Source organism: Melopsittacus undulatus (assembly GCF_012275295.1).
Source record: "Melopsittacus undulatus isolate bMelUnd1 chromosome W unlocalized genomic scaffold, bMelUnd1.mat.Z SUPER_W_unloc_6, whole genome shotgun sequence".
Taxonomy (NCBI): Eukaryota; Metazoa; Chordata; class Aves; order Psittaciformes; family Psittaculidae; genus Melopsittacus; species Melopsittacus undulatus.
The window spans coordinates 835184-979362 of record NW_022993948.1 but is presented as its reverse complement, the minus strand read 5'-3'; the positions used below and the strand labels follow the sequence as shown (position 1 = coordinate 979362).

The following is a 144179-nucleotide window of genomic DNA, read 5'->3' as shown; positions in this document are numbered from 1 at the left end:
TTTACTTATCTAAACCAGCATGGTAAAAACCCAAACTCAGCTATTAGGTTTTCTGTATAGGGACATTGGTGTTAGCCTTAAGTGTATTGTTTCTGGCAGCTGGCCTTCTTGTGAATCTTGTTCATCCTTTAAAATAGGATAATTACAACGGTATAATTATATAAGGATGAATATAACGGTAAAGTTTGGTCATCAGCCTTATTTGCCACTAAAGCACCTGACTGCAGATAAAAATCTGTATAGGTATCTTGTACTGAAATTTTAAAGCTTGCTTAATCTCAGACACCTGACTAAATTTCCTTAACTAGTGAATAAGGATAGATTAAGGGTAGATCCTTGCAACTGGCTACTTACCCAAGCATACTGAACTCAGGCTGCATTACTGCTTTGTGGGCATGTAGGAAACACATCTCAGAGGTCTTGACAAAATAATGTCATGCTCTTGGAAGTTTCTTCTGAGCCTCTTCAAGCTTTGCAGAGACATCTCTGGTGCACTGACCTTCTGGTAATGGCAGCCTACTAAGTGTTTCACTTGGCTGGAGTTCTAGTAATCAGGTTAATTGGTTGAACAGGGGATTTAGTGACACAGACTAGTTCTCCATGCAGCAGTCCTTTTGCCAGCTGAACCTTCCTGGGAAAGCAGTAGCGCAGCTGGGACTGGAAGCAGCCGGACTGCCTGGGTGCTTCAGGCAGTGCCTGCAAGGCATCTATCGTCAGGAGAAAGTCCTGTGGAGTGTAGCAATGCTGTTTTGGAGAGTGGCTTTGTCTCACTGCAGACAGCTGGCAAGGGCTTGGATGTGGGGCCCTGCTGGAAAGTGAAAAAATAAAGCCAGGGAGGAGGATTCCCAAGCAGCAGAAAGGGGAGAAGAGGAGGAAGGTTTATTGTTATTTGCAGTGGCTTTGTTTGTACTGAAATTCCTTCCACAATAAGCTGCATGTCTCCAGCTGCAGCTGTGGCCAGGATCCATCCAGATCAGCTGTTTGATATTTTTAGGAGTGTCTGCCCCTCAGGCCTGTCAATCGGATCTGGACCATGGTGATGCAATGCTTCTTAGAAAGTCACAGTCCTAATCTAAAGCTGTTTTTGGAAATGCTTCTTTAGAAAGTTAGCTGTTTGAAACAGCCTCAAAGAAAACTGAACTTTGCTTTCATCTGTGTCCTGAGGCCTAATTGAGTTGAATACAAATATAAACTTATAACAGATGTTTTGGTCATTCTCTTTAGCTTGCCTCACAAAAAGCTAGTTTAATGATCTTTCTGAAGCTGTTTCACTGAGGCAGCAGTTTTACATCATTACAGAACAGTGCAGAAAGAAATTATTTAGCAAGATTTTCTGTTTGTTAATAGACCCAAATAATGGCTTCTTTTACCAAATACTGCTTTTATTTGAGGTCTTTGAATGAATTTCATTCAAACAATGCTAACATCTGATGATAAAAACCACTAATGAGAGGAAAATTATCCATGGTTTTGATCTAGAACTCTCATTAATTCCAAACTTTGCTTTTAGTTTGTTTTGCTGATCAAATAATTAGAATAGTTTTTATTACCACTTTGGCTCTCTCCAGAGAGAGTTTAGCTTTCCATGAGCCTAAATTAATTTCTCTTTTTTCCTTATACTGTGTCATATCATGCCCATGGAATTAAATGGTCCAGAAGCAGACTTCATCCAATGACCAGGGAAGACACCGCCCTAATGCCAGACCCATCCAGTAAACCCTGTGGACAAAGTCTGCTTTTTTTCCAGTTTAGAACTTGGACTGTCCACCTTAGCTGTGATGGTCTTTGTTATGGGAGGATATTTTTTCAGATGAAATATAGAAGAAAATTATTTGTCTAGGGACATTCAGCATGGTACTGTGGAAATTTTTGCTCAATGTTTTCCATACTAGTTTACACTGCTCCTTATATCTATTATCACATGTTGTGCTGCACTGTAAATTGTTATTAATTGCTGTATAATTTTCTGCAATAGTACCAAGCTTCAAGCTGTGGGTTTTTTTCTTTTTTTTTTTTCTTGAATGATAAAAGCCCCAAAGCATGAAGTTTGGAGAGATCTCAAACTTCTTTGCAGTGATTTCCTCACACCCCAGGCCAAGAGCTAAAGGAGTGCTGGAGGTGCAGACATAGTGCACCAAATACGTACCAATAGACATCCATTGGCAATACCACTCCCTATCCAAATATTATACAAACAATATGTATGAATGCTTGCATCCTTTTTCTTTACACAGACAAAATTGTGTAGACCTTCCTGGGAACTTAAAAACACTTGGAAAAAATTATAACAATTTTAAAAGGCAAAATATGAAGGAGGGTTAAGACACCCCCTGCCTTCACGCTACTACCATGGGCTCTGCCACTGTGCCATGAGACACAGGTTAGGCATTCAGAATGACTCCCTAAAACATTTGCCCTCTTAAACTGCCGCTTCCTTGGAGGGCAGAGGCCAGGCCATTGTATTACTTGAAATTTATAAAGATTAATGAAGAAGACAGATAACAATACTCTCTTAGGAGACCAGAAGACAATTCAAGCCACATTAATGGCAAGAAGTGGAGAAAATAATAAAAAATCATCTCTGCAAGCATAAGGGATAGAAGTGAGGGAGTTTGCATGCTTGGGATGTAAAATAATTCACATTCCCTTACACTGTCTTGGTAGCTGAATTTTTCCCCCACCCCACCCTCTCCTCGAACCACCGCGGCTGCGAAGACTGAGGACGGGGATGAAGATGATCCTTTCGACCCAGGTCCTATTGACCCCGACAGGGAGACTGTGCACATTCATCAGTCTGCTGTTGCTGATCCTGAGATTCCGACGCATGATCATTCCCATGCTGACCTGGATAGTCCTTTTGACCTGGAGCCTATTCATCCGGAAAAGAAGCCTGATTTATATCCCCCAAATCCTCATGATAAATGGGCAACTGTAGAGGGAGAAGTGAGATGGGTAGGGGATGCACGTGTTGTGTGCTTTCCCTGTGGTGTATATGCTGGATCAAGACCCACGGTGGGAAGGTTTAATATTTCGGGCAAGAAAGGGTTAATGCGAAAGTGCTGTTGCCAGCAGGTATTTATGGTTGCTGCTGAAGCAGGCAGGCATTTATAGCTACTGCCGAGCAGGCCGGCATTTGTAGCCGCGCAAAGCAGGGTGAGCGACTTTGGAGAAAAAAATAAATAAATAAAAAATAAAAAAGGCTCGGTACCCATGTTCAGACGAAGCTGCCCCCCAGTTCGGCTCCCAGTGCTCCCCCGGTGGAATGGCCAGGATGGACACTGGACCTGAGGAGTGGGAAAAAGAAAAGTACTGGGGCAATTTGTAACCTGGGGGTAAATCCAAAACTTGGAGGAACAGTTCAGTTGAAACAAGAACTGCTAACTGAAAAAGCGAGAGGGGTAGTGCAACCACAAGCTTTATCAGCTGTGACCTAAGCAGCATCAGGGTGGCAGAGAAGAAAGAAAAAAAAAGAGAAAAGGTTGTTAATGATGCAGCAAACACCTTGACTGTTAAAAACATGCAGTTTAATTCTGCAGCTGCTTCACATTCCTTTTGCATCAGAATGCTTCTGCTTTAAGGAATCACTTTAACCTATTTTTCAAGAACTGATAACCTGGAGGAAGGGGTATATTCGTGTCCTCTGAAACAAGGGGAACACAAAATCACAAAATGGAATATATAAAGCTTTAGAATTAGTTTTAAGCAATGTTAAGTTTGATGGCTTTGGAACAGTAGCAATGGAAAATTACTGAGGTGCATGGTACATAGAAAAGAAAATAGAGTACAGCTAGAGAACATACTGGCACAAGATAAATAGTTATACTTGATGTAGTCATAACAAAAACAGTCTAGAAAAAAAGGACGCAGGGATAAGGAGTATCTGGGAATAGGAGGTATCCAGGATAGGCTACGGTTAAACTAACTGATAAGTAGGAGGATAGGAGGTTTATTATGTCTCTGGTGCTAACGAACCAAGTAAACTGGTATAAGCATCTACTGCGCATTCTTCAGAGTCTGCCAGGACTGATGAAGATTGTTGGAAGAAGTAAACGACCCTCAGAGACCACCACCACAATTCTGTACACATGTGGGGAGCTTTCTGGAAAATAATGTAATCCATACGTAGCCTCATGAATATGTATGTATGCCCAGTGGCTATATAAGGACGGCTTGTGTAGCAATAGAGGTTTAGACTGGATATAAGGAAGAAATTCTTTACTGTTAGGGTGGTGAGGTACTGGAATGGGTTGCCCAGGAAGGTTGTGAATGCTCCATCCCTAGCAGTGCTCAAGACCAGGTTGGATGAAGCCTTGGGTGATATGGTTTAGTGTGAGGTGTCCCTGCCCATGGCAGGGGGGTTGGAATTAGATGATCTTAAGGTCCTTTCCAACCCTAACTATTCTATGATTCTATGAACAGGGGAGACACACGTTAGGAGGAGTTATCCCCCGTGTCTCCTGGTGCGCAATAAGGAATACCTGCTTGTCAGCTTGAAAACTTTGTTGGCAAGTTTGTTCCTGGAGTTTTCTCCGAATCACCTCCTACCTACAGGTCCGTGGCGGCTGCCTGCAAAGTTTGTCAAGCCTTGCCATGAGCTGGACAGATGAGTGGAAGAACTCGATGCATCAGCTACAGGAGCTGACAGTTAATACCCCAAACAAAATGAGATAGAGGAAGAGAAAAACTAATGATTGCAAAACATCACTTGGGGGCAACTGAAAAGTAACAGCTTGAATATGTGTGCTTGTAAATTATTAGAGGCTGTGATTTTGTCTATAAAACCACCTGTATTTACTAGCCAGTTGCTAATAAGAAACTATACCTTGTATTGTATGGATTTTTTCACTTGTAGAAGAGACGTTAGAGCATGCAAATTTGCAGCAGCTGCTAGAAAATGCTAAGGTAAAAGCTAGAAAGATTCTAATATGATGGTACTGTTACAAAGCAGGTAATGGAACAAATTAAGAGGGTGGGAGAACTCCACTGGTGAGAAATTTCTTTGGTTAGTCCCTCGCTGTCATCAGCATCTTCAACATGCTGATGCACTCTGTGATAGTTACTCTGCTAATGTAAATCTGTGTGTGCTTTGCCATAGTAGTGACTTGTTACTGGGTTAAGCAGGTGAAACTCTGCATTGACAACAAGGTGCAAGGACTGAGATTGAACACATGCCTGCTACCACAATCAAGGGCAAGACTGGGTTGGCCTCTGTTTTTGCCACCAAGAAAAACCTTTAGCTCCGCTGTTGGCTGCAACCCAGCAGGTGTGGAGTGGTGGGGACACATGTCATGCCAGACCTTGATGTGAGGGATGACCTCCCCTGTTATCAGAGAGCCATCCAGGAGAGAAGGGCAGGCCCAGCAGCCTGTGCTTAGCATATGTAGGAGATAGGACCTACTAAATTCTTTAAATTTGTCTAGTTTTGATTCTCTTTTCGCAATACAATGATTGTGACATCTGACAGACAATTCCTTGCCCAAACCACTGGTTCTATATAAAGATCTACATGATAACGAGTGGAAAGGACCAGTGCCATTGCTGACGTGGGGTCAAGGATACGGCTGTGTACAACTATCAACAGGACCATACTGACTGCCAGAGAAACGTATAAAGCCGCAGAATTCAACAACATAAAAAAACGGCAACAACAGAAATCTTTGTACTATCTGTTCTATTATGTGTGACCATGGGTAACGGACAAGTATACTGAGCACATTTGTTAAATCGCCAATATTCCTACCTGTTACATGGTGTGTAGGATTCACTGGTATGCCACATGTTATAAAGGTTCAAGTGACTTCAAATCGGACCAATCTTACTGAAATAATGCTGCCTAGAGTAGTGGGTGGTTATGTTACACAAGTCAGGCAGTGATAAAGCAGACACACCAAATTGTAAAAAACTTTTAGTAAAACAAAAAGGGGGAGCCCCTAGTCCCCCAGGGGAGCGTTTAGCAAAGGTAGTGTATACCATGAATTTTTTGTGACTTACTGGCAACTGCTTAGAGCCACCAATAGTTGTTCATGGTAATGCTTTGGCATCAGGCTATGTTGAGACTACAGGCGCGCTAGTCCAATAGAGAGAGTTAGGTACAGGTGTGTGGAAGGGACCAGTGGAAGTAATAATGACTGGACGTGGTTATATTTGTGTTTCAAAAGAGGCTGGGGCAAGGTGGATACCAGCAAAGTGGATTAAGCCATGGTTACAGGAGAAATCAGAGAGAAAGTCAAGCAGATCGGCTTTTAACTCAGCCGGAACAGTAATGTGTGTCTCATTAATAATAAGTATCTTTGCGATCATATTGAATGTAGATTATGCCTTTTGGCTCCCATCACAGCCAAAGACTAATGTCTGGATAACTCTGGGTATAATGATGGACTAGGACTCTATTTGCTTAGCTACTGTGTCTCCAAGCAATCCTTTTTCAACGTGCCTGGTCGGTGTCCCACTCGACACTCGGCCAATCCCTGAACCAGCCAAGCCTTTACAGCTCCAAGGTCAAAACATGAGAGATTATTGGGATGGGTGGACTGTATATCTTCCGCAAAAGGGTCTAGAACCTCAAGAAATTGAGCTTTTGGGATTTGTAAAAATGGATTATTGTGTATATTTCAATCAGTCAGGACAGAAGTCCACCTCCCTTGTTTTGTAGTCCTACTCTTAATGATTATTCCTTGTATCTTACAATGTATACAACATATTATAGAAAAAGCTGTAAAGGGTATCTGGATCGCTCAAGAACAAGAAGGGGGATTTGTGGGATTCTTAAAGAGCCAAGGCCACGTAGTGAGCGATCCCGATACCCTGAACATTGTTACTGTAAAGTGAGAAGATTTTTGGCAGGCATAAGCAAGGTCAATTGTCTTGTTATGCCTCTGTAATTTTCCACTGAGGACGTGCAGAGAATGATCTCTGCCAAGGTTGTAGTTTCCCACTGTATTTTTAGAGTAAGGTATTTAATCACAATTATAACATGTTATAAACATTAGCTTTGTAAACTGTAGTAACGTCTAGATTAACCAATCAAAGCTCAGTATCCAAGGCTGTTACATAAGAAACCTAAGAGTGTAAGGGTATAAGAGGAGCACCGTATCTGAATAAAGTTTGGCAATTGCTTGATCACATTGATCGTCTCAGCGTTGTCCATGACTCCTGCGTCAACACCTCTGGGTGGCATTCCTTCCCTTGAGTGTATCAACCGAATCACAGAGCTTGGTGTCATCAGCAAACTTGCTGAGGGCGCACTCAATCCCACTGTCCATGTTACTGACAAAGATGTTGAACAAGACCTGTCCCAACACCGATCCCTGAGGGACACCACTCGTTACTGGTCTCCAGCTGGACATTGAGCCACTGACCACAACTCTTTGGGTGTGGCCATCCAGCCAGTTCTTCATCCACAGAGTGGTCCACCTATCAAATTAATGTCTCTCCAATTTAGAGACAAGGATGTCTTGTGGGACAGTGTCGAACTCTTTACACAAGTTCAGATAGATGACGTCAACTGCTCTACCCCTGTCCATCAGTTCCGTAGCCCCATCCTAGAAGGCCACCGAATTGGCCAGGCAGGATTTCCCCTTAGTGAAGCCATGTTGGCTGTCACCAACCATCTTTTTGTTTTTCATGTGCCCTAGCATGCCTTCCAGGAGAATCTGCTCCTAGATTTTGCCAGGCACAGAGGTGAGACTGACTGGTATGTAGTTCCCTTGGTCATCCATTTTTCTCTCCTTAAAAATGGGGGTTATATTAGCCTTTTTCCAGTTGTTGGAAACTTCACCTGATACCATGATTTTTCCTTCAGGATCTATGGATGGATTTCATCAGGTCCCATGGACTTGTGTACATTCAGGTTCTTAAGATGATCTTGAACTAAATCTTCTCCTACAGTGGGCCCAAGTTCTTCAATCTCACAGTCCCTGCATGTAGGAGGAGTTTGAACTTGGTCAGAGTATGCTGAGTGACCTTAATTCTCTGTGGAATTAACTTTAAGCCAGACTCTGTAATTTTAGCTCTGTGGTTAACTAACCTCAAGCAAGCAAAGTGGAGCAAAAGAAGCAGAACAAAAGGGGATGAAAATGGGAAGTAGAAGAAGGAACAGAGAAGTTCGAGAGGTTGAAAGGATGATGTTCAAAAGGCAGACTAAACAATTATAAATTTAGATTATGCACGCGGACAGCAGCAACTAATGACTTGTATTGTAGCTTTAAGCATGTGGATATGATCAAAAACATATATAAACCATGTAGTCTAAAGTAAATAGGTCTTTGACCAGCAATCAGAGTTTGTGTCTTAAATCCTCTCAAATGGTGACCCCAACGTGATCACGGAACAAAAGGTGCAACTCGCAGAACAGGGCTGCGTACCCTGGAGGGGACTGTCTCGGCTGAAGGATCATCTTGCCGGCTGGAGCGAGCAGACCAGAAGTCCCGGGTATCTTCACACACCTCAGAGAAAAATTCAGGTGAGCAGCTGAGAGACAGGAGGGAAAGAGAGAGGATGGGCTCAAATATCTCGAGCAAAGAAAGGACGATAATTAGGATGATGTAACAAATGTTAAAGAGCAAGGAGTAAAATATGAAAGAAACAATTCGGAACTATTGCTAGCATGGTTAAAAAGTAAAGACTTTCCCGTGGAAACACTGCATGTATTTGACTGTGAAATTTGGAAAAAAAGCTGGTAATCTGATCTTTGACCATTCTACAAGGGGTGACTCAAATGCCCTACGTATACAATTGACGTGACTTTTGGTATATGAGACGCTAAAGCAAATGCATCATGAAAAAACTGTGACAGAGGAAATCAGTGGAGTATTAGTGACTGGAGACCCGAATGAGGAATCCACTCACAGTGGAGAGTCAGCAAAACAGGAAACAGCAGTTCAGATGGACGAGAGTGAAGTAGAGCAGGAGGAAAGTGATTCAGAAAGCTCGGATGAGGAGGGGACTGTGGTCTCACAAAAGATAACATCGCTGCCGCATATGTGACCTGGGGTTTCACACAAAAAGGGTTCAAGCAGAACGATAATGGCTGCGAGCTGCAGGGAGCAAAAAGAGGAAGATGGAGTAAAATAAGAGAAGGGTGGAGAAAAGTGCATTTAGACGGAATCAAGGAAGGGGAAAAGTTGCAATTAACCGCTCACTTGATATTTCCAGTGGTGGTTCAGGCCAATCAGCCCGGCATCCATCAGGCTTTCAATTGGGAACTGGTAAATGACGTTCAAAAAGCTGTGATGCAAAATGGGCTACAATCACCATTTACCCAAATATTATTGGAAAATGTTTTGGATGGACAGCTTGTGACCCCATTTGATTGTCATCAATTAGCCGCATTGATTTTAACACCAACACAAAAGTTGTTGGAGACGAACAGATGGGCGGAGCTTTGTGAGGTGCAGGCTGTAGAAAACTTAAATCGGCAACTAGGCGATCCACACCTGGGAGTAGGGATAGATCATCTAATGGGAACAGGTGCATTTGCTACTCCTGAGACTCAGGCTTGATTGGTGCCAGACATTTTAAGAGACTCAGCACACTTAGCCTTAAGAGCATTTGCAACTATTCTGGAAATGGGAAGGAAACCGGTCTCTTTCACCACGATAAGACAGGGGAAAGATGAGCCCTATATGCAATTTATAGATCACTTGGAATAAGCCGTAGATAGGCAGTTTGATCATCCAGAAGCAAAAGAGTCTTTGTTACTAAAATTGACTATTGAGAATGCAAATGTGGACTGTAGAAAGGTTTTGATGTCCCTGCCAAAATCTGCATCATTAATAGAGATGGTAGAGGCTGTGGAACATGTAGGCTCTTGTCCTGGGTTCAGCAGTAGCAGTCATTTTTTCTCCTTCTTGGTAGCTGGTGCAGAGCTGTGTTTTGACTTTCGGGCTGGGAACGGTTGCTGATAGCAAGTATGTTTTGAGTTACTGCTCAAATGTTTGGTTTGTCCAAGGCCTTTTCTGAGCTCATGCTCTGTCAGGAAGGAGGGGAGGCCGGGAGGAAGGAGAGACACAACACCTGACCCAGGCTAGCCAAAGAGGTATTCCATAGCATAGCATGTCATGCCCAGGATGTAACCGGGAGAGACCCGGAAGGGCTGGAGCTCTGGGGGGATGGAGGAGGTATCGCTCGGTGCTCGGTCGGGCAGGGTGGAGTGAGTTATGGGTTGGTGGCTGGTGAGGTGTTGTATTCTCTTCACTTGTTATTTGCTTTATCATCATTATTTGTAGTAGTAGTAGCAGTAGTGATTTATGTTATACCTTAGCTATTAAACTGTTCTTATCTCAACCCGTGGGGGCTACATTCTTTGGATTCTCCTTCCTAACTCTCCGGGAGTTGGGGGACCAAGGGGGAAGTGAGTGAACAAGCTGTGCGGACTTGGTTTTAAACCACGACAGTTCTTTAGAACAGCAACAGACAACGTTAGCTGGCGTGTTTGCTACAGCCATGCAACTCCTAGGAACCACAAATAAAAGATGTTATGCTTGTGGTGAACTAGGTCACCTTTAGCTTCCAGTGCTCGAAAGGCAAAGCAACCAAATCCAAGGGCCAATCAGACTAGGCCCCAGGATTGTGCCCCCGATGTCAAAAGGGTCGTCATTATGCCACCCAATGTCAGTCCAAATATGATTGGGAGGGCAAACCCCTTGATCAGGGTTCTGGAAACTGGAAGCTCAGCGCAGGACAGGGCCGCGCCATGACACAAATGCCCCTGAATGTAGTAAGTGGACCCCCGTCGTTAAACAACAACCTTCAGGGTGTTTGGACCAACTCACCACAAAAACTTGTGGAAGTGTCGGAGTGCATGTCGTGACAACTGAAGAAGTCACATTAAAAACACCTACTGTCCACACGGTGGCGCATAATGCGCACGGACCTTTAGGCCACGGCCTTAGTGCCCCGTTATTAGAACGTTCTAGTGTAAAGCTACAGGGTATCTTTGTGCTACCTGGTGTAATTGATGCGGACTATATGGGACAGATTAAGGCAATGGTATGGACTCCAAGCCCTCCAGTACATATCCCTAAGAACACACGTATAGCACAACTTATTAAATTTTTAAATCAGGCACCCAGAGCTGGGCCAAAGAAAAGGGGAACTGGAGGCTTCGGCTCCACAGGACAAGAAACAAATATTATGTGGACATTAGAGATTCAGCAAATAAAATCACAGATTCTAATAACGATGAGCTGGGGAAATCAATCAGTGCAGCTTGATATGGTAGTAGACACTGGAGTGGATATGACAGTAATTGCTGAGAAAAACTGGCCCCAAAACTGGCCGTTAATTAATCCCCAGGGAACTTCAGTAGGCGTAGGAGGAAACACCACAACTAAGCAAAGTGCTCATTTAGTGACCTTTCAAACATCACAACATGGATCTTAGGGTTCCACCAGACCATATGTGACTTTAATTCACATGAATCTGTTGGGAAGGGACTTGCTAGGACAAATGGGGTGTACCCTGTCATCAAAAAATTTTTAGGACGGGCCACTGATGGGCAACCAGTGCTCAAACTGAAATGGAAAACTGAAAAACCAGTTTGGGTAGATCAGTGTCCATTAACCACAGAAAAGGTTGCCATTCTGCCACAGCTTGTCCAAGAGCAGCTACAAGCCGGACACATTCAGCCATCAACAAGTCCATGGAACACCTCGGTATTTGTCATCCCAAAGAAGTCGGGTAAGTGGAGACTGTTCTATGGTCTGCGTCGGATAAATGAGGTGATGTAAGATATGGGATGTCTACAGCCAGGGTTACCTTCACCCACGATGATTTATAGAGATTGGAACATTTTAGTTATTGATTTAAAGGACCGTTTTTTCACAATACCTATTGATCCTAGAGACAGTGAGAAATTTGCCTTTTCGGTCCCTGTAACAAACAAACAAGGTCCTACACAGAGATACCAATGGGTGGTGTTGCCACAAGGCATGAAAAATTCACCAACAATATGTCAAAGTTATGTTGATGTAGTACTGTGTCCATTTGGGGAGAGGCACCCCCAATTATTAGTGTATCATTATATGGATGATATACTGGTGGCTAGGGAAAATTACCTAGAACCTGTTAAACAAGAATTGTGTTCAGTGTTGCAAAAACATAAATTACAAATTGCCCCTGAAAAGATTCAGGATACTGCACCATGGAAATATTTGGGTTGGAAAATCTTAGATCATACCATTGAACCTCAGAAATTAACCATCAAGGTCAATAGCCATACACTTAACAATGTGCAAGTCTTGTTAGGAAATATCAATTGGATCTGAACATTATTGGGAATTGACAACAAAACTTTAGAAGCATTGTTTGAATTGTTGAAGGGTGACACAGATTTAAATGCACCCAGACGATTAACACCAGCAGCAAAACAAGCAATAGCGATGGTAGAAGCAGCATTAAGTGAGAGACAGGCACATCATGTGGTGAATGGAGCTCCTATTGAGTTTTTGATTGTCAATAATGATTTCCAGTCAGTAGGATTAATCATGCAATGGGTTGAATCTGGTAAGGAGAAATCAAAACTTCTCGAGTGGCAATTTTTGTCACATCAACCATCAAAACCCATTGTAAACAGACCTGAAATGCTTGCTCAGTTAATTATGAAAGGAAGGGATCGTATCATAGACCTACCTGGTAAAGAAACCCAAACCATAATTATTCCCATGACAGAATAATATTTGCAATGGTGTATGGAGAGGAGAGAAGCAAGGAAGAGAAGAGGGGAGAGGAGTGAAGCAAGGAAGAGAAGTGAGATGAGTATAGGAGAAGTATGGAAAAGACAAGAGGAGAAGAGAGGAGAGGATGGAAGAAGCAAGGAAGAGAAGAGAGGAGAATTAAGGAAGAGAGGAGCAGAGAAGAGAGAAGTAAGGAATAGAAGAGAAGAGAGAAGAAGAGAGGAGAGGAGAAGTAATAAATAGAGGAGAGGACAAGAGAGGAGAGAAGCAAGGAAGAGAAGTGAGGAGAAATAAGGAAGTGAGGAGAGGAGAAGTAAAGAAGAGTAGAGAGGAGAGGAGAAGTAAGGAATAGAGTAGAGGAGAGCAGAATTAAGGAATAGAAGAGAGTAGAAGAGAGGAGAGGAGAAGAAAGGAAGAGAAGGGAGGAGAGGAGTGAAGTAAAAAAGAGAGGAGAAGTAATGAGTAGAGGAGAGGAGAGCAGAAGTAAGGAAGAGAGGAGTGGAGAAGAGAGGAGAATTAAGGACTATAAGAGAGGAGAGGAGAGGTGAAGTAAGGAAGAGAAGCGAGGAGAGGAGAAGCAAGGAAGAAAGGAGAGAAGAGGAGAGAAGTAAGGAAGCGATGAGAGAAGAAGTAAGGAAGAGAAGAAAGGAGAAGAGAGGAGAGGTGAGGAGAGTAGAAGTAAGAAAGAGAGGAGGGAAGAGGAGAAGTAAGGAAGAGAGGAGAGGAGAAGCACAGAAGAGAGAGGACACAAGTGGAGAAATAAGGAAGAGAGGAGATGAGAGGTGAAATAAGGAAGAGAGAAGAGAGGAGAGGTGAGGAAGACAAGAGAGGAGAAGCAAGGAAGAGTGGAGAGGACAGGAGAAGTAAAGAAGAGAGGAGTGGAGAAGTAATTAATAGAGGAGAGGAGAAGTAAGGAAGACAGGAGCGGAGAAGAGAGGAGAAGGACTATAAGAGAGGTGAGGAGAAGTAAGGAAGAGAGGAGAGAAGTAAGGAAGAGAAGAGAGGAGAGGAGAAACAAGAAAGAAAGGAGATTAGACGAGAGGGGAAGTAAGGAAGAGAAGAGAGGAGACGAGAGGAGAAATATGGAAGAGAGTAGAGGAGAACATCATCCTTGTATGGAAACCTTTCTTTCGCAGCTGCCAAAAGCCGTCTCAAAAGACTGAGGGACTTCTTCTCTCTTGGAATTGCTTTGTCAATTCCCCCTTCTCCAGCAAGCAATCCCAACTGCTTGGCTTCTGTACCTTCTAGTTCATGACCATCGGCCCCATTATCCCAACATCGGAGCAACCAAGTGATGATGTGCTCCCCTGGTTGACGGGTGAAATCTTTTCACATATTCCACAGCTCAGTTGAGGTCCGAGGTCGAGAAGTCACCTCTTCTTCTTCATCATGTGATGATGACCCCTGATCAAATGCTAGACCAGGTGGTGAATACATAGTTTCTTCATCTTGCCTCCTCCTTCTTGCCTCTCTTGTTTTTTCTCTTGTGTACAGGAGCAACCGATATTGGTATGAATTGGTCCTCTGGTTCAGCTGCAGTGATTATCACTGTGGTTTGAGTAGCAACTGTACTTGTTGCTGGGGGTGATGTAGCTGCTCTGCTTAGAGCTGGGGTAGCTGCGCTGTTTGTTGCAGTCGAGGTTTGAATAGCTGCTATACTTGTCGCTGTACTGTCCGTTGCAGCTGAAGTTTGGGTAGCGACTGTACTTGCCTCTAGGGGTGGTGTAGCTGCTGTGCTTGGAGCTGGAGCAGCTGCTCTGACTCCTGCGTTGCCCTCAGACCCAGGGACATTTTTTTCCTTTTGAAGGTGCTGGATAATGTTGAACAAGGCCCTGTAGGCATAGGCCAAGCCCCAGCACGTTGCCATGATTTGTCCTTCTCTGGTATGGCCAGAATGACAGCACACCTCATTTAGGTGTCTTACTAATTCTTCCGGATTTTGCACTTGTTCGGAAGTGAAATTCCAAAGTACTGGAGGGGCCCACTGACCTAGATACTTGCCCATACTACCCCACACACCCTGCCACTCATGGCTGTCCAGCCTCAGGGAATATCTCTTGGTCTTCCCATATTGTCGTTTTGTCGTGGTTTAAACCAAGTCCCCCTACTCCCGGAGAGTTAGGAAGGAGAATCCAAAGAATGTAGCCCCCACGGATTAAGATAAAAACGGTTTAAACTAAATCTGCACAGTTCCCCCTTTGTTTCCCCTTTCCCCCCCCCCCTCACCTTCCCACTCCCGGAGGGATGGGAAGGAGAGCCAGAGGGATACAACTCCCACGGATCGAGGTAAAATCAGTCCAGCAATCAAGGTATAACAGAAATAACTACCGGTACCAATAACAAATCAGTGTTAGAGGAGACAAACAGGGAAAGAGAATACGATACCACCCGTCGCCACGAGGCCAACCCCCGGAAGGAAGAGAGAGAGCTTCCCCCCCTCACAGCCAGCTTCCTGTTGCCTCCCCGAGCCCAGCCCGGCGTTTAAACTCCTTCCCTCCCGGCGAGCTTCCAGTCCCCTCCCCGAGCAGGACGTGCTGTGGTATGGAATACCTCCCAGACTATCCCAGACCAGGCGCCCTATCTCTCCCTCCTCCCTGGCAGAGCATGAGCTACTGCTGAACCCATGACATTATCCACCCCTTATTCCATACCATTCACGTCATGCCCAGGATGCATACTGGGAAGGAGAAAGCTGGAGGGGTAGAGCTCTGGGAGAAAAATGGAGGAGGGAGCACGCGGTGCTCGGCCGGGCAGGGTGGAGTGAGTTATGGGTTGGTGGCTGGTGGGGTGTTGTATTCTTTTCACTTGTTGTTTGCTGTATCATTATTATTTGTAGTAGTAAATGGCAGTAGGGGTTTTGTGTTATGCCTTAGCAATTAAACCGCTCTTATCCTTCCTAACTCTCCGGGAGTTGGGGGACTTGGTTTAAACCACGACACGTTTAACCCCAGAAAAAGCCCAAACCTGACTCCGCTTAACTCTTGAAATCAGACAAAATGATTCTGGGCAAAACACACTCTGTATGCGTGCTACCCATCACAATCAGCATACAAGTCTCAACAGTATTAAAAGGCCATGCAAAAACTTCAAAACTCTCGAATGATGCTGTAAACCGTCTGGGGGGGGGGGGGCACTGTGAGGGTAAAAGAATGTCTCCTTCACAGGTTGACCACCCGAGAAGGAGAAAAAAGATGTAGATTTCCATTCCAACACTCCAGTCATAGAAGACATCTGACTATCTTTCTGTGATGCCAGTGATATCATATCCCCATAGACGTGCACACCTCTAATTCTTCTCGTTTATTCGCCATATTATGGGTGTTTGTATAGAGGCATCTGAGCCAAGCTCCAAATAAAGCCAACTCATTAGCTGGAGCAGCTGAAATAGCTCTGCATTGCTCCAAGCATATATTATAGGTGCTGGCAACTGACTGGAAGCGTTGGGAAGGATCAATGCCTCCCCAACGCATCAAGTTTAATGCTGCTTTGATCAACCTGGCAAGTCTCCTACTAAGGCAGCTCTTTCTGTTCTTTGTCAGACCAGCTCCACCAGCCTCCAGTAGACCTGGCCTCCCAAATCAGGTCCCATGTTCTAAATAGCCAAACCCCAGACTATGGCACCACTGTTCTAACCATTTATTAAACTGCCAGATTCCCCTAGTCTTTTCAAGGTCTTCCCATTTGACCTGGTGGATTGATGAAAAAATTATCTGAGCCTCAGAGCCTCTAACCACCTTTTACAGGGCTCTGAAGTCTTCCTTAATGTTCTCCAGGCTAATCCTATCTATGTCCCCAGCACCCACATGGACCACAAGAAGTGGGCAATAGTCAGTGGGACTTACTAGGCCAGGCAGCCTCTCAGCAACATTCCTGATCTGAGCCCCTGGCGGGGAACACACCTCCATCAGCACTGGGTCAAACTGACAGATGGGTGCCTCTGTGCCCCTCAAAGTAGAGTCACCTACTATTATGACCCTCTGCTTTTTCCTGGAGGCACTAGTAGTAATCCTCTTTACTGGTGCATCATCAGGTTGTTCATTTAGAATCACAGAATAGTTAGGGTTGGAAAGAACCTTAAGATCATCTAGTTTCAACCAGCCTGCCATGGGCAGGGACACCTCATACTAAACCATGCCACCCAAGGCTTCGTCCAACCTGGCCTTGAACACTGCCAGGGATGGAGCATTCGCAACCTCCCTGGGCAACCCATTCCAGTACCTCAGCACCCTAACAGGAAAGAATTTCTTCCTTATATCAAATCTAAAATTCCCATTTAAGTTTTAACCCGTTACCCCTTGTCCTATAACTACAGTCCCTAATGAAGAGTCACTCCCCAGTATCCCTGTAGGCCCCCTTCAGATACTGGAAGACTGCTATGAGGTCTCCATGCAGCTTTCTCTTCTGCAGGCTGAACAGCCCCAACTTTCTCAGCCTGTCTTCTTATGGGAGGTACTCCAGTCCCCTGATCATCCTTGTGGCCCTCCTCTGGACTTGTTCTAACAGTTCCATGTCCGTTTTATGTTGAGGACACCAGAACTGTACACAACTGTGGGAATTCTTAAAGAGCCAAGGCCATGTAGTGAGCGATCCCGATACCCTGAACCTTATTACTGTAAAGTAAGAAGACTCTTGGCAGGCATAAGCAAGGTCAGTTGTCTTGTTAGGCCTCTGTAATTGTCCACTGAAATCGTGCAGAGAATGATCTCTGCCAAGGTTGTAGTTTCCCACTGTATTTTTAGAGTAAGGTATTTAATTGCAGTTATAACAAGTTGTAAACATTAGCTCTGTAAACGATAGTAACCTCTAGACTAACTAATTAGAGCTCAGTATCCAAGGCTGTTACATAAGGGAGTAAGGGTATAAGAAGAGCACTGTATCTAATAAAGTTTGGCAATCGCTTGATCACATTGATGGTCTCAGCGTTTTCCATGACTCCTGCGTCAACAAGTGGCGCCCGAACGAGGGACCCTCAGATCGGTAACCTTCGCAGAGGGTTTGAAGTCCGATCAGGAACGAGGGGGTAGGAGCCGGCTGAAATTGGCGCTACCACGGCGCTGAGGAAGTCAGCTAGCTGCAAAGTTGGGATCTCGCCCTGATCAGGTGAGCAGCCAGGGAGGAGATGGGGCACTCGCTATCCAAAAATGAACAGGCGGTAATGGAGCTCCTCCAACATTTTCTCTCTAAGAGAGGACTAGAATACGATACTGCCGCCTTACAAAGGCTGTCCCGAGACCGTGGTCTTCTGCTCACTGTGCAGGCAGCGTTTGAAGTTTCTGAATGGGAACGTACAGGACAGACGCTGTGGGGCATGATCAGTAATGGGAACGTACTCGGAGGTAGAAGCCTCGGAATGGAGCCTATGCTAAAAAGATTGTTGCTTTGGAGTAAGGAGTTAATTGTGGGAGTCGGCAAAGCTTTTAATCTCGAGACTTGTGAAAAAATTACTAAGGAAGAAGCCACTGATTTATGGGTGTTTTCAGTCCTTCTTAAGGTGAAGAGAGCAACCTTTAAAGAGACACACTTAAAGTTAATGTTGAAATGGTTGAAGACGCATTACCCAGAGATTGAAGAGTCTATCGGACTTGAGATCTCTTTGTGGAATGAGGCAGGAGTTAAACTGTGGAATGCGGCCACAAAAGGCAATGACACTGTGAAAAGTTTGTTAGTCATTTGGAGAACTGTTTTAGAGACGTTAAAGTAAAAAAATGAGATCATGGAGACCAGCGCCAGCCCCCTCCCCCGAACCTCTGCAATATGCTGTCGTGGCAGCGAAGACTGAGGATGGGGATGAAGATGATCCTTTCGACCCAGGTCCTATTGACCCCGACAAGGAGCCTATGCACGTTCATCAGTTTGCTGTTGCTGCTCCTGAGATTCTGACACCTGATAATTCTGATGCTGACCTGGATCGTCCTTTTGACCTGGAGCCTATTCATCCGGAAAAGAAGCCTGATTTATATCCCCCAGATCCTCATGATAAATGGGCAGCTGTAAAGGGAGAAGTGAGATGGGTGGGGGATGGGGATGTATTGCACGGTTTCCCATGGTGTGTGTGTGTGCTGGTGTGTGTGCTTCCCACCTGAGATGGGAAAGTCTCTTGTATGCTCTTATCAGGGGTATCAGGCAGAATGTGTCAGACCGTGGACTTGGGACCCCATATACAACCCCTTTTAATACAGTTTCTCTGTGATACTCGTGTACTAGAAGTTGGTAAATATAAGTATGTCCATGTTTCTATCAACCCTTGGAAACCTTTATAGATATTGTTGGCAACTTCTTCCAACATAGGCTGGCCACCTGTGTCGGAATGAGTGTGCATTTTGGTCAGTATAAAAGCCCAAGCCTCATGCGATGTGAGGGACGTGTGTGCCTCTGCGGGGATGCCCGCTAAGGTTGAGCCTGCTACCTTGCACTGCGATGCTGCTCCTCGGAGCTGTTTTCCTGATAGTCTTCACAAGGTCCTTGTGCCACATTCTGTATGTGGGACCGTGTAGTGGGAGTAATGATTGTCTGGATTTTGTGTTTCAAATATTGTAGTTGTGGGAAGTGTGCTTGTGGGTTCCCATGCGTGAATGTGTGCTATGAGGGCAGACAGTGTTCTATGTATTTTTTTGTCAGGTTCATGTAAAAGGTTTTAGCCATCAGCTAAGCAAATAATTTCTGCAGCTGTTTCATATTCCGTTTGTATCAGAATGCTTCTGCCTTAAGGAATCACTGGTTGGATTAAAGATATCATTAAAGGTGTTTTAATGTTACTAACATTTCTAATCCTACTTTTAATGATTATTCCTTTATCTTACAATGTATAAAATGTATTACAGAAAAAGCTGTAAAAGGTATCTGAATTGCTCAAAAACAAGAAGGGGGACCTCTAAGTGAGGTCTCACAAGAGCAGAGTAGAGGGGCAGGATCACGTCCTTTGGCCTGCTGGTCACGCTCCTTTTGATACAGCCCAGGATACAGCTGGCTTTCTGGGATGCGAGCACACACTGAAGCCAGCTCATGTTCATTTTCTCATCAACCAACACCCCCAAGTCCTCCTCTGCAGGGCTGCTCTGAATCTCTTCTCTTCCCGACCTATAGCTGTGCCTGGGATTGCTCAGACCCAGGTGTAGGAACTTGCACTTGGCATGCTTAAACTTCATAAGGTTGGCATCAGCCCACCTCACAAGCGTGTCAACGTCCCTCTGGATGGCATCCCTTCCCTCCAGAGTATCAACTGAACCACACAGCTTGGTATCATCGGCAAACTTGCTGAGGGTGCACTCAATCCCACTCTCCATGTCACTGACAAAGATGTTGAACAAGACTGGTCCCAACACCGATCCCTGAGGAACACCACTCATTACTGGTCTGCAGTTGGACATTGAGCCATTGACCACAACTCTTTGAGTGCGACCATCCAGACAGTTCTTTATCCACCGAGTGGTCCACCTATCAAATTGATGTCTATTCAATTTAGAGGCAAGAGTGTCATGTGGGACAGTGTAGAACGCTTTGCACAAGTCCATGTAGATGACATCAACTGCTCTACCCCTGTCCATCATTTTTGTAGCCCCGTCATAGAAGGCCACCAAATTGGTCAGGCAGGATTTCCCCTTAGTGAAGCCAGGCTGGCTGTCACCAATCACCTTGTTGTTTTTCATGTGCCCTAGCATGCCTTCCAGGAGAATCTGCTCCCAGATTTTGGCAGGCACAGAGGTGAGACTGACTGGTCTGTAGTTCCCTGGGTCATACATTTTCCCCTTCTTAAAATTGGGGGTTATATTTCCCTTTCTCCAGTTGTTGGGAACTTCACCTGACTGCCATGAGTTTTCAAATATGATGGACAGTGGCTTAGCAACTTCATTTGCCAGCTCCTTCAGGACCCATGGATGGATTTCATCAGGTCCTATGGACTTGTGTACGTTCATGTTCTTAAGATGGTCTAAACCAGATCCTCTCCTGCAGTGGACATAGGGTCATCATTCTCACAGTCCCTGCGTCTGCCTTCCAAGAACTGGGTGGTGCAGTCAGAGCCTTTGCTAGTGAAGGCAGTGAAGACAGAGGCAGAGAAGTCATTCAGAACCTCAGCTTTCTCCAAATCCTGTGCAGCCAGTGTTGACGCAGGAGTCACGGACAACGCGGAGACGATCAATGTGATCAAGCAATTGCCAAACTTTATTCAGATACAGTGCTCTTTTTATACCCTTACACCCTTAGGTTTCTTATGTAACAGCCTTGGATACTGAGCTCTAATTGGTTAGTCTAGAGGTTACTACCGTTTACAAAGCTAATGTTTACAACTTGTTATAATTGCGATTAAACAACAGAGTATGTGTATGACACAACCCTCCAAGACAGACTTGCTGTTGAAGGAGCAATGACATGTGTTAACTACCTGTACTTTCTCCTCTTCCATGCTTTTCAGAGAGAAATAATACCTTACTCTAAAAATACAGTGGGAAACTACAACCTTGGCAGAGATCATTCTCTGCACGATTTCAGTGGAAAATTACAGAGACCTAACAAGACAATTGACCTTGCTTATGCCTGCCAAGAATCTTCTTACTTTACAGTAATAAGGCTCACGGTATCGGGATCGCTCACTACGTGGCCTTGGCTCTAAGAATTCCCACGTTAGTCTTCACTCTTCGCTAGACATTCACACTGGCCATATGGGGCTACTAAAGTGAGAGCGGGTCCTACTGGTCACTCCTTGACTCTCCAGTCTACGGATCAGCTTATGGATGAGAATCAGGGAGTCTTGGTTGGTGTGATATTGCCGCCTGTGGACTGTTGTGGTCACGATTGGCGCTTGCTGTTCTTTGACCTTCAGCAACCTCACAACAGAAGGGTCCTCAGAGACCAGGCAAAGTGGGCAGATGCTTCGTTTCCTCCCTCTCCAAGGCAACTATACCAAAGCCCATTGATACTCTTTTGGGTATTTGAAGTACTCTCTCCTGAGGTAATCTATGCCAAGGAAGCATGGAGCCTCTGGACCAATCACAGTGGGGTGCTTTTGCCATTTCCTCCCAGTCAGGATGATTTCAGCCTCCAGTGCAGTCAACTCTTGGGATCCTCCTGTCACTCCAGAAATATAGATGGGTTCCACCCCTTGACAGCTTGATGGCATCAGGGTACACGGTGCACTGGTGTCTACTAGAGCCTTATACTCCTGTGGGACTGATGTGCCAAACCATCTGATCCACACAGTCCAGTAAACCCAATTGTCCCTCTCCTCCCCCTGGCTGGAGGCGGGGCCCTTCTAATAGCGATAATCAGATTCTCCACTTCTTGTTCCAAGGAATTAGAATTCCTTATCATAGGAGTTGGAGTAATATCAGCTTTTCCACTCCATCTGGGAAACTCCTCACCAGAGTGGAGGGCAATTTTCTTGAGACCATCATCATTGACCATTCTTTTCCTTTTCAGTTCATGCACCAGTTCTTCCAGAACTGAGATAGGTTTTCCATCCCACTTTCTCATGTCTTCTCCATGATCCTGCAGGTAAAACCATATGGTAGTCTGTGGCATGTACCACTGCTGCAATGTCTTTCACTGGGGTTGGAGTGGCTGCTGTGCCTGTTGCTGTTGTTGGGGTAGCTGTTGTGCTTGTTGCTTGGGATGGTGCAACAACATTGTCTGCTGTTTTGCCATCAGATCCAGAGACATCTTTTTACTGCTCCTTACAGAGCAGGACTCTGTAGGCGTAGGCCATGCCCCAGCATGTTGGTATTGCCAGGAAGACAGAACAACTTGTCTAAGTGTTTTACTAATTTTTCCAAGTTTTGCTCTTGTTCAAGGATAAAATTCCAAAGCACTGGAGGGGAGCACTGCCCTAGGTGCTTGCCCACACTGTCCCATATACCCTACCACTCATGACTCCAACCTTGGGGAAGATCTCTTGGTGGCATTCTTTAATAGTCGTTTAACCTTAGACAAGACCGGAGTCCAATCCTGCTTAGCTTCTGAGATCAGATGAGATTGGGCATTCTCAGGGTGGTATGGCCATGGGTAAAGCACATGCTGTATATGTGGCAACATGCTGATTCCCAGCAAGAGCAGCAGGCAGGTGTCAAAGGTACTTAAAGGATATTCAGAACCTTTAGAATTCTCAAATACTGCTCTAAATAGCCTGGTGGGGGAGTGGAGGATGTCAGGGGATGTCTCCTTTATAGTTGACCCTCCAATGGAAGGGAAAAAAATGTGCAATTGTTACCAATTCCAATGACATGCCTCACAAACTAAGGAGGTGATGGGCACGCTGATAACCATGCCAGATCAGTTTCACGATCAATTATTTTATTGTATTACAAGTCATTACCATAAGGTATAGGAAAATGGTAAACTTAGCCCAGGCCCCGAACCTGATAAACACTAAAACAGCAAATACTGGTGGCAAGGAAAGTGTGTCATGCTGAAACTCTGAGACCGAGTGCAACAACTCCAAGAGCAAATAAATCAACTTTGTGGCGAGTTGCTATTAATCCAAAATATGAATGCTTATCACAAATATGTTTTGACACACTATTGTCTAATCTGGTTTTATCTCAATCCTTCATGCCCCACATTAAGCAGAGGAGGGCTCAGTTAGTCCTTGGATAGGAGGCCTCCCTGGATGGGAGACCCACTGTGGAAGGCTAGGTGCCATAGGCTTTTTGGGGAGTGAGTGAACAGCTGTGTGGTTCAGAGTTACCAGCTAGGCTTAAATCACGACAACCACATACAGTTTTGGAAAAAGAATTCAAAACTAAAAGTTTGATATTCCTTAAAGTGACATTAATAATTGGCATCTCCCACCTCCTCAGTGATTTGAAGGTGTAGGCTGTAAGAAATGTTTTTTTTTAAATGTCCATTAACTGCCAAAAATAACATCATAGCAGTGTTGTGAAACGAGAGCACCTCCAAATGAGTAATGTTTCCTACTTCTTCTGTCATACTCTGCTTCAGATAACAGGTTCAGACCTGTAACTGTTTTCTATCCTGACTTAGTTCCTGTCAGGACAAATCTTGCAGTTTGTTACATGCTATTTATGATATTTGGCTTCAGTGGCTAATCCTGCTCCCATTAAAAACACTGCTAAGATTGTTCAACTCCTTTTCCTTCCTTCCATAACTACATACAGTTTTCCTGCTTTTAGTTGAGAAAATAAGTCTTCCCTCTCAACCACCTTAATGTATATCTAAGTTAAATAACAAACTTACACGTTTTCCCACTCTCTGAAAGCATGGAAGAGGAGAAAGTACAGTTAGTTAACACAAAATCCAGCATATTTTCTACAGTATGATTCAGCCTAAACCAGTTTTGAATTCTCACTGATTCATTAGAAAGAAAAATCTGGAACTTTGCCAAGATTGCAAAACTGACTGGGTGAACTCTTCATGTAAGATGTGGTACATCAAAGAGGTCATGAGAGATTCACACATTTTTATACAAAGCCAAAATAGACATTTCTTTCCAGCTCTTCAAGGGACACACACAGCTAAGGCTGTTGTTACATGTCATTGCTCCTTCAACAGCAAGTCTGTCTTGGAGGGTTGTGTCATACACATACTCTGTTCACAGTCATTCATCATTATCTCTACAGCTGCTTCTCCCTGCACTATGCATTAGATACTGAAATTCTGATTAGATCACTGAGATTATCAGTCTGTTTTTTAAATGTGTGCTTTGTTGAGGTATTTGGGAGACAGGAGGAAAGTTAAAAGAGAATTTGACTATACCAAGCAAAATGTGTGCCACATTTAATTGGTTAGAGACTTCTCAGGAGGCTAACTGCTGTCTTTTTAGTAGTCAGGTCTCAATGTTTATTGCACAAGTCTAAACAAAGGCTTGGGAGGCAAAGATAGTAAAAGCACAGCACAGCTGTTGTTTCAGGAGGTGCGAATTTTTTACTTAGACAAGACTCATGTGTGGAGACAGTGTTCTTAGAGGAGAATGGATATTTGATACATGAGCTCTGAATAACTCCAAGGGATACAGCAAGGCCGTGGGAGGCCCAAGGAAGCCTAAGCAAGCAAGATAAGAAGCTGGAATTCACTGAGTGATGAGAACTGTGCACCATTGGCAAGCGTTCGAGGTCAAGTTCTCACACCTGTGCTTAACCAATTATATGTTAGTCACTAAGGGTCTTCAAGACAAGTATCCAATCATGATATGCCAAATTGCTGTAGGTGTGTGTAAGCAATAGTATATAAGGAGTTAATGCTTTGCAATAAATGGCTTTTTGTCTGATCACATTGATCTCTGACTGAGTCCATTCCGCAGCACTCATGGCTTAATTCTGATGAGATCTCTAAAGCTTCCCACAGCATTGCCTCGGTTCCACTTCTCAGTGTCACATCTCTCTTTTGTTCAGGTCATCTGGATGTTCTCAAGAACTGGGTCTGTCTCACCTTTTTCATCTGAGTAGAGGCTTTCCAGACATGCCATTGAATGTCTGTCCTTCACCAGCTGAGCCTAGAGGGCACATGAATAACAGAGTAAACTCAGAAACTTAATTTTACGTTCCCTGTTTCTGTTTAAGCAATAAAAGATTTATTGTTCCATTTTATCCTTTATTTTGTACCATCAATTTAGCCATTAGGACAGCTCTGATACCAGGCATCTGCCCTAGCCAGCTATCTTACACACCAAACTAGCTTTGAGCAGTTTTGATGGGTGTAAGCCATGCAGAGCTCATTTAGTGCCTGGCTTTCATCAGGGTAAGTTTTGTCCTGTTGTTTTGGGGTTTGTGGCCTTAGTGCTTTATGGTTTCTTTCTGCTGTTGTTTCTTGGTTTTGGTTTAGTTCTTTGAAATGCTATTGTCTGAATTAAGACCTTCAGGGCATGTCAAGACTTACTAGTGCATACATTAATAAGTATCTTTGTGTAAAGTTTCTGTTGTTTTTTTATTCTTTGTTTTTTTAGCTGTTATCTTTGGTGGTGGTGGTGATGAGCTTAAGTGCAACTCTGTGGCTGTTCTCAGGAGGAGGAGTTGTGGCAAAGGTCACCTTTGGTCAAGGTACTGATAAGCTATGTACCATTGCTGTTTTCTTTTGCAGATGAAGAAGAGGAATGTGGGTACTGAAGGAATATCCCAGTGAGGTGAGAAGAGGTTTTGCTCGAGGATGGCTTTAGACCTCTGCCCCTCTGAAAGCTAAGGTAAAAGTCTGGGCTTGGGGAGGGGCCAGAAAGATCTGTAAGGTGGGTGTGGAAGAGAGGTTCTTCAAGAACTGGTCTCTTTGGCCAGAGGAAGGGAGCAGGTTGCTGTTTAGTTGGAGCTTTTCTGACTTTACTAAGCTAAAGTGTAGATGAGGTTTGGGCTCAGCCTTTAGGTCAATTGTCTTTTGGGGCATGGTTCCAGATTGCCTTTGCAGCTCTGTTGTCTGCGTCCGTTTCCCCAGAGCTGACTCTGTGAGCCCCTCTTGCTAATTAATGGCAGAAGTGAGTAGGTGGCTGAAGCAGCAGCTGTATGCAATAAGTCTTGAAGTAGCTGAAGGCACTATTGGTTTGTGTTTTCCCAGTGAGGTTCAGGCCCGTATGCAGCTGACAGAAATGTGGGAGGCCTGGTCATTGAGCAGCTAATGTAGTGAAGCAGGAGCTGGGTATAGCATAAGGCAAGCGGCCTCTATGAGCCCTGTCTCGGTATGCAAGTGTTTCCCTTTCTTTGACAGGGGTCGCGTCCTACCTGGGATAGGCAAAGCTGCACACTGAAGAGGGCTGTGATAAGCTAAGGTGGTTTTCTGCTGTGAAAACTGAAGGTCGTGAAGGCACTCGGAGGTTCCTGAGAAGGGGAATGGTCAGCTGGAGTGAAGGTAGTGCCTGAGAGCAGCTGCCTGGATGAAAAGGTGCCATTTGTGGGGCTTAAGCGTGGGGTGTTGTGTCAGGATGAATAGGCAACGATCCGTGGTGAAACACGCAAAGGTGGGACAGCGCTGTTTGTCCTCTTGGACTCCTCTGCTGAGATCTGCTTTGACTGCTCCCCAAAAAGTCCAGCTTTGGTTCCTCCCCAGCAAGTTGAGCTTTAGAACTCCCTGAAAAAGCCCTGACCCTAACAGACCTTTCCCAATATTTCGAGCCTCTTCTTGTGACGTAGGCTGGCCCCCTGCGTCGCAACAGTCGTGCATTTTTGGGTGTCTAAAAGTGGGAGCCTCATGCTATGCGAGGGAGGCAGAAGCTCGTCCCAGGCAGGTGAGAGTTGCCTGCGTGGGGACGCCCGCTAAGGTTGAGTCTGCCTCCTTGCACAGCCATGATGATTCTCAGAGCTGGTTTGCTGAGGGTCTTCACAGGGTCCTTGGGGCTGGTAAGATAAGCAAACATTAGAGGTATCTTTTAGGCTTTCTAGAGTTTCCCATGTTAAGAAACTAGGCGAGAGGTCTAGGTTTATCTGTGGTTTTCTGTCACCTGGAACTTTTGACCTCTGGAACATTTGTGGTGGGGTTTTATGGTCACAGGGTAGCTCTCTACTCCTGATGTTCTGTGTGACAAATAAAATTGGTCATCGCCTATGTTAAAGCGGGGGTCAGCACAGGGACTTTTGTTTGGAAGGCTGGGTGTTTAGGATGTTCCCCGGAAGGTGGTGACCTTTTGTTTATTCCAGCGAGGATGGGGAGGTGTGGCTGGGATGAGCAGAGGCCAAGATTGGTCCCCCGTAGCAGGCGTCAGGGTGATGCATTTGGCATGCATGTGTAAGTGTGCATGGGCGGTTCTAGGCTTAGGGCTTGGTTCTATGTGTGGGGCGTGGGTTGTAGAATTAACCTATTTTTCCTTTTCAGGTCTTGAGATGGGTAGAAACCAAAACCTCAGACGGGATTTTTTTATTTTTTTCCTCCCCCAGTAGGTTTGGTTTGGTTTGTTTTTTGGGTTTTTTTACGGATTCGAGCCCATCCGTGAGGCGACATTCTTCACCGCCTATGTTTGAGCGGGGGTCTGTGTACGTATGGGGATTTCAGGCAGGATAATTTGGAGGCTTCAGTGAATTTAGTTGCTGAGGATTCACAAAGCCAGGCTCGGGGGGTGTTGTTTTTTTTTACGAAAGAGCACGGGAGAGTTGGTGTGGCAGCCCTTCAGTTGCTGCTGTTGGTGGTTGTTAAGCATGTTTAGGTGCAGCGAGTGTTGTCTGTTGGGCGCAAATAGTTATATTTGCGGACATAGAAAAAACCCAAGTGAGGGGAGGGAGGATGTGTAGAGGTCCTGTTGTAATGACATAGATAGCAATGTTTTTTTTTTCCTGAATTTTAGTATGTTGAGAACATGTAGATTCGAGAGGAGCTCTATCTGTTTCTGGATGACATTTCACGGCATGTAGAAGATTTCAGTTGGAGGCATGGAAGTGGTCCGTGTCAAATGGAAGGCTGCGTTGCCATGTGTAAAAGGATGTCTGCTGATCCTTATGTGAGAATCATAGAATCATAGACTCATAGAATGGTTAGGATTGGAAGGGACCTCAAGATCATCTAGTTCCAACCCCCCTGCCATGGGCAGGGACACCTCACACTAAACCATATCACCCAAGGCTTCATCCAACCTGGTCTTGAACACTGCCAGGGATGGAGCATTCACTACCTCCCTGGGCAACCCATTCCAGTACCTCACCACCCTAACAGTAAAGGATTTCTTCCTTATATCCAGTCTAAATCTCTGCTGTTTAAGTTTCAGCCCGTTACCCCTTGTCCTATCACTACAGCACCTAATGAATAGTCCCTCCCCAGCATCCCTGTAGGCCCCCTTCAGATACTGGAAGGCTGCTCTGAGGTCTCCACACAGCCTTCTCTTCTCCAGCCTGAACAGCCCCAACTTTCTCAGCCTGTCTTCATATGGGAGGTGCTCCAGTCCCCTGATCATCCTCGTGGCCCTCCTCTGGACTTGTTCTAACAGTACCATGTCCTTTTTATGTTGAGGACACCAGAACTGCACACAATACTCCAAGTGAGGTCGCACAAGAGCAGAGTAGAGGGGCAGGATCACCTCCCTCAACCTGCTGGTCACGCTCCTTTTGATGCAGCCCAGGATATGGTTGGCTTTCTGGGCTGTGAGTGCACACTGCTGCCTCATGTTCATTTTCTCATTGTCTAACACCCCCAAGTCCTTCTCCGCATGACTACCATGAATTTCCTTTTTGCCCAACCTTTAGCTGTGCCTGGGATTGCTCCCACCCAGGTGTAGGACCTTGCACTTGGCATGCTTAAACTTCATGAGGTTGGCATCAGCCCGCCTCCCAAGTGTGTCAAGGTCCCTCTGAATGGCATTCCTTCCCTCCAGCGTATCAACCGAACCACACAGCTTGGTGTCACCGGCAAACTTGCTGAGGGCACACTCAATTCCATTGTCCATGTCAGCGACAAAAATATTAAACAAGACTGGTCCCAACACCGATCCCTGAGGGACACCACTCATTACTGATCTCCAGCCGGACACTGAACCGTTGACCACAACTCTTTGAGTGCACCCATCCAGCCAGTTCTTTATCCACCGAGTGGTCCACCTATCAAATTGATGACACTCCAATTTAGAGACAAGGATGTCATGTGGGACAGTGTCGAACGCTTTGCACAAGTCCAGGTAGATGACGTCAACTGCTCCACCTCTGTCCATCACTTTTGTAGCCCCATCATAGAAGGCCACCAAATTGGTCAGGCAGGATTTTCCCCTAGCAAAGCCATGCTGGCTGTCACCAAGCACATTTCTCTTTTTCATGTGCCCTAGCATGCCTTCCAGGAGAATCTGCTCCCAGATTTTGCCAGGCACAGAGGTGAGACTGACTGGTCTGTAATTCCCCGGCAAAGCATGCTACATGTCCAGTGTCTCATGTAAGTAGTAAAGTGTTGTTGGGTTTCCAAGTATGAAGTGTAAACTGGTAACAATGTCTTTTATGTATGTAAGGTGTTGTTGGGTCTCCAACTATCAATTGTAAAATGTGAACAATGTCATTTATGCATGGAAATTTTGTATTTCAGTGGAGGACTTTGTGGTGTTTTTTCAGTGGAGAACTGGACTTTGGGGTTTTTGTTTGTTTCAGTGGAGGACTGGACTTTGGGCTTTTTATTTGGTGTTTCAGTGGAGAATTGTAATTTGGGTTGGTGTTTATTTCAGTGGAGGACTGGAGTTTGGGGTGTTTCTTTTGGTGGAGGACTTGACTATGGGGTGTTTTTTTCAGTGGAGGAATGGACATTGGGGTGTTTGTTTGTTTCAGTGTTTAACTAGACTTTGCGTGGGTGTTAGTTTCAATGGAGGACTGGACATTGTGGTGCTGGTTTATTCCAGTGGAGGGCTTTACTTTTTTTGTTTTTTTTTTTATTTCAGTGGGGGACTGGACTTTGGTGTGTTTGTTTCAGTGGAGGACTGGACATTGGGGTAGTGTTTATTTCAGTGGAGGACTGGATTTGGTATATTAGTATAAGTGAAGGACTGGAATTTGGGGTGTTATTTTAAGTGGAGGACTGGACTTTGGGGTGTTTGTTTCAGTGGAGGAATGTACTTTGGTCTGTTTGTTTCTGTGGAGGACAGTCTTTGTGCTGGAGTTTGTTTCATTGGAGTCCTGGACTTTGGGTTGTTTATTTTAGTGGAGGACTGGACTTTGTGGTTTTTCTTTCAGTGGATTACTGGACTTTGGGGTATTTGTTTCAGTGGATAACTGGACTTTGAGGGGAAGTTTGTTTCAGTGGAGGACTGGACATTGGGGTGGTGTTTCTTTCAGTGGAGGACTGTACTTTGGGGTGTTTATTTCAGTGTACGACTGGACTTTGGGGGATGTTTGTTTCAGTGGAGGACTGGACCTTGGGTTTTTTTTTGTTTATTTTGGTTCATAAGTGGTCTTTGGGGAGATGTTTATTTCAGTGGAGTACTGGATTTTGGGGGGATGTTTGTTTCAGTGGATGCCTGGACTTTGTGGTGTTTATTTTAGAAGAGGACTAGATTTGGGGGTGTTTGATTGTTTTCGTGTCGGTTTCGGTGGAGGACTGGAATTTTGGGTGTTTGTTTCAATGGAGTACTGGAATTTGCAGTGTTTGTTTATTTCAGTGGAGTTTTTGATTTTGGGGTGTTTTTTCAATGGAGGACTGGACTTTGGTGTGTTTGTTTATTTTAGCGGAGGACTGGATTTTGGTGTGTTTGTTTCAGTGGAGGACTGGACTTTTGGATTAGTTTAAACGGAGAGCTGGACTTTGGGGTGTTTGTTTCAGTGGAGGACTGGAATTTGGCCTGTTAGTTTCAGTGGAGGACTGGACTTTGGGGGATATTTGTTTCAGTGGAGGACTGGACTTTGGGGTGTTTGCTTCAGTGGATGTCTGGAATTTGGGGTGGTTTTTTTTCAGTGGAGGATTGGATTTTGGGGTGTTTGTTAGCTTCAGTGGAGGACTGGACTTTTGGGGTGTTTCTTCGTTTCAGTGTATAACTGGACTTTGGGTGGGTGTTAGGTTCAGTGGAGAACTGGACTTTGGTGCTTGTTTCTTTCAGTGGATGACTGGACTTCTGGGTGTTTCTTTCAGTGGAGGACTGGACTTTGGGGTGTTATTTTAGTGGGGAACTGGACTTTGGGTTGGAGTTTGTTTCAGTGGAGGACTGGACTTTGGGGTGGTCTGTTTCAGTAGAGGACTGGATTTTGGGGTGTTTGTTTCAGTGGATAACAAGACTTTGGGGTGATTGTTTCAGTGGATAACAGGACTTTGGGGTGATTGTTTCAGGGGAGGACTGGTGTTTGGCGTGTTTTTGGTGGAGGACTGGACTTTTGGGTCTTTGTTTTAGTCGAGGACTGGACTTTGGAGTGTTTGTTTCAGTGGAGGACTGGAATTTGGGGTGTTAAGTTATTGGGAGGACTGGACCTTGGGGTGATTGTTTATTTCAGTGTACGACTGGACTTTGGGGGACGTTTGTTTCAATGGAGGACTGTACGTTGGGGTGTTTGTTTGTTTCAGTGGAGGACTGGAGTTCGGGGTGTTTGGTTGTTTCAGTGCAGGACTGGACCTTGGGTTTTTTTTGTTTATTTTGGTTGATAAGTGGTCTTTGGGGAGATGTTTATTTCAGTGGATAACTGGACTTTGAGGGGAAGTTTGTTTCAGTGGAGGACTGGACTTTGGGGTGTTTGTTTATTTCAGTGTACGACTGGACTTTGGGGGATGCTTGTTTCAGTGGAGGACTGTACTTTGGGGTGTTTGTTTCAGTGGAGGACTGGAGTTCAGGGTGTTTGGTTGTTTCAGTGCAGGACTGGACCTTGGGGTTTTTTTTGTTTATTTTGGTTGCTAAGAGGTCTTTGGGGAGATGTTTATTTCAGTGGAGTACTGGATTTTGGGGGGATGTTTGTTTCAGTGGATGCCTGGACTTTGTGGTGTTTATTTTAGAAGAGGACTGGATTTGGGGGTGTTTGTTTTCGTGTCAGTTTTGGTGGAGGACTGGAATTTTGGGTGTTTGTTTCAATGGAGTACTGGACTTTGCAGTGTTTGTTTATTTCAGTGGAGTTTTTGATTTTGGGGTGTTTTTTCAGTGGAGGACTGGACTTTGGAATGTTTGTTTATTTTATTGGAGGACTGGATTTTGGTGTGTTTGTTTCAGTGGAGGACTGGACTTTGGGGTGTTTGTGTTAGTGGAGGACTGGACTATGGGTTGGATTTTCTTTCAGTGGAGGACTGGACTTTGGGGTGTTTGTGTTATTGGAGGACTGGACTATGGGTTGGAGTTTGTTTCAGTGGAGGACTGGACTTTGGGGTGTTTGCTTCAGTGGATGTCTGGAATTTGGGGTGGTTTTTTCAGTGGAGGATTGGATTTTGGGGTGTTTGTTAGCTTCAGTGGAGGACTGGACTTTTGGGTCTTTGTTTTAGTCGAGGACTGGACTTTGGGGTGTTTGTTTCAGTGGAGGACTGGAATTTGGGGTGTTAATTTCTTGGGAGGACTGGACTTTGTGTTGGAGTTTGTTTCAGGGGAGGACTGGACTTTGAGGTGTTTGTTTTATTCAGTGGAGGACTGGACTTTGGGGTGTTTGTTTATTTTAGTGGAGGACTGGACTTTCTTTTGTGGTTTTCTTTCAGTGTATAACTGGACTTTGGGCAGGTGTTATTTCAGTGGATGTCTGGACTTTGTGGTGCTAGTTTATTTCAGTGAACGATTTAACTTTGGTGTCCTTGTTTATTTTAGTGGAGGACTGCTCTTTGGGGTGTTTTTTTCAGTGGAGGACTGGACATTGTGGCGTTTATTTCAGAGCAGGACTGGACTTCGGGGTGTTTGTTTATTTCAGTGGAGAATTGGACTTTCTGGTGTTTGGAGGAGGGAGTGCGCATGTCCACCTGTGTTTTTGTATGCATGTCAATCTTGATTCGGAGAAAACTCCAGGAACAAACTTGCCACCAAAGTTTTTAAGCTGTCAAGCAGGTATTCTTTCTTGCAGCGCCAGGAGACAAGTGGGATAACTGATCTTGATGTGTGTCTCTCTATTGCTGTTCCTCCAAGTCTTAGATTTACCCCCAGGTTACAAATTGCCCCAATACTTTTCTTTTTCCCACTCCTCAGGTCCAGTGTCCATCCTGGCCATTCCACCGGTGGAGCACTGGGAGCTGAACTGGGGGGCAGCTTTGTCTGAACATGGGTACCGAGACTTTTTATTTTTTTTTTGCCAAAGTCACTCACCCTGCTTTGCGCGGCTACAAACACCGGCCTGCTTGGCAGTAGCTATAAATGCCTGCCTGCTTCAGCAGCAACCATAAATACCTGCTGGCAACAGCACTTTTGCATTAACCCTTTCTTGCCCGAAATGTTAAACTGCTACGCGTTAAAAACTTTCACATGAACCCGACAACAAAAAATATACAGAACACTGTCTGCCCTCATCACACACACACACACACATATGGGATCCCACAAGCATACTCCACACAACTACAATATTTGAAACACAAAATCCAGACAACCATTGCTCCCACTGCACAGTCCCACATACAGAACGTGGCACAAGGACCTTGTGAAGACTATCAGGAAAACAGCTCTGAGAAGCATCATCGCAGTGTGAAGGGGCAGGCTCAACCTTAGCAGGCGTCCCCGCACAGGCTCTGCCTCCCTCACATCGCATGAGGCTTGGGCTTTTATACTGACTAAAATGCACACTCATTCCGACACAGGTGGCCAGCCTATGTTGGAAGAAGTGGCCAGCCATATCTCTAAAGGTCTCCAAAGGTCGACAAAAACATGGACATACTTATATTTACCAACTTCCAGTACATGATTATCACAGAGAGACTGTACCACAGGAGTTGTATGTGGGGTCCCAAGTACACGGCCTGCTACATTCTGCCCGATACCCCTGATAAGAGCATACGAGAGACCTTCTCACCATGGGTCTTGATCCAGCATATACACCACAGGGAAAGCGCACAACACGTGCATCCCCTACCCATTTCACTTCTCCCTCTACAGTTGCCCATTTATCATGAGGATCTGGGGGATATAAATCAGGCTTCTTTTCCAGGAGAATAGGCTCCAGGTCAAAAGAACTATCCAGGTCAGCATGGGAATGATCAGGCATCAGAATCTCAGGATCAGCAACAGCAGACTGATGAATGTGCACAGGCTCCCTGTCGGGGTCAATAGGACCTGGGTCGAAAGGATCATCTTCATCCGCATCCTCAGTCTTCGCAGCCGCGGTGGTTCGAGGAGAGGGTGGGGTGGGGGAAAAATTCAGCTACCAAGACAGTGTAAGGGAATGTGAATTATTTTACATCCCAAGCATGCAAACTCCCTCACTTCTATCCCTTATTCTTGCAGAGACAAGTTTTTATTATTTTCTCCATTTCTTGCCATTAATGTGGCTTGAATTGTCTTCTGGTCTCCTAAGAGACTACTGTTGTCTATCTTCTTCATTAATCTTTATAAATTTAATTATAAATTATATAATCTTTATAAATTTAAATTAGTTAGTCAGTTTGTAGAGACACCACAACCAAATCCTAAAGAGCCCATGCAACATGATGGGCACATTGGAGGAGCCCTGCTTAGTGTGTTTAAAGTAACCTGGGGGTGAATCTAAGACTTGAAGGAACAGATAGATCAGTTGAAACAAGAACTGCTAACTGAAAAAGCGAGAGGGGTAGCGCAACCACAAGCTTTATCGGCCATCAACGTGGCAGAAAAAGAAAATGAAAATGGGTAATGGCATAGCAAACTCCTTGACTCTTAACAGTGTGGAGTTTACTTCTGCAGCTGCTTCACATTCCTTTTCCATCAGAATGCCTCTGCTTTAAGGAATAACTTTAACCTGTCTACTTCTCAAGAACTGATAACCTTTGGGAGGGGGTATATTTGTGTCCTCCTACCTACATGTCCACGGTGGCTGCCTGCAAAGATTATCAAGCCTTGCCATGAGCTGGACAGATGAGTTGAGGAACCCAATGCCTCAGCTACAGGAGCTAACAGCGTATACCCCAAGCAGAATGAGATACAGGAAGAGAAAAATGAATGATTGCAAAACATCACTTGAGGGCAACTGGAAAGTAACAACTTGAATACATGTGCTTGTAAAGTAGATATTATTAGAGGCTGTGATTTTGTCTATAAAACCACCTGTATTTGCTAGCCAGTTGCTAATAAGAAACTGCAGCTTGTATTGTATAGATTTGTCACTTGTAAAAGGGATGTTAGAGCATGCAAATTTGCAGCAGCTGCTAGAAAATGCTAAGGCAGAAGCTAGAAAGATTCTAATACTGATGGCTTGGCTTCACAAGCAAAGATTTTGGGAAGGGCTTTAAGCACACTTACTACGATCACGATGACGAAAGGCATGTGGGATATGCAAATCTGGTTGGAAAAGGGTGCTTAGGCAATCAGAGAGCACCAAGGACCAGGACTGTCATCTTCTGAGTAATCTCAAGCTACCCATGCATTGGTCTGACTGCATACAAGGTTGAATCTGCAGCTTTCCATGCACTTTGTCACCTGCTGTTTTGACCCTCACCTGTCCATACCGACAAGTGAGAGTAAGTCCTTGCAGCCTGTGCAGGGGACTTTTTTAGGTGAGGAGCGGCTTGGGCAGAACTGGCCCCACCCTTTACACCTGAGGTTTAACTGCCACGGCCTAGCTAGCTAGGACAGTGACAGCAAAGTCCGCAGATTGTAGGTTTTATAAGAGTGTCCTTCTCTTAGATGGAAGACCATACAAGGCTAAACGAGCTCCATCAGCCCAAGTTTGAAGATAGGAGTTTTTCTTCTCCTATGAGAAGGGTCTGTCTTCACTAACAAATATTCAGGGAGGGCTTTAATTCACACATTCGAAGCAAGACTGTCATTTCCTGGGTAAATCTCGAGAGAACACTATAGCGAGCCCACCGAGGCGCTGGCAGTGCTGCGGTATCACTACGTCTAGGCGGGATTCTGACACAGAGGCGCTTAGTCATAAGCCCACAGATGGTAGCCTCACGCCAGTGGCTCCTCAGCCAAGCGCACGCACCAGGGTAGTGTTATAAAGCAGGTAATGGAACAAATTAAGAGAGCGGCACAACTCCACTGGTAGGAAATTTCTTTGGCTAATCCCTCGCTGCCATCAGCATCTTCAACATGCTGCTGAACCCTGTAGTACTGCTAAAGTAAATCTGTGTGTGCTTTGCCGTAGTAGTGACTTGTTACTGGATGAAGCAGGTGAAACTCTGCATTGACAAAAAGGTGCAAGGACTGAGGCTGACCAAATGCCGGCTACCACAGTCAAGGGCAAGACTGGGTTGGCCACTGTGTTTGCAACCAAGGAGAACCTTTAGTTTCGCTGTTGGCTGCAACCCAGCAGGTGTGGAGCGGTGGGGACACATGCCATGCCAGACCTTAATATGAGGGATGACCTCCCCTGTTATCAGAGAGACATCCAGGAGAAAAACGGCAGGCCCAGCAGCCTGTGGTTGGCATATGTAGGAGATATGATCTAGTCCAAATCCCATGCTGAAGTAGGGTCATCTAAAAGATATATAAAACAGAAAAAAAAGGGAATGCAAGGATTTTCTCCACATGACGAACGATTCCTTGCCCAAACCACTGGTTCTATATAAAAACCTACATGATAATGAGTTGAAAGGACCAGTACCATTGCTGACATGGGGTCAAGGATACGGCTGTGTACAGCTACTGACAGGACCATATTGGCTGCCCAGAGAAACGTATAAAGCCCCAGAACTCAACAGCATAAAGAAACGACAATAACTGAAATCTTTGTAATATCTGTTCTATTTTGTGGGACCATGGGTAATGGACAAGTGCCACGGAATTGACTCAGTCAGAGATCAATATGATCAGACAAAAAGCCATTTATTGCAAAGCATTAACTCCTTATATACTATTGCTTACACACACCTACAGCAATTTGGCATATCATGATTGGATACTTGTCTTGAAGACCCTTAGTGACTAACTGTCGTGGTGTAAACCAAGTCTGCACAGCTTGTTCACTCACTCCCCCCCTTGCTCCCCCGACTCCCAGAGAGTTAGGAAGGAGAATCCAAAGAATGTAGCCCCCACGGGTTGAGATAAGCACAGTTTAATAGCTAAGGTATAACACAAATCACTACTGCCATTACTACTACAAATAATAATGATAAAGCGAACAACAAGTGAAGAGAATACAACACCTCACCAGCCACTGACCCATAACTCACCCCCCCTGCCCGACTGAGCACCGACCAATACCTCCTCCATCCCCCCAGCTCCCCCCCTTCTGGCCAACTTCCAGTTACCTCCCCGAGCATGATGTGCTGTGGTATGGAATATCTCTTTGGCTAGCCTAGGTCAGGTGTCCTATCTCTCCTTCCTCCCGGGTTCCCCTCCTCCCTGGCAGAGCATGAGCTCAGAAAAGGCCTTGGACAAAACCAAACATTTGAGCAGTAACTCAAAACCTACTTGCTATCAGCAACCGTTCTCAGCCCAAAAGTCACAACACAGCACTGCACCACCTACCAAGAAGGAAAAAAAATGACTGTTACTACTCAAACAAGGACATTATCCACCCCTTATTCCATACCATTCACGTCATGCTCAGATCCCACATTTTCAATATACCATCACTTAAAGTCCACCCCTTGATCATGAGTCAATCTGTGTTGCATCTCTGGACTAATGGCCTGAAGTATCTGGGCCCACCAGGCTCAAAATCATTCACCATCCCCTTCAGCAGTTCTACAACTTGCTGCTGGGGACTCCATACAGCTGCCTTCCACCTCCAATGCTTCCAAAGCACTGGAGGAGCCCAGTGGACCAGATACTCGCCCATACTGTCCCACATGCCCTGCCACTCATGACTGTCCAGCCTTGGGGACAGTCCCCTGGTGCTCCTATATCCTTGTCTAACACTAGACAAGACCCAAATCTGACTCTGCTTAACTTTTGGGATCAGACAAAATGGTTGTGGGTAGAACACACTCTGTGTGTGTGCCAGCATGCTGATCCCTATCACAATCAGCAGGCAGGTCCCAAGGGCACCCAAAAGCCATTCAAAACCGTCAGAACTCTCAGCTGCTGCTGCTGAACTTGTCACTGAGGTTGATGTAGCTGCCGTGCTTGCCAGCTCTCCCACCACCAGCTTCTCTTCTCCCGAGTCCGGATCTTCCTCCTCTGCCTTGCTGGGAAGTGCTGCGTGGTCTCCTGCATCCTCCTGGGGCTCGGCGGGCGAATTCTGGGGTATACTCTCGGCCGCTGCAGGGTTGGGCTCGGCCGCGGGACTCGGCTTCTCTGCTGCCTGCTCCCGCTGCTCAGCTACCACCTCTTTCCACTCCTCCACCGCCTCCTCCCGCTGCTCTGCTCTACTGCCATTTGGTTCCCGGGGCTGCTCTCCCTGGCAGCTTCAGCCGCCGCTGCCGGCTCCCAGGGCCGCTCCTTCCCGGCTTCACACAGCCTCACACAGACGGAGGCGAGGACAAGGACGGTGAAGAGCAGTGGGACGGCCTGGTACAAGTCCCAGTCCACGGCCACGTCCATCCCCCCCTTGTTGCCGAAGCCTCCCCGTATTACAAGTCACTGCTGTAAAGTACAGTGAAACAAAAACTTTAGCCCAAGCCCCATGATTGATAAACACGAAGACAGCTAATCCATACTCAAAGTACCTGGCAAAATCCTGAAACTGTGAGATCCAGAGAAAAAACTCTGAGAGCCAATAAATTAGCATTGTGACGAGTGACTATAAATCCACTCAGATCCGTTGTTATCTCAACCCCTCGGGCCCCATGTTGGGTGCCAAAAAGAACTGTTGTGGTTTGAACCAAGTCCGCACAGCTTGTTCACTCACTCCCCCCTTCCTCTTCCAACTCCTGGAGAGTTAGGAAGGAGAATCCAAAGAATGTAGCCCCCACGGGTTGAGATAAGGACAGTTTAATAGCTAAGGTATAACATAAATCACTTCTGCTGCTAATGCTACAAATAATAATGATAAAGCAAATAACAAGTGAAGAGAATACAACACCTCACCAGCCACCAACCCATAACTCACCCCCCTACTGCGGAAGCCCTTCTGGGTCTCTCCCGGTTACCTCCTGGGTATGAAGTGCTATGGGAGACTGAGGTGGGGTTTTAAACCACGCAAGCTGTGCGTGGTTAAGCACAGGTGTGAGAACTTGACCTCGAAAGCTTGCCAACAGTTGACAGTTCCCATAACTCAGTGAATTCCAACTTCTTCTTATCCTGCCTGATTAAGCTTCCTCGGGCCTCTCATGGCCTTGCTGTATCTTTCGGAGTTATTCAGAGTTCATGCACCAAATATCCATTCTCCTGTGAGAACACTGTCTCCACATCTCCCCCTTTTTAATTTTGCTAAAGGTTTTTTACAATTTGGCGTGTCTGCTCTGTCACTGCTTGATTTGTGCAACATAACCACCCACTACTCTAGGCAGCATTATTTCATTAAGACTAGTCTGATTTGAAGTCACTTGAACCTTTATAACATGTGGCATACCAGTGAATCCTACACACCATGTAACAGGATGGAATAATGGGGATTTAACAAATGCGCTCAGTATACTTGTCTGTTACCCATGGTCACACATAATAGAACAGATATTACAAAGACATTACAAAGATTTCAGTCATTGCTGTTTCTTTATGTTGTTGAGTTCTGCAGCTTTGTACATTTTGCTAGCAGCCAGTATGGTTCCGTTGATAGCTGTACACAGCCAAATCTGTCAGCAATGGCACTGGTCCTATCCACTCATTATCAGTGTAGGTCTTTATATAGAACCAGTGTTTTGGGCAAGGAGTTGTCCATCAGATGTCACAATCGCTGTATTGTGGAAAGAGAATGTAAACTAGACAAATTTAAAGAATTTAGTACAAATTGCGCTTTTTGCTAACTGTCTGTGGAGAAAATCCTGGCGTTCCCCCTTTTTTTCTGGTTTTTTTTGTTGTTTTTTGGGTATTTTTTTGTTTTTTGGTTTTGTTTTTAATCTTCTTTCAGAACCTACTTTAGGTGACTCTACTTGAGCAGATGATTTATACTAGACCATATCTCCTACATATGCCAAGCACAGGCTGCTGGGCCTGCACTTTTTCTCCTGGATGGCTCTCTGATAACAGGGGAGGCCATCCCTCACATCAAGGTCTGGCATGGCATGTGTCCCCACTGCTCCACACCTGCTGGGTTGCAGCCAACAGCGGAACTAAAGGTTCTTCTTGGTTGCAAATACAGAGGCCAACCCAGTCTTGCCTTTGACAGGTGTGAGAACTTGACCTCAAAAGCTTGCCAACAGTTGACAGTTCCCATAACTCAGTGAATTCCAGCTTCTTCTTATCTTGCTTGCTTAAGCTTCCCCAGGCCTCTCATGGCCTTGCTGTATCTTTCGGAGTTATTCAGAGTTCATGCACCAAATATCTATTCTCCTGTGAGAACACTGTCTCCACAGACAAGTGTACTGGGCACATTTGTTAAATCCCGCATTAGTCCGACCTGTGACATGGTGTGTAGGATTCGCTGGTATGACACATGTTATGAAGGTTCAAGTGACTTCAAATCAGACTAATCTTACTGAAATAACGCTTCCTGGAGTAGTGGGTGGTTATGTTAATTACACAGTGATAGAGCAGACACACCTAATTGTAAAAAACTCTTAGTAAAACAAAAAGGGGGAATGATAGGGGAGACCCCAAATGCATGAATAAATAATGCAATGCTTGTTTTAAATTTTCTAACATTGTCCAGTTCTGATTTACACATGGGGACCAATGTCCCCCCCAGTGATTAGGCATTTTTCTGCACTAACTCATGAAGGCCCAGATCCGATACCAGGGAAAGAATACATTATGGTAATGGTAAAGTCTTTGGAAAATCATAACTGGGAAGGTCCTTTTAGGTTAATTACTTGGGGAATAGGCTGTGCTTGTGTCTTTACAGAACGAGGACCCCAATGGATCCATGTGTGATGTACCCATCCGTTTATACACGTGATGGCTGCCAATGAAGTTTGATTCTGATTCATTGTTGTTTTGAAATTAACCCGTGGTACCTGTGCAAAGTTAACCAGTCTGTTTTTGGAGAACCAGTCAACAGAGAGTGTATCAATGCAGGAGCATATTGCAACTGGACTTTCCAGCCACTAGTAACAGACTGGGAACATTTAAGCCCAGAAATGGTACCACTGGACCACAGGGTTGCTTTTAGACTTTGATTCTGTGAGGCACACCTCACTACAGAACAGAACGGCTGTTGATTTTTATTGTTAGCTCAAGATCATGGGTGTGAAGTTTTTGCTGGTATGTGCTGCACGAATTTATCAGATCATCCACAAAAGCATTCTGGACTAAATAACAAGGACAGCACACCTTCAGGAAGATGAGAGATTGAATTGGTTGAACGAAGTGTTTTCTGTCTTAAGCATTAAAGGATCTCTTTATCTTATTAATTTTGATAGTCTTTTTAGGTATTCTGTGTGCCTTGTTTGCTACAATAGTTAATGGAGAATATAGAAACTTTGGCAAAAGTAGATCATAAATCTATAAAAGCTTTCTTTTACTAAAACAAAAATGGAGAGATGTAGGTGACAGATAGAAATAGTTAACCAAATAGATCCAGGCATTATCTCCCTGGTTGGGCTTAAGCCTTGGGAACTGTGAAGAAAACACCAGGTGTCAATGCCCTGCCTTGGGAAATGTAAAGAGAACAATGAAGGGTAAATATAGGTTAGCAAAACAAAGCAGGGGGTTTGCAAGATAAAGCAGGATGTGCATCTTTGCACTTCTTTAGCAAAGTATTTAGTTAGGATTCATGGTACAATTACAGACAAAGTGTGAATGATTACCTTTATTTTTTATATAAACTAGGGCCAGTTCAATACAGGAAGAAAAACTGAAGTTAATTTTAAAAAATGAGCGCCTAAATGGATGTTGTAATACTGTTAGAAAAGGGTGAAATTTTATGTTAAAAAGAATTATATTTGAAAGTTTGTAAATCAATAGAAGGCCTTTATATATTAACATGTTGTAATTTTGCTGTTCTGTACCTTAGTTAATTGTTTTGTACCTTAGTTGTAACTTTGCTGTTCTGTACCTTAGTTGTAATTTTAGCATGGGTGGATTTAAGAAAGTATTGTAAAACCTTACCCAAGCAGAACATACAGATTGACCAGAGGCAGCCAAGTGAAAACAAGAGAATGCTGGCATCCACATAATGGTTGGGGCCTGTCCAAAGAACGGACAGGTGAAAAGGATAGAGCAAGGAAGACTTCTTGCTTCATCTGAGGAAGACTCCTTACTTCATCAGGACAACCACCAGAGGGGGGCTGCACAAGCGCAGAAGAGGCTGATGTCATAACAGACTGTTGAGGCAATCCCTGATGCATATGTATTAGTCAATGTAGCAATTTAGGTTGAATATGCATTAAATGAGAAACTTTTGATGTATAAATTGCGAACGCGATGTGACGAGGTCGAAGCCAGATTTGGGCAAGTGCCCCTGGTTTCCCAGGGCTGCAATAAAGCACCTCATATAACTATTCCGGTGGTTATGTGTGCATTCTTACGCTAACAATATGTGTGTTCTTAAGACCTTTGGGTTCCATATAGCGTAGTCTTTGCAGCAGTGATTAAAACCCTAATGAGGAGGAATGAGTTAGTGGCCACACACTCACTCTCCCCTCATCTTCCCCTGACTGGAAGGGGAAGACAGTTTGGATCAGTCCACGGCAGATGGACTCTCTCCTGAGATAATCTGTGCCAAGGATGCATGGAGCCTCTGAAGCAGTCACAATAAGCTGCTTTTGCCACTTCTTCCCAGTCAGGCTGATTTCAGACAGATTTTGGGATCCAGCTGTCACTCCAGAAATAGAAATGGGTTCCACCCCTTGGTAGTGCCATGGTTTAAGTCATCAATGTACCTTGATGGCATCAGGGTACCCTGTGCACTGGTATCTACTAGAGCCTTATACTCCTGTGGGACTGATGTACCAGGCCATCTGATCCACACATTCCAGTAAACCCGATTGTCCCTTTCCTCCACCTGCCTGGAAGCAGGGCCTCTCTAATAGTGATCATAAGATTCTTTACTTACTTCTTTTACAAAGGTATTAGCATTTCTAATAACAAGAAATAACAAGGGGAGAGAATACAATTGCTCACCACCTGCCAACTGACACCCAGCCCAACCCCAGCAGAGACCTAGTCTTCTGGGTAACTCCTCCCAGTTTATATACTGGCATGACATGCTGTGGTATGGAATACACCTTTGGATAGTGTGGATCAGGTGTCCTGTCTCTGCTTCCTCCCAGCTTCCCCTCCTCCCTGGCAGAGCATGAGACTGAGAAAGTCCTTGATCGGAGTAAGCATTACTTAGCAACAACTAAAAACATTGGTGTTATCAGTGTTGTTCCCAGACTAAAGTTGAAAACACAGCACTGCACCACTTACTAAGAAGGAGAAAAATGACTGCTACTGCTGAAGCTGATGCACAGATAGACTCCGCAACTAGTTAAAGTTGTAAAGTAGGTGTGCTTTTATTCAGCGCTGAGGTGCATGGGGATAGCTCCTCCAAAGCATGCACACCTCAGGGTTGTTCTCCCTTTACATTTATTCTCTTAAGGTATACATAGATATGAGGTTGCTCAATCCGCCTATACATATTTATTATCTATCCCCTCTTTGTATTATAATGAGCCGGAAGGTCCTTTGCACCTGCGCAGTGCCCCTTCTGGTCATGGGCAGAGGCCTCAGGATGAAGTAAATGAGTCTTCCTCTTCTTCAACTTTACACCTTTTAACCTTCAGACATGGCCTTAGGGTTTGGTCAGCACCCAGTCTGCTTCTCCCCAGCTTTTCAGTAGGACAAAACACCTGTGCTTTTGTCATGGCCTTAAGATTTGGTCGACGCCCAGTCTGCCTCTACACGGCTTATCAGTAGAACCAATCATCTACTTTTGTCCCTTGTCAGTAGAACTAGCATCTGCTTCTCCCCCTCCAGCAGTAATCAATGCCTTGGCAAGATGGCAATGGCAGGTACTTAGGACAGACAATACTTTTGTTTAAGCAAAGGAATTCCTTTCACCCCCTTGTACAATTTCTCTGTATTACCCCCCTGTACATTGGTTACCCCTGTATCAAAGCCAGGGCACTATTACAGAAAGTAAGCTGGTAGATTTGCCAATGGTGCAAAACAAATATAAAAACTGTAAACAAAAAGAAACTATTTCAGTCATTATTAGAAATGTGATTTAGGAAGTTCAAAGCTGAAAATGCCCATTGCAAATTTTTCTCTAGTATATCTATGTTCCAATCCCCTTCCATATTAAATACAGATGCTAGAGTGTGTGGTGTTGGGGGTCGAGCATGGGCGCTTGAACAGGCCTACAGCAAGCTGTGAGAAAGTGAACCTCTGACCCCAGGCTAAAAGAAGAAGCGTCAAGATCAGCAAAGCAGGAATGCAATAACAAGAGGCCAGAAGCATGATGTAACGCTAAGCTGAAGCGAAGGTGTGAAACCAATCAGGAGAGGTAAAGTGGAGCGTGTACCCCTCGTGGGCAAAGTGAAGCAGCCAATCAAGTAATGCGTGATCGCGTGTAAGACAGTATATTAAGAGCAGCCTTGTAATCAATAAACGGAGCATTTTGTGAACCTGCATCGTATCGGTGTTTTCTCCCCTCCACCTGGCCGCGGCATTCTGGTGACCCCGACGTGATACCAGGAGAGAGAGAGACCGCGGACGAGAGAAGGTGGAAATCCCGGCTGCCCGAGAGAGGCAGGCTGTCCGAGAGAGGCAGGAAAGGAGCTCAAATTACGTGGCCACGGCTGACCGGTGAGTCAGGCAGACTGCGGTCTGGTTCGGGATGGGTTTCGCTGTATCAGCGATAGAAAAGGCTACGATAGAAGTGTAGCGAAGAAAACAGGGTACTCGATACCCCGACAGGAACTTGTGGACTTTTTATTTTGGTGCCGACGAAAGGGGTTGTTAGAAAATACGGGACAGTTATTCTCCAAAGATCAATGGCGTAAGATAGGGGAAGAATTGTGGGAGTCGGTGAAGCTTTTAATCTCGAGACTTGGGAGAAAATTACTAAGGAAGAAGCCTCTGATTTATGGATGTTTTCAGTCCTTCCTAAGGTGAAGGGAGCAACCCTTAAAGAGACAGACCTAAAGTTAATGTTGAAATGGTTGAAGACACGTTACCCAGAGATTTATGAGTCTACCGGATTTGAGATATCCTTGTGGAATGGGGCAAGACTTAAGCTGTGGAATGCAGCCACGAAAGGCAATGAAGCTGTGAAAGGAGTTAAGCTGTGGAATGCAGCCACGAAAGGCAATGAAGCTGTGAAAAGTTTGTTAGTCATTTGGAGAACTATTTTAGAGACGTTAAAGTCAAAAAATGAGATCATGGAAACCAGTGCCCCCCCCCCGCCCCCCCGAATCTCCGCCGGTTGCCGCTATGGCTGCGAAGATTGATGTCGGGGATGAAGACGATCTTTTCAACCTGAGCCCTATTGACCCCGAGAAGGAGCCTGTGCACGTTCATCAGTTTGCTGTTGCTGCTCCTGAGATGCCTGATAATGCCGATGCTGACCTGGATGGTGCTTTTGACCTGGAGCCTATTCATCCGGAAAAGAAGCCTGATTTATATCCCCCATATCCTCATGATAAATGGGTAACTGTAAAGGGAGAAGTGAGATGGGTGGGGGATGTGGATGTATTGCACGGTTTCCCGTGGTGTGTGTGCTTCCCACCTGAGATGGGAAAGTCTCTTGTATGCTCTTATCAATGGTATCGGGCGGAATGTGTCAGACCGTGGAGTTGGGACCCCGTGTACAACTCTTTTGGTGCGGTCTCTCTGTGATACTCATGTACTAGAAGTTGGTAAATATAAGTATGTCCATGTTTCTATCGACCCTTGGAAACCTTTAGAGGTATTGCTGGCAACTTCTTCCAACATAGGTTGGCCACCTGTGTCGGAATGAGTGTGCATTTTAGTCAGTAAAAAAAAAACCTAAGCCTCATGCGATGTGAGGGAGGTAGAGTCTCTGCGGGGACGCCCGCTAGGGTTGAGCCTGCCACCTCGCACAGCAATGATGCTTCTCGGAGCTGGTTTCCTGATAGTCTTTACAGGGTCCTTGTGCCACATTCTGTATGTGGGACTGTGCAGTGGGAACAATGATTGTCTGGATTTTGTGTTTCAAATACTGTAGTTGTGTGCAGTGTGCTTGTGGGATCCCACATATGTGCATATATCTGTGTCTGTGTATGTTTGTAATGAGCGCAGACAGTGTTCTGTATATTTTTTGTTGTCAGGTTCATGTAAAAGTTTTAACAGGTAGCAGTTTAACCTTTCGGGCAAGAAAAGGTTAATGCAAAAGTGCAGTTGCCGATAGGCCAGTGGTTTTAGCTGTGCAAAGCAGGGTGAGCGACTTAAAAAAAAAAAAAAACAAAACAAAAAAACAAAAAAAAAACCCAAAAACAGAAAACAAAACAAAACAAAAAAAAGATACAAAAAAAAAAACAAAAAAAAAAAGAAAAAAAAAGAAAAAAAAAACAAAAAAATAGGAAAAAAAAATAGAAAAAAAATAGAAAAAAATAGAAAAAAAAGGTAATGATAACACATTCTAGCTGTTATTAATGACTGTAGTTTTGATGTATATTGCTTCAAGCTTGTTTTCCAGACAATATGCATGTGTAATCCAAAAAAAAAAAAACCCAAAAAAAAAATCACTTGGGGGCAACTGAAAATTAACAGCTTGAATATGTGTGCCTGTAAAGTAGCTATTATTAGAGGTTGTGATTTTGTGTATAAAACCACCTGTATTTACTAGCCAGTTGCTAATAAGAAACTATACCTTGTATTGTATGGATTGAAAAGAGATATTAGAACATGCAAATTTGCAGCAGCTGCTAGAAAATGCTAAGGTAAAAGCTAAAAGATTCTAAGATTATGATAGTGTTATAAAGCAAGTAATGGAACAAATTAAGAGGGTGGGAGAACTCCACTGTAAGAAATTTTTTTTTGTTAGTCACTCGCTGTCATCAGCATCTTCAACATGCTGATGCACTCTGTAATAGTTACTCTGCTAATGTAAATCTGTGTGTGCTTTGCTATAGTAGTGACTTGTTACTGGGTGAAGCAGGTGAAACTCTGCATTGACAACAAGGTGCAAGGACTGAGATTGACCAAATGCCTGCTACCACAGTCAGGGACAAGACTGGGTTGGCCTCTGTGTCTGCCACCAAGAAGAACCTTTAGCTCTGCTGCTGGCTGCAACCCAGCAGGTGTAGAGCGGTGGAGACACATGCCATGCCAGACCTTGATGTGAGGGATGGCCTCCGCTGTTATCAGAGAGCCATACAGGAGAAAAAGGGTAGGCCCAGCTGTGTACAGCTATCAACAGGACCATACTGACTGCCAGCAAAAAGTATAAAGCCGCAGAACTCAACAACATAAAGAAACAGCAATGATAGAAATCTGTGTAAAATCCTTGTAATATCTGTTCTATTATTTGTGACCATGGGTAATGGACAAGTATACTGAGCACATGTGTTAAATCCTCATTATTCCATCCTGTTACATGGTGTATAGGATTCACTGGTATGCCACATGTTATAAAGGTGACATCAAGTAACTTCAAATCAGACTAATCTTACTGAAATAATGCTGCCTAGAGTAGTGGGTTGTTATGTTACACAAGTCAAGCAGTGATAGAGCAAACATCCCAAATTGTAAAAAAACTTCTAGTAAAACTAAAAAGGGGGAGATGTGGAGACAGTGTTCTCACAGGAAAATGAATATTTGGTACATGAGGTCTGAATAACTCCGAGGGATACAGCAAGGTCGTGAGAGGCCCGAGGAAGCCTAAGCAAGCAAGATAAGAAGAAGCTGTAATTCACTGAGTTATGAGAGCTGTGGACTGTTGGCAAGTGTTCGAGGTCAAGTTCTCACACCTGTGCTTAACCAATTATGTTAGTCACTAAGGGTCTTCAAGACAAGTATCCAATCATGATATGCCAAATTGCTGTAGGTGTGTGTAAGCAATAGTATATAAGGAGTTAAAGCTTTGCAATTAATGGCTTTTTGTCTGATAAAAAAAAAAAGAAAAAAAAAAAAGGGGGAGTGTAACTCCTTGACTGTTAACACTGTACAGTTTACTTCTGCAGCTGCTTCACATCCCCTTTGCATTAGAATGCTTCTGGGCATGTGTTGTATGAATCTTTCTGATCATTCTGAATCTATTCACAAGAAATTGTTTGAATTCAAAGAAAATACTGTAGAAACAAATCCTATAGACTCTTGGTTAAAATCGTTAGGAATAAGTAGTTGGTTAAGAAGTTTAATCATGATGTTTAGTGGACCAATAATGATTATGTTGTTAATTTTGTTTTTTGGACCTTGTTTGTTACAATGTACTATGCAACGCGTGCAGCAGATGACTAACGCTTTATTTGAAAAAAGAGGGGGAGATGTTGGGGGTCGAGCATGGGCGCTTGAACAGGCTTACAGCAAGCTGTGAGAAAGTGAACCTCTGACCCCAGGCTAAAAGAAGAAGCGTCAACATCAGCAAAACAGGAATGCAATAACAAGATGCCAGAAGCATGATGTAACGCTAAGCTGAAGCGAAGGTGTGAAACCAATCAGGAGAGGTAAAGTGGAGCGTGTACCCCTCGTGGGCAAAGTGAAGCAGCCAATCAAGTAATGCGTGATCGCGTGTAAGACAGTATATTAAGAGCAGCCTTGTAATCAATAAACGGAGCATTTTGTGAACCTGCATCGTATCGGTGTTTTCTCCCCTCCACCTGGCCGCGGCAGTGTAGTTTGGGGTAGTATTGACTCAAGAACATAAAAATCTTCAGGGGATGGTTACTGAGGATGCTTAAAACAAAGATTAAATTCTCTAGGGAAAAATTATTGCAAAACTCAAAAGGAACTCCTAACAGTCATTAAAGCTGCACAGTATTTTTAACACTGGCATAGGAAGATGTTTATGGTCAGGACAGACCATACATCCCTGAAGTGGCTCACTAGATCCTGCAATACTAAGAAGATTGTCAGGTGTATGTAGAAATTGCAGCACTAATATTTTGCAATTACAACTACTTTGTTTTGTGCTTTATCTTGTTGACTCTTGTGCAGGACTAATTGGGAAGGTGATAAATGGTTTCTGTAGAGAATGAGGATGCTCAGAAGGAGATAAGCCATCTTTTTTTCTTGGCATAAATGAAAATAGTACTGTTTATCCAGGAGAGAATTTTCTGTAGTAATCAATAGCTTGCTAAAGTGGGCATTGTGTCTGGATAGTGTGTAATGGAAAGATGATTTGTCAGTGCAGCTGATACAGGGGTAACCATTGTACAGGGGGATAATACAGAGAAATTGTACAAGGGGGTTAAAGGAATTCCTTTGCTTAAACAAAAGTATTGTCTGTCCTAAATACCTAACATGCCAAGGCATTAACTACTGATGAGGGGGAGAAGCAGATGCTTAGTTCTACTGATAAGGGACAAAAGCAGATACTTAGCTCTACTGGTAAGGGACAAAGCAGATGTTTGGTTCTACTGATAAGTGGGGGAGAAGCAGACTGGGCACCAACCCTAAGGCCATGTGTGAAGATTAAAAGGTGAAAAGTTTAAGAAGAGGAAGACTCATTTACTTCATCTTGAAGACCCCTACCCACAAGAGGAAGACTCATATACTTCATCTTGAGACTCCTGGCCATGACCAGAAGGGGCGCTGCACAGGCGCAAAGGACCTTCTAGCTCATTATAATACAAAGCCGGGATAGATAATAAATATGTATAGGCGTATCGAGTAACCTAATGCATATGTATACCTTAAGAGAATAAATGTAAAGGGAAAACAACCCTGATGTGTGCATACTTTGGAGGAGCTATCCCCATGCACCTTAGAGCTGAATAAATGCATACCTACTTTACAACTTTAACGAGTTGTGGAGTCTATCCGCGTGTCACAATCAGTTTAGAAATGGTATCTTTTCAGAATACCATAGTAAAAAACCTTCTTAGAACAGGAAAGCCCTGAGTGTAAACATGAAGAGATAAGAAGAAACCAACTGATCACTGTGTCAGGTATTAGCTGATTACTAGCTAGTTCTATGAACCATGGACTTAGTGTAAAAGATGTGTTAAGAAGGATCTGGGTTGACTGCTTGCACGATGCAGTCCAAAGTGTTTCACAAAGCGTTTCATGTGCATGGAGCTGGATAAGATCCTTGGCCAAATGGTGTCTGATCTCATGGGTGAGGTTTTACACCTGTTTCTCAAGCTTACATTCCCTATGGGTTATGTATACCACTGAACCTATGCTGACTCTTCGTGTCTGTGCTGTGGTGAGGTAGCTGCTGATAAGAAGAAAGAGTATGGATAAGAGACAGGCGTGTAAACTGTTATGAGAAGGCAGAAAGCTTCATGTACTGTGGGACCATATAATCTGTTTAATGTAAATTGCTGCAGTTACACCTTAGAACTAACAAAGAAAATAGTGTAGGTTTCTAAATAAATTCAGTATGTAGTTATATATTGGGGTGATATTGACTTTCCTTTGGGTCCTGGGTTCAGCAGTAGCACAGAATCACAGAATCACAGTCATTTTTCTCCTTCTTAGTAAGTGGTGCGGTGCAGTGCTGTGCTTTTAACTTTCAGCCTTGCATCAATGCTGATAACACCAATGCTTTTAGTTGTTGTTAAGTAATGTTTACCCTGACCAAGGACATTCTGAGTCTCATGCTCTGCCAAGGAGGAGGGGAAGCTGGGAGGAAGCAGAGACAGGACACCTGACCCACACTATCCAAAGGGGTATTCCATACCACAGCACGTCATGCCCAGTATATAAAAACTGAGGGCAGTTACCTAGAAGGGCTAGATCACTGCTTGGATCAGGCTGGTTATCAGTTGGTGAGTAGTGAGCTATTGTATTCTCTCCCCTTGTTACTTCCCTTATCATTATTATTGGTGGTAGCAGTAGTGATTTTGTGGTATACCTTAGTTACTGGACTGTTCTTATCTCAACCTGTGGGAGTTACATTCTTTTGATTCTCCTTTCCATCCCTCTGGGAGCGGGGAGAGGAAGGGAGAATGAGCAAGTGGCTGCGTGGTTCTGAGTTCCTGGCTGGGCTTAAACCATGGCACTTTGACAGGTATTTCAGTGCAACATGCTGCTGAATTTCTAATTTGAAATGATGCAAGGAAGCCTGTCCATGAGAAGTGCTGACAGTGTAATTTGATTTTATTTGTATTGTTGGCACTTTGTATGTGGGATATTCTTTTCTAGGTTGTTGTTTTGTTGGGTTTTTTTATGAGAAACATTCCATCAGGTTGTGAAAAGAACATTTTCTGTTGCCCAGTGCATAAGCAAAAAACCAAACCAAACAAACCCCAATTTCATAGAGAACAGAGAAATAAAACAAGTTAATAATATTTGACTTCTGTGTATAACACATTGACTTAAAAATCAGTCATTCTATCCATTTAAACAAGTTATATAGTAGTAACAAAGTGCATGAAGCAAATTGCTAAATTTAACTAAGGTATTAAAATAAAAAGTACTTTAGAACAATACTTTAACAGTTTCTTGCCATGATTCCATCATGCATCAACACAAATCAAATCCTGAGGCAACCTATGCCTTTGACAGTCTTTCTGTAATATTATGTAAATAAATGGAAGTAATGATCAAACTTTCAAGAGGATGATGAACATCAAGACAAATAATCTATTTATAACAGAATTGTACTAAAAAAAAGGAAAAAACAGAGTGCACTGCTGGTACATCTCATTCAAACCTTTTTGGGATATGTATAACACAGTGGTGTGATCCAGTCCCAATGGTTTCAATGCTTTGTTTAAGCACCCAGGGAATAAAGAATGATGGATATTCTGTTACTAGCATTACTATGATTAGCATGAAAAATTGTACAAGTATATGTAAACATCTTTTGTATACTGAGAAGGCAAACACTTTTAAATTATCTGATGTGTACAGTACTGGTACTTAATGTTTTGGTGCCAGTAACAGACTGGTCCAGTATTTAGCATTCAGATATATTTCTAATTACAGATAAGGCATATAATGAAAAAGTAAATAAAATGGTTATTAATATCTCATACAGTTCAGCAACCCAACCAGTCAGAATTTATCTTGCCAATTTTAACAATCTTCAAACTCTTGTCTTCCATTTGTAGGTAGCACTGATCTTTGAAAAAGTAGGTGTATCCTGTGAAGGTAAATGAAAAAGCATACTCAGATTATGGAGTACATAATTCTTGATCAAAGCCTTTTTGCCTATTTGATTTCATGAAGTTTAAAGAACTGGAAAACTTATTTCAAAAATATTTGCACACAATAAAAAAAGGTTTATTTTAAAAATACTTAAAAGTTCCCATCCTGGAAAAGACAGGTCTTGTTGAATGGAAAATGAAGCCATGTTACCATTTTGTGAGTCAGAATTTTTCTGGGAAGAAATGTTTGCTGGCAAAGTAGATGTTAAAAATGTAATCGAGTCAAGACTCACGCGATACCAGCAATGCTTCCAGACATGCAGAGCATGAGAGACTGAAAAGTCCTTGATTTAGAGTAAGCACTACTGAGCAACAACTAATGCATTGGTGTGTTATCAGCATTATTCTCACACTAAATCCAAAACACAGCACTGTACCAGCTACTAAGAAAAAAACCCTTCCATCTCAGCTGAAACCAAGAAAGCCCTAAATGTTTCATTTTAAAAAGTCTAAGCTGTGATTAGTAGTAGGGTATTCATCAACTAATATTTAATGGAAAAAAGAGACAAAATATTTTGTTTGAACTGGTAGTTTACAAATCTGAATGGGAATTTGACTTAATTTGGCTCCTACTCATAGACCACAATAAATTAAAGTCTCCAATAAGTTTCACAGCAAGCAAATAAGAGAGCTTGTTAGTGATTTAGATTGGAATTACAGCTTACCACTGTCACCAAGACCCAGGACAGCATCAAGGTTATCTGGAATGCCATTCCAAGAGTCTGCAATGAATTTAGGGGACAAAAGCTCCATTTTCTTCTTTTCCTCATTGTACCTGAAAAAAGTTATGTCCCTGTGTTGCAAATCTGTATTTATTGTTAAAATTTAACATAACTTTTTATCGTGTCCTCTCAAACGTGACCATATAAAATAATCAAATAGAAATATACTAAATGAGTTTTTAACATTGTTTCTATTTCATTACAATTATTTCTGACTTCTTTCAAACCCTGTGAAATTTTACATATTTTCTTTTGGAAATGCAATTCTTGCTGAATTGAAAATACACTTTCTAAGCAAAACCCTTCTCAGAAATGTAGCTTTAAGATTCCAGACATAATTCTAGGAAAGGTATCTTTTTTCAAGCAGCAGCCAACATCTGAAGATAGCAGATTTTAATGTGAAATGGCTATCTTTTCAAAACTGTATTTGAAATATGCTTGTAGATTACTAATTACTTTCCCTAACATTTCATTAAAAATCCATACTATTTTCACACATTCTCTCTCTCTCTGATGCTTTTTTTGGGGGGGTGGAAGCAATCACAATCTATGCTTTCAAGAGGAAAATTTCAGGTGATGTAAATCCACCTAATGTCATGGAAGTTGGATCTAGTTTGCAATGTCCTTCAGGAGTGAGTGGATCTGTTGGTGTCCATATCTGCAGATGATTTGTTTCATTTACCCTGCATGCTTTCTGCTGTAGAATGCAAAGATAGATTTGTGTAAAGCCAGTTTTGCACTCCCACAGACACGTAAGTCCAGGATCTCCCTTTCCATATATAGAGAATAAATATCCCAGGCATGCAAGGTCCTTGAGAGTGAAGATCAAAGAGCAAGACTGTGGACTGTTTTCCTCATTTTTCTGATCCATAGATGGGAGTCAGTGCTGAGCAGAAGTGGAGATGTCCTAAGGAGCAGTGACATGGGATATAGTTTGAACCATGCTTCCAATGCATGTGAGGCCTCAGTCACCCTAGCAGCACCTCTTCAGGAGCAGTGGACTTCAGAGAGTTCATCTTTCGCTAGTACTGGATGAGGATTTATGTTCTTGATTTCTATTAATTCATATCTGTACGTATCTCGGATTGCCTTTCCCTCATTACTGTATAGACCTGGATTCTATCCAAAGTTAAACCAATAAAAATTAGCAGTAGGTTGGCCAAAATCAATTCAAATGATTAATTTAATTACTTACTATTTTTTCCTAGAATATTTAAAGAAAATCTAGTACCTTTCTGGGTAGCTTTAAAACCTCAGCAGTGGAATCTGAGCCAACTCCTGTTCATCTCCCTCACAAAACTTTGCTTAACAATCTTGTTATGATAACACTAAAATAGCTTGGGGATGGAAGGAGAGAGAGGAGAAGGTTTCCAAAAATCCATTTAAAGTAAGTATGATAATGGCACAGGAAGGACTATGGTATGTAACTAACTGTTTTGCTTCCATGTGGCAGAGTCCTTGTATAAAACAAAATAAAACACACTTAAGGGTTATAGCATATGTGTTAAACAGATATGTACTTTTTCTGAAATATTTGTCAACTACTTTCTTCTTTACACAGATAGGAATCACTTAAGCTTATTTTGATTCTTTAACAATAAATTATGTTTTCTGCAGTGACTGCAGTTGATAAGGTACTTCGATAGAAATGCTGTCTGTGATTAGATTGATGAATTACTTGGAGGCCCTGGAGTACAGTTAGTCAAACCAATAGTTGGTACAGAGGAGACCTGCAGGTTTGCTGACTCATAGGTATGCAAATGGCTGTGTTAGAACTACTTGTAAATGTGTTAGATGGTCTCTAAAATAATATAACATTAAAAATTAATGATGTTTATAGTTTTTAAGGTTTTGGTCTTCTTTTTTTTTTTTCTCAAGGTAATGGAGAAGAGTACTGTCCTCAAAGTAATTAAAAGTTATGATCAAGTGGCAATTCTGAAAGAGTATTTTACTTACTTAGAGGAATCCACAGCCATTAGGATATAATAAAGACACTCATCCAGTTTGATCATAACATGAAATTAATGTTCACATAAAATGGACTCAATTATACTGAGACCTCATTTAATATTTTATATGGAATATCTCAGGAGGAATCCTTATAGCTTGGAGAATCTTTTAGATTTCTGGTGGGTGTTTCTGATGTTATGATAATGAAATTCTATTAAATACAATTAGTAGATTCTTCATCAGGTATAATGTGGGATATTTATTTCTACCACAGTAATAGCCTTGAGACATTTTAAGGACATTCCTTCCTAATCTAAGAGTCCACCATATTTCCCGGGTAGAGCATGGCAGCAGGTCACCTGAGTTTGGTTGCTTACTTTGCATCATATTTTGCTTCGCATACAGACTTTAGAACAAGAACCATAGTGCAAATACAGAGTTACTTGCATTTGTGGAATATCATTTCTTTGCAAGAAAAACTTATTTGAGCATGTACTGGAAACATGAAAAGGATTGTAGAGACTCTCAAAATGAATTGAAGCTAAGGTTGGATTGAGCAAGAATGGATTGAGAGCAACCCTGTGGAGAAGGACTTGGGGATGTTGGGATGACAAGAAGCTCCCCATGACCCAGCAGCATGCACTTGCAGTCCAGAAACCATCCGTGCCCTGGGCCACATCCAAAGGAGTGTGGCCAGCAGGTCAAGAGAGGGGATTCTCCCCCTCTACTCTGCTCTTGTGAGACGCCACCTGGAGTACTGCATTCAACTCTGAGGCCCTCAACACAAGAAGGACATGGGCCTGCTCAAGTGAGTCCATAGAATCATCAAATCAACTAGGAAAAGACCTTTAAGATCATCAAGTCCAACTATTACCCCAGGAGTGCCAAGACCACCACTAAACCATGTCTCTGAGGGACTCATGTACACGGTTTTGAACACTTCCAGAGACGATGATTCAGCCACTTCTCTGGGAAGCCTGTTCCAATATCTGGGCACCCTATCTGTGAAGATTTTTTTCCTAATATCCAGTCTAAACCTCCCCTGGTGCAGCTTGAGGCCATTACCTCTTGTGTTATCACTTATTACTTGGGAGGAGAGACTGATCCCCACCTCACTACAACCTCCTTTCAGGTAGTTGTAGGGAGTGATAAGGTCACCCTGAGCCTTCTATTCTCCAGGCTAAACAACCACAGCCATTCCCTTAGCCATTCCTCATAAGACTTATTCTCCAGGCCCTTCATCAGCTTTATTGCCCTTTTCTGGACCTGCTCCAGCACCTCAATGTCTTTCTTGTAGTGAGGGGCCCAGAACTGAACACAGTACTCGGGGTGTGGCCTCACCAGTGCTGAGTACAGGGGGATGAGCACTTCCCTGGCTCTGCTGGCTACACTATTTCTGATACAGGCCAGGATTCTGTTGGCCTTCTTGGCTGCCTGGGCGTACTGCAGGCTCATGTTTAACTGTCTGTCAATCAGCACCCCCAGGTCCTTTTCTGCCAAGCAGCTTTCCAGCCACTCTTCCCCAAGCCTGGAGAGTTGCATGGGGTTATTGTGGCCCAAATGCAGGACCCAGAACTTTGCCTTGTTGAACCTCATACCACTGGCCACAGCCCATTGATCCAGCCTGTCCAGATCCCTCTGCAGAGCCTTCCTATCTTTCAGCAGATCAATACTCCCAGCCAACTTGATGTCATCCACAAATTTACTGAGGAAGCACTCAATCCCCTCATCCAGATCATCAATAAAGATATTAAACAACACTGGCTCTAACACTGAGCCCTGAGGGACACTACTAGTGACTGGTTGCTAACTAGATGTGATGCCATTTACCACTACTCTTTGGGCTCAGCCATCCACCCAGTTTCCAACCCAGTGAAGAATCCACCTATCCAGGCCATGAGCACCCAATTCCTCCAGGAGAATGCTGTGGGAGACAGTATCAAATGCTTTACTTAAGTCCAAATAGACAATGTCCACAGCCTTTCCCTCATCAACCAGGCAGGTCACCTTATCACAGAAGGAGATCTAGTTGCTCAAGCAGGACCTGCCCTTCATGATCCTGTGCTGATTGGGCCTGATCCCTCTGTTTTCCCACACATGCTTTATGGCCTCACTTAGGATCACCTGCTTCATGACCTTCCCTGGCACTGAGATCAGGCAGACAGGCCTATAGTTTCCAGGGTCATCCTTCCTGTCCTTTTTGTAGAGAGGCTAGCCAATCTCCAATCCCCTGGGACCTGTCCACTAGACCAGGACTGCTGATAGATGATGGAGAGTGGCTTAGCAAGCTTCTCTGCCAGCTCCTTCAGCACTCTTGGGTGTAACCCATCCAGCCCCATAGATTTGTATATGTCTAAGTGGAACAGGAGGTCTCTATTTCTCCCTGAATTATGGGGACTTCAATCAGTTCCCCATCTCTGCCATTTAACTCAGGGAACTGAGTATCCTGAGGATGGCTGGTATGACTATTAAAGACTGAGGCAAAGGCAGCATTAATGAACTCAGCCTTTTCCTCATCCTCAGTCACTAGGTTTCCACTAGTATCCAGCACAGGATGGAGGTTCTCCTTGGCCCTCCTTTTATTGGTAATAGATTTGAAAAAGTACTTTCTATTATTTTTTATGGCAGTGGCCAGATTTAGTTCCATCTGTGCCTTTGTCTTTCCAACTTTCTCTCTACATAACCTAACAACATCCTTATACTTTTCATGGGGTAACTGTCCCTTCTTCCACAGGTGATAAATTCTCTTTTTTTTTCCTGAGTTCCAGCACAGTCTCCCTGTTCAGCCAGGCTGGTCTTCTTCCCTGATGGTTTGATTTTTGGCACATAGGGACTGCCTGCTCCTGCACCTTAAGTATTTCATTCTTAAAGAGTGTCCAGCCTTCCCAGACTCCTTTGTCCTTCAGTAATGTTTCCCAAGGAATTCTGACAACCAGCACCCTAAACAGGCCAAAGTCAGCCCTCCAGAAGCCTAAAGTAGAGGTTTTGCTGATCTTCTTCCTGACTTCTCCAACGACTGAAAATTCAATCATTTTGTGATTGCTTTGCCCAAGATAGCCTCCAACCATCACATCACCCACCAGTTCTTCTCTGTTTGTCAACAACAAATCTAGCCAGGCATCTCCTCTAGCTGGTTCACTAACCAGCTGGGTTAGGAAGTTATCTACCACACCCTCCAAGAACCTCCTGGACTGTTTCTTCTCTGCTGTCCTGTACTTCCAGCAGACATCTGGTAGGTTGAAGTCCCCCATGAGAACAAGGGCAAGCAATCGTGAAACTTCTCCCAGTTGTTTGATGAACACTTCTATAGCTTCATCCTGGCTGGGTGGTCTATAACAGACTCCTACCAGGACATCTGCTTGGTTGTCCTTCCCCCTGATCTTCACCCAGACATTCATCGTTCTCACTCACAACACTGAATTCAAGGCAGTCAATGCACTCCCTGACATACAATGCAACCCCACCACCTCTTTTTCCTTGCCTATCCCTTCTGAAGAGCCTGCAGCTATCCATTTCAGCATTCTAATCATGCAAATCATTCCACCACATTTCTGTGATTGTGATTATGTCATGATTTCCCTGCTGCACAATGGCTTCCAGCTCCTCCTGTTTGTTGCCCATGCTATGGACACTGGCATAGATGCATTTAATAAGTTGTTCTGTGGATCTGGACTCCAACAATGACATGCTACCTCATGGCTCATGTCTAGTGAACCTGGTGTTATCCCCTTCCACCTTAAAACCTAGTTTAAAGCCCTTTCTGTAAGCCCTGCTAGCTCCTGGGCTAGAATCCTTTTCCCCCTTTGGGACAGGTGTACCCCATCTGCCACCAGAAGGCCTGGTGCTGTATAAACTGACCCATAGTCAAACACCCCAAAATTCTGGTGCCAACTCTAGTCACGGAGCCAGGAATAAATTAATTAGACTTTTCTGATGCTACCATTGACATTGTTTGTGACTGGCAGTAGGGACAAGAACACTACTTGGGCTCCCAAACCCTGAACCAGTCGCCCCAAGGCCCTGAAGTCCAGAGGAGGGTCATGAAAATGCTCCAAGGGCTGGAGCACCTCTCCTATGCAGACAGGCCGAGAGAGCTGGGCTTGTTTAGCCTCAAGAAGAGAAGGCTCTGGGGAGACCTTAGAGCAGCTTCCAGTGCCTGAAGGGGCCTGCAAGAAATCTGTGACAGGATAAGGGGGGATAGCTTTAAACTGACAGAGGAGAGATTTCAATTAGCTATTAGGAAGAAGCTCTTAACTGTGAGGGTGGTGAGACACTGGAACAGGCTGCCCAAAGAAGCTGTGGCTGCCCAGTCCCTGGAAGTGTTCAAGGCCAAGTTGGACAGGGCTTTGAGTAACCTGGTCTAGTGGAAGGTGTCCCTGCCCGTGGCAGAGGAGGTCAAAACTAAACAATCTTTAATGTCCCTTCCAACCTAAACCATTCTATGATTTTCCCAGAGTACTAAGATACACTTCTTGTGGTTTGTTCATATCTCCTCAATGCCAAGTCTATTAGTAGAGCAGATGTGTTAGTGACTAGAACATCAGCTGCTGAAGGATTTCAGTCATCTGCAGCATGCCCTGCTAGTCACACCGCTGTTTCTTTTACATCCAGTGCCTCCATACCTGATGGCTTACTGAAAGAATTTCTAAGGCAATCTGGCCAGTCTTTGGCTTAAAGTGACTGGAGGTCAGCCCATTTCTAAAGAATTCCTGCCAGAGATTTCTCCCAGCAGCTGTAAGTTGACAGCAGGGACAGCTTACCCCTTTTAAGAGTTTGAGACTGATGTGGGGCAGTTGCTGGTTCACAGGGGTTGAAGGGTGAGTTGTTAGTGTGAGCAACCAGACAGGGCCTCCCAGATATCCTCTTCCATTGCAAGATTTTTTCTCAAGTACTCATCTCCAAGAATGACCCCCCCTGTGTTTGGTTCCTGCCTCCTGAACATCAGTGTGTATTCAGCCCTAGAGACAGCTTGGCTAACAGTGTACCACCACCACCACCTCTTCAATATTTCTTACTTCCAGTATCTGTCTCCAGCAAAAATGTATGTCCTCTTGTTTCTGCCCCAGTTGAAAGCTGCATCAACACGTTGCACATCTGGGGTTAGTCCCAGGTTGGTGAGTTTCTTTGGATAGCCCCTATCCAAGTTACTGGCTGAATAAACCCAGTACTCATTTCCTAGGTAGGGGAGAAAACAAGCCAAACAAACACTTTATTAATCAGATACAGAGGAGTATTTCTTCTTTTATGCTTTGCTATGCAACTTTTTATTGCACTAACTGTATTATCGGTCTTTCTAATATTTTACCATCTGTGAAACACCAGATTAGAGTGCAGGTGTACTGTGAATACAATTTCTGCTTTTGCCTCTTAATTGTTGCTTGCCTTTTGGCAAAAGACATCACCTCAGCATGCTCTTGCTTCCTCCCTTATTAGCTGTCTCATCTTTGAGGCAGACAGTATCTTAATACAGTTGGGGTTATGTTAAAACAAATAGTTAATATTGGTAATTTTTTGCATGCTGAAGATGGTTTGAAACCAGGCATGGGCACCTGAAGGTCAAATGCAGATGCTCATGTTCACCCTCCATGTGTTTGAGCAGTTATATTAAGTGATCAGAAGGAAGTTTTTGTGCAGCGTTCCTGTTTCTGTTGTCTCTTGTCATACAACATTTTCTAATGACTCTCCAAATACATACTAATGGCATAGGTACTAGTAATCTGTGTTCTTTACATGGAATTAGTTTACTTAATAAATGCCTTCACTAGATTCACTGAAAGCCAGGAAAAGGTTCATTAATGAAAGGACATTTCCTTGATTCTGTGCTAGTGGGAAAATAAGTCAAGTGTTAATATGAGAAGTGTAAAATATAGTATTTGAGTTCCTGAGAAGTTACTAACTCACCATTCAGCCGCAAAGTGTTGGTCTCAGTAATGTTTTAAGATAGTTGGGCTATGTGTAACTTTCAAAACAATCTTTCTTTTATAGTTATTATTTATTTATTTAAAAGCAGGTTAGCTACATTTTCCTGGAAATTATAAAGAGAGGGACAGAGGTTTAGATTCAATAGGATTATATATAATATATGCAATATTTCAAGTGTTTTGGTTTACCTAAAATAAAACTTTTTAAGCTGCTTCTTCCCTCCATGTAAACTAAAGCAAAAGGCCTTTGAAGCATATGGAATAGATTATCATTACTTTTTTCCCTCCTGTACAGAAAATGTACAGCAGCATCAGCCATATGGTTTTTAAATGATTGGAGGTGTTTAGTCATGTTTTTAGTAGATACTGGAGCCCAGTTTTTGCTGGGTCAGTTCTTCATGTTGAAAACAGTTTCCCAGATCCACTAATTTGGCCAGTATAGGGGAACCATGTGTGACTTAAGATGGACAGAGCAGTGCTTCCTGTTAGCCTTCTTTCCCATCTCCATGGGAAAGCAGCTAGCACTGCTGCCTGTATCCTCTGCCAGATGAGCCACAAGGAAGACACTTGGAAGCCAGAGTGAAAGTCAGTCTTCGGCAAAAGAGGAGACAAGGAAAGGCATGGGGAGATCTAATCTCAAGCAACATGTACAGAGACAATAGCTTGAAATGAGAGGAAATAGAAGGAAAACAGAGCAGTGCCGGATGAAACAGAACTCCACTTTTGCTTTTTTTTTGTTTTAAATAATTACTTATTTAGTCTTGCTTATTGTTGAATGTATCATTTTAGATGCTTATAGCTCCCCTTTGTTGTAATGGAGGCTGAATGATGTTCAGATCCAGCTGTTGTCCTAATATACTCAGCATGGGATGTTTAACATCTGTCATGCATACCTGATAGCTCTTAGGCAGGCCATTCCTTGGCCCAGTTACAACTGGGAGGAAACTGAGTGCAAATGCAACATCTATGTAAATGATTACTTACATTTTACAACTTAAAACCAATACCTGAAAAAAATACAGCCTTCTCATCCTGAGGGGCCTCATAGACAGCATCGATTTTCTCTGGCAGATCAGGCCAGAATGTAGCAACAAGAAGAGGACCTGTGGGTTTTCCTCGGGGGTTTACAGTCCTCCACATGAATCTGAGCAGAACAGAACATTGTATGAGATTTACAGTGAACTAATTTACTAGCACATCTGTTTCTTATCATTTCTGGCAAAGGCTGCGTAGGCGTGCACATACACAGACGTGTGCACACACACGTTAGCAGTAACACGTTTGTAACTGTTTTCCTACAATGACTGAAAAGTCAAATCATTCATTTGGAAGCCTGTTGCTAAAACAACTACACAGTAATCTGCATGCTGGACTGCAGGTGAAATTGCTTGCAATGATTGCACTGCTTGCTTTGGAGTTTCTGTTGCTTTTTACATCAAGGCAAAACTTATTCTGTGCTTTGAGTATACAAATAAACCCTTTTACAAGGCATTTAAACTATTAGAGCTCTCCTGCTATTGTGTATGGAGCAGATGGATGAGTGAGAAAAGCAGAGATTTATATTCCATGAATTGCTCTTGCAATTACTATTGTAGTGACTAAAAGTTCAAATTTAATGACAGTATATCAAACTGCTTGGAAGTGAGCTTGGCCGTAAAAGAAACTGCTAGCACTAAAAATGTTCATTACAGAAATGTATAGGGTATTTTATTGGCTATTTTATGTATAAGTAGGATCATAATTTGATTTAAGCTTTAAAAAGCTGCAATTATCTTTAAATGGCAGACCTTTGTGCTGAGGGCTTTTGGTTAAAAATGGCACTACTATTTCTTCCTCCACAGAAGGAACAACTTTTTTCCTTAACAGAACAAAATTTTGCAATGGTGATAAAATGAAAAATCAGCAGCTCTTGCCCTGAGCTATAGATATTAAATTCTCAGGTCAAACAGCTTTTACTGTTATTGTGTTACTGGAGCTCAAGGTGCTACTGGCACCTTATTTTATCCAGACTATAAACAGTCATTACCCATTCCTACCTAGAATACTGATCCCTTTGAGAAATCCAGGATCTGAAACTGAATTTTGGTTGTGCCTAAAACTTGGAGGAGAGATCCTAAATTAATTTAATAAATTGCTGATTTTTTATCTGCAGAAGTTTGACTGCAAACAGAGCTAGCTAGGACAAATAAAACATCTTGAAATGCATTTGCAAATATAATTAGTTGCTGCATACTGAATTAAGATATAGTGTTTGATATGAGAAAGAGTAAACTGGCAAGTGCACTGGTTTTTGTCTCAATTAAAAAACATTAATTTAATCTGACATATGGTGCTAATAATTAAGACAGTAATATGCTAACTTACTTTCATTTTGCATACATATATGTATTTTTAACAAATACAAAAATATCTCTGAGCATAATTCATAATAATTTTAATTTTTAAAAAAGAGGCAAGGAATAAGGCATTTAGCTAATTACTCTTGCTCTTGACAGGGCATAAACACATTTGAAGCACTGTGAAAGGTAATAATATGTTTCATGCATCTCTCTTTAGCCAGAAAAGCAGATCCAGTATGGTATGAAATGGAAATCCCTATAACAAATCTTTCTAATACTGCATTCATAAAAGTATCTATCTCCTTTAAAAATCCAAGTTACAGAATTCTCAATCAAATTTGGACTTGAGTTATAGCTGAGTCAGCATTAATAATTACTATCTGCATAAATTCCAAACTCTCCAGAGCCAATGGAGACTTGAACACCCGGCTTTTATTAAAGCACACATTTCAAGGGGCTTGTTAAAATTGTGAGGTTTTCTCGTAGAAAGGGAAACTTGGTCAAAGCTGAATTTATTTTTGCTTTTGAATCAGACAGGAGGTATTTCTGTTGCTACTCATCATATTGAGGAAATGGTGAAATTAATTATTTGGCTTTCTCATTTCAGTTTGAACATTTTGAAATGTTTTAACTCATTCAGGTTAAATTTTAATTTTACCTTTATAGACAGATTTAATATCTTATTACAGTAAGTATTTTATATCATATTTTAACATAATCAAGATTTGCCATTATTAGTATTATTATTATTAGCAGGTATCTAAAGGGACCAAATCAGTGGGTCTTTCTAAATGTCTTGGTAAGCTTCAGAAGTTTGAATTTTTGTTCACTTTCAGAACAAAACCATCTGTATATATGCTGTACTAAGGCACTCTGGTTGCTTGAAGGATTCTGTTCCCAGTGGAAAAGTTCAACTGTTCTCTATGGCCAGTAGCACCTCCAGTGATTCCCTTTTATTTCTTTACTTTGAGGTGGAGGGGAAAATACTTTTTTGAATTAATTTATCTTATCCGACCTCCTTTTTGCTAGCTGTTCCTTTTGCCTGTGTAATATGACAGTTGGATGTTGTGGTTATTTTCATGAATAGTAAAAGTCACACGACACAATAGACATTTGTTATTTGAATTCCAAAAGTGAGTCATAATGCTGTGTGCCTGATGTTTGGAAAGCTGCAAGACTGACAGGCAAAGCCATTCCAGAGTAAAACAATTCAACAATTGTCTGCTTTTGCTGCATGTTAGATAAAGCATGAGTTGGTTGGAACAGACTCTTTTCACATTTGCATAGTTCTTTGATCAACTCTATCTGAATGTGAAATAATTCTGTTGGGATTATATAGAATACTAAATCACTTCACTGATTTAGGAGTAGATTTAAAAGAATTCCTTGTTGGATCAAGCCTTGTGTGATTACCAGTTAACAAAAGCAGAAGCAAGGTGAAGGTCTAACTGAAAACCAAGGCCCACAAGCAAGCAGAAGAGGATCAGTACTGTAGCGATAGGACAAGGGGTAACAGGTTGAAACTTAAACAGCAGAGGTTTAGATTGGATAAAGGGAAAAAATTCTTTACTGTTAGGGTGGTGAGGTACTGGAATGGGTTGCCCAGGGAGGTTGTGAATGCTCCATCCCTGGCAGTGTTGAAGACCAGGTTGGATGAAGCCTTGGGTGATATGGTTTAGTGTGAGGTGTCCCTGCCCATGGCAGGGGGATTGGAATTAGATGATCTTAAGGTCCTTTCCAACCCTAACTATTCTATGATTCTATGATCAGTACACTGTAGATACGGTGGAACTTGGAACAGTTTCTACTGCTCTGAGGATATATTTTTCCTTTTGAAGGCACTGAGCTGAGGTGGATACTTCATACTTCAGCTCTTTGATGACTGTGCTAGCAAAAGTGGGTACCAGTTTTGATAAGCTTGTTAGTCAAGTGGGTGCTGGGGCCAACTCTGTGCAGCTTGTTGGTGGAAGGCTCCAGTGCTGGCATTCTGTGAGACTGGTCTGTTGGTACTGTGGGACCATTTCATGGCCAAGAAAGGACTGTTTCTTGCCACTAGGGATCACTGGATTGTAAAGAATCTTATCCTGCCACTGACAGGGCCAAGAAGAAAAGTACAAAAAGTATAACAGGTCTCCCCACAGTTGAATAAACCCTTTGTGCCCCTAGCAGCTGTAATAGAAATGGGGAACATTATGCTCTTACATCCAGAAATTTTAAATCCTATTTCTGCATTACTAAAACAGAAGCCTGTGATAAAGATTAAGTTAAACTTCAAACTCAAAGCACCATTATTCTGGGTATCACATAGATGGAAACTAGAAATAAATGCATCGAAGGAATTGCTGTGTACCACAGCCTGTAAAATTACCCAACTGACCATGACTTTTTGTTATGAAAAGCTGGTGAGTAGAGTTAAACCATGCAGCATAGTAATAAATCCTTCATATCTTCTAGCTGAAAATGTAAATCTGGAGGAGATGGCTGGACTTTACAGCACCAGGAGATACAAGTAACTGTTAAACTGCTGTTTTGTGAAAGGGACCTTGTTTATTGGTTCCTGCTTCCTTTTAAATTTCAGCTGACATCTGGGAAGATCAGTTCTAATACTTGCATCAGCTTCAGATATTTGTGTATGTTTCTATATGGTAGGAAATAGCATTTGATTTAGGTATGCGCAGTGAATGTACATGGGCTCATATCTTCAATGGCTTTGGATTCAGGGGAATTGAGGATAAATTATTTCAAATTGGCATTGATTTATGGCAGGGGAAAAAGGAGCTTTAGTGTCTCTCACCATGGTGCTGCCAAGTCCTGTACTCCTTAGGAGATGCTCTTCATTGCCAAGCAGCTGGGTAATATAGGCCCTGGCAAAGGCAGTGGGAACTGCAGCTGTACAGCCACCTCAATTTATCAGGAATGTTTCTGTTCTTGCATCAAAACTGCCTTTTGTGTCTGCTTTGTGTCCACTTTTGTGTCCCCTAGGCTCCATGTGTGCAAGGCCTGCTATCCCAATCACCAGTATCCTTGATATGTCATTACAGCAGCCACAAGTCACATAATACTGATAATGATTTTGGACTCAACCTGGATTAAACTACTCAGGAACAAGACTTTGCTCATAGACTGTATCTTTATGGACGTGGGGACTAGTCTATCATAATAAAAGTTATGCTAGAACTGGAGATTTGCTAAAACAGTGTCTCTATGGTGGAAGAGGCATTTGAGATTATTGCCACTAGATTCGGATGAACTGTTTTTTTTGAGGACTATTCCTAGAAGTTAAGAAGGGAAGTTTTCCTGCAATTAGATTTGAAGCTTTTCCCAGAGTGCAGACTACATGAATTAAATCAGGAAGGATAGTTCTTCCAGAGCTCTACTCCACTGAAAGTAATGGGATTTCCATTGCTGAATTACAATCCTTGTAGGTTTTGCTGTAAAAGGTTTCTTTAAATACTTTATAGAGAATGAATCCTTCTTTTGCAGGCAGTAGCCTGGCTAATGCATCCCTTCCATTGCTAATTTTGTGATTAACATTACAGATTGATAAATCTCTAATGAGAAGTCTGGATGTGTCTCCCAGCTACTTCCCCCTTTTTAGCAACCCTTGCGTTGCTAAAAAGTAGGGCTGACACCAGGGTTAATTTTTGCTCCCCAATCTGTGAAGTTGGGCAGAAAATATCTTGAGAACAAGCTTTTATGTGAGGTTTGTGGCATTTCCTTGTCCTTATTTTAGCTAGAACTACCACCAATCATAGCCTTGACTATAGAATCATAGCATCTTGGAATGTGCAATCCCAGTGTAGGGCAGAAATCAGAAATTAAAAAACACCACAAAATTGCCTAAAATAATGACTGAAGATGAAAATAACACATTCTCAGAGAAGTTTGAGAGGAGCTCTAAGAAAAGGTGAATTTAGGTGTAATCACCTCACGTACCTCTAATTGCACACAATCTTTTGGACATGAAGGCGGTTGGGAGTAGTCAGCATAGATTCTCAAATGGGAAGTCATGCTTAACTGTGGAGGCAATGTTCTCACAGGACAATGGATATTTGGTACATAAACTCTGAATAACTCAGAAAGATACAGCAAGGCCATGAGAGGCCCGAGGAAGCTTAAGCAAGCAAGATAAGAAGAAGCTGGAATTCACTGAGTGATGAGAACTGTGCACTGTTGGCAAGATTTCGAGGTCAATTTCTCACACCTGTGCTTAACCAATTATATGTTAGTCACTAAGGGTCTTCAAGACAAGTATCCAATCATGATATGCCAAATTGCTGTAGGTGTGTGTAAGCAATAGTATATAAGAAGTTAATGCTTTGCAATAATAATTTTTAATAGTTTCTCTGTGATACTCGTGTACTAGAAGTAAGTTGGTAAATATAAGTATGTCCATGTTTCTATCTACCCTTGGAAACCTTTATAGATATTGTTGGCAACTTCTTCCAACATAGGCTGGCCACCTGTGTCGGAATGAGTGTGCATTTTGGTCACTATAAAAGCCCAAGCCTCATGCGATGTGAGGGAGGCAGAGCCTCTGTGGAAACACCTCCTAAGGTTGAGCCTGCCACCTTGCACTGCGATGATGCTTCTCAGAGGTGGTTTCCTGATAGTCTTCACAAGGTCCTTGTGCCACATTCTGTATGTGGGACTGTGTAGTGGGAGTAATGATTGTCTGGATTTTGTGTTTCAGATATTGTAGTTGTGTGGAGTGTGCTTGTGGGATCCCATATGTGTGTGTGTGTGATGAGGGCAGACAGTGTTCTGTATATTTTTTGTTATCAGGTTCATGTGAAAGTTTTTAACCTGTAGCAGTTTAACATTTTGGGCAAGAAAGGGTTAATGCAAAACTACGACATGTATTTATGGTTGCTGCTGCTGAGAAGGCAGGCAGCTGTAGCTGCTGCTGAGCAGGCAGGCTGGCTGCAAACAGGCCGGCATTTTTAGCTGTGCAAAGCAGGGTGAGCGACTTTGAAGAAAAAAAATAAGGGGGGTGTAATGATGGAGCAAACCCCTTGACTGTTAACACTGTGCGGTCTACTTCTGCAGCTGCTTCACATTCCGTTTGCATCAAAATGCTTCTGCTTTAAGGAATCACTTTAACCTGTCTATTTCTCAAGAACTGATAACCTGGGAGAAGTGGTATATTTGTGTCCTCCTACCTACAGGTCCATGGCGGCTGCCTGCAAAGTTTGTCAAGCTTTGCCATGAGCTGGACAGATGAGTGGAAGAACTCGATGCATCAACTACAGGAGATGACTGTGAATACCCCAAGCAAAATGACATAGAGGAAGAGAAAAACAAATGATTGCAAAACATCACTTGGGGGCAACTGAAAAGTATCAACTTGAATATGTGTGCTTGTAAATTATTAGAGGCTGTGATTTTGTCTATAAAACCACCTGTATTTACTAGCCAGTTGCTAATAAGAAACTATACCTTGTATTGTATGGATTTTTTCACTTGTAGAAGAGACGTTAGAGCATGCAAATTTGCAGCAGCTGCTAGAAAATGCTAAGGCAAAAGCTAGAAAGATTCTAATATGATGGTAGTGTTATAAAGCAGGTAATGGAACAAATTAAGAGGGTGGGAGAACTCCACTGTAAGAAATTTCTTTGTTTAGTCCCTCGCCGCCTTCAGCATCTTCAACATGCTGATGCACTCTGTAATAGTTACTCTGCTAATGTAAATCTGTGTGTGCTTTGCTATAGTAGTGACTTGTTACTGGATGAAGCAGGTGAAACTGTGCATTGACAACCAGGTGCAAGGACTGAGGCTGACCAAATGCCTGCTACCACAGTCAAGGGCAAGACTGGGTTGGCCTCTGTGTTTGCCACCAAGAAAAACCTTTAGCTCCGCTGTTGGCTGCAACCCAGCAGGTGTGGAGTGGTAGGGACACATGCCATGCCAGATCTTGATGTGAGGGATGGCCTCCCCTGTTATCAGAGAGCCATCCAGGAGAAAAAGTGCAGGCCCAGCAGCCTGTGCTTGGCATATGCAGGAGATATGATCTAGTCCAAATTCCCTGCTCAAGTAGGGTCATCTAAAGCAGGTATTGTTAGTCGATAACAAAAAAAAAAAAAGGGAATGCCAGGATCTTCTCCACGGACAGTTAGCAAAAGCCCAGTTTGTACTAAATTCTTTATATTTGTCCTGTTTTGGTTCTCTTTCCACAATAAAGTGTTTCTGACATCTAACAGACAATTTCTTGCCCAAACCATTGTTTCTATATAAAGACCTACAATGATAACGAGTGGAAAGGACCAGTGCCATTGCTGACATGGGGTCAAGGATATGGCTGTGTACAGCTATCAACGGGACCATACTGGCTGCTAGCAAAACGTACAAAGCTGCAGAACTCAACAACATAAAGAAACAGCAATGACTGAAATCTTTGTAATGTCTTTGTAATATCTGTTCTATTATGTGTGACCATGGGTAATAGACAAGTATACTGAGCGCATTTATTAAATCCCCATTATTCCATCCTGTTACATGGTGTGTAGGATTCACTGGTATGCCACATGTTATAAAGGTTCAAGTGACTTCAAATCAGACTAGCCTTAATGAAATAATGCTGCCTGGAGTAGTAGGTGGTTATATTGCACAGATCAAGCAGTGACAGAGCAGACACGCCAAATTGTAAAAAAACTTTAGTAAAACTAAAAAGGGGGAGATGTGGAGACAGTGTTCTCACAGGAGAATGGGTATTTGCTACATAAACTCTAAATAACTCCGAAAGATACAGCAAGGCCATGAGAGGCCCGAGGAAGCTTAAGCAAGCAAGATAAGAAGAAGCTGGAATTCACTGAGTTATGAGAAGTGTGGACTGTTGGCAAGCGTTCGAGGTCAAGTTCTCACACCTGTGCTTAACCAATTATATGTTAGTCACTAAGGGTCTTCAAGACAAGTATCCAATCATGATATGCCAAATTGCTGTAGGTGTGTGTAAGCAATATTATATAAGGAGTTAATGCTTTGCAATAAATGGTTTTTTGTCTGATCATACTGATCTCTGACTGAGTCCATTCCGCAGCACTTAACCAATCTGATAATCTTCTATGATGAAATGGCTGGCTTGCTAGATGAGGGGAGAGCAGTTCAGAAAGGTTTTTGACCCCCATTCCAAAGAGGTTCTCATAGAGATACTGTTGAAGTATGTGTGAGGTAAGCAGACAGTGAGGTGGACTGAAAATTGGCTGACTGTCTGGGCGTAGAGAGTGTGGTCAGAGGTTTGAAGTCTAGCTGGGGGCCAGTAAGTAGTGATGTAACTATCCCAGGCATTAATACTGGATAGAAGACTGTTTAATGATCTGGGTGACGGGGCAGAGTGCACCTTCAACAACTTTGCTGATGACCCAGTACTAGCAGGAGTGGCTGATACACCAGGGAGGCAGAATGGGAGAAATGGGATGACAGGAACCTCACACAGTTCAGCAAGTGGCAATGCAAAGACCTGCACCTGGGGAGGAACAATCCCAAACACCATTACATAATGGGGGCCAACAGGCTGGAAAGCAGCTTTGTAAAAAAGAACCTAGGGGTCCTGGTGGAAACCAAGTTGACCATGAGCCATCAGTGTACCCTTGTGGCAAAGAAGGCCATATTATTCAACCATAAAACCAAACTTCACCATCTCTTTCCCTTAGGAGTTGACAGGACACTGCTGTCTCTGAACACACAAAAAACCCGGCATAGACAGTGCCTGATCATAGAATCATAGAATAGTTAGGGTTGGAAAGGACCTTAAGATCATCTAGTTCCAACCCCTGCCATGGGCAGGGACACCTCACACTAACCCATGCCACCCAAGGCTTCATCCAATCTGGCTTTGAACACTGCCAGGGATGAAGCATTCATAACTTCCCTGGGCAACCCATTCTAGTGCCTCACCACCCTAACAGGAAAGAATTTCCTCCTTATATCCAATCTAAACTTCCCCTGTTTTTTAACCTTGTCCTGTCCCTAGAGTCCCTAATGAAGAGTCTATCCCCAACATCCCTATAGGCCCCCTTCTGATACTGGAAGGCTTCTATGAGGTCTCCATGCAGCCTTCTCTTCTGCAGGCTGAACAGCCCCAATTTTCTCAGCCTGTCTTAATACGGGAGGTGCTCCAGTCCCCTGATCATCCTTGTGGCCCTCCTCTGGACTTGTTCCAACAGTTCCATGTCCTTTTTATGTTGAGGACACCAGAACTGCACACAATACTCCAAGTGAGGTCTCACAAGAGCAGAGTAGAGGGGCAGGATCACCTTCTTCAACCTGCTGGTCATGCTCATTTTGATGCAGCCCAGAATATGGTTGGCTTTCTGGGCTGTGAGCACACACTGCCGGCTCATGTTCATTTTCTCATTGAGAATGAGAATAAATGCCTAGATTTTGATGAATAGGTCTGACAGGTTCCTCCACATTGGTAAGCAATTTATTTCACTTACCTATCTTTGAAAAAAAAAGTTTCTCCTCTAATTTGTGCAACTCCATCAAATACAATGTCATGCTTGCAGAGCTCTGGAGTGACAGGTCCAAGGGTTGGATGTGGGCTGGGTCCTGGCCCTGGCCCAAGTTCAACTTCGGTTGACACTTCTGTAATGGTGAAAAGAGATGTTCTGTTGCACTGAAATACAATGCTGCATAGGTTCCACAGAGCACACGAACTGTCATAATTCCTAGAAGGGGAATAATTTGTATTTGAAGTACTTGAAGGAGCAAAAAACCTTATAATTAAATGTTTTCAGAAGGGTGATCAAATACAGCTGAGAAGGCCTTAGCTTCCAGTCCTGCCTTAACCTGCTGCGTGGACTCATTCACGCTGCCTGTGTGACTGTCTATCCATGCTGCACTAACTTGAAAGATGCTCAGAAGTTACTATACTGTGTATAAATGATCAAATTACTGTGCTTATTTCACTGGCTTCTAAGAAGATGAGAAATGCATTTCAAAGTCCTTCTATTCAGAATTGTCTTCAACTCCGCTGAGAGAGATGTCAAAGTGGATTTCTGTTTTTTGAAGAATGCCATTATTTTGCAAGTTACAAAGATGCTTTCTGAGCCATTTATATGATCATTCTGCCCTTATCAATAATCAAAATGTGTTCTTCAGAATATGCACTTTGCCATCTGGTTTGTTTTGTTCTGTTTTATTATTTAGCTGCTGCTGTATTGCCTTATGAGGCATTTGCCTTTTTTCTTAAACATCAGGTTTATTTACTGTATGAAACAAAGTGGAGTGCAGCTGATTTGAGATAATAATAATGGAAGAAAACAAAGGGTTTTTTTAATACTTGTTTTACGTAGAAAGCAGTTTGTAAAGGGTTCTATCGGTTATAAAGAGGCAAGAAAGATAGTTTTGTCTCGGGTTTTGAAGTGTGCCTTGAGACAACTGAGTTAAATTCTAAACTCTATCAAAAATATGCTGTGTGAGCTTCAAAAGTTCATGGAATCTTGCCCACGTATCAATTCTCAGTCTTAAAGCAGCTAACAACAGGAAAAATGAAGATTCAAATCAGATTTTTGATAAAAAGGTGTCTCATGTGGTAATCATTTGGTATATTCCTATTATAATTTCTAAGGCATTGAATACTATAGAATATAGTCACAATTAGGAAGATATGTCAGTAGAAAAGTGGAAAGCACACAAAAGATGACATAGACTTTCTCTGCTTACTTGACTGTAGTAGATTTGTGCCTCTACAAGGTAGAAAATATATACATAGAAGGAATTTTAATCATAATAATACTTATGCATTTTATTAAGAGTATCTGTGGAGAAAATAATACATTTTAAAGATGTGCCAAGATAAAAATACTTAAGTCCACTATTTCTCCAGGAGCTTGCCAAATACATTTATGCCAACATATCAGCTCCCACACACTCTGCAAATGTTATTGTGATGGTACAGCTTGGGTTATTGTGAGCAGGCAATGTGAACTGTTTCCAAGCTAGGACAAGAAACAACTTTCTTCCCCTATCCTTACAGGGAGTTGCAATTTGTTGCAATCAGAGTGTTGTAGACAACACCCAAACCCACCCACAGCAGGTATTTTAGACTGGAGAAGAGCACAGCATTTCATTGTCCCAGTAAAAGTATTAGAAATTTTAATCTAAAACTTTGGTTAAGGGATGTTTTGGGGCTTCTGTTACTTCAGTAGATTTACCCCTCATCGTTAAATTGTGTTTTTTAAAGTAGGAGCCTCTTAATAACATGAAGCAGGGAGAAAGGAACAGAGGGTGTTTCTGGCATTGGTGATATTGTGCAGTATGTCATTTACTGCAAGTTCTGAGTTCCAAATTTCAACCTGCGCTGCATGCTTTTCTGATGAGTTCTGCTGCAGAGGGAGGACCTTACCATATAGCTCCTGTATCCCTTTAATGTCATCCTGAGAAAGTCGAAAGTTCTTGGTGTAGGTGTAGATGGGGGCCATCAGAGCTCCTGGATCCTCTGAGTGCTCTAATCCCATGGCATGGCCAAATTCATGAGCAGCAACTAAGAAGAGACTGTATCCTAAATAACACAGCAAGATAGTATTAGCTGCTTGCATCTAAATAGAAGTGTACCACACAGGTTATTCATAGTCTTATAATTTTATTTTCCTTGCTACCCATTAAAAATCTCCCAACAGTAAATAACATAATTATTTATAGTCTGCAATGGTGAATGTCATACATATTGCCAGAAATGACATTTTAATAGAGAGATTTTAAAAGCTTTTCTATAGCTGATGCTGCTGTCTCAAATGCAAGTGACTTTGACCATGGTATTAATACTTCTGCAAAAAAAAGGAAGTGTAGCAAATAAAATCAGACTTTTTTTTTTAAGAAGAATTAAACTTGCAGTCTAGACCTCAAATCTTACTTTTCATCATGAAATGGCATGCAAATGATAAACAGGTCTGTATATCTGTGTGTCCATGAACAGAGCCTGGATCACTACTGTTGTACCAAATATTGTTCACTTAAAAAAATCTTTTCTCATAGGATGACATTTTATCAGTTATCCCCAGTCTCTGAAATTTGGCAGTTATTTTCCTCCTAAAAGGAAATCCTGAATCTTGCATTTGTTGGTACACGTGTAAAAAGCCTTTTGCTATATTTAAGTTTATCCATGTTAAAAATAAGGACAAATCTTAACCAAAATAATTTTAAATATTCACCATATATACTTCATACTGTCTCACTTTTTAAATGTGTTTTTCATCTTCAGCAATATCAGTCACAAATGTATTAGTTTTTTACATTTAGTGTTTGTTCATAATTTGTCCAATGTCAGAGTATAATTATTACGTCCTAGTGAAATACTATAGTGCTTGTGGCTTTTAGCCTTGGATGGAAAAGCTGGTGATGAGAAAAACATTTATTTACTTAAAAAAATATTTTTTGAAAAGACACTTCATAGTTAAAAATTATAGAACAACCAAATGTTTCAGGCAGATGAGCTCTGGGACTGACTCTTTAACAACACTCTCCCATTTAAATGTAGGGATTTTGCTCAGATTTTGGGCTGGGGAGGTGTATTGTAACCATACAGGAGTGCTAAATATGAGGATGAAATCATCCTAAGTGTGATGTCATCGGTGAGGTCAGTATGCTGGTTTTGCTGTGATAAACTGTTACCTTGATCTGGACAAAAGCCCCACTTGCGGTCATCATCATAGCTACTGGTAGAAGCGCACCACAGCTTGCCATCATTACGACCTGCACTCGTACAGGACTCGTATTTATTCCCAAGGAAGATGAAGGGGAATACACAAGGGGCTCCCTCTGAATTTCCACCAACTGTTGACATAGCTGTGGAAAATGACAAGAAAACATAGTGAGAAGAGAATCCCTTTTGTGAGATTAAGCTGATGCACCTTTTCCTAAGCCACACACTAAAACCAGAATGCAAGCAGAAATTTTGCAATCCTCATAAGAACATGAGAAGTCAGATTAAAAATAATTGAAAACAAGATTGCCTGGTACAGAGGAAATGGAAAAGGTCTAGGCATTGCCACTGCAATGAACTTGACAGTAGTTTTGGTGGGAGTAAGAATGAGCCCCAGACTTGTGTTCACAGCTCTGAGAAAACAGCAGTTAACAGTGTTTTGTGGAAGATGATTGCAGAGCAAGCATCTTTTGATGGTCTGTCCTAGTGATTGTTTAAAGTGCGTATAAAAGGTAGTTTTAGCATGAGAAAGGTTAAAGGGTATCCACCTGGTTAGTAGGTGCCCCACTGAAGAAGGAGCTTTGGAGTTAAAAAAAAAAACCCAAAAGGTCTAGAAGAGAAGTTGTATCAAATAAACTGACCATTTCATTGTTTTATGCTGACAGCAGGGAACAAGGACTCGAAAAACAGAATACACGTGGGCTTGCCTGTAGCTTCAGGGGGCTACAGGGTGTCATGTCACCTTGGCTCTGAAAGGGTCTGAGATTTTAGAATGGCCATAGCTAACTTATACAGTCTAAATACCTACGACTCTAGTTTGTATCATAAAATTGAACACCTGCCAAGCTATACAAGACTATAAATTAATTTTTGTTCCTTTAGGTAATAAACCTCAAGTTTAGAAGTATAAAAAATAGTGAAGAAAGCAGAAATTTATTTTCCTGGCTAAACCGTTTCACTTAGTTCGTTTGAATTGCTGAAAAGATCTATTAACGCAAGCTTAACATAGTAAACAGAATTCCTTTTTTTTTAAAGTGTAAATGTAAGTATTAAGCTAAAATATCATTCATGCTTTCTTCTATCACATGAGACTTCTCTTCCAGAGCCATTAGCAAATTGTAATCTACATGTAATTATTCTGTAGTGGTAGACATACAGTCCTGTGGTTCAATGACATTTGTGTATCTTGATAAACTTGGTGGGCTGTGGCATAACGTATCCTTCACACAGACCTGTTCTAGTTAATTCCTTGACCACCTATAGAATCATAGAATCATAGAACAGTTAGGGTTGGAAAGGACCTTAAGATCATCTAGTTCCAACACCCTTGTCGTGGGCAGGGACACCTCACACTAAACCATGTCACCCAAGGCTTCGTCCAAACTGGCCTTGAACACCGCCAGGGATTGAGCATTCACAACTTCCTTGGGCAACCCATTCCAATGCCTCACCACCCTAACAGGAAAGAACTTCCTCCTTATACCCAATCTAAACTTCCCCTGTTTAAGTTTTAACCTGTTATCCCTTGTCCTATCACTACAGTCCCTAATGAATAGTCCATCCCCAGCATCTTTACAGGCCCTCTTCAGGTACTGGAAGGCTGCTATGAGGTCTCCACACAGCCTTCTCTTCCCCAGGATGAACAGCCCCAACTTTCTCAGCCTATCATCTTCATACAGGAGGTGCTCCAGTCCCCTGATCATCCTTGTGGCCCTCCTCTGGACTTGTTCTAACAGTTCCATGTCCTTTTTATGTTGAGGACACCAGAACTGTACACAGTACTCCAAGTGAGGTCTCACGAGAGCAGAGTTAGAGGGGCAGGATCACCTTCTTCAACCTGCTGGTCATGCTCATTTTGATGCAGCCCAGAATACAGTTGGCTTTCTGGGCTGCAAGTACACACTGAAGCTGGCTCATGTTCATTTTCTCATCAACCAACACCCCCAAGTCCTCCACAGGGATGCTCTGAATCACTTCTCTGCCCAACCTGTAGCTGTGCCTGGTATTGCTCCGACCCAGGTGTAGGACCTTGCACTTGTCATGGTTAAACTTCATGAGGTTGGCATCAGCTCAACTCACAAGTGTATCAAGGTCCCTCTGGATGGCATTCCTTCCCTTGAGTGTATCAACCAAATCACAGAGCTTGGTGTCATCAGCAAACTTGCTGAGGGCACACTCAATCCCACTCTCCATGTCACTGACAAAGATGTTGAACAAGACCTGTCCCAGCACCGATCCCTGAGGGACACCACTTGTTACTGGTCTCCAGCCGAACACTGAGCCATTAACCACAACACTTTGCATGCAGTCATCCAGCCAGTTCTTTATCCACCGAGTGCTCCATCTATCAAATTGATGTCTCTCCAATTTAGAGACAAGGATGTCATGCGGGACAGTGTCAAACTCTTTGCACAAGTCCATGTAGATGACGTCAACTGCTGTACCCCTCTCCATCAGTTCCATAGCCCCGTCATAGAAGGCCACCAAATTGATCAGGCAGGATTTGCCCTTAGTGAAGTCATGCTGGCTGTCACCAACTACCTTGTTGTTTTTCATGTGCCTTACCATGCCTTCCAGAACAATCTCCTCCCAGATTTTGCCAGACACAGAGGTGAGACTGACTGGTCTGAAGTTCCCTGGGTCATCCATTTTCCCCTTCTTGAAAATGGGGGTTATATTTCCCTTTTTCCAGTCGTCGGGAACTTCACCTGACTGCCATGATTTTTCAAATATGATGGACAGTGGCTTAGCAACTTCATTTATCAGCTCCTTCAGGACCCGCAGATGGATTTCATCAGGTCCCATGGACTTGTGCATGTTCAGGTTCTTAAGATGGTCTCAAACCAGATCATCTTTTACAGTGGGCCTAAGGTCTTCATTCTCAAATATGCTGAAATGGTGACTAACTCTTCAATTTCTGTGTGCTCTGGTGAAGGTGTAAAGGTGTAAAAAATGAGACTGTTTTATTTACTTTGCTTTGCAATGACAAATTAGACTGTGTTATGTAAGCAACATTCCCCATACCAGTCTCTGGACAGAATCCATATTTCTTATCTCTGTCATAGTCTTCAGTGGTTCCACACCATTGGTATCCATCTGTCCTGCCTTCAGTTGTGCACTGGTCATAGGACTGGCCTTGAAATTTAAAGGGAAATTTGCATGGCTGCCCCTCACTGTTGCCACCCATTGTAAAAAGTGCTGTAGGGAGAATGAGAGAGAGAAATGTCAATAGGCAATGCTCAATGTCAACAAGGAGTCACTGTGTGCCAATGGTAATGTGCAAATGTCTTGACAGAGATTAGACAGCTGTTGTGTGTGGTGCAGTTCACACCAAGAACCTCTATTTTACACCAACAATGAAATGCTTTGGCAAGATAGACAATCTCACAAGTGTGTAGAAAGGAATGATTGGTTGATCTTTATAAATGAACTGGGAAAGAAGAAAATTCTATCAAGCTGTTTGAATGTGGTTTGAAATGCATATATCCTTTATAGCCTGCCTCATATAATAAAATTAATATCCCTTCTTGAAACAACATTTAGAAAGAGGATTATGAAAAAGTCACTCATGTGCCTTAGTGCTCTGCTGATCCATTTACCTTGCATCGAAAATGTTAGCTAGAATGGCACTGACATGAGTGACAGGTCAGATTGTTTTTTCCTAATGGCTATCCATGTACATTTTCAGTTTCTTTAAGGTGCTGACATACAGTAGAGTTAAGTGGATAATAACCTGTAGGCTTTTCTTCTGTACTTTGCTTCTCATTTCTGAGAATCCCTATAGCTATGCTCAGGCACTCGGATGATAAGCAAGAGAGGACAAAAGTGACTCCTCTGACAAAGCTGGGCACTGGAGGTCTCTCCTGTCTTTTGCTTGGTTAATGTTTCTGGAGGTAGTGTATTGGTCTTCCAATTGTTTATTGTCCATTCACACACACAAACAAGGCCCCATGGCTCAACCTGAGAACCAGAAATATCTCTTGTGGTGAAGGACTACAGATTAAACTGAGTTAAGAGTTCTGGGATCTGTTTTAGGATTTTAGTAAACTTTCTGGAGTATCTAGAGGAAGACAGATAAAATATCTCATGCTGATAGTTAGGAAAATATATGTCCAAATTGAATTACATGAAAATACAGATGTTTTGGAGCATCTGCCATCTTGTGAATCTGCCTGTGTCTTCTCTTGGCTGCTCTGTGTGAATCCTCCATGGTAAGACAGCGTCTGTGAGTGCCATGTGCAGGTGAGAGGAAACCATGAGTGCAACAAACCAGACCAGGCCTTGCACTGAACAGACAGAAAAATCCTTCATGAAGCCATGCACTAATTCCCCTTGAGATTTAAGAACAGCACCTCAGAACGAAATGTCTGTCTGAAATCCCGGTGCAAAGTATGCATGATTTGGCCTTTTTTAAGGTGCCATGGGGGACATGGCACCCTCTCCTTCCCCAGTTTAAAGCTCCAGCTAAAACCCAAATGTGTACATGGGAAGGCTTGGCAGGTTATTGCTAACTTTGCTGTTGTAATTTTTGATTACCAAAAAGCCATGATAGCCTCAGTGTCTTTGTGTAGGACTTGAGGGGTTTTGCTTTTGCTTAGTCTGATATATCAATGGGAAAAGTAATTGTGAGCATGATTCACTTTTTAGAGTAGCAATAAATGAAAAGCCAAGGCCTTTACTTGCTGAAGGGTGACTGAAAGTATTGTGATACAGATGATTCATTTTGCCTTTCCATACCTAAAGTGAGCTGTTGGCACTGCTTTGTGAGGAAGAAACTTAATTTCTAAAAATGTCAGTGCTGTCCTGGCTAGCAATTTGCAATGTACCAACATATAAATAACTTTGCATCAGCATAGACACTCACTTGAAATGCAGTCATTATTACTTTGAAAAGCAGTATGAGGTCATTTAAAGAGTGTTTTGTGACAATAATAGTGTCACATTGCAGTAAAAGGGCTGCTAGACTCGGAGGGCCTGGGCCAACAGTTGGTAAAACTGGTGTGCAGTGTTAGAGGTTTGGCTTAATGGGTTTCATCTTTAAGTGCTACTTTTTGTCAGTCACTGCTCTTGATGGAGATGCAACTTCAATTGTTTGTGGAATGGCCTGCAGATTAGGAAGAGATTTCTGTCATTTAGTGTGCTCAATGATCTACTGTCCTGGATTCAGCTGTAGCAGTAATTTTTCTCCTTCCTAGTAGCTGGAGCAGTGCTGTGTTTCAGCTTTAGTCTGAGAACAGTTCTGACAACACACTGATGTTTTTAGTTGTTGCTAAGTAATGTTTAACCCGATCAAGGACTTTTCAGTCTCATGCTGTGCCAGTGAGGAAGGGCACAAGAAGCCAGGGGGAAACAGAGAAAGGACACCTGACTCAAACTAGCCAAAGAGGTATATCATGCCACAGCACATCATGCCCAGTATATAAACCTGGGGGGAGTTACCCAGAAGGCACAGATCACTGTTCGGGTAGGGCTGGGTATCGGTTGGCAGATGGTGAGCAATTGTATTGTGCATCACTTGTGTTTATTGTTTTCCTTTTCCCCTTTTAGTTTCTTATTCTTTCCCCCTTTTTTTTTTCCCTTAACGTTACTATTATTGGTGGTGGTAGTAGTAGTAATTTTGTATGGTACCTTAGTTATTGGACTGTTCTTTTCTCAACCTGTGGGATTTACATTCTTTTGATTCTCCTCCCCATCCCTCTGGGAGCAGGGGGGAGGGAAGAAGGTTGGGGAGTGAGCAGCAGATGCATGGTTCTGACTTACCGGCTGGGCTTAAACTACATCTACTTACACTCGTGGGGACAAAAGCCATATTTGCCATCTGCATCAAAGTCTTTGGTTGTGGAACACCAGAGGAATCCATCACTACGTCCTGCATCTGTGCAGCTGTTGTATTCCTTGCCATTGAACAAGAAGGGAAATTTGCAGTATTCAGCATCTGCATTTCCATACTTGACTCTAACAACTGTAAAGAGAAAGACACAGAGGTGAAATTAGCCACCAACTGATATTAAAAAAGTACAGTTTCTGCAAATCTTTTCCTGGAGGATACTGGTATAGAAATGCAGTCTGAATTTCCACTTTGAAATTCAATGTGCTGCTGGTCTCTCTATGGGCAAGATGATCATATCTGAAATAATAACTGGTAATTTTGAAAGAATTTAATCTATATTACTCATGGGGAAGTGATAGAATGAGCAGTCCTTAAAATCAGCCCAGAAAAATGCATATGATGCTGTTACTATGGCAAGGCAAACTTATAAACATTCTCTTAACACATTTAGTAATTTAGTTTCTTTGTTAATATGGTCTAAAAAGTTGAGTATAGTTTGAAAGGTTCTTGGCAGCAGTTGAGCATGAGCTGAACATGCTTTGTGCCTGTTAAACCACTTTGGTATTTCCAATTTGCCTTGAATGAGATCTGCACTGGGGCTTAGGGTGGTACCCTAGCCCAGGCTGTATTTTAGTTTGTTTCATGTAGTCTTACGACTAGAGTACTGGCGCTGTAATATCTATTGATGTACAGATAATTCATGTATCCATAGAATTTCTTCTAATGGCAGTAACTAACTGGATGCTTGTGCAGCATTTTCACTAATCCATCCAGATGGACGTTGACACGCTTGAGAGGTGGGTCAATGCGAACCTCATGAAGTTTAACCATGACAAGTACAAGGACCTACACCTGGGTCGGAGCAATACCAGGCACAGCTACAGGTTGGGCAGAGAAGTGATTCAGAGCATCCCTGTGGAGAAGGACTTGAGGGTGTTGGTTGATGAGAAAATGAACATGAGCCAGCTTCAGTGTGTACTTGCAGCCCAGAAAGCCAACTGTATTCTGGGCTGCATCAAAATGAGCATGACCAGCAGGTTGAAGAAGGTGATCCTGCCCCTCTAACTCTGCTCTCGTGAGACCTCACTTGGAGTACTGTGTACAGTTCTGGTGTCCTCAACATAAAAAGGACATGGAACTTTTAGAACAAGTCCAGAGGAGGGCCACAAGGATGATCAGGGGACTGGAGCACCTCCCATATGAAGACAGGCTGAGAAAGTTGGGGCTGTTCATCCTGGGGAAGAGAAGGCTGTGTGGAGACCTCATAGCAGCCTTCCAGTACCTGAAGAGGGCCTGTAAAGATGCTAGGGATGGACTATTCATTAGGGACTGTAGTGATAGGACAAGGGGTAACAGGTTAAAACTTAAACAGCAGGGGAAGTTTAGATTGGATATAAGGAAGAAATTCTTTCCTGTTAGGGTAGTGAGGCACTGGAATGGCTTGCCCAGGGAGGTTGTGAATGCTCCATCCCTGGCATTGTTGAAGGCCAGGTTGGATGGGGCCTTGGGTGACATGGTTTAGTGTGAGGTGTCCCTGCACATGGCAGGGGGGTTGGAACTAGATGATCTTAAGGTCCTTTCCAACCCTATCTATTCTATGATTCTATGAATACTGGAAAAGAGTTTCTTCCTGTTTGTTGCTAGTCTGGGGCAGGGATACAGTCTGGGTGGTACAGCTACTGGTCAGTGCTTCTGCTAAAGTTAAAAGAAAGCCAAACAGAAGGAAGTAGACTATTTTGGAATTAAAGTTCAATTATTTTTTAAATGGGAGGACAGCTGAGGAAACTAGAATTTGAAATGAAAGCCAAACATGAATTTGCATTCTTATTCTGAGTTTTCCAAATTATTTTACAGTACAAGAATTATAATTAGCCCTATATGATTGTGGCAAAGTTCAGACAGAAAGAAGAGGTTCCAAACTACTGTTACTTGATCTTGTTGGTCTAGTTCAGGTGATATTATCTGGACTTCAGTTGTTTTCTTCTAAAGGATATGGCAGCTGCCTGTTAAGGATTCTTGGAGATGCTCATAATCCACTGTTTGATGACAATTTTGTTTCAGTCATCAGCATGAGGCATCTACATTCTATTTGGTTTTGACAGATGTCATGAGTATCTAAAAACTTATTCATTAGGATGGTTCGACTTTTAACAACTGGAGCCACAGCTTAAGTCATCTTAAGAAGGGTATGTCAGCAGAAGAGCCCTGGCCAGTCTTCCTCTTACACATGAACTTAAAGATGATGTAGTTGGAGTCCTTGAGAACTGAAGCATTCAGAATTATAGCCGAGGCTTTTTACTTTTCCCACGATTCATGAAGGATGTGCAGCATCAGGACCCATTATTAAATCAGGTTTTCAGTGGGCAACAGTAGAGGAACAGAAAGGGCAATAGTAGGTAACATTTATGGAATTACATAAACATTGTAGAGAACATTTTAAACAGTATATATTAATTTTCACATACCTAACATTACTGATATGCCAATAAAAGCATTTAGTGCAGTGCCTAAAACAGCACTGAAACATCAGCCAGTATGCTATATGTTCTGAAACATTAGAAAGTCTGGTACCTTGCCCCTCTCCAAGAGTCCACAGTTCATCATCATCAAAATGGGAGTCTCCTCCAATTCCTGGCCCCGGTGCAAAGGCATGAGCCAGGAGACCATCTTTACCATCAAATGGATAGCCATCACCATGTTCTGCAAGAGGAAGCAGGCAAAAAAGAGCAGTTTCTAATGACCTTACCTCTGTCAGAGTCTATGTATGAATGATGATCATCATTCCATCCAAGACAGCAGCAGAATAGTCTAGTGAGTTGGTTTATTGGTGTGGGTTGTGCTGGAAAGACTAAACTAGAATGGAAGAAGACAGTTCTTGCAAAGAACATTAAGTGTCAGTACTGCAACATGTTATTTTATATCTTATAAGTATTGTGGAAAGGAATCAGAAGGTAAAGAACAGTGAAATATTGTCCATTAGATGTATGGCTGCATACACACTGCTGTTTCTCAATGGAGACTGGTAGGCAGCTGTAAAATAAACATTGTAGATGAGGGGTATTTTCAGATAATTCTCATCAGTCTCCAACACAGATATTGGAAAGTAAAGGCAAATTTCTTTCTGCAGACTACTCTTTTTCTGCTACACCTCAGATTGCTGTGATCTTTGTGCAGGATACTAACTACTTTAAGCTGGAAAGCAAATCAGCTGAGTGTCTTAGTAGTGAGTCTCTGGAAAGCCAGCTCTGAGTACTGTGAATGAGCCTATTCCTCCTTCACATCAACCACTCTTGGGCAGCTCACATGGCAGCAGCAGCAGGTTAAGCAGCTCCTCTGTTATTACACTGTAAGCTTTTCTTGGAAGTACACTGCATGTGGGTAAGGAAGGATGGCAAGGGCATAACCCTGGTATTCATAACTTTCCCACTACACTGACCTGTGTATCGGAGCTGGCTGCCAATATCTGCAGTTGCATCATTTCAGGCCTTTTGGTCTGATGTCTTGCCATTTAACAGAAGCCTAAATACACAGGCCTGATTCTTTGCTCTGTTACACTGATTTAATGCTTGTGTCACTCTCTTAATACTGGTTCAGTTCACTAATTTCAGTAGTGTGTCAGTTGTCAAGGACAACATTTTGATATATATTAGATGCTCTACTCCCATTTATTTCAAATTAGATCCATGCTTAACAAAAAGCTTAAAAAATAAAAACCTTGTTGTGGAGACAGTGTTCTCACAGGAAAATGAATATTTGGTACATGAGCTCTGAATAACTCCAAGGGATACAGCAAGGCCGTGGGAGGCCCAAGGAAGCTTAAGCAAGCAAGATAAGAAGAAGCTGTAATTCACTGAGTTATGAGAACTGTGGACTGTTGGCAAGCGTTCGAGGTCAAGTTCTCACACCTGTGCTTAACCAATTATATGTTAGTCACTAAGGGTCTTCAAGACAAGTATCCAATAATGATATACCAAATTGCTGTAGGTGTGTGTAAGCAATAGTATATAAGGAGTTAATGCTTTGCAATAAATGGCTTTTTGTCTGATCATATTGGTCTCTGACTGAGTCCTTTCCGTGGCACCTTGTGAATGTCCCAGCTCCTGTGAATCTGACATACAGTTAGTGATAAGAATGAATGAATGTAGAGGAAGCTCTTCTCCCACTGTTTCTGAGCTGACCAGTACTAAACCCAGGAGAAATACTTCTGCTTTTGTGAGACTTCTGTTTTGCAAACCAGGCCAGCCTGGTTGAGGATCTGAAGTTTTGAGTTCTGTACAGAATCTCTGAAGCTTTTCAGGTAAACTCATCAGTAGCTAAAGCACTGAAAAACAGCTGGAAATGGAAGTTTTTACAAAGAGCTCTGTTTATTCTTTAAACTGTTCACTTCCAATCCCAAGTGATTAGCTGCACAAATATCTTCATTAGTATTAAAAATTCTGTGACTCTGCATAAGAAGTTAAAATGCCCCAGGTTTACACTGAAAAGCTATAAACCTTTTTTCAGGGAAAACCAAAATTAATTGAGAAGTCATGTACAACAAAAATGAATCAAATAATCTATCATCAGCTGGATTCACACCATAGTTCAGCTTCTGATCCATATTTTTAAGTTCAAGACCAAAGATTGCATTGAAAGCCTGCATTCTGCTGTGCTAAAGAACAGAGACCAGATAAGGAGTCAAAATTGAAAGGCACAAATCCATTTTTAAGCTCCAATATGTTAGGACTTCCACCATTATCACTGGAAAACTGAGTATGGAGCTACAAATAGTACAATGGCATTCCATTCTCTTCCATGGCAGGAAGCCAGCTCACATCATCTGAAGATTTGTACCAATATTTCACAGTTCTATTTCTGATTTGTAAATTTAAAAATAAAATGTTGCCCCTAGAAATTCTCTTTTGGAAAGATGAATATAGTATAAGGAAACTGTAGAAATACTTCTCTCTCTCTCATGTATAAGAAAGAAAAACAAACCTTAGTGAAATTAGACCTTAGCTTGTATAAGCCAAGTGCAAACTAAGACAAGGTTTGCCAGAAAGGTTCACAGGTACTACTTATTGAGGGTAGATCATTCCAATACTTAGGATTAATGAGAGGATCAAAACAAAAACCATATGTAAAAATAGAAAAATATACCCCATCGGCCAAAATTAATCATAATGTCTGCTTCTCCATCGTTTATTCGGTTAAATCTCAACGGTGTGACATCACTCCAGACTTGAAAGGCTCGAGCAAAGGCATCATCTACTGTCTCAGGATCCAAATCTGGGGTATAGCCCATAATCCTTAGTGGTAAAAGGAAGAGTTAAACAACACATAAACCCCCTCCCAGTATTTGTTGTTTACTGATCAAAATTCTGAGTAGGCTCAGTAGTGAAATTAGTTAAGAGGTAATGCTGCTGCATGCAAGATGTGTGTTTAGATGTGGTGCTTACTATTTATTTTCCTTTGGTATTGATGCAGTAAAATGAAGAAAGTTACACGGCCAGGGGCTGTAAGGCCTTCATGGCAGTAAGGCCTGCATGGCAGTGAGCCCTGCACAAAATATTCAGGGCTTTGCATCAGCACTGAGGTGCTGGCAAGTCATACTGTCACCTTAGACATGAACATACAAGGACATCTTGATATGTAAGATTTATTTGCCAGAAGAAGAGCTCAATAATGAGGTGAAAGTTTCAAGTGTGAATTGTTTTGCTCTTTAATACTAACAGAAAAATAGCCCTTCTCCCTCACCTTTGTAGTTAGCTCTATTTCCCTGTTTCATCTGGTATGAAAGCTGTTAACTGTTTCATCCCAGTTGAATGCTAATCCTTTCCCAGTATGCTGGTTACATTGGCAGTAGGATACATGGAGAGAGAGGAGGTAAAAGCATGTAAGACAGAACCATAGGCCTGACATGGGAAAGCCACACATTGCTTTCCTCTTTCTTCTTAGTGCCTTATATTATAGCCAGCTAACCTCCATGTAAAGACAAGTTTCTAATTCTTTGCTGCTGGGGTTGTGCATAGGGAGGGAAACTACTTCGTGCCTAAGGAAAATGAGGACGAACCAGAGGAAGCACGTCAGCAAGTGGGGACTGTGAGAGCTTCCATGGGTTTTTCAGTGTTTATTAGGCTAGTCACAGCATAAGGTATTCTTTGAGTCCTAACTTGTGAGGGAGCAGCAGAAGAGATCAAGCAGGTAAGACAAATCTGCCGTTTTGTTCTCATTGGTGCTAAAAGTTTGTTCTTGGACTACCTAAGGTAGTGAGAATCTTTATTACTGACTTCAGTGAGAGATATATTAGTCCCTAACTTCAGAGTAAGAAATTAAAACATGCCAAACCTATTGCAATAGGTTTGCTTTAAATCATGTCTTTATATGTATTCAAAATATGATTATTTTATTTTAAAATTTATTTGATGACCTCCATTTTTATGACTGCTGAATGCAAAGGAGTTTGTCCTCCTACATGGCCTCTGCAGTCACTAAGTACTGTGGATCCTGCTGAGCAGATGAGACATTGCTGCTCCAGTTCCCTTTGGATGCTTGCAGCAGAGCAAAAGATAAAAACAAAATCTCTTTAATCCCAACCAGAACTGTAAAGTTGATCATTAGATGATTACTGCTGAAATTTTACAATGTGAAGTTTCAGAGGTGTTTGCTAAAGCATCTGGTAGTTATTCAAACACAGAGAGATCCTAATTCAAGAAATCCTGTCTAGCCCTCTAAGCAGCTACTACACTTCCAAATGTCTGGTTTGATGGGTTCTTACAAGTGCTATGGTTATAGGTAAGCAAAACCCAACACCACTGGTCAGTACCTGTATGTTATATGATTCTTCTCCCATTTTGGCTTTCTTGGAAAGAAGTTGTAATTGGCTACATCAGGGTTACCACAGCGAGGTTTCTTCATTGTCTCAATAGTGTTTTGATCCAAATCACCCGTTTCAGGCAGCCCAAAAAACTTCTGCATTTTCTTCAAAGTATCTTTCAGGACAAATAAATTGCAATTGTCTTTTGGGCACCCATAGTATTTATTCAGGTATTGCTTGGGAAAAAAGCACAGAAAAACTACTTTAAAATTCATAAAAGAAATAGTTATTACAAGTAAATACTGTAATTCCATGTTAGCTTTCCATCTATAATTTGCAAGTTTTCTTTTCAAAATTACTGTTATTAGTAACTGAGGGACCAGCAGGATCTCCTTAATTAATACAAATCAACCTTAATCACACAACATTGCTAATTAAGCAATCATTTCCACTATTAGCTATCAGCTTTACTTATTGAGTTGCTTTATTAGTAAGTAGAGCACAGAGCTTTAATGTAGAACTACAAAGTAAAAATGGGTTTATCTTTTTGGTTTTCTTTATGATGCATAAATGTGCTTACAGTATTTTTTTTCTTGGAAGACTCTGGACTATTGAGAAACTTGTCAAGGTATCAAAGCAACCACACAAATGAGACCACATTAATTGCAAAGAAAAAACTACACACCATTGTCAAACCATGTAGAGCTATTTGAATCTTATATGAGTTTGCTTTTGAGTCAAACATTGCAAAGACCTGAAGAAGAAGGTCGTTGGTAGCAACTCAGTTGCCTGGACACTGCTGCCAATCAATATCTGCATACTTAAAACTCCATCGAATTCTCCAGAAGATCATGACAAGGCTGATGTTTGTGATACACCCATGATGGTGATCACAAAATTCTCTCTCCTCTGAAAACAGTGGCCATAGAGGATCAAACAGAAAGCACAAATCCCCTTATTTTAAACTCTTATCTAAAATAATACCTACCAAAGTCTCCTCCACTTTCTATTTTGATCAGTATGGCCTAATCAGAAGGTGTAGTTCAGTAAAAAAAGAAAAGTATGTCTCTCTGCTGCTGCCTTTAATCCCAAAGGAGCAATAGGTTAGTCTATTCCCTGGCAATTCTTCCAGGTAAGCAGCCATGTCTTTCAGATGTATGTTGGCAAGTTGTGTATTTATGTTAAACTGTAGATAAGCAGTTGTGGTCCTGATTATCCATATATGGTCCCCATCTTCTGTACAATACACATGTTAAATCACACAAACAATTTAGTATTTTTATTTTTTTCCCTTAAGTTCAGTGTTGACTGAATAACTATGAGCTTCTCGGGGTAGGGACCAACCCAGAGAGAATGCCTGGCAGTCTCTAGCATGTGGTGAAACCCACCATAAAACCATAGTCATACAAACAAAAAAAAGTGATAAGAAGTTATATATTCAGCAACTGCCTAAATCCTTTATCAATTCTGTTCCTAACTGGAGACTAGCAAGCATGGCCACACAACAGGCTGCTGGCCAGCTGCGGGTTTTGGATTCAGTGTTTGAATCCAGGCTGAATTTGAGAAAACCTGTAGCTTGAGCTGTTGCCTTAGCTTGGACTGTAGCACAGGTGGGCTCAGTCATGTTGGTTAGATTGCATACAACTTTAGAATGTTAAATTTATCTCCTCACTGAGGAGTAGATAAATGGATTATGATGAAGATGTTAGTTTAGGTATTTCTATAACGATAATAACATCTCATTACTTAATTATTTTCATTCACATGTTCTAAACAGCTTGACTAAGCTATCTGGAGTTGTAGGTTTTATCCACTAAAGTGGATCTTATGATTCTCTTTCTCACAGATTTCAGGAATTCCACACTCAAGTGGGTTTGCAATAGTTTTATGCCTAGGTCTAAAAAAACCAAGCTACAGCCATGTCAAAAGGCAAATGTTCCCAAACTGATGTGTAGGGCAACCAAGCTGGTGATTACCATGGCACAGAGCTGATAAATGTCCTTGCCAATGATGCTGTTAGACAGGAAGGTTGCAAGTTATGGTAAACCAGTCTATAGAAGAGGAAGAAGCATCCTTCAGGTATTGTATCCAAAATATTAACTACAAATCCAAGGTAGGAAAGCATCCTAAATAAGGCAAAGGTATATTTGCCAAAAATATATCAGATATCAGGGAGAATTATTTCTGAGGATTACAAGAAGCCTGACAAAATGACTGCACAAAGTTCTTGTGCCAGGAAGTATTTCTGAGGGAAACCTTACTGTATGTACCTAATTAATTGACTGAAAGTCACCCAGGAGACGGGATAAGACCACTACATCAGCAAAATGCAGCAAATGTTATTTGCTGACTGTGGTTGGTCAAGCTCGTATTTCACCACCTTCCTCATTAAGTCCTGATGTGCCTCATCTGCCCTGAATAGGAAATGGTTCAGAGCTTACTCAAAATCAAGATTTTACACCATTTCCTTCAGCAGGTCCTCCATCCATCTACTGACTAAACACAGACTGTGCCTTGGTTTTGTGATTTTTATAACTTCTGATGTGCCATTTCTCCAGTGGAGACTGGCACTGGCAAATAACAGACACAGAACGGTTTCACCTTTGCTACCACTAAGCTTCTGACTACTCATAATTAATGGGGCCTGGTGGAAATTATGTGAAATGCATTAAGAACATAATCAAACAAGCCAGTCTGGAGGACCTGTTCCTATCCCAATTTTCATTTTAATGTAGCATAATAGATTTTCTTATGCTTCTATGTGCATCTCCCAGTGAGCTACCATAATATAATATAGACTATACATCAGAACTGAAGTTTACTGAAGAAGCAGGATGCTGCTCTTGCCATTTTAGGTTTGGGAGTAAGATACACAACCAAAAATATAAGATGAGGCATGGTAAAGAATTTTACTTGCTAGGATTACAAATAAAAGCTAACCCCTCTCAGTTTTTCCTAAAATGGAGTTTTTACTGAAGATGAAAAATGAACATAACCAGATGTTCTATGAGAAGAAAATGTAGTATAAACCACATCTTGGCCTAGGCTGTGCAATTCAGTTTCCCCAGAGTCATCAGGGAGCTGTGGTGATCTGGAATTTTGATCCAGCCCATTAATGAAACAGGGTCCAGCTGCAACATAGCAACTTGTGTTCTGATGCTGAGTGTTGGAGCTGTTCCAATGGAGAGTGTGAGGGATAGGCAGCCAGTTAGCATTACCCAAGAATACTACAAGGAAGACAAAGAACTGCAATGTTAAACCAGCTTGTAATTTTCCTTTGAGTACACATAATAAATAGGTTATTCAAAAGAAACGGAGATGAGGGGAGATGTGGATTGCTGTTATTGAATAAAGGCCTGACCATGTCTTAGAAAACAGGTTATTTAAGAGTGGTTAAACAACTATTAGATATCTGGGACCCCACTTTCCCACATGCACTGCCTCCCACCCCTTGGTTGCTGTGCTCCCAAGGAAAATCCTTGGATGAATTTGTTTTGTTAAAGGCAGAGGAGTGTCCTTTAGGGGTCAGTTTGTGTTTTCCCAAACTTTCCCCCACAGCTCCTATCTGAAAACACTCCCTCTACCTTCCCCCAGACCTTCTTTAATCTGGCAAGCTTTACCAAAATGCACACCAACTCCTGAGGAAAAGTGATCCATTTTCAAACCTTTATGTCCTAAAATAAGAATAATTTATCTCAATCTTCCTTAAAACAGACTTACTGCTGAAGAAGAGAAATGTCTATAATTTACATGCTAAAATAAGGATAATCTATCTCAATCTCCCCTTAAATGGACTTCCCCATAATGTCATTTTTATGAAGGTCCACAGGGCTAAACTAAGGTTAGAATAAAATGCTGTAGAGTTATAGCTATAATTTGCTAATGTCACGCAAATCCAAACTCCTTTTTTTGTTCCAGATTGAATTTGGAAAAAAATATTTCTTTAAGCCTCTGATGTGATTTTTTTTTCAAAGTCGAACTAGTCACAATGGCTTCTGAGCCTCCAGCCAGCCTTCGAGTGTCCCTTAAAGCTGTGTTTGTGCTGAGAACTGTGATACATGCACTGAGTCTCCACAGCCCTCACTTCTACTTATTTAAGTAAAAATATTAGATGGCTCTTATTTGCCCCTCTACCCTCTTGCCATTTCAATCTTCCAATTATAATCGTGATGATTTAATGAAATTATTTTGTATGTTCAGACCTAAGGAAGAAAAAACCCCCAAACTTTCTTTGCTGGCTTTAAAAAATTTGAGAGGAAACTTTACTTGGCACTAGTTTTAACTTTTGAAAGCTGATAACTTTGCTAGCTAGCTAGCTGGCACTTCCAGAGATTCTGCTATAGTCATTCCTTTGCCTCAGCTGAAACAAGAAGCAAACATCTGCTTATGAAACAACAATAGAAATCTGAAGCAAAGATGAAACCAACACTTACCATTGCTAGTTCTTTGTCTGTTTTGGGCATGCTGTCTCCAGGAAACTTAATGATTGGTGATGGTGCAGCTAAAGCTTTGTTAGAAAGATACACTTGAATTAATAGCACTTTAAAAATTAAGCCACAGACACTGTAAGTCTTCATTCTGCCTAAACTTGTGCTCTCCTCTTTGGAAAAAGCTTTTCCCCTCCTGCCTGTCCCTTCCTTTAGCCACACAGTGCACCAGTTGCTTATCTACACATTTTAACTCTCTGCACCGTTTTCTCTTTTGCTTGCTCTAGCAATTCCTTTGTGTTTAAAACATCCAGATGCGTAGCCTCAAGCTACCACAAGAGGAAGTCTGAAAACTAGTGGAAACATGAGAAAAGGGCAGTTACCAGATGTGATTGCTGTGATTTTAAGGTAGCAACAGGCAGATACTTATTACTGCTGAAAGAAGCTGCGTTTTCTCCTCATTTGCATATGTGAAAGTGTTTTGTTATGCCAGAGAGCAGAAAAAGGCAAAATCTGACTTAATCTTGAAGGTGAAGTGTTCTACATATATTTTAAATTAAAAAAAAAAAAAGGGCATATGTGGTTGCACTCCTTCACAGTGCCTTACAGGAAACATTTTGATGACGGATTCTGAGGCAGAGCCTGCACAGCTCAGGGAGGCTGCTTGCCCCGCTGCTGCTCAGGCTGCACAAACTGTAGGTCTGTGTACACAGGGCTCACCTGCACTTGGTGCCAGTGTCCTGCCTCCCTGCTCTGTGCAGAGTTCTGAATACGTTTCTTGTTGCTTGTTTGGGTTTAAAACCAGCTTGAGTCTTTGCCACCAACAGGCACCATGTATCACCTTAATCTGCAGGGTGAGAGATAATCGGGCAGATTCAGCAATAGAAATTATCCTCAGTGATCGATGTCAGGGGAACTGTACAAAACTCAGGGTTTCTACATTCTGGGATTTAGTCTGTTGGTGCAGTCGCCTAAGTCTGAAATTTTTATGTAAAACAGCCATTGTCACAGACAGTCTTTTATTGCGTCATTTATAATATTGCCAGTTTTGAGATGTTATTACAAGAGGAATATTTTTGTAGCTGGATATCCCTAATCTAGGCACTTGGCTCATGACTTTTTAAGACAGGAGGCTGGCAGTTCTGCATGAATGCAAGCTGTGTTCTGGCTAACCAAGTGTCTACAGTTTTTATTAAGCATGAGTCCAGCCATCTCTGTTCCTCTGAGCTCTATGTCAGCATAAAGGTTATCACAGCTTTCCACTAAACAACTCTTGTTACCAAATAGGGTGGTAATGAATAGGAAATATTTTGCTGGTGTTTAGTATTCATATTATTTTGATATTTAATTGTAAATGGTGATATTGACAGTTCTTTGATTTAAGCTAATATCAAGCTATTTTGCTAACTGCACCCCATCATCCATCGATAGGAAAGGACTCGTTTTAGTGATTGTTAGCTGAAGCAAACTGCCAAGTTGAGCAAAACCATACGTATGTCAAGAAGGAACAAGACAATGGGTAAAGAACATTCTTTGGCTATCCAGCTCATTGAACTGAGAACCATTCCTCACAAAGCCAGAAGAGAAGCCAATCTAAGACCATAAAAGGAAGATGAGAGTTCAGGCGAAGGTCAACAAAGATCCCACCACCAGGGGTCCCAAAGACCCTTGGGACCCTCACCCAAAATAATGGCACATGCTCTAGTGGGTAGTAACCTATGTTAATTAGTTCTGGGAAGATATTATAATATGCATAAGATTTCTGGCAATTATCATGTATATAGAATAATGTATGAGATGAATACCTATAAGCAAGAAACCTGTAAGAATCAGCATGCACATTGGGAGGAGCTATCCCCTATCCAGTACCGTAATAAATGATGCCTGCTTCTTACTGCTATATTGATATTAAGGAGTTTTATTCTCCCAACTTTTGGTGACACCAAAAACTGACTAGTCTCATAAAAAGGGAAGGATTTCAAAGGGTGGGCTGAAGGGTTGAGGGAGGAAGCATTAGCAGGCATTTTTGCTTCCCATACAGTTCTACTGGCAACCCAGCACGGCAGTGGTATGCATGGCCACTGGATGAATCAGCCATGGGAAGCAGCACTTAATGCTCAAGCAGAAAAGAGGAGTTATAGGGATGTACATGAATTGAGCTTTTCTTGTAAGCTTTGTACTTACGCCCTCTCATTCTTTCTTGTGTGAGTCCAATGGCACTTGAGTTACAGAGAAAAACTTTCCCCTATCAGTTTGGCTTTGAAATGACATATTTTTTGCTTTTTCCCATGCTTGGTCAATGAGAAACTTAACATGAGCTGGCAGTGTGTGCTTGCAGCCCAGAAAGCCAACCGTATCCTGGGCTGCATCAAAAGGAGCATGACCAGGAGGTCCAAGGAGGTGATCCTGCCCCTCTAACTCTGCTCTCGTGAGACCTCACTTGGAGTACTGTGTACAGTTCTGGTGTCCTCAACATAAAAAGGACATGGAACTGTTAGAACAAGTCCAGAGGAGGGCCATGAGGATGATCAGGGGACTGGAGCACCTCCTGTATGAAGACAGGCTGAGAAAGTTGAGGCTGTTCAGCCTGGAGAAGAGAAGGCTGTGTGGAGACCTAGCAGCCTACCAGTACCTGAAGGGGGCCTATAAGGATGCTGGGGAGGGACTATTTATTAGGGACTGTAGTGATAGAACAAGCGGTAATGGGTTAAACAGGGGAAGTTTAGATTGGGTATAAGGAGGAAGTTCTTTCCTGTTAGGGTGGTGAGGCACTGGAATAGGTTGCCCAAGGAATTTGTGAATGCTCCATCCCTGGTGGTGTTCAAGGCCAGGTTGGACAGAGCCTTGGGTGGCATGGTTTAGTGTGAGGTGTCCCTGCCCATGGCAGGGGGGTTGGAACTAGATAATCTTAAGGTCCTTTCCATCCCTAACTATTCTATGATTCTATGATTCTATCAGCAAAACCACACAGTCATTTCTAAGAGTTGCCTTAATAAACAGTAGTTCTTAAAATATGATACAGTTTTTCCACAGCCCTGCACTTGGTTGTGGAGAATAACTCTCCTGCTTTTTGATGACAGCTCATCTTCATGTCCAATCACATGTAACTGTAAGAGAAAAAAGGCTAAGATGTGCCAGGTTAGTCTTAGCTTCTCCTTAATTAAGGAAGTGAAAATGCTGTGTTTTGTTGCAAGTTTCTGCAGTCATCTCTGTTCTGCATTAGGACAAGAGCTACTGTAAATCTTAAAGCATAAGAACAATGTCATTTCCATCAGAATGAAAAGCTAATTTATTATGGTTTAGTAGCTTTCATCTGGCAGTGAAACCAAATGTTTCCTGGCACATTCCAGTTGAACTCAGAAGCCTCACAGAAATCTAATGAATGCTCAATTATCAGTGTGTCCTAATGAATGTCAAATCAGAAATGGACAAGAAAAATTTTGAATGGACCGTGAGGTCTGCCAAGTTTGAAAATCTCCTGTATTTTGTTTCTTATCTTTGATGGCAGTGAGTGTAGGTTGAGGTCACCTTCTAAATACTTTTTCTCAAAAAAATCAGCAGAACAGAAACAGTACAGACCTGCAGCAGAGCATTGTTTCTCACCTTTGATTGCAGTTTTGCTGGTAAACTTCAGCTGGTGAGCAGTTAAGCAAGTTATGTTCAATTAGAAAACATAATAAATTATGGAATATTGCGTTTATGGGTTCTGGGTGAACCAGTCTACAAAATTTCTGAACATTCAGTGGAAGGTGTTCTCTTCCATTAGCACAGGGAATCAGCAGCAGTTCATTAGATCCTGGCTGAAGTGCCCCCTTTCAGATAAGCAAAGCAAAATAAACACTGCTGACAACTGTCAGAGTGCAAGTCCTATCATATTGCAACTAAAAATATATCCTGGGTTCAGATGTAGCAGTCATTTTTCTCCTTCTTAGTACCTGGTGCAGTGCTGTGTTTTCTAATTTAGTCACAGAAGAGTGCTGATAACACACCAATGTTTTTAGTTGTTGCTTAGTAATGCTTACCCCGGTCAAGGACTTTTCAGTCTCATGCTGTGCCGGTGAGGAGGGGCACAGGAAGCCAGGAGGAAACAGAGACAGGACAACTGACCTAAGTAGCCAAAGAGGTATTCCATACCACAGCACGTCATGAGACAGCATATAAACTGGGGGGAGTTACCCGGAAAGACCAGATAGCTGCTTGCGTTGGGCAGGGTATAGGTTGGTGGGTGGTGAGCAAATTGTACTGTGCATCACTTGTGTTTATTGTTTTCTTTTTTTTCCCCTTTTATTTTATATTCTCTCCCCTTGTTATTTCCCTTATCATTATTATTATTAGTGGTAGCAGTAGTAGTTTTGTTTTATGCCTTAGTTAGTGGACTGTTTTTATCTCAACCAGTGGAACCAAATTCTTTAGATTCTCCTCCCAGTCCCTCCGGGAGCGGAGGGAGGTAGAATCATAGAATCATAGAATAGTTAGGATTGGAAAGGACCTCAAGATCATCTAATTCCAAACCCCCTGCTATGGGCAGGGACACCTCACACTAAACCATATCACCCAAGGCTTCATCCAACCTGGTCTTGAACACTGCCACGGATGGAGCATTAACAACCTCCCTGGGCAACCCATTCCAGTACCTCACCACCCTAACAGGACAGAATTTCTTACTTATATCCAGTCTAAACCTCTGCTGTTTAAGTTTCAACCCATTACCCCTTGTCCTGTCACTACAGTCCCTAATGAATAGTCCTTCACCAGCATCCCTGTAGGCCCCCTTCAGATACTGGAAGGCTGCTATGAGGTCTCCACGCAGCCTTCTCTTCTCCAGGCTGAACAGCCCTAACTTTCTCAGCCTGTCTTCATATGGGAGGTGCTCCAGTCCCCTGATCATCCTCGTGGCCCTCCTCTGGACATGTTCTAACAGCACCATGTCATTTTTAAGTTGAGGACACCAGAACTGAACACAATACTCCAAGTGAGGTCTCACGAGAGCAGAGTAGAGGGGCAGGATAACCTCCTTTGATCTGCTGGTCATGCTTCTTTTGATGCAGCCCAGGATACGGTTGGCTTTCTGGGCTGTGAGTGCACACTGCTGGCTCATGTTCATTTTCTCATTGACTAACACCCCCAAGTCCTTCTTCGCAGGACTACCATGAATTTCCTTTTTGCCCAACCTGTAGCTGTGCCTAGGATTGCTCCCACCCAGGTGGAGGACCTTGCACTTGGCATGGTTAAACTTCATGAGGATGGCATCAGCCCACCACACAAGTGTATCAAGGTCCCTCTGTATGTCATTCCATCCCTTGAGTGTATCAACCGAATCACAGAGCTTGGTGTCATCAGCAAACTTGCTGAGGGCACACTCAATCCCACTCTCCATGTCACTGACAAAGATGTTGAACAAGACCTGTCCCAACACCGATCCCTGAGGGACACCACTCGTTACTGGTCTCCAGCCGAACACTGAGCCATTAACCACAACACTTTGCATGCAGTCATCCAGCCAGTTCTTTATCCACCGAGTGGTCCACCTATTAAATTGATGACACTCCAATTTAGAGACAAGGATGTCATGTGGGACAGTGTCGAACGCTTTGCACAAGTCTAGGTAGATGACGTCAACTGCTCCACCCCTGTCCATTGCTTTTGTAGCCCTGTCATAGAAGGCCATCAAATTTGTCAGGCAGGATTTTCCCCTAGCAAAGCCATGCTGGCTGTCACCAGGCACATTTCTCTTTTTCATGTGCCCTAGCATGCCTTCCAAAAGAATCTGCTCCCAGATTTTGCTAGGCACAGAGGTGAGACTGACTGCTCTGTAATTCCCCAGGTCATCCATTTTCCCCTTCTTGAAAATGGGTGCTATATTTCCCTTTTTCCAGTCGTTGGGAACTTCACCTGACTGCCATGATTTTTCAAATATGATGGCCAGTGGCTTTGCAACTTCATTCAACAGCTCCTTCAGGACCCGCAGATGGATTTCATCCGGTCCCATGGACTTGTGTACATTCAGGTTCTTAAGATGGTCTCGAACCATATCCTCATGTACAGTGTGCCCAGGGTCTAGGTTTTCACAGTCCCTGCATCCGCCTTCCAAGACTCGGGTGCTGCGGTCAGAGCCTTTGCCAGTGAAGACCGAGGCAAGGAAGCCATTCAGAACCTCAGCCTTCTCCAAGTCCTGTGTAGCCAGTTCTCCCGAAAGTTTCCGGAAGGGCCTACATTGTCCTTAGTCTGTTTTTTAGCCGCTACATACCTATAAAATCCCTTCCTATTATCTTTAACATCCCTTGCCAAGTTTAGCTCCAATTGGGCCTTAGCTTTCCTAACTTGGTCCCTAACTACCCTGACAACATCCCTGTATTCATCCCAGGCCACCTGTCCTTGCTTCCACCTTTTATAAGCCTCTTTTTTCATGTGAATTTTTCTCAGCAGCTCCTTATCCATCCAAGGGGGTCTCCTGGCCCTCCTGCTGCACTTCCTTCTAGTAGGGATGCAACACTCCTGAGCTTGTAGCAGGTGATCCTTGAATATTAACCAAGAGTCTTGGGCCCCCTTGCCTTCTAGGGCTATATCCCATGGAACCTTGCTAAGCAGGTTCCTGAAGAGTCCAAAGTCTGCTCTCTTGAAGTCCAGGGCAGTGAGTTTACTGCATGCTCTTCTCATTGTCTTGAGGACCTCAAATTCAACCATCTCATGATCACTGCATCCAAGACTTCCCTGGAGGGGGAGAGTGAGCGAGCACCTGCATGGTTCTGAGTTAGCCGCTGGGCTTAAACCACAACAGTTCTTTTTGTGGCCGAAAGTGGGGCATGAAGGGTTGAGATAACAACATATCTGAATAGAGTGTGTGTAATGGTGTTTTTGGTAAGTATTTGTTCTTTTGGACTAATAGTCACTAGTCACAATTTTGATTTATTTGCTCTCAGAGTTGCTGTGCTTGGTCTCAGAATTTCAGCAGGAATTTGATAGTTTAGTGTTTAGTAGCTCAGGGCCTGGGCTAAGGTTCTTTTTTCAATGGACTTCATGGTAATAACCAATACAATACAATAGACTCATTATATAAAAATACAATATAAATATATATATTAATTATAATAAATATAAATTCTATATAATTAGAATAGATACAATAGACTCATTGATTATGAAACTAGTCTGGCATGAGTTCTCAGCGTGATCATCACCTCTATACTTTGGGAGGCATAGGGAGGCATATGATATGCGGATAGACTCCACAACTAGTTAAAGTTGTAAAGTAGGTATGCTTTTATTCAGCGCTGAGGTGCATGGGGATAGCTCCTGCAAAGCAGGCACACCTCAGGGTTGTTCTCCCTTTACATTTATTCTCTTAAGGTATACATAGACATGAGGTTGCTCAATCCGCCTATACATATTTATTATCTATCCCCGCTTCGTATTATAATGAGCCGGAAGGTCCTTTGCACTTGCGCAGTGCCCCTTCTGATCATGGGCAGGGGTCTCAGGATGAAGTAAATGAGTCTTCCTCCTGTGGGTAGGGGTCTTCAAGATGAAGTAAATGAGTCTTCCTCTTCTTAACCTTTACACCTTTTAATCTTCAGACATGGACTTAGGGTTAGTTGGCGCCCAGTCTGCTTCTCCTGCCGCTTATCAATAGGAACAAACATCTGTGTTTTTGTCATGGTCTTAAGGCTTGATCGCCCAGTCTGCTTCTCCCCGGCTTATCAGCAGGACCTTTCATCTGCTTTTGTCAGCAGAACTAGCATCTGCTTCTTCCCCTCCAGCAGTAATCAATGCCTTGGCAAGGTGGCAATGGCAGGTACTTAGGACAGACAATACTTTTGTGAAAAACTAAAGAATAAGGTATTGTTTATTAAGATATATGTTAGGTATATATATGTTAAGCCCAATATAAAGGTTAGACAACAGAAGATATGAAATTGCTTATGCACACAGTTAACGGACACAGTTTATGCAAGATAAGATAAACCACAATCGCTTACACCAATTAAACCAGAAACCGTTTATGCAAACATAAGATGACCACAAGGTGTTACAGAAACTGGCTTGCAAGATGTTCCAGGAACTGGCAGAAATAAGACAAACCACTCCATATAAGGACATAAATGAAGGGTCAACTATGGAACAAAGGAGGAAGACTTCTTACTTCGGCCTCACCGACCACCGGGAGGCAGAGGTCGACCCCCTAGCAACAGCTGAAGCATGCGCAGAGTACCTCAACTACGTCATGAACACGGAAGTAAAAGATGTATAAGGGAGGGCTTTTTGAACTGCTTAGTACGGCAGTAGGCGGAGCGCAGACTCCCCTGTCGTCCAGCGCTGTCTTTGCTCATATTCTACTTGCTATAATTAATAAAATCCTAATTGGATTATGATCCGTTGTGGTCTCAATTTATAACAATTTCTGGTGCCGTGACTCGGATAAGGAACGGTGAGCTTTGGTCCTCCGGGGAGGCGCCCCGCGACATTTCGTGGCCCCGCGACCAACAGCTTACCTCAACCTTACCGACGAACCTAAATTCTAGAATAATGAGCAAAGGAAAAACCGGTAAAATCCCATAAAAATTCTGTGCACGGGAGTCCGGACGAAGACTCAGGACGCGTAAGTATATTGCGAAATTCGCAGAGCGGAATTGTTCGCGGCGAAATTGTTCGCGGGTTTACCGTTCGGGCGGGATTGGGTTTCCTGGAATATAACGAATGAGAGGTTCGATATACTGAACCAAGCGAGTGTGGACCCTTAAGTACTGCGTTTTCCATCTCCCGCGAGGGACTGGGCCAGGAACAAGGGGGAGCGAGTGAGCGTATATTTGTGGATATTCCAGAAGATGGGGGGCGAAGGGCAGCAAGCCTTCGACTCACATGAATACCCCTTAGATAATTGGAGAGATTTCCCTGGAACCCTAGGGAAAGATAAGCAAAAAAATGATAGAATATTGTACTAAGATATGGGGAGGGAAGACGGGTCCCAGTAGAGTTCCCAGTCCCGGGGGCCCAGGCAGAGGTCCCCGGAATAAGACAATGGGTCAGAGTAAGAGTCGTAATTATAACCCAGGAAAGGATCCAAGGAGAGATCCTAAGAATAAAGCAGGGAGCAGCCCACCGGATGCACCACTGGACGGTCCCCTGGGGTTAATGATAAAGTACTGGGACATTCAGCCGTCCCAGGAAGGAAAAAAGAGTAAGGAAAAAAATGGTCCATTACTGTATGGGCAAAAGAAAAAAATTCGACCCGATATTTGGGTCCGCAAGACACAGTGGGTGTCTTGTACAAAAAGGTTTTATGCACAAGAGGCAGCGGGCGTCCTATGGTTTACAATCACAGGAGGCAGTGGGCATCTTGTAGTTAGGATCCTGCAAGACACAGTGGGTGTCTCGTAGAAAAAGTTTTGGTTTTTAGGCAGCAGACATCTGATGGTCTGAATCCTGCAAGATACAGTGGGTGTCTTGCAGAAAAGGTTTTGAGGATTTCAAAGGTATGTGCTGCATGAAAGTAATCTGACCATTCTGAATCAATCCATACTAAGCTGGGAAAACTGCAGGAGAATATGCAAAAGCTTAAAATTGTTGGAAGTGGATTGGATAAGGAGTTACTGGATGGTTCAGAGATATACTTAACCAAGGCCTTCTCCAGGTAACATGGATAGGTCTGTCATAAATAATAGAGTAAAAGAATTTACTCACTTTATAGAAAAAGGGGGAACTGATACACGGGTAACCAATGTACAGGGGGGTAATACAGAGAAATTGTACAAGGGGGTGAAAGGAATTCCTTTGCTTAAACAAAAGTATTGTCTGTCCTAAGTACCTGCCATTGCCACCTTGCCAAGGCATTGATTGCTGCTGGAGGGGAAGAAGCAGATGCTAATTCTACTGACAAAAGCAGATGAAAGGTCCTGCTGATAAGCCAGGGAGAGGCAGACTGGGCAATCAAGCCTTAAGACCATGACAAAAGCACAAATGTTTGGTCCTATTAATAAGCGGCAGGAGAAGCAGACTGGGCGCCGACTAACCCTGAGTCCATGTCTGAAGATTAAAAGGTGTAAAGGTTAAGAAGAGGGAGACTCATTTACTTCATCCTGAAACCCCTGCCCGTGATTAGAAGGGGCACTGCGCAAGTGCAAAGGACCTTCTGGCTCATTATAATACGAAGCGGGGATAGATAATAAATATGTATAGGCGGATCGGGTGAGCCCAGGTTTTCGCTATATCCCAAGTTTTGGGAGCCAGGACGGACCTGCTAGGGGGGCAGGTGAAGGGTAAGCGAACCCACCAGGTTTCTGCTGTATCTCAAATTCTGAGAACCGTGAGGAGGGTAAGCAGAACCATAGTGTGAGTGAGGGATCCCATGTGTAACTTTGTGTTTCTGTGTGACTGAGACGTAGCATAGCTACGAAGCGAGTGTGGAGTCCCAATCCGCGGTTCCGTGTCTCCGCGAGGAGAGCGGCCGGAGACGGACGAAGCGTCTATATTTTTTTGCACCTGTGTGTCCTGTCTGTGAGCGGGGGGCCTGGCTGCCCCTCCCGCTATCCTGTCTGTGTAACCCTGTGTGTGTCCTGTCTGTGAGCAGCTTAGAAAAGGGCGGAGGGGGAGTGTCCGGCTGCCCCTCTCGCTGCTTTTTTTTTATCCTGTGCATCTTCTTGTGTGTGTACAGCCATTAAATTATAGATACCCAATCGGTAATTCTCTGAGAACAGAAATAAAATGATTATTTTGTGGAAAAAGCCACAAAAGTTCTGGAGGATCCTCTGGGAGGGTAAAAAAGGAAAACTGGGAAAATATTTGTAAAAAAAAAAAAAGTATCAGAAAATTTGAAGAGGCATGATTGTAAAGGAAATTTTGCTGTAACCGAAACTATGATCTAACAACAGGGGAGCTGATCTTCAGAACCCAGAGATATTATTGTACTGACCCCCTTAAGAATATCATACAACTTGTGTGTAGGTGCTCTCATTTTTATAAGTGCATTTGCAGAGCACTGGGGATGAGAAGCTATAGAGATCTAGAAAAGATTGGCTGAAATGGGAGCCGGTCAAGACAAGGAAATTCTGAAGAAAAGCCCATTGGGTTACATTTTGGCACATTGGAAAGAACTGAGAGGGTCTTCTGGGGCCTCTGTAAACAAGAAAACGTTGGTAAAATATTGTAACCAATGCTGACCTTCATACACTTTAGAAGATCAGGAAAAATGACCTAAAATGGAACTTTGAATTATTATACATTGTTATAATTAATGTTGTTTTTGAGGTGATAAGGAAAATGGAATGAAGTAATGTATGCAGATATGACAGAGTGCAAAATTAATATACCTCTTCCTGATGCCTTAATTTTGACTTTGGAAAAGGACAGGAAAAACTAAAAGCTAAAGAGATGTTGTTCAGATTGTGATATTGGGGAAAGATGTTAAGAAGTTAAGATGTTAGAAGGAGAGAGCTCGAGCAGCTCCTGTGTTTGAGCATGGAATGTGTGCCGGGATAGGCAAACAAATGGAAACAGACATGTTGATAGATGGGACTGAAGGGTTGTTGGATAAATGTGGACTGGGAGTAAAGGAGGAAACATGGAAAGTGGATAAAAAGAAAGCGGTTGCTTTAAAACTGGTGGAGAAGGAATGTTGAACAGAGGTGGGGGAGTAGGCTCTTCTGTGGAACCGGATCTGTGTGTGTGCTATGAGGAATCTGGACCCTGGAAGTGAGACTGCCCTGGAGGGGAGTGCCATGGGGCGGCTGCAGTGAATGAATTAGAACTAGAATTACATAAAAGCTGAAAAGAAGAGAGTTTATCCCCTCGTTGGGAGGGACCATTTCTTGTTCTTTTAACTACAGAAACGGCGATAAGAGCTGCTGAAAAAAGGTGGACACACGCGTCTCGAGTAAAAGGACCCATAAAAAAAATGGAAAGTTGTGACTGAACCCGGAGACACCAAGCTGACCCTCTAGAGGACTTGGATAAGTAACTGAGAGAATTCATATTGACTCCTGTAAATCTGATATGAGAAATGAAGATATAGTTGAAATTATTTTAAGAAACCATAGGATAAGGGCCAGTATTAGTCCATGTCCTCCTATATGCAAACACTGCAATTTGTATATTAGAGCCAAGTGTCCCAATTGTTTGAAGCATATTATTACTCATAGGAGAGACCATGAACAATTTTTGAGAAATCTATTACAGTTCTTTTTGCATTCAGTGTGAAATTACCACTTCGTTGGAACAGTTGTTGTGGGTCAAATACTACTGCCATAGTAGCCGACGGGGAATATACCTTTAACCTACCAGAGAGGGCAAGACCGGAGGGAATCGGTGCTGCAGCTGAAAAGGTCTGCCGAGGGCTGCAACCCCTGGGGCTGTGACCGCTGAGCACTATGATCCTGACCGGACCTCTTTTGGTGTCGGTTCTGATAGGAACCATATGGGAAGATGCCGTGGCTTCTAAAATCCTTCACAACAACTGTAGTGAATGCATTACCACAACTAGACAAGGGAGAGTAACCACTCAAATGCTGGTCTACCACACCTTTTATGAATGCAAAGGAACAAAGACAGGCAGTTGCATATACAATCAAACTCAGTGAGAACAAATTCAGAAGGGAGATTAATTGGAATAAGTTATAATGAAGTTATAACCAATTTGAGTACCTCGCTATCAATAATTTTTGATGCATGTGATATTATAGATGATGATTTAGATACTAATAGTGGAAGTTCAGAGTGGAGGCAGTACTACAGTAGCCAACCAAAATATATTTGCCCAGGTGGATACCAATGTCATATAAATCCTGATTATGTACCTAATCAAACAGCTAGGTATCAGTCATCACACCTTTGTGGAAGAAAAGGATGGTCTTGTGTATGCTGGGATACTGCAGGCTAGGGATGTGATTATCAATGTAAGACTTTACAAGCTTCAATAGCAAGAATGCAAACAAACAATAACTGTACAACCCGTGCCTGCAATCCAATAAATTTAACTCTCATAGATTTGAAAAAAATTGGAAACAGAAGCAAGTAACTAAAATTGGACTTAAAATATATGGAACTGGGGAAGACCCAGCTATGATTATTAGTATTAAGATAAAAAAAAAAAAAAAACTTGAGTCCAATATGAAATTCTCACAGTTGCTAAAAATCTCCTTGTAAATCTTGCTGAAAATATATCTAAAGCATTGAATGTAACTAACTGCTATGTTTGTAGGGGAACTAACCAGGGAAAGAGATGGGCCTAGGAGGCAATGGAGAGTGATATAAGCGACCCTACAATCTGGAAAAATCGAAAAGGAAACAAAAGGAGACAAAAATGGATCTTGCAAACGAGTATAATCTGAAAAAGTTGTTGGCAAAATTTAGAAAATGGTGTAAAACCAATAGGAAATTTATTTTGTGAAGGGGGTTATATGTGGAGGAGAGCAAAGAAAGACTGGGGAAGATGGGGAAATCCCATAGAAATAAATCACCAATTCAGTAGCTGAACTAATGGAACTAACATACCAAACAGTTGGCCTACTCCAAATGGATATTATTGAATCTGTGATAAAAAAAACCTTTGCATTTTTACCCCAAAATTGGACAGGTTCATGTATATTAGGAATGATCAGATCTAGTTTCTTCTTATTAAGGAGAAAACAATATAAAAGAGAGCTACAAAAATGGAAAGACAATGAGTGGCCATCTGAATGAATAATCTATTATGATTTGACAACTTGGACAGAAGATGCATCCTGGGGATACAGAACTCCTATATGTATGTTGAATAGAATTATAAGGTCACAAACTGTGGCAGAAACAGTAGTAAATAAAACAGAAAATGTATTAGGATTAATTGCAAAGCAAAATACTAAAATGAAAACTGCAATATATCAGAATCGTGTGGTTTTAGATTGCCTGTTGGCTCAAGAAGGAGTGGTCTGTCGAAAATTTAATCTTAGTGATTGCTGTTTAGGATTAGATCTATTGTTCTTAAAAGAAGGAGGGTTATGTGTAGCTCTCAATGAAGAATGTTGTTCTTTTGCTGACCATACTGGAGTAGTCCAGGACACCATGTCTGAACTCCGGAAAAGGTTAGATCAACGTAAGAAAGATCGTGAGGCGGGCAGGTCATGGTATGAAAACTGGTTTAATGTTTCACCTTGGCTAACCACTTTGTTGTCCACTTTAGCAGGACCGCTTATCATGTTGATTTTGGGACTTATATTTGGGCCTTGTATATTATGCTATATTTTACACTTTATTAGGGAACGATTTGACATAGCTAAACTGCTTATTTTAACTATGAGGTCTGGGGCAAATTATAAGAGTGTATCTATTGATGAGGATGAAGATTGTTGTGAATATATTATGTCACGTAGGGGCTACACTGATTGTAATTGTGAGGTATTACCCTGTGAGTGTTCTGATAAATGTTGGGATTGTAGAAAAAGGTTTATTTGCAGTGCTGAGAATGAAAGCAGCATCTAATAAACAATAATAGGATAACAAGAAAAGGGGGGATTGTGAAAAACTAAAGAATAAGGTATTGTTTATTAAGATATATGTTAGGTATATATATATGTTAAGCCCAATATAAAGGTTAGACAACAAAAGATATGAAATTGCTTATGCACACAGTTAACGGACACAGTTTATGCAAGATAAGATAAACCACAATCGCTTACACCAATTAAACCAGAAACCGTTTATGCAAACATAAGATGACCACAAGGTGTTACAGAAACTGGCTTGCAAGATGTTCCAGGAACTGGCAGAAATAAGACAAACCACTCCATATAAGGACATAAATGAAGGGTCAACTATGGAACAAAGGAGGAAGACTTCTTACTTCGGCCTCACCGACCACCGGGAGGCAGAGGTCGACCCCCTAGCAACAGCTGAAGCATGCGCAGAGTACCTCAACTACGTCATGAACACGGAAGTAAAAGATGTATAAGGGAGGGCTTTTTGAACTGCTTAGTACGGCAGTAGGCGGAGCGCAGACTCCCCTGTCGTCCAGCGCTGTCTTTGCTCATATTCTACTTGCTATAATTAATAAAATCCTAATTGGATTATGATCCGTTGTGGTCTCAATTTATAACACTTTTGTTTAAGCAAAGGAATTCCTTTAACTCCCTTGTACAATTTCTCTGTATTACCCCCCTGTACATTGGTTACCCGTGTATCACATAGATATTATTTTTTTTCTCATTGGGGGTCAATGTATGAAGGAGACATTCCCGTCTTCCCCCACCCCCCCCACCCCCCGGTTTCACGTGCTGGGCTGGATGTCCAAAGGCAGGGTTTCCTTTGCACATAATGCAACCAATGCTAAATGGAATAAGTTAAGTTGCTGAGGTGAGTAGCTTGAGAGAGGACGCCTGCAACACCGGAGCGGAGTGGGGAGAGATCAGTGTCCAGGAGCCTCACCTCAGAGCTACAAGAGCCACTGAGGAGGGAGCCCCAAGTCCTCAACAGGACTTGCCCAAGAGCCGGCTGCTCAGCTCACACGAGGGGCTGACTCACCGGGGGCGGAGCCAGGAGGACTGGCACCAGCTGTGAGTGGTTAAAAACCTACCCAGGGAGCGCGGCGAACAGAGTGGGTCGACGCAGTTTGCGTGGCAGTTCACGCGGGCAGGCAAGCGGGCTGGCAAGTGGGCTAATCGCCTCATCAAGAGGATTTGCCTGGAGTGCAGGAGGGGAAGGAGTGCTTGTTTGTGTGTTGAGATGTAGACGGATCGATCGACCAGATAGATCATGGTTACAACATGATCAAAAGCGGTACTGAGTAATAATGTGGGTATCCAGACGGAGCCTTCCTGCAGACATGCGGCCGTGCAGTTCTCTGGCTGCAGTGAATGCCTGAGCCCGGCACTTGTATTGGAGGGAGCCAGTGACACTGCTTGTGTTCACTGTGAGCAAATAAATGATCTGCTCAGGAAGGTGGTTGAACTGAGGGAGGAGGTAAAAAGGTTGAGAGCCATCAGGGAATGTGAAAGTGAAATAGATGGGTGGAGCCACACCCTAAGGCAAGGGCAGGGGTAAGTGGTTGAACAAGTGATGGATCCCCTTCCCTCCTACCATCAGACAGAAGGAGAGAACTTAAGGGACAAGGATGTATGGAGGGAGGTTCCTCCTTGGAGAGGTAAGCGAAAACCCTCGCAATTTCTTCCTCCCTCCCAGTTGCCCTTGAATAACAGGTATGAGGTCTTGGAACTACAGGGCCAGGTAAATGGAGATGGAGAGGTAAATCTATCTAGTGAGTCACCTAGGGCTTGTCACTCACCCCCATGCCTTAGAACTTCCCCAACCAAGAAGAAGAGTAATTGTGTAGGTGACTCCCTTCTGAGGTGGACAGAAGGGCCCATTTGTTGACTGGATCCATCCCACAGGGAAGTCTGCTGCCTACCTGGGCCTCGGAATATAGATGTTAAAAAGAAACTCTCTGATCTGGTGCAGCCCTCTGACTACTATCCGCTGCTGTTTTTTTCAGGATGGCAGTGATGAAATTATTACAAGGAGGGCAAGGGCAATGAAGAGAGACTTCAGGGCCCTGGGACGGCTGGTTAAAGGGTCTGGAGCGCAAGTGGTGTTTGCCTCCATACCTGTTACAAGAAAGGGTGAAAAGATAAATAGGAAGATTCTGCAGATTAATGTATGGCTACGTGACTGGTGCCAAAGGCAGGGTTTTGGGTTTTTCAGTCATGGGCTGCTATATGAGACACCTGGTTTGCTGGTGGCAGGTGGGATACACCAGTCCCAGAGGGGGAAAAGGGTTTTGGGGCAGGAGTTAGCAGGGCTTATTGACAGGGCTTTAAACTAGATATGAAGGGGGGAGGAGATTTAACTGGGCCTGTTAGGGACAAGCCCAAGAGAAACATGCTAGGGCTTGAAGGATGGCAGACTAGGGAGGACCATCAATCTATTGTTTCATTTGTGGGAAAGGGTAGTTGTTTAGACCCTGTCCTGCAGGGGAGAAAGGGTACTAGGACAAGAGTTAACAGAGCTAACTCACAGAGCTTCAGGTTAGATTCAAAGTGTGAGGGGGTCGTAGCTGGACTAGTGGGGCATTGTTCTAGTATTAATGAAGACCAGAAGGCCTCCTTCCTCCCGAGAGTGCCATCAGTGTGCTCTGCTCGCTCCCTGAAATGCGGGTACACCAATGCACTCAGCATGGGGAATAAACAGGAGTAGTTAAAAGTCTGTGTGCAGTCTAAAGGTTGTGATCTAGTGGCAATTACAGAGACATGGTGGGACAGCTCACATGACTGGAATGTGGTCATGGATGGCTATGTGCTTTTTAGGAAAGATAGGTCAGCAAAGCGAGGTGGTGGAGTTGCTCTTTATGTGAGAGAGCGACTAGGATGTATTGAGTTGTGTCCAGGGGCAGATGAGAAGCAAGTGGAATGTCTGTGGGTACGAATTAAGGGACAGACTGGTACGGGTGATACAGTTGTGGGAGTCTATTATAGACCTCCTGTGGAGGCAGTGTTCTCACAGGAGAATGGATGTTTGATACATGAGCTCTGAATAAATGTAAAAGATACAGCAAGGCCGTGAGAGGCCTGAGGAAGCTTAAGCAAGCAAGATAAGAAGAAGCTGAAATTCACTGAATTATGAGAACTTTGCACTGTTCGCAAGCGTTCAAGGTCAAGTTCTCACACCTTTGCTTAACCAATTATATGTTAGTCACTAAGGGTCTTCAAGACAAGTATCCAATCATGATATGCCAAATTGCTGTAGGTGTGTGTAAGCAATAGTGTATAAGGAGTTAATGCCTTGCAATAAATGGCTTTTTGTGTGATCATATTGATCTCTTACTGAGTCCATTCCGCAGCAAATGGCGCCCGAACAGGAAACCTCTATAAGTTCACATTGAAACGGAAGAGAGTGTGAATCGCGGTGCTGCGAAGAAATCGGCTGGAATCGATCTAGCTGGACCAAGATCGGGAGGCAGAAGCCTCAGAGGTGAAATCCTCGGATAGGAGCCTTTTGAGCCCGGAAGACACTGCGCAGTGCAAATAAGGTGAGCAGCCAGATGGTTGGAAGGGAGCTTAAGGATGAAGAAGACGTAATACTTAAGCTCTTCCAACATATCCTCTCTGTGAGAGGGACAGACTATGATGAAGCGATGCTAAAAAGATTGTTGCTCTTGAGTAAGAATGAGTTAATTGCGGGAGTTGGCAAAGCCTTTAATCTCGAGACTTGGGAAAATATTACTAAGGAAGAATCCTCCTTTTTATGGGTGTTTTCAGTCCTTCTTAAGGTGAAGGGAGCAACCTTTAAAGAGACAGACTTAAAGTTAATGTTGAAATGGTTGAAGACTCATTACCCAGAGATTGATGAGTCTACCGGACTTGAGATCTCTTCGTGGAATGAGGCAGGAGTTAAACTGCGGAATGCAGCCACAAAATGCAATGACACTGTGAAAAGTTTGTTAGTCATTTAGAGAACTGTTTTAGACATGTTAAAGTCAAAAAATGAGATCATGGAGACCAGCGCGCCCCCCTTCCCCCCCCGAAACTCCGCCGGTTGCCGCCAAAGCAGCGAAGACTGCAGATAGGGATGAAGACGATCATTTTGACTCAGGCCCTATTGACCCCTACAAGGAGCCTGTGCACGTTCATCAGTTTGCTGTTACTAATCCTGAGATTCTGACACCTGATAATGCCGATGCTGACCTGGATAGTCCTTCTGACCTGGAGCCTGTTCATCCGGAAAAGAAGCCTGATTTATATCCCCCAGATCCTCATGATAAATGGGCAGCTGTAAAGGGAGAAGTGAGACGGGTGGGGGATGCAGATGTATTGCACAGTTTCCCATGGTGTGTGTGCTTCCCACCTGAGATGGGAAGGTCTCTTGTATGCTCTTATTAGGGGTATCGGGCAGAATGTGTCAGACTGTGGACTTGGGACCCCATATACAACTCCTTTTTATACAGTCTGTCTGTGATACTCGTGTACTAGAAGTTGGTAAATATAAGTATGTCCATGTTTCTAGCGACCTTTGGAGACCTTTATAGATATTGCTGGCCACTTCTTTCAACATGGGCTGGCCCCCTGTGTCGGAATGAGTGTGCATTTTGGTCAGTATAAAAGCCCAAGCCTCATGTAATGTGAGGGAGGCAGAGCCTCTGTGGGGATGTCCGCTAAGGTTGAGCCTGCCACCTCGCACTGCTATGATGCTTCTCAGAGCTGGTTTCCTGATTGTCTTTACAGGATCCTTGTGCCATGCTCTGCATGTGGGACTGTGTAGTGGGAGTAATGATTGTCTGGATTTTGTGTTTCAAATATTGTAGTTGTGTGGAGTGTGCTTGTGGGATCCCATATGTGTGTGTGTTTGTGTTGAGAGCAGACGGTGTTCTGTATATTTTTTGTTGTTGGGCTCATGTAAAAGTTAATGTGTAGCAGTTTAACAGTTCGGACAAGAAAGTGTTAATGCAAAAGTGCGGCACGAATTTATGGTTGCTGCTGCTGACAAAGCAGGCATTTATAGCAGCTTCCGAATAGGCTGGCCGTGCAAAGCAGGGTGAGCGACTGAAAAAAAGAAGAAAAAAAGGAGGGGAGAAGTTCACTGGACCTTCTGGGATCAGTTGATGGGCTGAACCTGCCTTCTCCCCATAGGGACACCTATTGGATAAGAATTTTATGCATGCTAAATAACTCATTCTGGCTGTTATTAGTGACTGTAGTTTTGTTGTGTATTGCTTCAAGCTTGTTTTCCAGCCAGTGTACTATCAACAGCACGTAAGGGATTTGATTCAGTGATGCTGAATAGGTTAGTCAAATCACCCTCTGATACAGTGGGCTGTCCAGTACGGTTCCCACAATGGGATGCAGACAGGCAGGTCGGACACAAGGGTCTCGTCCTTCTTGGGACACTGACAGGCTGATCAAAAATAAGGGTTCAAGGAAACCCCACTTATAATGTTACAATGTGGTCTGAGCCATAGGGGTTAAGAAGTATTGCTTTTGATTCTGCTTATGTGACAGAGAGAGAAAAAAAAGGGGGCACTGATTGAACAAACTCCTTGACTGTTACACAGTATCACAGAATCCCAAGGGTTGGAAGGGACCTCGAAAGATCATCTAGTCCAACCCCCCTGCAAGAGCAGGGTAACCTAGAGTACATCACACAGGAACTTGTCCAGGTGGGCCTTCAATATCTCCAATGTAGGAGACTCCACAATCTCCCTGGGCAACCTGTTCCAGTGCTCTGTCACTCTTACAGTAAAGAAGTTCTTCCTGATGTTAACGTGGCACCTCCTATGCTCCAGTTTACACCCATTGCCCCTTGTCCTACCACTGGATATCACTGAAAAAAGCCTAGGTCCATCATTCTGACACCCACCCTTTACATATTTGTAAACACTGATGAGGTCACCCCTCAGTCTCCTCTTCTCCAAGCTAAAGAGACCCAGCTCCCTCAGCCTCTCCTCATAAGGGAGGTGTTCCACTCCCTTAATCATCTTTGTGGCTCTGCACTGGACTCTTTCAAGCAATTCCCTGTCCTTCTTGAACTGAGGGGCCCAGAACTGGACGCAATATTCCAGATGCAGCCTCACCAAGGCAGAGTAGAGGGGGAGGAGAACCTCTCTTGCCCTACTAACCACACCCTTTCTAATGCACCCTAGGATGCCATTTGCCTTGTTGGCCACAAGGGCACATTGCTGGCTCATGGTCGTCCTCCTATCCACCAGAACCCCCAGGTCCCTTTCCCCTTCACTACTTTCCAGCAGGTATGACAATGAGATATTGCAACCAAGCAAAACAATAATAAACACACAATTTAATAAATCATTATTCTTCCCACAAGTATGTTAAAAAATAAACTCACTTAAAAACTAGAGGAAAAAATAACATGCAGTAAGTGACATAAGTGAATTTGAGTCTTTTGGTTGTAACAAAGAAACAAAACAGCATGCTAATATGACCTTTACAAATTATACCTAATCGTGGCCTAATTAACTTATTGTGTTCTTACTAAACTAGCATACATATTATATTAGAAGAAAAACACTTATTTGTTCAGACATTTGCATATTTAAAAATTGTTAATGTTTTTAACCAGAACCCATTACTATTTATAAAAGACTAATTTAAAATATAAGATCAAAGATGCAACATTAACTTTTCTTTTGTCAACTGTCTTTGTTCAGTGGCTCAAAGAAGCAGTTTTATAGTGACTGATATATAATGAAACATCTGCGATTATTCTGAATTACAGCAGAACGTACTAATAGTCAAGGGCTTTTCTTTATTTCTTGTACACCAGTCAATATTGAAACAAGGGGGACACAAAATCACAAAATGGAATATATAAAGCTTTAGAATTAGTTTTAAGCATTGTTAAGTTTGATGGCTTTGTAACAGTAGCAATGGAAAATTACTGAGGTGCATGATACATAGAAAAAAAAAACAGAGTACAGATAGAGAACATACTGAGAATTCTTGTCCAAGATAAATTGTTATAGTTGACACAGTTTTAAGAAATACAGTCTAGAAGAACAGGACACAGGGATAAGGAATATCTGGGAATGGAAGGTGTCCAGGATGGGCTACAGTTAAACTAACTGATAAGTAGGAGGATAGGAGTATTATTATGTCTCTGGTGCTAACCAACCAATTAAACTGGTATAAGCATCTACTGCATGTGCTTCAAAGGCTGCCAGAAGTGATGAAGATCGTTGGAAGAAGTAAATGACCCTCAGAGACCACCACCACATTTTTGTACGCATGTGGGGAACTTTCTGGAAAATAATGTAATCCATACGCAGCCTCATGAATATGTATGTATGCCCAGTGACTATATAAGGACAGCTTGTGTAGCAATAGGGAGACACGTGTTAGGAGGAGCTATCCCCCGTGTCTCCTAGCGCTGCAATAAGGAATACCTGCTTGTCAGCTTGAAAACTTTGTTGGCAAGTTTGTTCCTGGAGTTTTCTGCAAATCAATATACTGTAGGGACTGCTCCAGCAGCACTTGAACATGCCTTTGAAATCAATGCATGGTTTTCCTGAGTCAGGAGTTCAGGATCCACCTCTCTAGAACAGGAATACCACTTTCTTTGAAAGGCTCCAGATATGAGCCAACTTTAATTGATGTTGGGGGTCGAGCATGGGCGCTTGAACAGGCCTACAGCAAGCTGTGAGAAAGTGAACTTATGACCCCAGGTTAAAAGAGGAAGAAGTGTCAAGATCAGCAAAACAGGAATGCAATAACAGGATGCCAGTAATTGCAAAAGCATGATGTAACGCTAAGCTGAAGCGAAAGTTTGAAACCAATCAGGAAAGGTAAAGGGGAGCGTGTATGCCTCGTGGACAAAGCGAGGCAGCTAATCAAGTAATGCGTGATCGCGTGTAAGACAGTATATTAAGAGCAGCCTTGTAATCAATAAACGGAGCATTTTGTGAACCTACATCGTATCGGTGTTTTCTCCCCTCCACCTGGCCGCGGCAAATTGATCTTGTAAACTGTGCAAGAGCAGGAAATGAAAGCCCAGGATTAGGGAGCGAGGCAGCAAATAAAGCCTGAGGGTTCTCTGCTAACCAGGAGGTAAGTGACAGCCAGTGCCATGATGTTGCTGCTCACCACACCCATGGACCCCGTCTGCCGCTGGGCAACTTGTGGTTCCTTGTACATGAATCTGGAGCAGCACTGGGTCACTGTTTTACACATGGTAAGCAAGGTAATTTGCCAGCTCACCAGGGATCAGAAAAGAAAAAAAAAGTGTAATGATAACACATTCTAGCTGTTATTAATGACTGTAGTTTTGATGTATATTGCTTCAAGCTTGTTTTCCAGACAATATGCATGTGTAATCCAAAAAAAAAAAAAAAAAAATCACTTGAGGGCAACTGAAAATTAACAGCTTGAATATGCATGCTTGTAAAGTAGCTATTATTAGAGGTTGGGATTTTGCATATAAAACCACCTGTATTTACTAGCCAGTTGCTAATAAGAAACTATACCTTGTATTGTATGGATTTGTCACTTGTAAAAGAGATGTTAAAGAATGCAAATTTGCAGCAGATGCTAGAAAATGCTAAGGTAAAAGTTAGATTCTATTATGATGGTAGTGTTATAAAGCAGGTAATGGAACAAATTAAGAGGGTGGGAGAACTCCATTGTAAGAAATTTCTTTGGTTAGTCACTCGCTGTCATCAGCATCTTCAACATGCTGATGCACTCGGTGATATTACTCTGCTAATGTAAATCTTTGTGTGCTTTGCTGTAGTAGTGACTTGTTACTGGATGAAGCAGGTGAAACTCTGCATTGACAACAAGGTGCAAGGACTGAGATTGACCAAATGCCTGCTACCACAGTCAAGGGCAAGACTGGGTTGGCCTCTGTCTGCAACCAAGAAGAACCTTTAGCTCCACTGCTGGCTGCAACCCAGCAGGCATAGAGCGGTGGGGACACATGCCATGCCAGACCTTGATGTGACGGATGGCCTCCACTGTTATCAGAGAGCCATACAGGAGAAAAAGGGTAGGCCCAGCTGTGTACAGCTATCAACAGGACCATACTGGCTGCCAGCGAAACGTACAAAGCCGCAGAACTCAGCAACATAAAGAAACAGCAATGATAGAAATCTTTGTAAAATCTTTGTAATATCTGTTTTATTATGTGTGACCATGGGTAATGGACAAGTATACTGAGCACATCTGTTAAATCGCAAATATTCCATCCTGTTACATGGTGTGTAGGATTCACTGGTATGCCACATGTTATAAAGGTTCAAGTGACTTCAAATCAGACTAATCTTACTGAAATAATGCTACCTAGAGTAGTGGGTTGTTATGTTACACAAGTCAAGCAGTGATAGAGCAGACACAACAAATTGTCAAAAACTTTTAGTAAAACTAAAAAGGGGGAGATGTGGAGACAGTGTTCTCACAGGAAAATGAATATTTGGTACATGAGGTCTGAATAACTCCAAGGGATACAGCAAGGCCGTGGGAGGCCCGAGGAAGCTTAAGCAAGCAAGATAAGAAGAAGCTGGAATTCACTGAGTGATGAGAACTGTGGACTGTTGGCAAGCGTTCGAGGTCAAGTTCTCACACCTGTGCTTAACCAATTATATGTTAGTCACTAAGGGTCTTCAAGACAAGTATCCAATCATGATATGCCAAATTGCTGTAGGTGTGTGTAAGCAATAGTATTTAAGGAGTTAATGCTTTGCAATAAATGGCTTTTGTCTGATCAAAAAAAAAAAAAAAAGGGGGGGAGTGTAACTCCTTGACTGTTAACACTGTACAGTTTACTTCTGCAGCTGTTTCACATCCCCTTTGCATTAGAATGCTTCTGGGCATGTGTTGTATGAATCTTTCTGATCATTCTGAATCTATTCACAAGAAATTGTTTGAACTTAAAGAAAATATGAAAAAACTCACTGTAGAAACAAATCCTATAGACTCTTGGTTAAAATCGTTAGGAATAAGTAGTTGGTTAAGGAGTTTAATCATGATGTTTAGCGGACCAATAATGATTATGTTGTTAATTTTGTTTTTTGGACCTTGTTTGTTACAATGTATTATGCAACGCCTGCAGCAGATGACTAACGCTTTACTTGAAAAAAGAGGGGGAGATGTTGGGGGTTGAGCATGGGCGCTTGAACAGGCCTACAGCAAGCTGTGAGAAAGTGAACTTATGACCCCAGGTTAAAAGAGGAAGAAGTGTCAAGATCAGCAAAACAGGAATGCAATAACAGGATGCCAGTAATTGCAAAAGCATGATGTAACGCTAAGCTGAAGCGAAAGTTTGAAACCAATCAGGAAAGGTAAAGGGGAGCGTGTATGCCTCGTGGACAAAGCGAGGCAGCTAATCAAGTAATGCGTGATCGTGTGTAAGACAGTATATTAAGAGCAGCCTTGTAATCAATAAACGGAGCTTTTGTGAACCTACATCGTATCGGTGTTTTCTCCCCTCCACCTGGCCGCGGCAAATTGATCTTGTAAACTGTGCAAGAGCAGGAAATGAAAGCCCAGGATTAGGGAGCGAGGCAGCAAATAAAGCCTGAGGGTTCTCTGCTAACCAGGAGGTAAGTGACAGCCAGTGCCATGATGTTGCTGCTCACCACACCCATGGACCCTGTCTGCCGCTGGGCAACTTGTGGTTCCTTGCACATGAATCTGGAGCAGCACTGGGTCACTGTTTTACACATGGTAAGCAAGGTAATTTGCCAGCTCACCAGGGATCAGCATAAGGATTAGCAAAGCTTGAATCCATTTCTCCTACCCAGCCTACACCAGACACTTGCTCATAGAGCAGAAGGCCTGGGCCAGCATACCGTGTATGCATGATCCCTCAGTCATGTCCATGCATCAGCAAGTGCCAGATCCAAAAATGTTTTTAGGGTGTCTCTATCCTGCTCTGCCACCTCCAGCATAGACATATTCTAGGAGGAGTAAGATGAAAAAGAAAACCAAAGAGACCTCGGAAGGAAATCTGAAAACTCAAGGAGCTGTAGCAAACCCAAGGTAATCTTACATTTGCTATCTCTGGGCTAAAGTGGAAAGGATGTCATATGGAATTGAACCTCTCTTCAGGAAGCTACCCCAGGGATTGTCATCCTAGGGCTGCTTTGTCCATGTAGCAAAGGCAGAGTGTACTCACTTGTCTCTCTCCTTCCCTACCCAACCTGCTCTGCTTGTCTTGCTAAAAATCCAAGACCAAGGAATTCCTGTGGCTGGGCAATATCCTGCTACACTTTTCAGAACAAGCTAGTAAAGCTTGTACTTCCTCCTCAGTCAGCTAAATACTTAGATTTATCATTTGAAACAAAAAACTCCCAAAGAAAACATGTGACAAGCAGAATCGTTATTTATGAGAGTAAACAATGAAAAAATAGCAAGTCTGCTGAACTGTAGCATTAACCAAATGAAAGTAATAGTTTACCTCAGTCACCAACAGAGGTTTCTGGAAGATTTTAAAGAGTTCTGAGCAAGAGCTTCAGTACCAATCACGCACAAACTTTACTAACTAGAAGTAACAGGTGAACAGAATGTGGGCAGCAGTTTGAGCTGTGCAAGGCTGAAGATGACTCTTATTGAGAAGAGCTGTGTGTGATCACAGCACCAACACCAGGTTTGGATGTCACCAACTGCAGCTTCTCCCTGTGCTCAGAGAGCTCTCACCTGCATTTTTGGCAAGATTAGGCAGGTCTCACAGCCCTCTCCCTTGGGAGGAACAGCTTGTGCCAGCATCATTCCCCAGCTCCCCGCTGCATCGCACCAACTCCCTCGCAGCAGTGAGCGCATTTTCCGGTGGCCTCCACCACAAGACTATGTTACTTCACATCAAGGGGTAAAATTGGAAGAATATGTACAAGAAGTATGTGCACATTTTGAAAGCCTTTGTGGTTTCAAGACATACACACACAAGCCTGTGGCCTGCAGTGACATCTGCCTGTTAAAATTTCAGGCAGAGGCTGTGTGACATGATTTCACCTGTGACTCTGCTGGCTGGTTAAAAGCTCAGTTCTTCCATGAGAACATCCTCTGTGCCTCCATCCCAGCACCTATCTGTGTTAGTTAAGATGAAGGAAACTTTGTACCAAGAAGCTTACCATGCTAGATGTCCCCACGGGACACTGATGTCAGGCCGTAGCCCAGCTGGACACACTCATACTGGCTTTAATCTACCCAACCAGTGGCCCATGGCTCCAGGCTTTCACTGCTAATAACTGATCTCCCCTTCACCCGTGTCACCACATTTCTGTAGCAGCCACAGAAAGGTACATTTTATCCCTGCAGCCAACCCATGTTACAAGTACACTTGGATGTGTTGCACAGACATATGCTGAACAGGACGAGACTGCAATTGCCAGCGAGGCAGGAGAGTGCTACCCACAGTCTTCTAATGACAAGTAAACAGGTGATGTTCATCTGCAATATAAACAACCGAAAATTGGGCATGAAATGGGAAGTGCCTTAATAGAAAGCAGCACCAACAGTCCCTGGGCTTAGAAGACACACGCAAATACAAAGCTTTCACTAATAGTACCAAGCACTGCAGTTTCTGTTAGAGGCAGAGTACTCCAGTTGCAGCCAAAACTATTTCTTACATTCTCCTGGGATGCAAAAGGGGATCGATGGAGGAATTATTATCTAGGGAAAGTTCTTCTGACAATAATAATAATAACAACAACAATGATAATGATGATGATATGTAAAGACACTCCCAGAAGACAGTCCATAAACCATCAAAGCTCTTTTGGTGAAAAGCACCAAGGCTCTGCAGTCAGTTGTTATAGGATAGGCTGAAGCAAAGCCTGATTGAACACCAAAAAGGTGTTTGCTGCTTCCTCCAGCTCTGTCCAGTCTCAGGTACAGAGCTGCTTGCTTCTGCAGGTCTCAATTGCTGTCTCTGGCAGTGCAGCCCAAGAGGTGCACAGGGAGTTTCAGGCAACAGCCAAATTCCAGGCGCGTGCTAGACATGCAGCCAAGTTCTATCCGGCCACCCTTAATGGGAAAGCTAGCCCCCTCAAAATGACTTAACCCAAGTTTTATGCTACAAACATGCAGTAACTCCCCGCTGAAGCACTACAGCATTTCTAACCCAGCTGCTTTATTTTTCGCTTTATTCAGAAGAATAGAGTCAAAGGCATGTTTTGGGCTTGATGTCGCTGGTAGTGGAAACATCATCATCATAGAATCATAGAATTAGGATTGGAAAGGACCTCAAGATCATCTAGTTCCAACCCCCCTGCCATGGGCAGGGACACCTCACACTAAACCATATCACCCAAGGCTTCATCCAACCTAGTCTTGAACACCGCCAGGGATGGAGCAAACACTACCTCCCTGGGCAACCCATTCCAGTATCTCACCACCCTAACAGGAAAGAATTTCTTCCTTATATGCAGTCTAAATCCCTGCTGTTTAAGTTTCAACCCGTTACCCCTTGTTGCCACAGAACGGACTCAGTCAGAGACCAATATGATCAGACAAAAAGCCATTTATTGCAAAGCATTAACTCCTTATATACTATTGCTTACACGCACCTACAGCAATTTGGCATATCATGATTGGATACTTGTCTTGAAGACCCTTAGTGACTAACATATAGTTGGTTAAGCACAGGTGTGAGAACTTGACCTCGAACACTTGCCAACAGTCCACAGTTCTCATAACTCAGTGGATTACAGCTTCTTCTTATCTTGCTTGCTTAAGCTTCCTCGGGCCTCCCACGGCCTTGCTGTATCCCTTGGAGTTATTCAGAGCTCATGCACCAAATATTCATTTTCCTGTGAGAACACTGTCTCCACATCTCCCCCTTTTTAGTTTTACTAAAAGTTTTTGACAATTTGTTGTGTCTGCTCTATCACTGCTTGACTTGTGTAACATAACAACCCACTACTCTAGGCAGCATTATTTCAGTAAGATTAGTCTGATTTGAAGTCACTTGAACCTTTATAACATGTGGCATACCAGTGAATCCTACACACCATGTAACAGGATGGAATATTTGGGATTTAACAGATATGCTCAGTATACTTGTCCATTACCCATGGTCACACATAATAGAACGGATATTACAAAGATTTCTGTCATTGCTGTTTCTTTATGTTGTTGAGTTCTGGGGCTTTATATGTTTCTCTGGCAGTCAGTATGGTCCTGTTGATAGTTGTACACAGCTGGGCCTACCCTTTTTCTCCTGTATGGCTCTCTGATAACAGTGGAGGCCATCCGTCACATCAAGGTCTGGCATGGCATGTGTCCCCACCGCTCTATGCCTGCTGGGTTGCAGCCAGCAGTGGAGCTAAAGGTTCTTCTTGGTTGCAGACAGAGGCCAACCCAGTCTTGCCCTTGACTGTGGTAGCAGGCATTTGGTCAATCTCAGTCCTTGCACCTTGTTGTCAATGCACAGTTTCACCTGCTTCATCCAGTAACAAGTCACTACTACAGCAAAGCACACACAGATTTACATTAGCAGAGTAACTATTACAGAGTGCATCAGTGTTTTGAAGATGCTGATGACAGCGAGTGACTAACCAAAGAAATTTCTTACAGTGGAGTTCTCCCACCCTCTTAATTTGTTCAATTACCTGCTTTATAACACTACCATCATAATAAAATCTAACTTTTACCTTAGCATTTTCTAGCATCTGCTGCAAATTTGCATTCTGTAACATCTCTTTTACAAGTGACAAATTCACACAATACGAGGTATAGTTTCTTATTAGCAACTGGCTAGTAAATACAGGTGGTTTTATATGCAAAATCCCAACCTCTAATAATAGCTACTTTACAAGCATGCATATTCAAGCTGTTACTTTTCAGTTGTCCCCAAGTGATGTTTTGCAATCATTTGTTTTTCTCTTCCTCTATGTCATTTTGTTTGGGGTATTCACAGTCAGCTCCTGTAGCTGAGGCATCGAGTTCTTCCACTCATCTGTCCCACTCATGGCAAGGCTTGACAAACTTTGCATGCAGCCGCCATAGACCTGTAGGCAGGAGGACACAAATATACCCCCTCTCCCAGGTTGTCAGTTCTTGAGAAGTAGACAGGTTAAAGTGATTCCTTAAAGCAGAAGCATTCTGATACAAACGGAATGTGAAGCAGCTGCAGAAATAGACTGCACAGTGTTAACAGTCAAAGGCGTTTGCTCCATCATTACACTCCCCCCATTTTTTTTTTTTGGTTGCACAAGCAGAATCAAAAGCAATACTTCCTAACCCCTATGGCTCAGACCACATTGTAACATTATAAGGGGGGTTTCCTTGAACCCTTTATATTTGATCAGCCTGTCAGTGTCCCAGGAAAGACAAGACCCTTGTTTCCAACCTGCCTGTCTGCACTCCATTATGGGAACCGTACTGAATAGCCCACTGTATCGGAGGGTGATTCGACTAACCTATTCAGGAACCCACGCTGACAGCGTCACTGAATCGAATCCCTTACGTGCTGTTGATAGTACACTGGCTGGAAAACAAGCTTGAAGCAATACACAACAAAACTACCGTCACTAATAACAGCTAGAATGAGTTATCATTACCCTTTTTTTTCAAAGTCGTTCACCCTGCTTTGCACAGCTAAAACCACCGGCCTATCAGCAGCAGCCTTCTCAGCAGCAGCAACCATAAATACCTGCTGCACTTTTGCATTAACCCTTTCTTGCCCAAAATGTTGAACTGCTGCCTGTTAAAAACTATTACATGAAACTGACAACAAAAAATATAAAGAACACTGTCTGCCCTCGTCACACACACACACACACACACATGGGATCCCACAAGCAAACTCAACACAACTACAGTATTTGAAACACAAATTCCAGACAATCATTGCTCCAACTACACAGTCCCACATGCAGAGCATGGCACAAGGACCTTGTGAAGACTACCAGGAAACCAGCTCCGAGAAGCATCATCGCAGTGCGAGGTGGCAGGCTCAACCTTAGCGGGCATCCCCGCAGAGGCTCTGCCTCCCTCACATCATGTACCAAATATCCATTTTCCTGTGAGAACACTGTCTCCACACCTTGTCCTATCACTACAATCCCTAATGAATAGTCCCTCCCCATCATCCCTGTAGGCCCCCTTCAGATACTGGAAGGCTGCTATGAGGTCTCCATGCAGCCTTCTCTTCTCCAGGCTGAACAGCTCCAACTTTCTCAGCCTGTCTTCATATGGGAGGTGCTCCAGTCCCCTGATCATCCTCGTGGCCCTCCCCTGGACTTGTTCTAACAGTACCATGTCCTTTCTATGTTGAGGACACCAGAACTGAACACAATACTCCAAGTGAGTTCTCACGAAAGCAGAGTAGAGGGGCAGGATTACCTCCTTGGACCTGCTGGTTACGCTCCTCTTGATGCAGACAAGGATACGGTTGGCTTTCTGGGCTGTGAGTGCACACTGCTGGCTCATGTTCATTTTCTCATTGACTAACACCCCCAAGTCCTTCTTCGCAGGACTACCATGGATTTCCTTTTTGCCCAACCTGTAGCTGTGCCTAGGATTGCTCCAACCCAGGTGGAGGACCTTGCACTTGTCATGGTTAAACTTCATGAGGTTGGCATCAGCCCACCTCACAAGTGTGTCAAGGTCCCTCTGAATGGCATTCCTTCCCTCCAGCGTATCAACAGAACCACACAGCTTGGTGTCATTGGCAAACTTGCTGAGGGCACACTCAATTCCATTGTCCATGTCACAGTAACCAGGAGGGAACAGAGCACCACGAGAAGCCCCAAGCATTAATTTTGCATTTTCAGTACATAGTATTCAGCACGCAAACATGTCTTGAAAAAATAAAATAAAACAGGTCTATTTCAAGCATGCAAACGCAGAAGTAATCATCTCCCTGTCATTTGATAGGGAAAGTAGGGCTTCATTTTTCAGAGTTTGAATTCCTACTAACTTCTGAGCACTGAGTACATTTCTCCACCCACCAGTACCTTACACAAGAAGATAAATTTCCCTTTTTAAAAACTTACTGGATCCTTATTAGTGCAAGTAAAACATGTAACTACTGACTTGGAAACAACCTATAGTTCTACCTGTCAATAATCCACTTCATCAGACCTTGAATGCAAAATATACTTTCCCTAAAAAAAACATAATGTCACCCTTCTGATAGGCCACCATGGCTTGTGTTACCTGTTTTGTCAGGATTCCAACCTCCAGAGATGTTTTTTTAAATCCTTTTCTAAAGCTCCTATCCAGCCACAGAAATAAATGTATAAAAGAGCTTTATAATATTTTTGTTTGTTTCCCCCTCCCCCCTTAAAGAATATTTCTGTGATCCAACTTCATCTAATAATGGATTTGCAGATCTTTATGACAAACATGGTGTTGGGAGATATCAGTCGTTTAGCTTAAATAAGTAAGTTTTAAATAGAATGAGTCACTTGAGTTATAATACTGTGTGATTGAGTGTGCTGCTTGCTTAGCTTTGCTTGCTTAGTGCGAGTAGCTACATTTGTTGAAGCCTTAGGCCACAGCTTCAAAAGCTGTGGACTTTCACCTAGATATGCTTTTGGCTGGAATAGAGTTATTTTTTTTTAGCAATTCCTAGTAGCTGGTACAGTGCTGTGTTTTGTATTTACTATGAGAAGAATATCAATAACACACTCATGTTTAAGTTGTTGCTAAGTAAGTGTTTATCCTAGGTCTGGGACTATTTTAGTGTCTCATGCTCTGCCTGAGAGCAGGTGCACCAGAAGCACAAACCCGAAGATAAGGAGGCTACAATCCTCAGCAGAAGCTGCAGCCTGACAAATTATGAGCAGTTAAGGGCCTGCCTGTGTGGAGGTGGAGAAAGAATCGAGTAAGGTGTTAGAAAACCACAAACCAAACATCAATATTGGACTAAAATGTTGCGCAAAGAGCATGTGAGGGGTGTGTGCATATTTTGTAAGGCTATGAATGCCCAGGCATTTCTTTGTTTGGGGTCCCTCTCCAGAGGCACACAGCTCAAGTTGCCCCTTCTGCTATACCACTTAACTATTAAATTATTTTTTCCTGCAATTGGATGTCTGAGACTGCTATAGGAAATCTGAGGTCATCCTGAAGGAGGAGGGAGCATGCCTAGGAGTAAGTGTGCATGCGAGCAAGGAGTTGGAAGGGCACCCATTGGCACACTGGAGCTGCCTCATTGCAAAAGGACTTGGTCTGAGCAGTTAAAGTCTTGGTGGCGTGTGTACAACATTTTGGGTGGTGTGTGAATACTTGGACAGTGGTTTCTTCCCTATCACATGGCAAAACTTCTTCATGTAACCCATGTGAGTGCATGGCCTGGTTGGGGACACTGACACAAGGGATGGGCAAGCCAGGTCTTGTCTGCTATCTACATCCCCCAACCCTTTGTATTTCCTCCCATCCTGTAGTGGTTAAGGCAGATCTCTCTTGTAAACTTCTAATTATTATAGACTAATTATTATTATTAATCTATAGGCTTTGGATTATTAATAGCCTTTTTTTTTCCCACTAGCTTTTGTACTCCCTTAGGTAGAATGAGCACTTGGGCATGACACTGTTACAGCAGCAGCAGAAGCTCTGAGATGTGTAGTTCTTGTGACAGCAAGTGCAGTTCATTGCTTGTCAAAAAAATGAGTGGGATAACAAGCTGCATTTAATCAACTTTCAAAGAAAGCCAAAAATCAAATATATGTATGATTAGTATCAAATACTTGGATCCTTTCCTCCATGGGTAAGACAAGTGGAGCAAATCTCAGAGAGAAAACCAGCAACTCTGGAGGGGAATTCAGATGAAGATACTGAGATGATTGCTGTCAATTTAGTGCTTAAGCAAGGAGCTCACTGGGGCTGTGGAGCATTTGTGTGCAGGGTAGACAGAGGCTGTTGTCAGACTCCTGCAGAGGAGCCTGTTCCTTCACTGACCTTTGCAGGAAGCAACACAGAGAATCCTTCCCATGACAAAAATTCATCACTGCACCCACTGATGGGTAAAGAGGGAAATTCCACAAGAAAGCAACATGGGGAAACTCTCCCACAGGATCCGGTTTGGATGGATGGGGCTGAGCCTCCACTGAAGAGCAAGTGACTGTGGGCACTAGGACAGCATTACATACTCTCACCATGTGTACCCACCAGTATGCCCAGCCTCAGTAAAGCACAGCTTTCCACCATCTGTATTCAATTCAGATGCACACCATAAAAGCTGTGTGGGTGGTTTAATTTACCCTCTCCGTGCTAGTGAGCAATGTGTTTTTAATGGGGGCAGTGCTGCAGGGCAGAGCAAAATGGTGCCACCAGCTTTTTCCTAGAACTCTCCCACTTTCCTAGAACTCAGCCAGCTCCAGTGTAACAGCACTAAAGGCTGCACATGGTATTACCAGAAAAATGCTGTTTGAACTTTCACATTTTGATTCCACACAAAACTGGGTTACTGAAGTCTTGCTTGCATTCTGAGGGCAATGTTCACAGTGGCAGAGAGATTTAAGGAGATGTGGAAACTTTTATACCATGCACATTAAAGACATAGTTGCATGCATATTGAAGTAAATAAAAATCCCTTGGGAGGGTATGGAGAGTAGGAAATGTGAAAAATTATTAGCATGAAATCCAGTTTGTAATTGCAGGAAAATCACTGGGAAATTTTACAGAGGTTTCCTTTTCCACATTTTCAGCTCTGTCAGTGCACCTCCCCTACCACGGTGCTGCTCCAGCAGCATCATTCCCTCAGCTGGTTATCACTCATGGCTAATAGCCCATCTTTTAAATTGTAGGTATTTCCCGGGTTCAGCAGTAGCAGTCATTTTTCTCCTTAGTAGCTGGTGCAGTACTGTGGTTTTGACTTTCAGCCTGGGAAAAATGCTGATAACACCAATGCTTTTAGTTGCTGCTCAGTAATGTTTACTCTGACCAAGGACTTTCTGAGTCCCATGCTCGACCAGGAAGGAGGGGAAGTCGAGAGGAAGCAGAGACAGGACACCTGACCCAAACTAGCCAAATAAGTATTCCATACCACAGCATGTCATGCCCAGTATATAAACTGGGGGCAGTTACCCAGAAGGACTAGATCACTGCTTGGGTTGGGATGGGTATCCGTCAGTGGGTGGTGAGCAGTTGTATTCTCTCCCCTTGTTATTTCCCTTATCATTATTATTACTGGTGGTAGCAGTAGTGGTTTTGTGTTATACCATAGTTACTGGATTGTTCTTATCTCAACCCATGCGAGTTACATTCTTTTGATTCTCCTCTCCATCGCTCCAGGAGTGGGGAAGGAAGGGGGGGAGTGAGCAAGTGGCTGCATGGTTCTAGGTTGCCATCTGGGCTTAAACCATGACAGCAGTGCATTGCTTCCCTCAAATAAAGATGAACCTTTTCCACATATAACAAATTCCACGGACAGCCCAGGTTTCCTGGAAGAACCTTTTGGCTTAAACCCTTTATGACAGGCTTCCTGCAACTTTTCATCAACCCAAACATGTATTAGGGTTTGGTCAACGTTAAAAATTATGTAACTTGCAGTCCATATATGGGGCACATCGAGTGTTGCTGGTCATCAGCCACTATCATGCATATACACTACAAGGTATTTTAATTGTGCCTGGGAAAACTCCCTGCTATGGAGTGCATGAAGAGTTCAAGGGTTTTGTTTGCTTGTTTTTAATTATGAGTGGCTTATAAACATACTTTACTCAAACCTGCTTTCTGTAAGTGTTCCAGCTAGGACAACTTGATCACATGCCTGTTTGCAGGCAATGGGCAACTGGATATCAAGAAGATGGAAACAAGCCAGTTAGATCTTCTTGAATGATCCCACTGATCATTTACCTCTAATCGCCCTATTATTGCCCCTATTCTTATTTATGCAGTTTATGATGTAATTCTGAAGCTTTGCAGTAAAAATGCAGTAAATATAACTTTATATTAAATCAATATATTCAGTGATTATTTGATCATTTCCTTTAGCAATATCACAGATATTGAATCTAGGAGCTACAAGCAAGAGGATAGCACTTTTTGGTTGGAAATGAAGAGCCATGTTGCACATTTAAAAAAAATTTATAATGAAACTTTCATTATAGAGACATATATCACACCATCCATCATCTCCAAACACGCAGGTTTGGAAATGAAAACCTGCCTGTGTTGAACTTGATGGGCCAAGCATACAGCATTCTCATCCTGCCAGGGGGAGGGGAGTGGCACATTATCCACACACCTGAAAATAGACAGGTACATTTTGGAGCATCACCTCGCATCGAAATCCTGGAACCGCTTTTGTGAAACCAGCCCTGAGCCACATACCCTTGTTTTCTGTCGCACCAAGGGCTCCATTGTTCGCTCCCGTTAGCACGGTGGGGAGCTTTGGGCTGTGCTCCGCTCCCGAGATGTGCAGCATCTGCTATGGGGATATTTCCTCTTTCTTTATTTATCTATTTCCCCAATTTTGTTTCTAATCTCTGTTTCCTTGTGGTTTCCTGGGGTCATTCTGACAGAGCCACAGATTCTGTCCCTGTCCTTTATAGCACTGGAGGACACTGCAGAACACATGAAATTTGTTTCTAATTTTACATCTGCCAAAAATCATTTCTGGGTTACAAATACATGCCAGCAAAAATGGTAGGGCCTATTCTGCTAATGCCACAAGACAAAGCAACCCAAAAGGAAATAAAGACTGGAAAAAAGGAAATATAACCCCCATTTTCAAGAAGGGGAAAATGGATGACCCAGGAAATTACAGACCAGTCAGTCTCACCTCTGTGCCTGGCAAAATCTGGGAGCAGATTCTCCTGGAAGGCATGCTAGGGCACATGAAAAACAACAAGGTGCTTGTTGACAACCAACATGGCTTCACTAAGGGGAAATCCTGCCTGATCAATTTGGTGGCCTTCTGTGACGGGGCTATGGAAATGATGGACAGGGGTGGAGCAGTTGATATAATCTACCTGGACTTGTGCAAAGTGTTCGACACTGTCCTGTTGACGCAGAAGTCACAGACAATGCGGAAACGATCAATGCGATCCAGCGATTGCCAAAGTTTATTCAGATACTGTGCTCCTTTTATACCCTTACAACCTTAGGTTTCTTATGTAACAGCCTTGGATACTGAGCTCTAATTGGTTAGTCTAGAGGTTACTATCGTTTACAAAGCTAATGTTTATAACTTGTTATATTTGCGATTAAATACTTTACTCTAAAAATACAGTGGGAAACTACAACCTTGGCAGAGATCATTCTCTGCCCGTTTTCAGTGGAAAATTACAGAGGCCTAACAAGACAATTGACCTTGCTTATGCTTGCCAAGAAACTTCTTAATTTACAGTAATAAGGCTCAGGGTATAGGGATTGCTCACTACGTGGCCTTGGCTCTTTAAGAATTCCCACACTGTCCCACACGACATCCTTGTCTCTAAATTGGAGAGACATCAATTTGATAGGTGGACCACTCGGTGGATAAAGATCTGGCTGGATGGCCACATGCAAAGAGTTGTGGTCAACGGTTCAATGTTCATCTGGAGACCAGTAACGAGTGGTGTCCCTCATGGATCGGTGTTGGGACAGGTCTTGTTTAACATCTTTGTCAGTGACATGGACAGTGGGATGGATTGCGCCCTCAGCAAGTTTGCTGATGACAGCAAGCTGTGTGGTTTGGTTGATACGCTGGAGGGAATGAATGCCATCCAGAGGGACCTTGGCACGCTTGTGAGGTGGGCTGATGCCAACCTCATGAAGTTTAACCATGCCAAGTGCAAGGTCCTCCACCTGGGTCGGAGCAATCCTAGGCACAGCTACAGGTTGGGCAAAAAGGAAATCCAGTGCAGCCCTGTGGAGAAGGACTTGGGGGTGTTGGTCGATGAGAAAATGAACATGAGCCAGCAGTGTGCACTTGTAGCCCAGAAAGCCAACCGTATCCTGGGCTGCATCAAAAAAAGCATGACCAGCAGGTCGAAGGAGGTGATCCTGCCCCTCTGCTCTGCTCTTGTGAGACCCCACTTGGAGTATTGCGTGCAGTTCTGGTGTCCTCAAGATAAAAAGGACATGGAACTGTTAGAACATGTCCAGAGGAGGGCCACGAGGATGATCAGGGGACTGGAGCACCTCCCATATGAAGACAGGCTGAGAAAGTTGAGGCTGTTCAGCCTGGAGAAGAGAAGGCTGTGTGGAGACCTCATAGCAGCTTTCCAGTATCTGAAGAGGGCCTACAGGGATGCTGGGGAGGGACTATTCATTAGGGACTGCAGTGATAGGACAAGGGGTAATGGGTTGAACCTTAAACAGCAGAGGTTTAGATTGAGTATAAGGAAGAAATTCTTTCCTGTTAGGGTGGTGAGGTACTGGAATGGGTTGCCCAGGGAGGTTGTGAATGCTCCATCCCTGGCAGTGTTCAAGGCCAGGTTGGATGAAGCTTTGGGTGATATGGTTTAGTGTGAGGTGTCCCTGCCCATGGCAGGGGTGTTGGAACTAGAAGATCTTAAGGTCCTTTCCAACCCTAACTATTCTGTGTTTCTATGATGCTGTAAATAGTCTGGTGGGGGAGCTGGGATAGTAAGAAAATATTTCCTTCACAGATTGACCACCTGAGGATGATAAAAAAGATGTGTAATTGCAAAACATTTCTATTATATACCTCCCAAAGTATAGAGATGATGACCATACTCGTTCGCAAGACAGATCAGTTTCAAGATCAATGAGTCTATTGTATCACAAGTCGTTATTGTAAAGTACAGTGAAACAGGAACCTTAGCCAAAGCCCCCAGTCAATAAACACTAAACCAGCAAATGCCATCTGTAAGTAAGGTATGACATGCTGAAACTGTGAGATCAAGACCATCATCAGCATTGTGATGAGTGACAATCTGAAACAACGAATAATTATCACAAAAACTATTAGACACACATCTGTCATTATCTCAACCCTTTGTGCCCCACGCTGGGCACCACAAAGAGCTGTTGTGGTTTAAGCCCAGCTGGTAACTCAGAACCATGCAGCCGCTCACTCAGTTCCCCCTCCCTTTCCTCCCCCCACTCCCAGAGGGATGGGAGGAGAATCGAAAGAATGTAACTCCCACTGGTTGAGATAAGAACAGTCAGGTAACTAAAGTATAACACAAAACAATACCAACAATAATAATAATAATGATAAGGGAAATAACAAGGTAAGAGAATCCAACCACTCACCACCCACTGACCGATACCCAGCATGACTCGAGCAGTGATCTAGCTGTGTAACTGCCCCAGTTTATATACTGAGCATGACATGCTGTGGTATGAAAAACCCCTGTGGCTACGGAGTCAGGTGTCCTGTCTCTGCTTTTTTTCCAGCTTCCCCTCCTCACTAGCAGAGCATGAGACTGAAAAGCCTTGAACAGAGTAAACATTACTTAGCAACAACTAAAAACATTGGTGTGCTATCAGCGTTATTCTCAGGCTGAAAGATAAAAACACAGCACTGCACTAGCTACTAAGAAGGAGGAAAATGACTGCTACTGCTGAATCCAGGATGGGTGAACACCGCCAGATCTTCACAGACCTGATCAACAAGATAACAGTAATATCTCCACCAACTAATAAGAAAGAAATGCAAGCTTTCTTTGGTGTTGTGCGGTTCTGGAAAATGCACACCCCAAATCACAGCCTGATTTTAAAGTCCCTCTCTATCACGTGACCAGGAAGAAGAATGATTTCAAAAGGGCCCTGAGCAATAACAAGCCTTTGAACAAATTAAACGAGAGAGAGTTCATGCAGTAGCCCTTGGACCTGTCCGGACCAGGCCAGTTATGAAAAACATGCTTTACACTACAGATGGGGAGAATGGGCCTACCTTGAGCCTCTGGCAAAAATCTCCAGGGGAGACTCAAGGTGGACCCCTCAGCTTTTGGAGTCAGGGATACATAGGATCTGAGACCAGCTACACTCCAGTGGAAAAAGGGATACTGGCAGCCTATGAGGGGTTTCAAGCTGCTTCAGAAGTGATTAGCATAAAAGAGCAGCTCCTCCTGGCACCCAGTTGCCTTTGTTTGGCTGGTTGTTCAAAGTCAGGGTCTCCTCCACACATCATGCAAATGAGCTACTCTAATTACACAGCAAGCTTAAATGGAAAATCACAGTCATCCAGGTATTCTAGAACTCATTATGGAAAGGCCTGAGGGCAAAGATCTGTGAATGACACCAGAGGAGGAGGTAATGTATGCTGAAGAGCCCCCACCATAGAATAAGAAAAGTGAAAAGCAATATGCCTTGTTTTCTGATGGGTCCTGCCGTATTGTGGGAAAGCATTGGAGATGGAATGCAACTGTATGGAGTCCCCTAAGACAAGTTGCAGAAACTGCTGAAGGAGAGGGTAAATTGAGTCAATTTGCCAAGGGGAAAGCCATCCAGCTGGCCTTGGACATTGCTGAATGAGAAAAATGACCAGGAATATATCTCTATACTGACTCATGGATGGTGGCAAATGCCCTGTGGGGGTGGTTGAAGCAATGGAAGCAGAGGAAATGGCAACACAGAGGTAAACCTATCTGGGCTGCTGCACTGTGGCAAGATATCACTGATTGGGTGCAGAAGTTGGTGGTGAAGGTACAACATGTTGATGATTTCTTTGCCTCGGTCTTCACTGGCAAAAGCTCTGACCATATCACCCAAGTCTTGGAAGGCGGATGCAGGGACTGTGAAAATCTAGACCTTGGGCCCACTGTACGAGAGGATCTGTTTCAAGACCATTTCAAGAACCTGAATGTACACAAGTCCATGGGACCTGATGAAATCCATCCATGGGTCCTGAAGGAGCTGGCAAATGAAGTTGCAAAGCCACTGGCCATCATATTTGAAAAATCACGGCAGTCGGGTGAAGTTCCCGACGACTGGAAAAAGGGAAATATAACCCCCAATTTTAAGAAGGGGAAAATGGATGACCCAGGAAATTACAGACCAGTCAGTCTCACCTCTGTGCCTGGCAAGATCTGGGAGCAGATTCTCCTGGAAGGCATGCTAGGGCACATGAAAAACAACAAGGTGTTTGGTGACAACCAAAATGGCTTCACTAAGGGGAAATCCTGCCTGACCAATTTGGTGGCCTTCTATGACAGGTCTACGGAAATGATGGACGGGGTGGAGCAGTTGACGTATATATTTAGGTTTATATTTATATATTTGTGTTTATAACTATATATTTATAGGTCCCATGTTTTTTGGAAGGTTAATTACCAAAATTAAAATGTAATGTTCTCTCACTTGTTCCTTCCCACAAACTTGACACTTTAAGTTGATGTTTAAATGTCAAAACTGTGGCTGAGCCAATCCTGCCAGCCTGACATCTCCATGTTAGCAGAGGTCTGTGAGAGCTTAGGGAAAAAAATTCCCGTGAGGGCCCTGGGTAGATGTGTTTCTGCAACATACATGAACCTTCCTCAGGGAATCCCATGTGATTCTGTTAAGGAATAGGGGGTTCTTTCTGTTTCTCATTTATGTAAATAAAAGGTGAACTGGAAAAGACAGTAAGAGTTAAGTGACAATATCAAGTTGGTTTTACTGCCAGGTCACTCAGTCCCAAACAAATCAAGTAGGAAAAATGTGTCATTTATCAATATTATAAACCTGTATATTGCCCCTAAACCCAAACAGCTCTCTTTAAACTGTACCTCAGAGCAAACAACTTGTATCCTTTGCAATGTACCAAGCTGGACCTCTCTGTAGTGCTGCTTTCTTTAGACAGCACAACTGGGCACAGAGCTGCTAATGTGCAATTTAACTTGCTGTGAGCCTCAGCAGGGAATTCAGAAGGTCATGCTAGCTTCTCTTGCCATCTTATGGATGAAAATATCTAGATTTTCACCCTATATAGTTGTGATCCAGGCTTTGGACTAATAACCATCACTAGCAGAACTTTATAGACATGTCAGTGTTCCTGGCTGGAAGTCTGAAAGAAACTGAATGAGCTCTAGCAGAGATTTCATTATACCTTCTGATTTTGGGGACTTAATTTCTTGATCCCCCCTGTCTTTCCCTTACTTTCTATCGCAATTCTTGTTGAAAAATCATTTTAGTCCCTTTCCCCCTGGTATTGCACATCACGAGTTTGTATAAAAATGTTTTTTGGGTTGTGTTTTTACTTGTGCACATCACTGCCATGATTTTTGTGATCAGTCATACCAATTGCATGTAGGGGAAAAAAGAAACCAACATGCCATTCCTAAATAGCTTGAGGGACCACATGGGACGAGTTAAACTCTGAGGCCAGGATTAATCCCTCTGGACATAAGGCATTTCAGCATATTGCCTGACTTGGGAGCATAGCTGTTCCAGGATCATTGAGGAGCACAGCTCTGAAACTATGCTGGTTGCCAATGGGTGAAAATTTTTTCTCCATTTATTTGATGCCGAGGACAGAGCACACACCTCCTCATGCTAGGGATCGGCTGAGATATGCCAGTCAATTGAAGAAATTATGCAATGGTGGGCACATGTTTGTGTTCTCCCAGTGATTATAGTAGCTTTGTTTCTATAAGAGATCAGGCCAAAAGTTTTATTTTGCAGAACACAAACCCCAGTGCATTCTGAAAACAAATAGTGTGCGCAGAGTGTTCTCTGGGGAGAGGCTGTGGGAACTAACCACTCGACACATGATGCTCAGGATCCCTTCACAGACTGCTGTGCTCATGACCATTTTGTTTGGACTGCCATAAGCAAAAACACAGACCTGAAATTTAGGTCTGTGCACTGCAGCTCTGGTGACATCCATACAGTAGTCAAGGAAAAACCCACTAGACTTTGTCACAGTTTTCCCAGGAGGCAGGAGCAATGCATGTTGGTGGGGCTTAGGAAACTACAGTGCAAAAAACTATAGTGCACTGAATTTCATAACTAATAATTAAATTTTTAATTGAATTTCAGTAAGGCTAATTTTGTAATCACTCTTACAGGTTTGATTTACTGACTGTGTCAGCCTGACCTGACAGCAGTGAAGGGGACAGTGAAAAGCAAGTACTGCATCACACTCCAGAGAGCCTTTGGCTAGAGACTTGGGTGTCTCTGCCCAAAGAGAGCATGTAGTTCTACAAAGAAGTGGGGATCACTGGACCATTGCTGTGTCCTGGTTCTCCTCAGCCCTTAAAATGTCATTTCTGAACCTTTGTGAGATAAGCCAATCTTAATGCCATGCTGAGTAGAGCTGGAGGGGGTACAGTCCCTGGCCAGCCTCAGGATTTCAGGTGAAAAGGTACCTAGAGGTCATCTTTGTTATTCTTTTTTGGAGTTGTGCTCTAAGTACAATTGTCCCTGAGACTACACTCCCATACTGTAATTACATCTACTTCATTTATGGAATACCATGTATTATGTTTGTAGCCTGAGTTTTAAATGTGTATGAAGAGAAAACAAGGTTATATTATTGATGTAATTGAGAGGAACTAGGACAAGTTTTATTAAATTCCTGCCACAGAATACTGAGTAAGGCAATATTTTATGGGAAATTTCAGGGAGAAGAGTAATATATTTTACATTTCTGCATTCCAGAGGATGCTTGAAGAGTTTTACTGGCAATTGATTTTTCTACAGGCAAATTGTAATCCTTAATAGTCAGATGTGTCCCTGAATATAGTGTCTCACTGAGATGCACTCAGTAAGGGTACGATGAAATGGAAGAAGGTGTATCAGCTCTGCTCTGACAGATGGTGAGAAATTGTAAATTGGAAGTCCTGCATGTAGAAGGTACCTTTCCCTCAGCTAAAGCTTCTATTACTGCCTTACCTACATTACTCTGAATCATAGAATAGTTAGGGTTGGAAAGGACCTTAAGATTATTTAGTTCCAACTCCCCTGCCATGGGCAGGGACACCTCACACTAAACCATATCACCCAAGGCTTCATCCAACCTGGCTTTCAACACTGCCAGGGATGGAGCATACACAACCTCCCTGGGCAACCCATTCCAGTATCTCACCACCCTAACAGTAAAGAATTTCTTCCTTATATCCAATCTAAACCTCTGCTGTTTAAGTTTCAACCCATTACCCCTTGTCCTGTCACTGCAGTCCCTAATGAATTGTCCCTCACCAGCATCCCTGTAGGCCCTCTTCAGATACTGGAAGGCTTCTATGAGGTCTCCATGCAGCCTTCTCTTTTCCAGCCTGAACAGCCCCAACTTTCTCATCCTGTCTTCATACGGGAGGTGCTCCAGTCCCCTGATCATCCTCGTGGCCCTCCTCTGGGCTTGTTCTAACAGTTCCATGTCCTTTTCATGTTGAGAACACCAGAACTGCACACATAGGAGTATCTGACTGAAATATCAGTACTTTGATATGTATTAAGAAATTATTTCTCTTTATAGACACTATGTTGTCTTGATCTGTGTTAACTTTTACCTACCATTGTTTTCTATCATTCCCTAATTGTGCTATGGTTTTGTAAGTCTTTAGCTTTCTGTATGTCTGTGCAATATTGACTAGAGATTTAAAAAGTCACACTGGATGTTCAGTACTGGTGGTAAATGCTGCTGAGCTCTTGAGCTGACAAGCCTTTGTGGAGAGGTCAGTGGGATGCCCCTGGTTGTGTAGTCCTTGGAAGAACAAGCTCAGGTAGTTTGAGGAGGAGGCAGCTCTGTCTGCAAGGACAATGTCTGTTAACTTGGGCTTCTGACCCAGGGAGTGAGCAAAGGGGGTGGTCACTGCAGTGTCAGAGGAAGCAGCAGCAGTGAAAGTAGCAGAAGGGACTGACCCTGCAGATGAGAGACCTTCTGCTTTCAGTTGTGCTGGTGCTTGTTTTTATATCACAATTAGTGGAGAGATTTTCACATCGTTGGGTTACGTGCTCCTGATGATGTGTGTGCTGCAGTGTGACATTACTTCATATCCTGTGGTCACAGAAGTTATAGTATGTCAGAGTTTGGTGCAGAAACACCTGCTTAATAGGAGCCTCCTGATGTGACATAGACCATGTGGTTGCTGCATCCCTTCTTTCAAATGGTAACATCATAGAAACACTTTGTTTATACTGAAGTTGGTGAAGTCAAAGTAGTAATGTCAGTGTAAAGGAGCTGAAAGTCAGTGGTACCCACCGTCCTCTCTGACAGCGGGGTTACTCTGCCATGCATTTGGCCTTTATTTGGGAGGGAATAGGCAAATAAATTCCAAGGGGATGGCTGGAAAGAACTGCTGCTGCTCCAGGAGAATTTTGACACTTTGTTTCTTACCAGTATGAGCTCTTCAGGTATTTCTCCATGCTGCAGTGATTCACAGACACTCCTCAATTTATCTCCACAGTCCCTAAGCGGCTTTGGGATATTTCAGAATTATCTTCCTCTATATATGTCCTGGGTTCAGCAGTAGCAGTCATTTTTCTCCTTTTTAGTAGCAGGCGCAGTGCTGTGGTTTTGACTTTCGGCCTGGAAACAACACTGATAACACCGATGCTTTTAGTTGTTGCTAAGTCATGTTTACTCTGACCAAGGACTTTGTGAGTCTCATGCTCTGCCAGGGAGAAGGGGAAGTCGAGAGGAAGCAGAGAGAGGATACCTGACTGAAACTAGTCAAAGAGGTATTCCATACCATAGCATGTCATGCCCACTATATAAACTGGGGGCAGTTACCCAGAAGGGCTAGATCACTGCTCAGGTCGGGCTGGGTATTGGTCGGCAGGTGGTGAGCGGTTGTATTCTCTCCCCTTGTTATTTGCCTTATCATTATTATTATTGGTGATAGCAGCAGTGGTTTTGTGCTATACCTTAGTTACTGGACTGTTCTTATCTCAGTCTGTGGGAGTTACATTCTTTTGATTCTCCTCCCCATCCCTCAGGAGCTGGGGTAGGAAGGGGGGAGTGAGCAAGCAGATGCATGGTTCTGGGTTGCCAGCTGGGCTTAAACCACAACAATATGCAAAAGAGAGATCTCGTAAATACAAAGCAGTGTGGTGGTGGCGTTGGTTCATGTCGTGGTTTAAGGCCAGTCAGTAACTCAGAACCATGCAGCCACTCACTCACTCTCCCCCTTCCTCCCCCCACTCCTGGAGGGATGGGAAGGAGAATCAAAAGAATGTAAATCCCATGGGTTAAGAACAATCCATTAACTGTGGTATAACACAAAACTACTTCGGATACCACCAATCATAATAATGATAAGGGAAGTAACAAGGGGAGAGAATACAATTGCTCACCATCCACTGACTGATGCCCATCCCAACCAGAGCAGCAATCTACCCCTTCTGGGTATGTCCCCCCAGTTTATATACTGGGCATGACATGCTGTGATATGGAATACCCTTTTGGCTAGTTTGGGTCAAGTATCCTATCTCTGCTTTCTCCTGGCTTCCTGCCTTCCCCTCCTCACTAGCAGAGCATGAGACTGAAAAGTCCTTGAATAGAGTAAACATTACTTAGCAACAACTAAAAACATTGGTGTGTTATCAGTGTTGTTCTTAGGCTAAAGTCAAAAACACAGTACTGCACCAGCTACTAAGAAGGAGAAAAATGACTGCTACATCTGAGCCCAGGACAGTTAGGTAGCAGTCAGGCTGTGGTACCCAGCCAGGGCTGATACCACATCTTGCAGGAACAGTTATTTCTGCTTCTGTGCCTCTTGGGTACTTTTTAATGAAGGGAAAACTATCTGTCCTGCCTTAGTCGCTGCTGGTTTTGGATCATGGGCTAGCAGGGTGGTTTGTTGCTGATACAGTGCTGCCACAAAAGTGTCTCTTCTTAATATGATCACAGCTCTGCTGCCAGTGACACTTAAAACAGCTTTGTTTGTCCTGTGGTCCTGTAGGTGGAACAAATGACCCACTTTTCACTCTGGGGAGCTGCTCCCTCAGGCAGCTGCACCCTCAGGGAGACTCATGCTCCACTTGCAGTACTGAGCTCCAGGAAAGGTCTGCTACTGTGCACACTGCAAGAGAGCATCTGCCAGAAGGTCTGAGCGCTGCTAGCAGCAAATTACCCTCCTGCAGTACGTGGAGCATTTGTTCTTGTACTAGCTGAGCATGTTGAGCAGGTTTTCAGACTTTTCCAGAATAAATCACAGCTAGCACTGCAGAGCTGTGAAGCACATGGTTAGATAAACAACGTTTAACTGGGAAGCATGAAACCCTGGCAGGCTGCTGATTTGGAGTTGTCTGATTCCTTGTGCACCTAACTCATTACTACTGTGCCTCATGTGGTTTGTGTAGAGAAAACCTGAGCAGCCTGATTGTGCTAAGTCCCTTCTCTGCCAGCCCAGGCAGTCTGGGAGGAGGCTGGCAGGTTCACCAACCTGGATGTCTTGTATGGTAATGCAGGAATTCTTCCACACGTAATTCTCTGTGAATGAGCTGGTACTTTAGCATGAACTCAGGACTTGCCTAGTAACAAACTCATGCGTAGAGCTGTGCTGAGTTAGTTAAAAAACAAAACAAACCCCCAAAAAGTATGGTTCTGCTGGTGCACATACTGACGGATGTTAATCAAGTTTAAGACCTGTTTAACTTAATTTAGTCCATTAAGCGAAAGAGAATAGGAACATGAGTTTGAAATATCCTGGCAGTGGTAACTACAGCCCCTCCCATATGCTGTAACCTTCCCCCATATGTAAAAGCATTTTGTCAGCTCTTGTCATGTTCTATATGTCTGTGTTACCACTCCAGTGGGACCAGAGCACCAAACCCAGCCGTCCAGGGAGTTATCCCATGAATTTCAGCATGTTACAGGTCCTGGGAGTATCTTTCCCATAAAATATCTCATTCCAGCTGAAACCAAACCTCAGAAATTCACATCTGAGTAAGTGGGAAATGATTTTGCTAATCCTTTAGCAAAACCATGTCTGCTCACGAAGGACAGCCTCATGTTTGGGTGTGCCCGATGAGGAACGGAGTGCCAGCCTTGATGAACGTCCCCGGAGGAATCACTCCTGGCCTTGTTTTGTGTCAGCAGATCCATAGGTGTCTGCAGCAGAAGTCTCCTGTGAGTCCATTCAGGCTCCACTGCCCTGCTTGCTCTCCCAGTCAGGGGTACATAAAGCTGTCCTAATGAGAGGAAAACCCAGAGAACAGTCATTTTAGCTCTTAAACCTGCACATACTGAGATTTAAGGTATAGCGATTGTGCAGGTTTAAGAAGGAAGGGCAGAGAACATCTAAAGCACTAGGAAGACAGCAAGGAAGAAAAGAAAATGAAAATCCTCTGCTCTGTTTTCTTGAGGTTTCCCCCTCAGACCCTTTAGCTGGGCAAACGGTACCACTGGGTTACTAATGGAGGTGAGGAGAACACCTTGACAGCAACAGAACAGTGTATTAGGGTACTTTAGGGTATGTTCTCTTCTTTAGATGAAAAGACAAACTTTTGGATTCAAGTTAAAAAAAAAAGTATTCACCCTGCTAAGTAAATTGAAAGAGAATCCAGATTAAATAAGTCATTAAATCATTCCAGAATGTTATCCACCTGTTCTAGCCTGTAATTTATTTTCAGATGAACAGTAGGTTAAAAAAAAAAAAGCAATACAATGTCAAAAATTATTTTCCCCTAACAGATGCTTTGAACCTGAGATGACACCTGGCTGGAGAGCTGCTTCTGGGAAGCTTCTGAGATGATTTTGAAGTAACTGCTACAGTCCATTGCTCCATAACCTCAATAGCCATATAATGCTAAAGCTTCTGCTGTAGCCACCTTTAAAGAGGGATCTCCAAGGGGTTTGCTGCTGCAAAGACGGCAAAAATAATCCCTTTTAATGTGGGATGGAAAACCTGTTTACAGGAGCCAGGACATCTGTTTGAGGGGAACACTTGAGGACCAGCCAGGGGCCCCAGACCACTTCAAAATCATGGGCCACTCGTGCTGTTGCTGCGGGAATAAAAGAAGGTGTCCATTTGAAGCATGAAATAAGACTCCACAACTCAAGGAGAGTTATAAAACGGGTATGTTTATTACAGGCCCTGGTGCAAGGGGGATCGCTCCTCCAAACTTGCACACAAGGGGTTAAGAGAGCAGATATTTATTACACACAAACATGCATATTCATTAGGTTCCTGAGAGAGCAACAGGGCTATTACAATTAGTTTAGGAACTCATTATCATAAGTCTCCTCCTCTTGGCATCTGCACACTGCTCTCCAGTGATTGTGGGCAGGGGTCCTGAGGATGAAGTAAGCAGTCTTACTCATGTGGGCAGGGGTCTTCCAGATGAAGTAAGCAGTCTTCCTCTCAGTGTACTTTTCACCTTTGACACAGTTGGACACCCCAGTAATCACACAACTAGCTGAAACCAGCCATATCTGTAATTTTTCTGACAGCTGGCAAAGATTTGTGTGACCTTCTTGCAAAATTTATTGCAGGATGGGCAGACAAGGAGTATCTCAAGCTAGCAGATGTTTGGGAGGCACTGTCTCTAAACTAACTGATAAGTAGAAGGATGGTGTAAAATAATTCATTCATGTTTAGTGGGGCCACTAAATCCTGTTATCTCACCACAGATTTACAACACAAACACTGTTCTTTATCTTTGATCTAAGTTAAGCTAAAGGTACTTTAGAAGGATGGTGTGAAATAATTTACTCATGTTTAGTGGGGCCAGTAAATTACACAGACTTAAACACAAACATTTTTCTTTATCTTTGACCTAAGTTATGCTAAAAGTACTTTAACCCTACTTTTTCCAGGCACTAGCCTTTTTCATGTCATGCCCCACCCCCCCACCCCCCCTTTCTTTTACATTTACAAATTCTTTTGCGATGTGACTCCATTTTGCTCAAGAATTCTGGACATTTTCAACTTGTCTAATCTTGTGTCTTTAGTGAGCTTTGTTTCTGTTATTGCGAACTCATACAGTTATATCCACATAGCAACACCTATGATTTGCGAAAGCCAAAACATTTATGTGTAAACATGAATTAATTATTTCACACCATCCTTCTACTTATCAGTTAGTTTAGAGACAGAGCCTCCCAAACATCTGCTAGCTTGGGATACTCCTTGTCTGCCCATCCTGCAATAAATTTTGCAGGAAGGTCACACTGTTTTAAATCTTTGCTAGTTATCAGAAGAATTACAGATATGGCTGGTTTCAGCTAGTTGTGTGATTACTGGGGTGTCCAACTGTGTCAAAGGTGAAAAGTACACTGAGAGGAAGACTGCTTACTTCATCCTCAGGACCCCTGCCCACAATCACCAGAGAGCAGTGTGCAGATGCCAAGAGAAGGAGACTTGTGATAATAAGTTCCTGGAGCTAGTTATAATATTCCCCGCCTATACACAGGAATTATGAATATGTATGTGACTAATGCAATAGTGAAAGTATATAAACCTGTAACAAATACTAATCACTTGCGCCTCTGGCACCCAGCACTGTTGCTTTTGCTTTATTGACTTTGTCCCTCAATAAAACCTTGTTATATCGTTTAGAGGAGTGAGTTCGTATTTTGCAAATGGGGGCTCATCCGGGATAAAACCTGCTTTGCTTCTGTATGCCTAGGGGAATCTGAGTGAAAGGTGCACACTGCTGATTTCAGCAGTTTGCTCAGTTTCTTCTGGTCTCATCGGCGCTTGCAGTTTATATCCTGGGCAAAGAAGGGGACTCATAAATCAAAAGCAGGGAAGGGCTCCCAGGAAAACCACAGTGGCCTGTAATTCATACGCACGATGACCCGGACAAGAAAACAGACTGTAAGTATTGCTCGGTTAGGCAGAAATATGGGGGTGATCAGTGTGTGAATGAGACATGGACCGGCTAACATGGATCTGTGAAGACACAGACTGGGTAGCCGGGATCTGTGAAGCGAGTGAGGAGTCTTTCTAACTGCGGTTCCAATCTCCTGCGAGGGAATTGGCCAATGAAGAGACAAAGTGAATGAGTAACTGAAGAAAGACCAAAGGATCCCCCAAGGTATAATTATGGGACAAGGGGCAGGTAAGCCAAGTCCCGGGAAAGAAAGGGAGCAAGGAAATGCCAGCCGAAATACCCCTGGACAGTCCACTGGAGGTTATGTTAGCGAACAGGGAATATGGTCCAGGTAGTAGTTACAAGACTAGGGGTGTCAGGGGCTCTAGCTCCTGGGGAATATCAGGTAAAGGGGATACCTATAAGTCATAAGGAGACGTCCTACGCGAGGTAAAGAGCGTGGATGCTCGCCCCAAGGGTTGGTTTGCTACAAGAGTAATGGCTTTATGAAAATTTGTCACGTAAACAATGGCTTGAGATTTATGTGTTAACAATTATTGGCTTAGATGACATTCTGTGTGAAGTGGATGATTGAGAGACAGTGTGAATGAACTTTTGTGTGAGATGTAGCATAGCTACTAAACAAGTATGGAGTCTTGATCCATAGTTCTGTGTTCTCCGTGAGGAGATCAGCCAGAGATGGACAAAGCGTATATGTCCTTTGAAACTGAACCTATTGTTGAGTTTTGGTGTCTTAGAATCATAGAATTCTTAGGGTTGGAAAGAACCTTAAGATCATCTACTTCCAACACCCCTGCCATGGGCAGGGACACCTCACACTAAACCATATCACCCAAGGCTTCATCCAACCTGGCCTTGAACACTGCCAGGGATGGAGCATTCACAACCTCCCTGGGCAACCCATTCCAGTACCTCACCACCCTAACAGGAAAGAATTTCTTCCTTATACTCAATCTAAACCTCTGCTGTTTAAAGTTCAACACATTATCCATTGTCCTGTCACTGCAGTCCCTAATGAATTGTCCCTAACCAGCATCCCTGTAGGCCCTCTTCAGATACTAGAAGGCTTCTATGAGGTCTCCATGCAGCCTTCTCTTCTCCAGCCTGAACAGCCCCAACTTTCTCATCCTGTCTTCATACGGGAGGTGCTCCAGTCCCCTGATCATCCTTGTGGCCCTCCTCTGGACTTGTTCTAACAGTTCCATGTCCTTTTTATGTTTAGGGCACCAGAACTGCATGCAATACTCCAACTGGGGTCTCAGAAGAGCAGAGTAGAGGGGCAGGATCACCTCCTTGGACCTGCTGGTTACGCTCCTCTTGATGCAGCCCAGGATATGGTTGGCTTTCTGGGCTAGTGACGAAGATTGTTGGAAGAAGTAAACGACCCTCAGAGACCACCACCACAATTCTGTACGCATGCGGGGAGCTTTCTGGAAAGTGATGTAATCCATACGTAGCCTCATGAATATGTATGTATGCCCAGGGACTATATAAGGATGGCTTGTGTAGCAATAGGGGGACACACGTTAGGAGGAGTTATCCCCCGTGTCTCCCGGCGCCGCAATAAAGAATACCTGCTTGTCAGCTTGAAAACTTTGTTGGCAAGTTTGTTCCTGGAGTTTTCTCTGAATCAATTTGGAGAAGCACCACTTCTCCATGGCCTCCTGCACCCGACAGCTGCTTCTTCCTGATAGTTTTCTGTGGTGGCCTAACCCTGCCACCTTGCCCTCCTGCCTCTTCTCCAAGGACTGGCAACTCCACTTGGTACCCATCATCACTGTTATAATGATCCATGGATTTGCTGAATCTCAGATCATCACTGTGTTTGCCATGATTAAGTTTTAGGAGATGGCTTTTAGGCTTGAGTGTTCCTGGACTTGGAGGATTATTTGATCCAGGGCTTCAGTATGGACAATTCTGTGCCTGGAGGTGGCCAAGCAGGTGGAAGATGCATGTGGATCTTCACCGTGCTCCCGGGTGGGATTTTCCCCTGGATCTGGGGCCATCACTAAACCTGGCTCCTGAAACTATACTTGGCTAACGAGGAGATACTTCTTTTGTAAGAGTTCTCTACGTCAGGAAGCTGCATCACTACTGTACCAGCTTTTGTAGGGTTCTCTGTAGATTATTCTGTAAAGCGTGAGTTCATGCGATGAAGATAGGTCAGCACAAAACTGGTGAGAACTTCACCCCTGAGGATTTGTTTATGCTTTGCTGAGATATGG

At 43.1% G+C, this 144179-nt stretch overlaps 1 protein-coding gene across 5 annotated transcripts; it reads right to left on the bottom strand.

The window, feature by feature from the left end:
• Nucleotides 1–51255: 51255 nt before the first annotated feature.
• LOC117438302 (72 kDa type IV collagenase-like) lies at nucleotides 51256–92263 on the bottom strand. 5 transcript variants are annotated; one of them, XM_034073844.1, is made up of 13 exons: nucleotides 91958–92263; nucleotides 87534–87760; nucleotides 85868–86016; nucleotides 83300–83428; nucleotides 80687–80860; nucleotides 77923–78096; nucleotides 74868–75041; nucleotides 73603–73758; nucleotides 71693–71840; nucleotides 61926–62062; nucleotides 60013–60172; nucleotides 52991–53100; nucleotides 51256–52261 (listed from the first exon to the last, which is right to left on the bottom strand). In XM_034073844.1, the coding sequence occupies exons 1-13, from the start codon at nucleotides 92099–92101 to the stop codon at nucleotides 52158–52160; spliced, it is 1986 nt and encodes a 661-aa protein (XP_033929735.1). In that variant the 5' UTR covers nucleotides 92102–92263; the 3' UTR covers nucleotides 51256–52157. The 5 variants fall into 5 exon arrangements, with proteins under 5 accessions (XP_033929735.1, XP_033929736.1, XP_033929737.1 ...); XM_034073845.1 differs by lacking the exon at nucleotides 52991–53100; XM_034073846.1 differs by lacking the exons at nucleotides 60013–60172; nucleotides 61926–62062 and having other exon boundaries at nucleotides 71693–71923.
• Nucleotides 92264–144179: the final 51916 nt, after the last annotated feature.

What these genes read in the sequence shown, in the direction of transcription:
- LOC117438302 (XM_034073844.1), bottom strand. Translation starts at nt 92,101, where the DNA reads ATGAAGACTTACAGTGTCTGTGGCTTAATTTTTAAAGTGCTATTAATT. An exon ending in GGGCTTTTGTCCAGATCAAG is followed by an intron (nt 73,759 to 74,867) that starts GTAACAGTTTAT and finishes TGTGTTATTTAG; the next exon opens with GATACAGTCTCTTCTTAGTT. An exon ending in GAAGGCTGTATTTTTTTCAG is followed by an intron (nt 60,173 to 61,925) that starts GTATTGGTTTTA and finishes TCCCCTACCTAG; the next exon opens with GAAATGAGTACTGGGTTTAT.